At 35.7% G+C, this 144,179-nt stretch overlaps 7 protein-coding genes across 19 annotated transcripts in view; 4 read left to right on the top strand and 3 right to left on the bottom strand.

The window, feature by feature from the left end:
- nrxn2a (neurexin 2a) overlaps positions 1 to 12,732 on the bottom strand; it is a 497,417-nt gene extending 484,685 nt beyond the window's left edge. For 12 of the 13 annotated variants that reach the window (XM_051093386.1, XM_051093393.1, XM_051093389.1 and 9 more), the window contains exon 1: positions 12,349 to 12,732. The gene's annotated coding sequence lies outside the window, so the exon portion shown is untranslated. Of the gene's footprint in view, positions 1 to 10,297; positions 10,359 to 12,348 lie in introns of all 13 variants that reach the window. The other variant, XM_051093387.1, reaches the window with a different exon arrangement.
- A 35,269-nt stretch (positions 12,733 to 48,001) lies between these two features.
- Positions 48,002 to 72,885, bottom strand: rasgrp2 (RAS guanyl releasing protein 2 (calcium and DAG-regulated)). Its single transcript, XM_051093583.1, has 16 exons — positions 72,738 to 72,885; positions 72,308 to 72,466; positions 69,665 to 69,767; positions 69,320 to 69,376; positions 65,736 to 65,867; positions 63,904 to 64,045; positions 63,624 to 63,797; positions 63,337 to 63,453; positions 62,734 to 63,015; positions 60,276 to 60,356; positions 59,892 to 59,999; positions 55,939 to 56,054; positions 55,683 to 55,824; positions 54,106 to 54,142; positions 53,864 to 54,025; positions 48,002 to 51,839 (listed from the first exon to the last, which is right to left on the bottom strand). Exons 2-16 carry the CDS (start codon positions 72,375 to 72,377, stop codon positions 51,784 to 51,786), a joined length of 1,779 nt encoding a protein of 592 aa, XP_050949540.1. The 5' UTR covers positions 72,378 to 72,466; positions 72,738 to 72,885; the 3' UTR covers positions 48,002 to 51,783.
- A 1,890-nt stretch (positions 72,886 to 74,775) lies between these two features.
- On the top strand, positions 74,776 to 93,954 carry pygma (phosphorylase, glycogen, muscle A). The gene is made up of 20 exons (XM_051092279.1): positions 74,776 to 75,096; positions 76,596 to 76,697; positions 76,779 to 76,857; positions 77,059 to 77,162; positions 78,929 to 79,060; positions 79,149 to 79,260; positions 81,282 to 81,364; positions 82,483 to 82,626; positions 82,728 to 82,820; positions 83,071 to 83,217; positions 86,453 to 86,616; positions 87,780 to 87,894; positions 88,062 to 88,163; positions 88,248 to 88,395; positions 88,890 to 88,948; positions 89,061 to 89,202; positions 90,422 to 90,629; positions 91,242 to 91,376; positions 92,855 to 92,921; positions 93,011 to 93,954. Exons 1-20 carry the CDS (start codon positions 74,854 to 74,856, stop codon positions 93,158 to 93,160), a joined length of 2,529 nt encoding a protein of 842 aa, XP_050948236.1. The 5' UTR covers positions 74,776 to 74,853; the 3' UTR covers positions 93,161 to 93,954.
- Positions 93,955 to 100,770: 6,816 nt separating this feature from the next.
- slc22a6l (solute carrier family 22 member 6, like) lies at positions 100,771 to 111,743 on the top strand. Its single transcript, XM_051092280.1, has 11 exons — positions 100,771 to 101,146; positions 101,541 to 102,044; positions 104,524 to 104,627; positions 104,752 to 104,906; positions 105,042 to 105,210; positions 106,693 to 106,816; positions 106,898 to 107,013; positions 107,098 to 107,312; positions 107,537 to 107,645; positions 110,923 to 111,126; positions 111,302 to 111,743. Exons 2-11 carry the CDS (start codon positions 101,652 to 101,654, stop codon positions 111,393 to 111,395), a joined length of 1,683 nt encoding a protein of 560 aa, XP_050948237.1. The 5' UTR covers positions 100,771 to 101,146; positions 101,541 to 101,651; the 3' UTR covers positions 111,396 to 111,743.
- A 2,934-nt stretch (positions 111,744 to 114,677) lies between these two features.
- On the top strand, positions 114,678 to 116,431 carry LOC127151942 (cytochrome c oxidase subunit 8B, mitochondrial). Its single transcript, XM_051092283.1, has 2 exons — positions 114,678 to 114,857; positions 116,040 to 116,431. Exons 1-2 carry the CDS (start codon positions 114,738 to 114,740, stop codon positions 116,148 to 116,150), a joined length of 231 nt encoding a protein of 76 aa, XP_050948240.1. The 5' UTR covers positions 114,678 to 114,737; the 3' UTR covers positions 116,151 to 116,431.
- A 1,714-nt stretch (positions 116,432 to 118,145) lies between these two features.
- otub1a (OTU deubiquitinase, ubiquitin aldehyde binding 1a) lies at positions 118,146 to 124,703 on the top strand. Its single transcript, XM_051092281.1, has 7 exons — positions 118,146 to 118,233; positions 118,684 to 118,745; positions 119,398 to 119,496; positions 119,689 to 119,807; positions 120,027 to 120,111; positions 124,069 to 124,263; positions 124,402 to 124,703. The coding sequence occupies exons 1-7, from the start codon at positions 118,188 to 118,190 to the stop codon at positions 124,597 to 124,599; spliced, it is 804 nt and encodes a 267-aa protein (XP_050948238.1). The 5' UTR covers positions 118,146 to 118,187; the 3' UTR covers positions 124,600 to 124,703.
- Positions 124,704 to 124,978: 275 nt separating this feature from the next.
- epdl2 (ependymin-like 2) lies at positions 124,979 to 128,107 on the bottom strand. The gene is made up of 6 exons (XM_051092282.1): positions 127,945 to 128,107; positions 127,806 to 127,840; positions 127,446 to 127,580; positions 127,166 to 127,352; positions 126,345 to 126,435; positions 124,979 to 125,243 (listed from the first exon to the last, which is right to left on the bottom strand). Exons 1-6 carry the CDS (start codon positions 128,018 to 128,020, stop codon positions 125,117 to 125,119), a joined length of 651 nt encoding a protein of 216 aa, XP_050948239.1. The 5' UTR covers positions 128,021 to 128,107; the 3' UTR covers positions 124,979 to 125,116.
- Between the last annotated feature and the right edge of the window lie 16,072 nt (positions 128,108 to 144,179).

Below are 144,179 nucleotides of genomic sequence, written 5' to 3'. Positions count from 1 at the left end.
CATCCATCACTCTCCATTAGGAAAAGTTAAATGCCTTGCGTCAATCTGCCCTGACTGATAAAGATAAAACTAACTTAACCGCATATCTGCCTGCAACGTGCATCAAACCCTCAGTACAAAAGCCCAACCCCAGCAGAAACGGCATCACTCTGCAGAGAGATTTTTTTTCCAACGTGGCATAAATGGCCTTGTAGGCTTTGACTGACTGTCTCTGAGCTTCAGTAGAACGTCACATACTCCATCGGCTTCAAAATCAACAGCCACTGCAGGGAAAAAAGCAGTACGCGAGCAGCTATTACAGTGAGGTGCCACAGGGCACACTACTGAGCCCGCTGCTGTTCTGAACCGTGCTGCAAGAACACAAAACAGCTTTGACCCTTCTTAATCTCTGCTTTTCTCTTTAGTTTTGTTCTGACCCGTGGGAATTTTGAGACGACTGGGACGCATTCAGGTGAACTTAATCGGATCTATGAGAACACTGTCATCACTCAGATGAGTGGACCCTGCCAGCCGCAAGTAGCCTTCCGGGACACTGTCCCATAAAAAAACAACAATCTCTACCATAATCACTCTAAAGTTTGCAGCACCAATGCGGGAAGTACTTGTTAGTACTATTAACTACTTATGTAAACTCACGGCCTCCATGCAGCAGTGAGGGACAAAGGAGTGGGGTGGCATACAGTATGTAGAGCTGTGCACGATGCAGAACGAGCCTGCGGCGGAGCACTGCAGCTGTCAAGCAGGAGCTCTACCATGCATCCGTGACTGATTACCGAGGGGCCGCTACGTCACACGCTCACACGACGAAGGCCTCCGCAAGATGTGCAGCCGAACTGTTGGGGAACGACAAATTTGTCCTTTTTTGTCTTGTTTGAGTCACTGTGAACTGCGGTTAAGCCCGAGGCCCAATGTGTTTTGGGCTCTCCTGCTGAGATTTTAATTTGTTTAGCTAAAATGCTAAATCACAACTTGCGTGCTTTAGGTTACTAATTAATAACAGGGAACTTCTGCTGCATTGGGAATGAATTTTTACACTCCTCTGGAGAATAATATATCCGGCTGCATGGCTAATAAACAGAATATGTCTCGTAGTGTCTCCTTCAGTTTAATTAGGTCACTTTTTGTCATATGGCTGAATGAATCGTGCCATTTCAGCAGTGGACACAGAACTAATACGATCAGGGCTTTTGCTAATTGGAGCACTGAAAGTCACATGGCCGTGGACTGGAAGTATGCATGCTGACAAATCACTGGCAATCACGCTAACAAAGGGAAGCCATTTTGCATATATCATCAACAGATTTAACACAACAAGAAGATGGATGCGGGACTGGCGCTGACAGCGTGGCATTTATCGAAGAGCGCGACATACAACGACCCATGCTGCATGATTTGATTGGGCTGCAAATTATCAGAAATGAGTAGGAGGGGTGGAGGTGATGGCAGTGCGCTTAGGCCACCCGGGGCAGCTCACACCAGGCAGAAGGCGACTAGAAACCACCTCTGGATATGTGCGGATCTCTCCCCCAGGGTTCGGCCATCCTAGCACAGCGGCAATGAGGACAAATGAGTGTGTTGCAGTGCTGACATCAGACTGGCATGGGGACGAGGGAGCCATGTGACGGCGTGCCGAAGTGTGGCCTGGAGATGGGCCAGTCATTGCTGGCACAGCGGCGGGCCGCTGCTCCTCTCCGCCTCTGCGCCATGACGGATGGGCGGGCAGACAGCTGTTTAACATCACAAGATTTACAGCCCTCCCGTAGCAGCCGTCAGTCCAACACCTATCAGCCTGAAGTAAATCTCCTGTCTCCTGCTTCTCAGAGAGGAGCGTGAACTGAGAAGCCACTCGAGCAATCGGCTGTTAATCACCTGACCTCTATTGTTCTGCCATAACCGAGGCCAGGCCAACCCCTATCGCTCTCCTCCTGCTCCTCTTTCACTTTCACTCACTTCTCTCCCCTCCCTCCTCTCCTTTCTTCTGCCTAGGGATGTGTAAGGCTACATATTTTAAAAATCAACTGATTGGAGGTTTGCCTGAATGACTAGTTGACTAATCGATGTTGAGGAAGCCCTGTAAAATTAGGCTTTTGGGATTCTCCGGACACAAGCTGAACATTTTTTATAGGGAATTAACATAAGGCACATCCTTGAATTCAAACATGCTTTCCAGACACATCCTAAAATGCTTGTGCAAGTCAGCATGAAATGGAAATTCGCCAATTTCTAAAATGCATGTTACTTATCTTATTGCGAATGATTCATCCATGCATGCTTTTCATTTTTACCATTGTTTTGAGCTCGTAATTTTTAATCAAAATATCATAACTTGATTTTCTGGTGAAACGACAGACTTCTTTCTGGTCTGCAATCATTAAAGGATTAGTTCACTTCTGATCTGAAATTTCCTGATAATTTACTCACCCCTAAGATGTTCATGTATTTCTTTCTTCAGTCGAAAAGAAATCAAGGTAATTAATTAGAGGAAAGCATTCCATCATTTTTCTCCACATAGTGGACTTCAGTGAAGATCAGTGGGTTGAAGGCCCAAATTGGGCTCTACAGAATCCCAGCCGAGGAATAAGGGTCTTATCAAGTGAAACAATTAATAAAAATACAAATTTATACACTTTTAAACCACAAATGCTGGTCTTAACCTGCTCTGTGATGCGCATCTACAACTTCACACATTAAGTAATCACGTTGGAAAGGTCGTGCGTGGTTAGTTTTTCATCTGTGTACTTTGATTCAAAAAGGTAGGGTAGGCCCAAAAACTCCATCTCATCTTCTCCTTCACTTCAAAATCATCCAGCATTGTTGTTTTACTTGTTTTTGACTTTTTTGTACGTTCGCTTTGTAAACACTTCCGCCAACATCACGCGTGACCTTTTCCAAAGTGATGCATGAAGTTGTGGACCCAGAGCTAGTGCAAGACAAGCATTTGTGGTTAAGAAGTACTATAATTTTTTTTTTTTTTTTTAGAAAATGACCAATCGTTTCACTAGATAGATACCAATTCGGAGTAGAGTCACAGTTAGGTCACTTGCAGCTGTGCGCACAAAAAAGTTGCAGAAAACGCTGGTAACAAGTGGAGGTAAATGGGTAAAATCCATGGAAAAAGAGAAAAAACAATTTTTGTGCCTTTTGATGTCAAGATTTGGAATGCAAGTAATTTTTATAGAATTCTGTCATCAAAGACACCATTTGAAGCTAAACGCATACGTTTAAACGTAAGACTGCTATGATTACTCTACTTTTAAAGCATAAATTTTATTTAAACAATAGGTCTACATAATATTCACATATGCTGTTAATAGGGGACGTATTGTATTAGCCCTACAGTTACCACATGACATTATTCAAACCTGTTACTATTAACATTTTTACATAACATTTACTTATTTTATCTTACAATTCTAACTTTCTTCTCGCAAATACAAGTTTTTATCTCCTAATTTGGACTTTATAACTGGATTTAACTCAAAAATAGTGAGTTTGTCAATTCTGAGGGGAAAAAAAGCCAGAAGTGTGGGATATAAACTCCTATTCTGAGCTGAGGAGAAAAGAGAGAATGATGAGTTGTTTTTCCTTATTAGTATTGTAAGATATAATCTCGGAATTCCAAGAATAAATTAAAAATTTTGAAATATAAAATTAAATTTTTTCTGTTTTTTATTCTTTTATTCCATTGCTCTATAGACACTTGAAAACCGTCATTTTCTGTCACCAGGCCCACAAAAAAATGTCATCCCTGTTTCGGATCTGTAAGACTATCCCACTATCTAGCATCAATTTCTTTGAATAACAGTGCTTATCGTTGGGTGACAAGCTCTTGTAATATGTGGACAACATTTTGAAAATTACATCTAACTAATACAATCTATAATCTTGTAAAGTGTAAGCGATTTTGTACCATATCTGTGAAATTCTCTAGCCGTAAAGGCTATCTCTCCGGGGTTTCCAGCAACCATGATGCTTGCGCATCCTAATGTTTCCGAGGTCTATTCCTCGGCTGGGATCATGTAGATCCCTTTGAAGATGCACTAAAACTGCAATTTGGACCTTCAACCCATTGACTTCCATTTAAGTCCACTATATGAGGAAAAATCCTGGGATGTTTTCCTCAAAAACCTTAATTTCTTTTCGACTGAAGAAAGATAGACATGAACATCTTTGATGACATGGGGGTGAGTAAATTATGAGAAAGAAATTGTAATTCAGGAGTGAACTAATCAATATTTTCACTCCGATGTACATCACAATACATAAGGAAAGCTCTGTCGCTACTTCAGTTTCACCACAACTTCAAAAAAAACATGCCAGACCAAAGTTCTGCATGTTTCTCTAAACAGAATGGATTTAACGATGCAGCTTCAAAAGTACTGCGGCTAAAAATATCAAAAGTCTAGATAAACTAGTCGGCCAAGTAAACTAGTGACCCCATTCCTATTCCTGCTTCCCTTTCCTTTTACAATCTTTCTTTTTTTTCCCTCCATCTCTCCATTGCTTTGTAATCCACATCCCCTGTGCGCTGCTGGGAGGTCACTGGGCATGAGGAGGTGGATCAGCAGTGGCTGTGAATGCCGCAGTGTAAAGTTACACGCTCCGGAGGCTTGCACAAGCTCGCACTGGATAACACTTCCGCTCCGATGGAATTGCGGACAAACACATGTTTTTTTAATCACAAAAAATAATTTCCATTGAGTTCTTTTATTATTATTACAGCAAGCTAATAATATTTTCTATCCCCTAACCCTAACTAAATTAAATTTGATAATTTAGAAGAAGTGGTTTAATTAGCACGCTGTGATGCACTTTACAGTAGCTGGTACACAATTTGCATGGTAAGACCCTATTGAGAAAGATCAGTTTTTAAATTCACTCCCTCTAAAACGCTGGTGCTACATCCTTACGCATGCAGACAGACGTCTTCGGCTGTTATTTTATGTCTTGCTAATTTTTTGAGCATCTACAAACAATGCATTACGTATTATGTCCGGATTACACTTTCCAATAAAATAAAAGGTAAAATGTTTTGCACTAAATACCCAAACCGCTCAATAAAATAAATAAATGTAATCGTTTCCTTGCCCTAGAAATGCCTCAAAGCTATGTACAATGAGTTATGCTGTTTTTAGGATTAGTGTTTATTTTAAAACATTGATATCTGGGGATATTTTTCTAAAAACAAGATGTTTTTGCAGTCGCCATGGCAGGATGCCCCAAAGAGAGCAGACGTTTTGATTGTGTGCATACAATGACTTTGGAATAATGGAGGACGTTCTGGCACAAACCAGGCCTTAACATCAAAAATACAGAGAATATGCAAAACTATGGAAAACTACGGAAACCTGACCCGGTTAAAGCCATCTGCTATGCAACTATGCAAATGTGGTGTAAACAGAGCACGACCACGGTGGAGTGGGGAAATAAATTGGAGGGCAGGTCACGTGACCTTGCACTTCGTTTATAAGACAACAGGAATGCTAGGTCGCACGTAGAGCGAAGCATTTACTCTGCTCGCATCTGCCCACCCCTCCTCCTACTCGCTCTGGCATCTGGCACCTTCTCCTACTCTGTAATGCCAGGTAATTACCTACCCTATCTGTTGCTGCTTACCCATTCTACCTACTCTCAAAACATTCAGGAAAAGCAGTGGGCTCCTTTAATTATCTGCTTTCTGCATCACTCTGGAAGGCGTCCAAGTCTGTCCCCCCAGACTGCCTCAAAATAAATCAGGGATTCATACCAAAACCAGCCACGCTTGTGTCCATACAGCAGCATTGTAGTACGTGTCATAGGCTGCGCTGCTTACGTGAAGTACTGCGGTTCAAGCAACACGATGTAATCTGCGACTTCAAAGGCTGCCTGGGCAACTAGCGAGACTGACCTGGACCTCTTCTAATGATAAGTGCCCAAGCGGCCTTAATCACTGGTTTCACACCCCTGCGAACGTGTGCGGTGTTTGAATGCTTCTCAATGACCTGAGGTCCATTAACAATTCATTTGGGTTAGCAAGTAAAGTTCATCCGATGCCAATGAGCGAAATGGAAAGGAGGGTACAAAATAAAAAAATGACTTCCCTGGAGGTGGAAACAGACACGAGGATCTCAGCGGTGACCTTTTTCCCAACTTATCATCATCCGGAGAAGTGATCCCTAGTGTTTTTTTCCTCGTGCTTTGGCTGGCATGGGGACTGAGTCACACGTCAGCCTGGATTAAAAGCTACCCGGTACTCCGGGCCGTGTGTTGCCTTAAGAGAGACCGCGTGTTTGCGTGTGAACGAACTGTGCATGCGTGACCTTGGACCTTGATAGAGCGAGCATGACGCGTGAACACTGTGTGGCCTTGTGCGTGTATATGTGTGCGTCTAACGGCTGTCATGCCGTTCCGGCACCTATACCCGTTCTCCACACTCTCCTTGGTATCCCAATTTGCTCCAGCCTACATACGCTGAGTCTGAACAAAGTCTGGGCTGATTTCTAGACCCCCTAGTGACTTAAGAGACACAACCAATTAGCTATGAGCTCACACAGACACAGTCATGTGACTCAGCTGAGCACAAGGGCCTTTCCTTGACGCCACTCCTTCATCATCAACACTGCAGAGTACAGGACAAATAAGTGAGCTCCACCAAACAGAGGGGCAGCTCCTCTGGAGCGCTAGGCATGAAGCCTTCTTCCCAGACATCAGTGAAACACTCTGAAGTTGTGGATGTCTGGCCTCCCTTAGGGTGGATCATTCCTTCACCCTCCACAGCATCAATAGACGGCCGTCCGCACTGAAAGAGAGACTGTACATGTATTGCACATCAAGGATCTGTCCATGCAAGAAGTGCTGAAAAGCGAGACAGCCAAATAGCAGGAGTCTGGCGAGTGAGTCAGAAAGCAAACGGAGACAAGGTCTGATTCTTTCTGTAGCTCTTTTCAGTTTGTGTTCCTGTGACTGCGATGGGATGGATCTGTGTCACATGTTATCAGGAAGTAATGATAGCCTGCAGCAACATTAGAAAGATTAAAAGAAAGACTTTCGATGTAGCCAATATGCTAAGGAGATGACATACAGCTGTATAATTATGTACAAGAAAAGAAAAAAAAAAAAGACAGTTGTTGAGGTTAAGGTTCTGGGTGATATTCTGGATGATTCGGTTTCATCTTAAGAGAGATAACCAATAAATGGCTGTTATTAAAATGGCATACTATGTTGTCTTAATAAATAAATACAACACTTAAAATGGTAAAAAAGTGAATTTAGGCATGATAACATTATACAAATTATTAAATAGTCGCGGTAGTGTTTTTAAAAGACAGCTAATCAAAAAAAAAAAAAAAAAATTAAAAATCAAATCAATAACAATCAAGTTCAAATTAAATGTTTTTAAACAGATTTTTTTTTCTACTCACCAAGCCTGCATTTATTTGATCCAAAGTACAGCAAACACAGTAAAATTTTGAAACATTTTTACTATTTAAAAAAAAACGCTTTCTGTTTGAATATATTTTAAAATGTAATTTATTCCTGTGATTTAAAAGATTAAATTTTAGCATCATTACTCCAGTCACATGATCCTTCAGAAATCATTCTAATACTGTGATTTGAGTAGAATTTTTTCAGGTTTCTTTGATGAACAGAATGTATCTGAAATGGAAACCTTTTGTAACATTATTAATGTCTTTATCATCCCTTTGGGTCAATTTAAGGCGTCCCTGCTAAATAAAAGTATTAATTTCTATAATTTATTTCCTAAAAAATAAAAAAGTAAATTTTTTTTTTTTTTATTTCAAATAAATGCTGATCTTCTTTCTATTCATCAAAGAATCCTAAAAAAAAAAAAAAAGTACTCAACTGTTTAAAATATTGATAATAAAAATAAGAATTATTATAAAAATGTTCTTGAACAGCAAATCAGCATATTAGAATGATTTCTGAAGGATCACCTGACACTAAACACTAGAGTAATGATGCTGAAAATGTTACTTTGATCACAGGAATAAATTACATTTTAAAATATATCCAAACAGAAAGCAGTTATTTTAATTACTACCAATATTTCACAATTTTACTGATTTTGCATCAAATAAATGCAGGCTTGGTGAGCAGAAGAGAATTCTTTAAAAACATTAAAAATCTTACTGTTCAAAAACATTTGACTGGTAGTGTATGTGTATTCGCAATTTAATGTCCTTGCTACTAACTATTACTATTCCCTAATACTGACGCATTAAAAAATATAAATAAATAAATAAATAAATAAATAAAGCATGATAACTGATATGGTTCTAATATATTGTCCACCCCTTCTCCCAAAAATACTGTAACTGTGATTACTAATAACAAAATAAATAAAATCATTTGAAGAGAAAACATTTGTATACATAAACAATTCAATACACACTTTAATACAATCAGGAAATTAGTATTAACACTTAAACCAATTTTTTGATTGGTTACGATGCCAAATCGCTGCAAAATGAATTAATTAATTAATGAATACACTGATGCACAAGCGTAGACTTAAATAGAACGCTGTAATTGGCAGCCGTAATAGTAAACTCAATTAAAAATTATGCAGTCCTAATGTATCATACTGCATGTTCTCCATTTGTTTTGTGCTCATCTCGCATTAATAATTAAATAAAAGTATAGATCATCATTCAGCTAGTAAGCCTAATTCACACCCAGCATGAGCACAGCAATGGAAGACATCATGAGGCAATGTTATGATGAACCATCATCATGCTAATTGCAAAATGCTTTAAAAAGTAATTAATTAAGCAGCGCGCAAACAATCTGACAACTTGTCAGTTACCCAACACTGGGTCACTGTGCAAACTAAATTGGGCAAAATTTGATCCTAACATAGCTAAATGTGGCATTCCCTTCATAACGGCTTCTCATACACAGACGCCAAAGGACAGCACAGAAGGACAAAGAATAAAAAACACAGCACGCTCACAAACCAGCCTGTCAACCTCCGTGTGTACAGACAGGGGATGGGGAAAAAAAAATGAAAAGGAAGACCACCTGTCCATCAGGAAAGCCACCAGCTTTCCGTCCTCCCCCTCCTTTCTCGGTATCTCTGAGCCCAATGACGGCCAGCGATACTCCTTATCAGCTGGTGAGATGAGATTTAGTTACAGGCCTAACACTCATGGGAGGCCATTGATAATGCTGGTCCCCCCTTCTGCTCTCCTCTCATTTTCCTGAAGTGGGACCTTGCCTCGCCTGGCCAAATCCAAACCGCAACCATGACAGCAACTGCAAAACTGATTTCAAATCAGTGTAACGGGGTGACAACCGTGTTCCAGCTATGGATGAATACGATGAGCCATGCAAAACCCAGATGTGCACCCTGGCAGTGGGCATCCCCTTAGTAAAATCCCCTCTTTTTCTCATTGCTACCTGGAAGGAAAGCTAGGTCAAGCTCTCGGTGATGGGCTGTGATGTTGTTTTGACATCCTTGCTGCTGCATAGCCGAATGAATAATCGATGGTGCTTGAAAACAGAAGGCATTTGATTTTTTTTTTCCTTATTATAGCACGGTTTTAAAAACGCTCATGAAACTTTCATGGTTTATAGGTACAAAGCTGGATATGCCACAGAGCGGCTAACATGTTCAAAGTAGTGTTTTTTCCATTACTGACCCATATCCCCATGGCTAGCGATCATTTAATGGTCTTCATGCACAGAGCAAAACCATCTGCATCTTTGTGTCCACATTTTTATTGCCTCATAAATGGCTGCGTATAACTGTCGGACTAACCTATTACACTGACAGACAGCAACTATTATGTGATATTGATCGCTGAAGCTTTTCAATAACAGCAGTCCTGTCGATTTGATCAACTGGAGTTTGTCTAGAGCTTGTCTTGGTCGTAAACTTCAGGAACAGAAGTCTAAATATGGCCTACATTTATCAAGACTCAATTTGACTGATTCACATAAGCAGTTACTACGCAAGGGACTCGTATGCAATTAGGTGTTAATCATATACTAATATTAAACAGTGAATTTAATTACATCCGTGATGTATTGTCGTCCACAGCCAGTGCTACTGGATTTTCACACACCAGAGCCCAGAAAGATTTATCTGACACCAGCTCGCAATCGAGTTATCCTCAGTTCTTCAGCCCTGGCTGCCCTGCCATGGAACAGTTGGTGATAGAGCTAATAGAGGGTTGCAACATGGCAACAGCAAAAAAAGGACAACAGATGTTCAAGAGGGCGATACAAAAAGGATTAAAACATAGTGTTTTGGTGGATTCGTTTTTTAGATGTGCTGACGTGCATTAAAACTCACCAACGTATGTAAAGGGCTCTCTTGATGATCAGTCACCCTCATGTTCATCCTATATGGATTTCTTCCAGTAAAAATGACAAAAAAAAATTATAATAAGATTAAATTCATTAATTAGCCTTACGGTATACTATTAATTTTAACATATACTAATATACATCTAAAATCAAAAGTTGCATCTGTTAATAATTAATGGACCTGGTCTAACATGAACTAACAATGGAACAGTTATTTACATCACTGCTGTAAAAAGATTAATCATGATTAATCGCATCCAAGATAAGTTTTTGTTCACATAATATATTGTGTATATTTATTATGTAGCCTTTATATAAATACACATATATGTACACATGTATATATTTATCATTAAAAATGTTATGTTTATATATTAAAACATATTTATTTATAATATAAATTATATGAATACACACACATATATTATGCGAACAAAAACTTATTTTGGATGCGATTAATCGTGATTAATCATTTGACAGCACTAATTTATATTAACTAGTTTTAACAAAGAAGAAAATTAATAGGGTAACTAATGCATTGTTCATTGCTAGTTAAAGCATTAAGCAATGTTAATTAATGAAACTTAATTTTACAATTAGTTAATGCATGTTACCGTAATATATTCAATAAATATAAGTCAAAATTCTTAGGGTTTTTGGAGTAGGATTGTGTGAGGAACAGACCAAAATTTTATTTGAGATTTATAAAATATCTGTCACAAAGTTATTTTTAGATAAGTAGCATTATCTGATGATTTGGTAACATTTTACAATAGGGTTCCATTAGTTAATTTCATAGTTAACATGAACAATACATTTATTACAGAATTTATTAATCTTTGTTAATGTTAGTTAATGAAAATACAGTCATTCATTGTTAGTTCATGTTAATTCATGTTAAATAATTTTTGATTTTAATAATGCATTAGTAAATGCTGAAATTAACTAAGATTAATAAATGCTGTAGAAGTATTGTTTATTCTTAGTTCATGTTAACTAGTTAACTAATGTACCTTATTGTAAAGTGTTATCAGTGATTGGTTTGAGATCTTTGATTAATCTGTTGATCCAATTCACATAACTAATCTAAATGATGCGTTCACAAACCAGACTGATCGGCTACTCAAGTTTAACTCAGTGGGGAAGATTATCACTGAAAAACAACTGAAATTTCAGTCTATTTTATTATTGCAGAAGAACTGCATGATTCTTATCGCTTTCATGCTACTTTTTTTTCTTGGTAATTTCAAGCCATTAAGCCTAATATCTTCAGTCATGATTATCTGTCATCATTTGGAGATCCTTAAATACGCCTTCCACAAAAGAAAGAAAATCATTTGGGTTTGTAACAACATGAGAGTAAGTAATGACATCATATAGATGAGTTGCCTGGGAACGATTTTAATGTGACTTTCACCATAAAATTATGATGTGATGAACTGGACTCCCTGAAGTCATAAATGACGATGCATAAAGGAACCGAATCTTCTCAAAACATTCGATACGTCCAAAAAACACTCTCAAAGGCCCGGGTGTCGGCAAGTCATCCAAACAATTTATTCACACCATATGTTTACATGTAGCCCGTCCTTTGTGAACTTGTTTGAAGGGTCAGATGGACATCCCCTCTGAAATTCGTTCCACGAAAACAAACATTTTGTCAACATCGGCATTCGAAGGATGAAACAGCTTATCCAAACAAAAGGCTGTTTTATTCCCACGGCTTTTCCATTTCTCTCTCTATCGTGCATCTGAGAGCCGCACATGGCATGACTCGAATGGGGGCAAATCAATACACACAGCGCCCGTTAGTAACGCTACGCTGGCACGCAGGTGTTCAAAAGCATCAGCAATAAGGGATGTATAAAAAGCCACACTTCCGAGGGCTTAACAATAACACGGGAACAGACAACAACATCTTCGCTTATGAGTCAACACCATCCGTTTACTTCCCCAGCCCCGCGCATCACCTGCATTTCTGAAAACACATACTGTGATGACAAAAGCATCTGCAGAGACACACAGAAGTGCTCTTACCTGTGTTCGTGGCTGAAAGTGAGCGCGCTTTATCCTCACTTCTCACTGGAAATTGTTCGTTTGTCTTTTGTATAGTCCAGAGACGCGAAATGCGGCGTTTGCCCTCCCCTTTCACTGCCGTACAGACGACGGCTGTGTGAGCGCGTCAAGCCGCTCCACCTGCATGAAACACCACAGCAGCTCTGCCGCTCTATGCGCGTTCTCCCGGTAGCGGTTATGGGAGCGAAATGAGGGCGCGGTCAGTGGAACACCTCACCAATCATCCCGCGCGAGCACTTCGCCTTCCAACCTCACCGACGACACGATGACTGCGGCACCGCTGTCTCAATGTGACTTACTTTATCAAAATCTGGACCACCGACTATGTCCGGTAACTGCGTCTCATCCGTCCCCCTACTGTCCCTTAATCCGTTTAGACCAGGGGCTCCCAACCTTTACGCTCTGCCGAAACACTAAAATATTTACTTTAAACACTCTCTGGAATTTAAATAACATTTCTTATTGCTCGGTAAATATTATGAATAATAAACCAGAACCTTAGTTTTGTCATGTATTTATTATTTACATAAATGTTTAATGCTACATACATTTAAACAGTTTTTTTACACGGCTCTATGGAGTACTTGATTCTGATTGGCCAATCTCAGTTTTTAAGTCAAATAGTTATTTTAAAATATTGACTGTTGTCAAAGGCAATACAAAATATATATACATATATGTATTTTTAGCTTTTCAGATTTCTGTAGTTTCTATTGAATACTGATTTTTATTTATTAGTCGCAGATTTCAACAGTCAAATTTATAAATAATGACTGTTGCATTGTAGCTGTCATCTATTTTGTCTTCTTTACAAGGTAATACATTAATTTCAGCTCAAGTCAATATGTCACGTGTATATTAGCTATTATTGTTGTTTATTTTTAGCAGTATAAATTTTAACGTCAGTACGTCATATTTGCGATAATAACAGTCTGTGTACATTATGTAACTTGCTATAAGACCTTTTGCGTTAGAACTTTGAACTTTCGTTTTTGTTGTAGCTCTAGCATCACTGTTGAAGAGTAATTATCTGGTAAAGTGGGTTTACTTAGGCTACTGTAAAGTTAACGAAATGGTAATGTACATTGTAATGTTCAAAGAAACTTAAAAATCCGTAGCAACTTACCTTCACGCTGTGGAAATACAAGCGGAAGACAGAAGACAACGTACACAGCGAGGTATCACAATTAACCTGCGGTTTCATTATGAGCCTCTAGGGGGCTCAGAGCGTTTTGTAAGCTTATTTCTGTAGTTTAATAGAACATGTACCGAATTCAGCAAAGGACTTGCTTTTTGACAGTTGATGAAGTACTTTCTTTAGGCGTGCAGGTGTGTAGTATAAATACATTTTGGACATACACTACCGTTCAAAAGTTTGGGGTCAGTACATTTTTATTGTTTCTTTTTTTTTTTTTTTTTAAGAAATTAATACTTTTATTCACCAAGGATGTATTAAGTTAATAATTAAAAGTTTATTAAAAGTTAATAATAAATAATTTACATTGTTATAAAATATTTATATTTTGAATAAACACTGTACTTTTTAAACTTGTTATTCATGAAAGAATCCTGAATGAAATCACAGGTTCCAAAAAATATTTGGCAGCACAACTGTTGATATTATCCAACATTGATCATTCTAATAATAAATCCGCATATTAGAATGATTTCTGAAGGATCATGTGACACTTAAGACTGGAGTAACAGCTGATAAAAATTCAGCTTTTCATCACAGGAATAAATTCTATTTTAAAGTATGTTAAAATAAAAAACATTATTTTATATTGTAAAAACATTTTGCAATATTACTGTTTTTTTTTTCTATATTTTAATCAAATAAATGCAGCCTTGATGAGCATAAGAGACTTCTTTAAAGACTATTACAAGTCTTACTGACCCCAAACTTTTGAACGGTAGTGTACATCTGCCTTTTGGCATTGTTCTATGACCCGTATGGTCTTTGACCTAGGCCTATATTGCCATACTAACAACAACCGCAAATGTACTCTGGTGGTTTTTTATGTGTGTGTGTGTGTGTGTACTTGTTTTTGCTACATTGTGGGGACCAAATATCCCCACAAGGATAGTAAAACCTGAAATTGCGGTCCCCACAATGTTAAAAAATATTAAGAATAGTAAATGGTGTTCATCTGAAAATGTAACGATGCAAACATGTTTCCTGTAAGGAGTAGGTTTAGGGGTAGGGTTGGGTTAGGGGATAGACAATATCATTTAGTCAGTATAAAAACTATAGAAGTCTATGAAAAGTCCCCACAATTCACAAAAACAAACGTATGTGTGCGTGTGTGTGTGTGTGTGTGTGTGTGTGTGTGTAAAAATGTAACCAGGAACATCAGTCTTGCTTCCTAGTACTTACTCTTGAAATGAGCCACCTGGTTTCAAATCTTACAGCCCCAGCTCTCATGGCCTCATGGGACAGCAAAATGTCCATTGTTTAGACACTTCAGTATCTCAGCAGATACAGTATAGGTCATCTAGGGTTTTGTTCACATGCTATTTATTGGGTACCACGAATTCACACATCCTACTTAACTGACATACAGTATGGAAGAACACATGTGGATCCTGAGTTAACCAAACCAAAACACAACTGTGAGTAATTGACTGACGTTAGCATTGTTTAATCATTGTTAATTTCTGTTGTCATTAAAAATTGTAAGTATGAGTGTGTCACTAGGGAAAATAAGTGTTCTGGAGGTCAGGTGAGACACTGAGCACAGATTGTTTACCACATCATTTTACCACAGAATTTAATTACAACGAGGTAAAATGCGTAACGATCTTTGCTTTAGAGGATTTTTTTTTTTAAACACCAACGTGTATGGATTCATGCACTTGATTATGCATTAGTTAATGCTGCGGGCTGTTTTATAAGTTAAACATTTCCAGTGTTTCCTTTTTTTTTGCTGTTATTTCATCCTTAAGTCATAGAATATTAGGCGTGTATCATCTTAAAATGCATTAATGTTTAACAGATGACTTTACATTTGCAAGCTTTGTGTAATGAGCCAAATACTCAAACAACAGCTAGTATGATTAATGGTATCTGTGGTAATTCCCCCATGTATTACCCTCAGCTAATAACCTTAAGCACAAAGCCCAGACCCCAGTTGTCTGTTCAGCCAAGATTTTAGCAAACTGCTTCACTGCTTCTTAATTTTTGAAAAAAAAAAAAAAACACTTTTGTCTGCAGAATCAGTGTCATGTGGTGTGACCAACATGCAGAAAAAAAAAAAAAAAAAAAAAAACATAAAACAGGAAATTATATCATAGACAGGACTGTGTGTCAATATCAATAAATCCTTTTATGACCTTTTATGGCAAAGCAAGGTGAATTGTTGGTTATAATAACTTATGTAGTGTGACTTCCCAAAAATGTACAGATATTTGTGATTATTAATAATGAATTAGTAAGTTATTTTAAATACTTGGAAAAAATAATATTCTAAAAATTATATGTAATATAGAATTTTGTCTGCCAAATCAAAGTCATGCGGTGCAGGAATTTCATCAATGATGAAAATGTACATAGATTTATGGTTAACAATAATTAAAATAATAAAAATGCTTGTAAGATAATGATTATTGTAAAAAATGAATAATAAACAAGAAAGTCATTTTATTATAACATTTTATTAATTCAAAAATATATATAAATTAATACAATGATATAATAAAATTATATAATTACAATGATAATTGTTGTAAAATAATGAAAACTGTACAAATTAATTAACAAATAATAAAATTAATACAATTTAATAAAAACAGGTTGTTACATGTCTTGTAGTGTAAAAAAAAATCCCTCAAAATGTACTGACAATTATTAATTAATTGATAATTTAAAAAATCATTAATCAATTAAATCATCAATTATTAATTAATTAAAAATAAAAAAATAATTAAAATGGCATAAAATAATGAAAATGCTACAAATGATTGTAAAATGAGAAAATCTGTAAAAAAAAAAAAAGTAATTAACAAACAAAATATGGTAAAATAATTTAATTTAAAATAAGAAAAAAAATGTTGTTACATGTAAAGTGGTGTGAAAAAAATCCCTAAAAATGTACTGACAATTATTAATTAATGAATATTTAAAAAATAATAATTCAAGTAAAAAATGTTGTAATATAATGAAAATTGTTATAGATAGATAGATAGATAGATAGATAGATAGATAGATACATAGATAGATATAGTTTTTTTTTTATTAATAGTAAATGTAAAAATAATTTAAATAATAATTGTTGTATATATATATATAGGTATCAAAGTTTTCAAAATTCGAAAGTGCACACCTGATCACATAGCAATCCATTCTATCAATGATCCGAAAAATTCAAAAATAGTTAACTATTAGAAAGAATATCTTAACATAAGTTCACAAATAAAATATATTGTTTAAAATATATTGCTTAAAAACACTAACCTGATGAGATTCATACTTGGCTTTAATAAACAGAACATTAATTACATTGTTAATGTAAAAATATAAAATTGAATCTCCAGTCATTCAAAATTTGGGTTCGGTAAATTTTTTAAAATGTTTTTAATGAAAAAAGTGTACTCACCAGGGCTGCCTTAATTTGACCAAAAAAAGCAGTAGTATTGTGAAATATTATTATAATTTAAAATAACTGCTTTCTATTCTTTTCATTTCAAAATATAATTTATTCCTGTGATGGCAAAGCTTAATTTTTAGCAGTCTTCAGTGCCACATGATCCTTCAAAAATCATTTTAATATTCTTATTTGAAAACACTGATCCGACAGCAATCCATTCTCTCAAGGCAAATGGTGTGACTAAAGTTAAACAGGCCTTTACAAAGCACAAAAATTGAATGCTTGTCATTTGACATTCCAGTCTCATTTCTGAAAACGCCTGTGAGCTTTTGAGCATTCCAACAAGTGCCTCGAAATGACTGGAAAGAGGGGCTCTCTATCTTACAACAGCAGACGGAAACCCAACCTCTCCAAACTGTGCCTCGGCATTGGCCGCTGTGCAAACAGCACCTTACCCACTTAGGAAAAGCGTCTAGACTGGCGTCGTTCCCCGACCGACCTGCCTCATCTGTATTGAGCTGTGGCATCATTGAATGATTTGCAATTATTATTATTGTAGAACTTTCCTTTACTCTCGTATAAAGCCGTTTCTCGCATTCTTTCGCTTCTCGCGCACTACTTTGAACTTGGAGTGCCATTATGCATGAGAGGCTCCATCAAAGGAAAACATGCAAATGGTTGAGGATTTTGTGGATATGCTTAAGCAGAGCAGAGCGTGCGAGCGTGAGTGCGTCTGTGTGTGCGTGAGGGAGTTTTCTGAGGCTGGCGAAGCTAATGACAGTGTGTCAGAACAGCCGCATTGTCACTGTAACGTGTGTTAAACGATCGCAGGGGTTTAAAACCTGGAACGTGTGGACATGGAGACCTTGAAGCCTTTTCGAGCCCAGAGAGCACAGCTGCATGGGAGACATATTAATGCAGAGTGACAAGGACATGGGACATAGACTATCTGTCTCACTCTCTCCCCCTATCTGTTTCTCTCCATAATGTGTGGTTTCAGGAATAGCCACACTAACAGAAGGACGGCATGATGGGGACCTTGGAATGTAATCATGTCATTACCGTGTGAGTGAAGTATGAAATAGTAAGAGAGCGGGTGAAGATTGACTGGCCTGAGTTGGCGATTGCTTTAGGGGGGTGACTGATCACGTAAGCGCCACCGTAACAAGCTTTCTGCCTCTTTGTCCCTATTGTGGCCTCTTTATTTTTAACATAAGCGCTCTCTTTCTCTCTCTCAATCTCTCACACACGCTTCGTCTTTCTGAGTCGCATCTTTCAGACGCACGCAAGCCACAACACAGATTTTGAAAAGCGGCCAATTGTCTTTGTGCAGTCACTAGCGTTTCCCCAGGGCTGGCTGTGAATTAACTCAACACAATTGGGAGATTAAAACACATAAGAGCCTGCATTTAACCACTTCTGTCCTCCGAGCGGGGCAGGATGCCAGCGAACGGGCTCTTGTGCTGGGTTTAGATTTGGGTCATCAGCTCGGTGTGGTCTTATCTAAATGCACCGCGGCGATAGTGCGGCAGAGGAGCTCGGGGCCTTCCGACTCATTATTCAGCAGTTCATATCAGTTTATTAGTGCCCGCGCAATTATGCCGCAAATCGCGCCTCTTGATTTAGTGCGGTAAATACTTATAAATAAATCACAGCCCATCTGTCATCTTAACTGGATGTCAATTAGGCAAGAACGCAGTGGCATATTTTTCATTATGTGGATTTACTGTAACAAGATCGCTTGTTTTTGTTTCAGGTGGTGCTGTGTTTTACGCCGCTGATCTAATCACATGATTCTGGTGCGTGTCTGAGTTATGCAAAATTCACAGCTAAATAATTAGTTCTGTTTTAAATAATGAGTGTGGATTTGAATAAAATTCAGCACATGCCACAGAAAGCAGTGAATACTTAAAAAATTACATTTTAGTATACTTGACTTATACTTAGAAAAAGTTTAAATATATTTGAGCTATATTGTGCTCCTAGAATCTGTGTTTTCAATGTTATACAGTAAGTAGGGCCCTATGAAATCTGTTTTATTTCTTATTTTCTGGATTCCATTTTTTTTCCCGTTTTAATTTTTCTCAACTCCTTTTTAATGGTTAAATTAAATTTTATTAATCAAAGAGCATGTCTAATTAATTCAAATCATGAAACTTATACAATTTCACATCAATTTAATAAAGGTTTAACAAAAATGACATGTTTAGGGCCCTGTGAAATGTTTTATTTTTTCTCACCATATGTTTTATTGTTATCAAATTCTGTTTTAGCATGTCTAATTATTTGAATGCATACTTAATTTATTCAAATTTATTCTTAAAATAGCCTTCTGAAAGGCTGTGTTGTGTATTTAAAATGTTTTGGTTATCAAAAAGGCATAAAACATTCATTTCATTTATCTTTTAATTATTGAAAATTAAGCAAACTTTTTTTGGCAAACAAAGGGGAATTTACTATTAAAAACATGGAAGAAATGTTGTGTGATTATACCCTAAAAAAAAATGTTTGTTTCATTTTAGTAGTAGTAATAGTAGTAATATATATCTGGCACAATATCTTCAAGTTAAACCGGACTTTTATTTTGACGGGTTGCCGTTTATGGCTTTACATTTCTGTGTGTATATGATATAACACTAGTTTTCCAGTCAAGTGCTCATGAAGTGACTCTCAGCAGATATTGTTCATGTATTTATGTCCTCTTTTAGTGAGACGACAGACGCTGAAATCACCCCAAGCGTCAGACGCGCTTCAGTGTGTGTAGTAAACAAAACTGCTCATCTGCTCCATTCATTAAAGGGGTCATCGGATGCCTATTTTCCACAAGTTGATATGATTCTTAAAAGACTATAATATACTTTGGTTAAAAATTCTCAGTGGTTGTGTAAAACATGGATCATGAATGATTTGCGTGAACATAGACGGATATATGTAGATCAGGAGGTGCATTCCCTTCACAAACAAACGTAAACTACTGCATCTTCAGCGGCTCAGATGTCAGGAGTAAATGACAACCACTATGTTCATTATTACATCCAGCAACACAACACCTCAATCGCTCAATTGGAGATATTCTTTCTAACATCCCTGCTCCGGCATCGAAACAAAGAGGGCGGACTGTGACAGCTGATCTGAGGTAAGATGCTCATGTCAATCAACTATCGTGGGAGCGGCCTCTGTGGGTGTGACGCCACAATGACAGGCATCTGAGAATGGCTCGATTTGTAAAAGGGGATATTATTTTTACAGATTAATTAAAAACCACTGCATGGATTTTTATCATTATAGGGTAGATTTGTACATGCACTGCCAACACACATTAATGTTCAAACAACATGTAAAAGTGAACTTAGCATCCGATGACCCCTTTAAAACAGAGACAAGCAGAACATGCAGGATTCACATTTAAATGTTATTTTTGCAGTGTAATATTTACAGATACTAGTCCATATTGTGGTTTGATTTAAGTGAAATTAACTAATTTTGATTAATTCATTCAAACTTTGACATATTCCGTGACATTCTGCGTTATTAAGTAAATTCCATTTTTATGATTCTGTCTGCGTTTTCTGCTTTGGGAAATCATAGGGCCCTAAGTAAGGGGCGTATGGAATCCTGTTTCCGCTACTGAAAAAAAAAAAAAGGTTATAGCGACTTGTTATATCTCACGATTCTGACTTTTTTTCTCAAAATTGTGAGATATAAATGTACAATTGGGAGTTATTAAGTCAGAATCGCGAGATATGAAGTTGCAATTCTGAGAAATAAAGTTGCAGTTGCGAGTTATAATGTCAGAATTCCGAGATATAAAGTCGTAATTCTGAGAAATGAAGTCAGAATTGTGTGATATAAACTGGCAACTGCAAGTTAAGTCAGAATTGTGAGATATAAACTCGCAATTCTCTGAACATATCAGTCTTTCTCCTCATAACCAGACTTTATAACTCGCAATTGCGAGTTTGTATCTTAAAAAGTCAGAATTACAAGATACAAACTCGCAATCATGAGAAAAAAAAAATTGCGAGTTTATATCCCGCAGTTCTGACTTTATATCCAGGAATTCTGACTTTATAACTCACAGTTGTGCATTTATATCTCACAGTTCTGAGAAAAAAAGTCTGACTTTCGAGATGTAAACTCGAAACTGCAAGAAAACAAGTCAGAATTGTGAGATAAAAAGTCGCAATTACCTTTTTTATTTTTTATTCAGTGGCGGAAACGGGCTTCCATAGGGGCGCTATTACACATCTTCTGTGCAGAATTTCCAAAAGGCACAAGTGAAGAAGAAACTGAAACAACAGATGCTTCCACATGTAATCTAACAGGATCATCAGACAAAAAACAGCATCAAAACTGTGGAATAAAACATTGTGGAATAAAATGTCGACCAATGAAGAGTTAATAATGACTGTCAAGCTTTGTGGTGTTGATCAACTCCATCTATGTTTTGATTATATCATTCTTAATCCAATTCATCTTATTTTTAGGTGTTTGTTCAAAATGTTAATTTCTTTCTTTCTTTTTTTTTTTTATGAAACATACCCACATTCAAGTGTTTAGAAAAAAATTCAAGAAGCTAGAATACAATGTTTTTTGTTTACAAGCAGATATCCTGTTCTTTCTTTTGATATTTTGTATGTCCAGATATTCATTTAACAATATAAAAATTAATACCTAGATAGGGACATAGTAGTATACTTAAGGTATAATGTAAAGTTCACTTAAAGGAAACTTACGAGAATACTTGCAGTACAAAACTACTAAACTAGTAGTTTACTGAGACTATACTTCGAAGTGTACTAAAAATGCTACTACAAATATTTAATTAGTAAACTATCAGTATACCTATAAGTTCACTTTAAGTATAGTTGCAGTGCAAGTTAAAAACATTGATGTAAACTAGTTGTATACTCAAAGTTTACTACTGTTATACTTAAAGTATACTTAAAAGAATATTTTTATATACTAGAAAGTGGTCCCAAGGAGTGAAATAGTACACTTACAAGTACTAGTACACTGATATTTGTATACTTACTACATAAAATATACTAAAAATATACTTGAACTTTACTGAAGTATACTTAAAATAAACTGAAGTATACTACTTTTTGGTAAGGGGTGATATGATTGGATATGACTGGTTATGTCTGGCTGTGATTGGTTTGTGCAGTAAATCCTGCCTCTTGTGTTGATGAGCGTGCTGCATTCATGAATCAGTCTGAATGAACAACATGATGGCCTTATTGGCAAATTTTAAAAAAGTAAGTAAACAACTGGCACACTTTGTCATGTCAAAATAAGACTTGAAATGGCCTAAAACCATGATCTGTGGGAGTTTTAGTGAGTAATCAGCTTGGTGAAATTTGAAGTAAATCTCTGTGTCTGTGCACGGTAAATACTACCGTGCTTTGATGACTGATGATCCAAAAAAATACACAAAAAGTATTCCCATAGCTTCATAACATTATGACTATAATCAAACTCCCTTTCAAGGAAAGTCTCTTTACTTGGCGGCTATATTTCAAGCTAACGTGCTTTTGTTTTGCATGATTTTAATTAAGTGAGAAAGCCTGTCATACTTTTTTTGGCACACTTTTAAAAAAAATGGTGCTTCACAATGCCATAGAAGAACCTTTTTGTCTAAATGGTTCCATAAAGAACTTTTAACATCTGAAGAACCTTTCAAAAGGTTCTTTGTGGAGAAAGATGGTTCTTTGTGGAACCAAAAATGGTTCTTCTATGGCAGGGGTGTTCAATCCTGTTCCTGGAGATCTACCTTCCTTCAGAGTTCAGCTCCAACCCTGACAGAATTTTCATTTTTGGGTGAACTATCCCTTTACATTTCCTGAATTTTTCTGAATATCAATTAATTGATTTTTACTTTCTAATAATAAAATTGGTATTTAAAAGACATTCTCAAATCAAAATGACGCACAACCCTGGCACATGTAACAGGTGTCAGCATATATGAATGAACAGAAACCCTACGACACTGTAGATCCAGTCAATAGCCCATGTCTGGCATCCAGGATGACTTGACTTCACCCAAGGACCTGCCCTTGAGTAGCTACGGAAATAAGACTGAGAGAGTTAAAGAGAGAAGGATCAATAAAGAGGAGACAAAACATTTAAACAGAATGGATTGGATCTTCCTTCACCTGTTCAAGAAAGACCCGTACTCCCTGTCACTCTTCCTCGGCACAATCTCCAGGGAACCGCTCGCAGAAATACAGCCCGACTCTGCTGAGCCCCTGATAAGGGCCCTACGCGGACGGCCACACGCACGCATACAGACAGGCGCGCACATAGAAACCCAAAGCTTTTATGTAGTCCGCCTTGCCTTTTACAGGCCTCCCTGCCCTCAATCGGCAGCATTTTGGAGGCGAAAGTTAGTCAGCCTATTATGATAACAAATCCCCGAAAAGCGACGCTACGGATTAATTTATCATCAGTGAAACACAGTGTTCAACTTGTCCTGTCGCTTTTGTTTAACTACCTTCATACATTTTTCTATTCTTTCTAAATTCCGCCACCGTATTACAAAAGGCTCTCTGCGGTGTGTGTTCTAGCATTGTGCTTTTTGTTACATTCCAGACAGCCTCTTAGTTCAAGACTTCAGTTTTGTTATTGTAATAAAGATATTTCACTTCCTTACTTTCAGGTCACTGTGCACCACGCTATAGTAAACTAGGTTGTTCAGACATTGCCATGAAAGTTCTCAGCCAGTCAGTTCCCTTTCTGTAAAATGCAAAACTGTTTTTTCATTGTTCCACTGTCTCCACTGGGAAAGAGGCATCTGAATCACTTCTCATCAGCCTTTTGGTATTAAGCCGTTTGCTGCCATGTTTCTTTTTGTAATTCAGTACCTCACATTATTCAGGCTAGCAACAAGCAAGAGTGCAGTTGTTCTGAATTTCATTTAACAGTTAGAGAGCGTGAACAGGTCAATAAAGAAGTTTATACTGAGTAACTTACATTTCATACTTGTTTGGTCCAATGAAAATAGTTCCAAACTAGAATTAAAGGGATAGTTCACCTAAAATGAATGTTTCTGTCATTAATTACTCATCCTCATGTCGTTCCAAACTCGTAAGATCTTCGTTCATCTTCGGAACACAAATTAAGATGTTTTTGATGGAGTATGCGCATTCACGACAATACCATGGATTATTTTAGCGACATATTCAACGTGTCATTTGCGTTGCAGGGTCAGAAAGCTCTCGGATTTTATCAAAAATATCTTAATTTGTGTTCCGAAGACGAACTAAGGTCTAACAGGTTTGGAACGGCATGAGGGTGAGTAATTAATGACAGAATTTTCATTTTTGAATAAACTATTTCTTTTATCTGCATGTGATTCTGAGCAACGCACAGCAGCAGTGTTTCGTTCCAGAATGAATCATTTGAATGAATCATCAATGACTCTTTGACTTACTCTCACAATCTTCTTGTTTTGTTCCTGAATGAAACTGTTGTTGAACAAATCGGTTCTGTGAGTAATTCTCAGTGTGTTCCAAACAGGATAAATCCACTTCTGAATGGCACTTTTGACTGAAAACAATCAAGGCAGCCATATTGAAGAGTCGTTCCAAACTGAAGTGCTCAAAACTGGCCACTTCAAAGGGTCCTTCGGAATGGAGCGTTTCGAAGGGTACAACTGATGGACACTTCACTCATATGAATCTTTGTGCAGGTTTAATTGGGGGATGACGACGCCTCTGTAATTGACTTGACAAGATGACACAGAGGTGTATTCCAAGGAACAGTTTTTTTGGTACTCCACACCCTTCATCCCTTCGAAGCTGAGGCCTTCAGAATGGAAAGCAGTATCAAGTACCATCTCACACTCAGAGATTTCAATCTCTAAATATTAGTCACTTGATTTGTTCATAAATGAATTAGGTTTTTGAACAAATCAATAACTCACTAAAGAGAGTAACTCACTTGTCAACGCCGACTGGCGTAAAGATGTAACCTGCAAAAAGAATCACTGAAAATTTGTGATGAAAACACTGAATAGTACCAAAGCTGTCAGAAATAAATATTTGAAGAGATAGTTTACCCAAAAATGAAAATTCTGTCATTAATTACTCACCCTCATGTTGTTCCAAACCCGTTAGACCTTCGTTCATCTTCGTAACACAAATTAAGATATTTTTGATAAAATCTGAGAGCTTTCTGACCCCGCATAGACAGCAATGCAACTACCACATTCAAGGTCCAGAAAGAGAGTAGGGGCATCGTTAAAATAGTCCATGTGACATCAGTGTGACACCATGTGACAAAAAGTATTCTTGTTGCTTCATAACATTACACTTAAACCACTAATGTCATATGGACTATTTTACCAATGACCTTACTACACTACCAGTCAAAAGGAACTTTTTTGAACAGTTAAATTTTTATTTATTTATTTTTTTTAAAGAAGTCTCTTCTGCTCACCAAGCCTGCATTTATTTAATCCAAAGTACAGTAAAAACAGTGAATTTTCAATTTCAAATGTAATTTATTCCTGTGATTTCAAAGCTGAATTTTTAGCATCATTACACCAGTCATGATCCTTCAAAAATCATTCTAATATTCTGATTTGCTGCTCAAAAAAATATTTTGTATATATATTTAAGTTTTTTTCAAGTTTCTTTAAAGAATAGAAAGTACAGAGGAGAGCTTTTATCTGAAATTTAAATTTTTATATATGTCTTTATAATCACTTTTGATCAATTTAAAGCGTTCTTGCTAAATAAAAGTATTAATTTCTATAATAAAAAAAAAAAACTATACTGACACTATTTTGAATGGTATAGTGTATAATGTTACACAAGCTTTTTATTTCAGATACATGTTGATCTTTGAATCTTTCTATTCATCAAGGAATCCTGAAAAAAATGTACTCAACTGTTTGAAATAGTAATAGTAATAATAAAAAAAAAATGTTTTAGCAAATCAGCATATTAGAATGATTTCTGAAGGATCATGTGACACTGAAGACGAAGATGATGCTGAAAATGTAGCTTTGATCACAGGAATGAATTACATTTTAAAATATGTTAAATAGAATTTAAACAGTAAAAATATTTCAAAATTTTACTATTTGTGCTGTACTTTGGGTCAAATAAATGCAGGCTTGGTGAGCAGAAGTGACTTCTTTAAAACATTAAAAATCTTACTGTTCAAAAACTTTTGACTGGTTGCTGTCTATGCGGGGTCAGAAAGCTCTCGAATTTCATCAGAAATTTCTTAATTTGTGTTCCGAAGATGAACAAAGGTTTTACGGGTTTGGAACGACATGAGGGAGAGTAATTAATGACAGAATTCTCATTTTTTGCATGAACTATCCCTTAAGTCAGATTTGAACTGACAAAACATGTGTGGTGAACTTTCTCATCCTCATGCAAAACTCACAATCGCATGGATACCTATTGAAATGACAAGATTTCACCCACAATTCACCCACATTTCATAAATCAATGGTAAATATTACTGCAGTGTAAGGCATATGTCTGTTAAATCCACGCTATTTGTCATTTTAGACTTTAGAAAGGCGCCTTCTTTGCAGCACTTTGTAACACTAGATTACATGCGTCCAACAAAGTGTGGGCTTTGAGAAAGTCTGCAATGGCTTAGGGTGGCATTTGGAGCAGAGCCTAAGTACGAGTAAAGCAAATTGTTGTGTCTTTTAGGCTTTCTAATAATCTACCACAGTTACAGAAACACTATAAGAACTCTTTCAGGTTTGACTGTGGATATGACACATATGATGTTTCGTAGGTGAAAGCAAAGCAAACAGGAAGTGGGCTTTGACAATTTGCCTCCATGACACAGACATGGTGGAGCCAGAGTTGGACTCATCCATTATTCAGAGGGGAGGCGACGGGGAGCGGTCTGACCCATTTTGGAATCCATATACACTGTCACTTTCAATCACCACTGTGGCCTGAGCATCCCTGGCATCCCAGGACCACTCAGGCACCACTCCACAGACTATGACTCAACACCGCTCCTGGGTTAGAGGCACAGGGTGCATTTATCTCTACAAAGCTGGTCCTGGATCAGTCCCACCCAACAAACACTGGCAGTTCCGGCTACACTTCATTCGACCAGGTCACTCCCAGTTGCACCACTTAACAGTGACATAATGCAGTGGATGTTTAAAGCAAGTGACTGAACAAATGGCAAATCAATATGCAAAAGCAATCAGTAGGCCAAGTGCTGAGAGAAAACACACTGATTGTAATGAATAGGTATTAAACCCTTCTGAATGCCAAGGCATATAATCTCGGGTGACTCATGCGCAGGCAAAATAAGCCGAACCGAATTCACAACACACGACCCCCCGTCCGAGTCAAAGGTCACGCTCTGCGCCTTTCCACTTAATTTCCACACACCCCATTGGATAATGACCCTAAAAACATAACATTGAGCTCAGTGGGTGATACTTTAAAAAATGTGACTAACCTGACTAGAATTAACCACCTGCTTTGAAAGCGTCAAGAGCAAAACAACACAAAGAATGCCTGATTGTGCCTGCCGCCTCCTTTAGAATGCAACGGAAAATCAGCTCAGCCTACATGGAATTTAATTTAAGCAATTGAAAATCAATAGTAGATTTATCAGCCTTTAAATCAAACGCTCCACAGCATACACTAATGCCCCAAATGAGAAGATAAATGACGTCTATACTTGATTTTCAGGCTACTTCCCTGCCTTTAATTCAGAAGGTCTTCAGCATACACTAATGCCCCAAATTAAAAGATAAATGACGGTCATTTCAAGCTAGTTTCCTGCCTGCTAATATTTTGATGTTTTCACTTCTACATGTGGCCAGAAATGTACTTAAAGGGGTCATCGGATGCTAAGTTCACTTTTTCATGTTGTTTGAACATGAATGTGTGTTGCCAGTGTATGTTCACATCTACCCTATAATGATAAAAATCCATGCAATGGTTTTTAATTAATCTGTAAAAATAATATCCCCTTTTTCAAATCGAGCCATTCTCAGATGCCTGTCGTTGCGGCGTCGCACCAACAGAGGCCGCTCCCACGATAGTTGATTGACATGAGCGTTTTACCTCAGATCAGCTGTAACAGTCCACCCTCTTTGTTTCAATGCTGGAGCAGGAATGTAAATTAGACAAGAATATCTCAAATTGAGCGACTGAGGTATTGTGTTGCTGGATGTAATAATGAACGTAGTGGTCGTTATTTACCCCTGACATCTGAGCCGCTGAAGATGCAGTGGATTATGTTTGTTTGTGAAGGGAATGCGCCTCCCAATCTACATAATATCCGTCTATGTTCATGCGAATCATTCATGATCAAGCTTCACTTACAGCAGAAGTGAGTATAAGGGTTTTTTTTATGAATCTTTGCGATCGCCTTTCCCAATAATGTGCTAGTTAGCAAGTTTAGTGGCTAAACGCGGCTAAATGCGGCTAAAGTAAACAGGCTCGTCTCTCCACAGAGAGAAGAGAGCGGCGGGGCGAGCAGAGCTCATTTGCATTTAAAGCAGCCTCGACCAGAATTAGATGATTTTTGCAAAGCTGATTTTGTCAAGGTAAAAAGGGTGTTGTTTTACACAACCATTGAGAATTTTTAACCTGAAGTATATTATAGACTTTTCATTAAGACCCTAAAGAATCATATCAACTTGTGGAAAATGGGCATCCGATGACCCCTTTAATGCACTGCCAATGTAAGGTCCAGTTGAACAACACTGTGGTTACCCAGCATGCTCTGAGGTTGGGGTCAGATGAGTATAAGTTTGATTTGATTACTTGCTAGTACTATAATAGTACAAATGTGCCGTCTTGGTAGCCATGTTTAATATTGTACATATCTGGCGAATGTAATTTGCTCTTGTCTGTGTGGGTTTTGTTGCGTGACATCAATAAAGCAAACACAATAAGTAAATAAATCTGCAAGCGAGGGCCCTCGCACCTGGGCTCACCGCCACCGGGTGGTTTTAGGAAAACAGCGAATGGTGAGCAATATGAATTTAAAACGGTAAATATAGGAGGAATATTTCAAAGTCAATTATATGTGCCAAACTTCCTGCTGCCAGCTGGTGGCGCTATGACTATAACTGAATATTGGCATGTAGATGTCTTCAAGCCAGGATTTTTATTAAACATTTGAAGTTTGGTGCAGATTGAACATGGTATGTTTGAGTTAGTGTAAAACGTGATATATTCTGTTGCCAACAGGTGGCGCTATGGTATACCTGATTATTGGCCGTTAGATGTCTTCAGGCCGTGATTCTTACTAAATGAGAAGTTTGGTGCAAATCGGACATTGCTTGCAAGTCATTTCCTGTTGCCACCAGGTGGCACTATGATTATAACGGAATATTGGCATTTAGATGTGTTCAGGCCAAGTCGTTTTTTTTGTTTTTTTGTAGCAAAAAGTATTCTCATAGTGTCATAATATTACGGTTGAACCACTGATGTCACATGGACTATTTTAACGATGCCCTTACTACCTTTACGTGCCTTGAATGTGTCAGATGTGTTGCTGTCTATGCAGGGTCAGAAAGCTCTCAGATTTCATCAAAAATATCGTAATTTCGTAAACATCGCGTTCCAAAAATGAACCAAGGTCTTGCAGGTTTAGAACGACATGAGGGTGAGTAAATAATGATTTCACTTTTGGATGAACTAACCCTTTAACTGGACAGCTAAAATAACTCAAAGATTCAAATTCAAAATAAGGAGGATATTTTATGTGGTTAGACAGATTTTGAAACACAAAATCTTAGTACGATCACGTACTTTCCTATATGTTTCTCGCCTTAGGCTTCTGCACATTTGATGTTTGCTGGTGTGGATGATTCATCCTAACCTAGTCTTATTTACATTCAAATTTATTTATTTATTTATTACACACTACCTGCTTTGATTGTTCCCCTGTTTTCTCTGCTGTTGTCGTATCACATTTCAGCAGTACCACAAGGTCATTGGTAGCCCTTTGTGTGGCAGCCTGTTGGGTTGAGCACACTCAGACATTCAGTCAGCCCACATTAACCTTGCTAGGCCGGAACAACAAGAGGAACACCAACACAAACAGGCACATACGCTCTCGAGTCTACTAAACGCAAGATTCATCTCCGTTTAAATGGCTGTCTTTCTCTTCCAGTCAGTCTATGTTCCTTTTCTTTCATCCTAAGACTCACCCAAACACTCATTTAGGATCATAAAAATCTCCCTCTCAGTTGCAGTTTTACTGCCTGTCTTTGTCTTCCCAGTCAGTCAATCTGTCTTCTTCCTTTGTTTGACACACAAAAACACATGCAAACATCCATATGCGCTCATTCACCGTCTCTTGTGCACACAGAAATAGCACAATCCCTTTCTAACCCCCATTACAGTCATACAGTGAAATGACTGACTTCATTATTCACCTTTGTCAACGCCCCCACATTGCTGCCTCTCTTTCTTCGTCTCTCTCGGGTATGGAGTGAAACTCTGTCACCATTCCCTCCAACCTGCCATTTCTCAGTGGTTAAGACACCCCCTTTAGACCTGTGGCAGGATACTGCAAATTTTCAGCACAAGAGGATAAGGCCAACAACGACAGTAATTTTTTCTCACACTAACACTCTTTTTAAACCACAAGAGCTGTGAAGTTATGCAGAGTTGACGCCATTGAGAGATGTGATGATAGCTTTGACAACACAAGATACTGTCTTAAAAGATACGTGTCAGCCTTCCTAACAAAAGAGGGCTGTGGCGTCCCAAATCCGCACTTCGCTCAAAGACTTCAGCTCGTATCACTCATGTACAGTTAGCGACGTATCACAGAATAGTCAAGGCTGCTTTTGTGAGCCTTATCGCACCTCTATAATTACCGCTATTAATTACGCTTCCTCCAAAGATTATTCCGAGAGCAATCGCTCCATCTTAGACGTCTCCTAAAGGCGGAAGCACTTAGAGGTCAACCGCAATGTTACTACGCCAATTCGCCGTCACACACCAGGACAAGTTGTCTTTTTCCGGTCACACCTGTAACGCTGTCATGACATTCCATCTTGCTATTTTGCATGATGATGACACCAATCTGCCATGGTAGACACTGCAGCGCAGACTTCCAAAGTGCCCAAAAGAATGATGGTGAATGACAGTAAATACACCTTCAAGCCCTGGTGGAACTATCTATCTCACCTCTCATTGCACCCCTGGCTGTCAATCACAGAGGTCAGCGCCGGGTGCGACCACCGTCATGGCCCAGCGGCTTTTCTCTTATGCTAATTTAGCCCGTGATCTGCCGCATGACATTTAACTGCTGCAGTCACAGTGTGCTGTTGGCTACCTGAGTGTGTGAGTTGCATGATATATGGCACACATGTGTGCGTGTGTTCATGTTGGGGTAATGAGATATGTCAAAGTGGTGTGTATGTGTAATGGTGTGTGTTGGAATGTCTGTTTACATGTATGCAAATGAGTTTAGTCGTAAATTGTTGAGTTTATAGCTACAAGTGAAAGTAAATGTCATGGTGGTGCAGGTATCTAGTTATAGAGGACACAGCGGTGGACTAACAACCTAGTGAGGTTGACTATTTTATTAAATGTATCTATTATATATTATATTCATTATGGTGTATTTCTATTTAATTAGTATGCTTTTTTTTACATTGGGTAGCCCTGCCCACACAATTATGTTGTTGGACTAAAGTAGGCTCTTATTGTATATTAATCATCAAGCATGCATTTACAGAGACTAATTGTGGAAGATTACAAGATATTATACAACAAATCCCTCAAGGTCTACAAAGTAAAATCATAATAAGCCTACCGTCTGGTGGAACATCATGGAAAATACAAGATATGTGTTCTTAGTTTTGCACTGTTCTTAGTTCACAAAACCAAACAAACTGAAAGAAGAGTTTTGATTGCATTTGTGGTTGATGTTGTGCCACTATAGTGTTCTTTTCGCATTTTGTGTGGACAGAAAGCACTGGTTGAATTCTAGAGAGTATACTAGCATGCTACTCTTACTTTTACTTAGCAGAAATACTAAAAATACTATGGTAGCATGCTATTCTGAGTTCAGTCACTGATTTTGAGCAGTGCTCAGGAGCTCTGCGTGTTCCAATGGTGTTCCAATTTAAAATAGCTAGTCAAAAATATGCAACTCAACACCACTTTTCCAGTCAGTTTTGCATGCAAGAACACGTCTTATGTACGTCTAATCTAATTTCTGATCCCTTCAAAACCTAAAAACAGTGAGATATTAATCTTTAAAAAAATAGTTCACCCAAAAATAAAATTTTGTTATTAATTGCTCACCCTCATGTCGTTCCAAACCCGTAAGATCACCGTTCATCTTCGGAAAAAACAAATTAAGATATTTTTGATGAAATCCGAGAGCTTTCTGATTCTCCAAAGCAACTACCACATTCAAGGCCCAGAAGGGTAGTGAAGACATCGATTAAATAGTCCATTTGACATCAGTGGTTCAACCTTAATGTTATGAAGCTACGAGAATACTTTTTGTGCGCAAAGAGAACAAAAGTAATGACTTTATTCAACCATTTTGTCTTTACTACATTTCTGGACCTTGAACATGGTAGTTGTGTTGCTGTCTATGCAGGATCATAAAGGTCTTGGATGTTATAAACATGTCTTCATTTGTGTTCTGAAGATGAACAAAGGTCTTACGGGTTTGGAAAGACATCAGGGTGAGTAATTAATGACAGAATTTTCATTTTTTGGTGAACTATCCCTTTAATCATATGTTTAACCAGAATGCCTTTGGATTAATTGAATGTCAAACAAATGAACAAAACGTAGACTATGACATATTTGTACTTGTTTATATTTGTCCTTTAAAGGGATAGTTCACCTAAAAATTAACATTCTGTCGTTAATTACTCACCCTCAATTTGTTCCAAACCTGTAAGACCTTCATTCATCTTCTGAACACAATTTAAGATATTTTTGGTGAAGTCTAACGACGGACGTTCAAGGCCCAGAAAAGTACCAAGATGATCGACAAAGTAGTCCATGTGACATCAGTGGTTTAACTGTAATTTTACAAAGCTACAAGAATACTTCTTCGTGGAAAGAAAAACAAAAATAACGATGTCCTGCAGAGTTTAGCTCCAACCATGAAAAAACCCTCACCTATACACCTCGCCTGTTGCCCTAGTAATCCTGAAGACCTTAATTAGCTTGTTCAGGTGTGTTTGATTAGGGTTGGAGCTAAACTCTGCAGGTCAACGGCACTCCAGGACCAACGTTGCCTATCCCTGCTATAGAGCAGTGGTTCTCAACTGCAGTCTTTGGGCCCACTGCTCTGCACATTTTGTATGTCTTTCTCATTTAACGCACTTGATTCAGATCATCAGCTCGTTAGGAGAAAGATCAATGAACTGAACTGTGTCAGATTCAAAAACATACAAAATGTGCAGAGCAGTGGGCCCAAAGACTGTTGAAGAACAACCAAAGAAACAACTAAAAGAAAGTTGAGAACCATTGCTATAGACGGTATGCACATGACGTCAACGTCGGCTGAAATGAGTGTGGCTCCGCCCACTGAGTGGCAAAAAGTGAATGGCAGCATTGGTTTTCAGCGTGAATGCTGTGATAGAACGTCAAAACACATCTAAAACCAGAAAGAGCTTTGCGGTTGACCGTACAAATATATTTGACAAGAAATCTGACATATTTCTACAGACTGCCGAAATCTACAGAACAGAGAAGCAAATGGATGGCTGCAATTCACAGAAACAAATGGATTCCAGGCAGCGAAACAAGGATTTGCAGTTATCATTTTATGTTTAAAATGTTGAATTTTGCGGTAAAATCACACCCTATATATTGAATTATAATATATCGTTTTGACAACTCGTCATTTAAATATTTACCATCTTAAATTCTGCTTAACTGGATGTTTTTAAATAAACACTGACAAAAACTATACAAGTCTTTGGGCTGGACCATATGACGATATACATAACATTAATGTAAGTGATCACCTGGATTTAGACCAACCTATTCTGTATTTACAAAATTAGTTCACAAGCAAATTTGCTTTATTTATTTCCCAAGCGTCGCAATCAGGCACATATATATGTCAGAAAACACGATTCCCGGCTGCCTATCCAGTGTTTCACACAGGATTTTGTGAGACTTGTGGCGGCAGGTGACGTCATACATTAATTTGCATATTTATGACGTCATTGCGTCAAGTTTGCATTCAGACAAGTTTTGGCACTTCAGATCTGCTCCACTCTATGAACTGTCATACAACTGAATGTCCAATAAAGCATAAAGCTGTTCGCATATTTTCTGTTGTCTTACATAAAACAAGTATAAATGGTAAACAACCCATTAATACTACATTAACCAGGAATCTCACTATAGGCTACTCCTTAAATCCTGATTTATAATCATGACATCATCTGATTAAAATCAATATACAACTAACTTACACTAAAAAGCGACTATATGAGGTGTTTTTTGGCTATATTATTGTTTTATCTCATTCAGCACACTGCCTGCATCTGAGTAACAAACTATGAGCATATTAACGAATTATGTTCATATTTAAAACTCCAAACAGTCAGTAAGCGACAGGTGCTTGAAAACGCTGTTTTGTAAATGATTTATTGACGAGTCTGCTGTGCTACAGCCAACTGAAAGCGCTGTTTCCCTGCCACTCACTGCACAGAATAGACGCAGAGCGAAGGGACACTGTGCCAGGAAATTTTGTCCGATTTGAGCAGATCAGCATCTGACTTGAAGCAGTGTAGCTAGCCAATGCCATCAAAGTAGGCTACCGGCCACAAGAGCGAGCAGACGTTGTTGTTGTTTTCTTTGTGCAAAAAAAGTATTCTTGTAGCTTCGTAAAATTACAGTTGAGCCACTGATGTCACATGGACTACTTTGTTGATCACCTCGGCACACTGTAAAAAATAAAAAACACAATTTGTTGAGTCAGCTTAAAATAATTTGTTACCCTGCTGCCTTAAAATTTTAAGTTCAGTCAGCTAAAATAAGTTTAGTCAACTTGAAATGTTAAGTTGTACTAGGTAACAACTTAGATATTTGTGTTTGCTAAACTTAACAGATGTAACCCAGCTGCCTTAAAATTTTAAGTTGATTCAAATCAAATATCTAAGTTTTCACTTAGTATAATTTAACATTTCAAGTTGAATAAACTTTTTTTGAGTTGACTGAACTTAAAATTAGTTTTAAGTTCAGCCAGGCAGCCAGGTAACAAATTATTTTAAGTTGACTCAACAAATGTTTTTTTACAGTGTATTTTTCTGAGCCTTGAACGTGGTAGTACCCTTGCTGTCTATAGGAGGGTCAAAGAGCTTTCGGACTTCATCAGAAATATCTTAAATTGAGTTCCCAAGATTAAAGAAGATCTTACAGGTTCGGAACAACATAAGGGTGGAAATATTCTATATGGTTTCTAGATTCTGACAGCACCCATTCACTGCAGGGGATCCATTTGTGAACAAGTGAAGTAATACGACATTTCTCCACATCTTTTCTGATGAAGAACATCTTCATTTTAGATGGCCTAAGGGTGAATGTTCATGTTTTTTTAAAACAAAAGGAGGTTATGTCTTATATCTAATACGCTGTACTGAGTCTTTGTCCTTTTTCTGGATTTTTCTCCAAAACAAAAGGGTTAAGACTAGTTGAACATTTTGCATATCCTCATTACAGACTGATTGCACACCTGCACCAGCACTGTCGTGCATCCCCTGTGCCTACCGATGCCAGCAGCACTCTGAGTGTGTGTGTGTGTTCCCATCTAATGATCATGACTTCTTCACATCCTTCTTTTCTATCAGCTCACCGCCATTTAGTACAAATTACAGCCATCAGCTCCACCCACGACGCTTCGTAGCCGTCGATTCCCGAGGGAGCAATTCTTCAAATCTTCTTCAAATCTTTCTTCCACATGCCCAGGTAAGACGTGTTCACCCACAGGCTAGCATGCATGAATGGACACACTCTCTGGCCCCGGTTACCCAATATAACCCTTTCAGCTGAACCCTGGCCAGCCATAACTTGATTTAATTACTATCTCATTACTCTCTGCAGTTGCACATACTCTGTCGACTCTCTGTCCTTCTACTCCAGGCTTGTGAATTCCACTCAATTGCCCCGGTTAATGGAGAGAACACAATAAAGCATCGAACACTCTTGGAGGTAAAACTCCTCTATACGCCCTGACATTGAGCGGGAAACCTCAGAGCCTGAATCGGCCACGGCACAGCCTGGGTTTACACGATCGCCAGCTACGACTGCCATATTGATAGACCCTCCACCATGGCGCGGTAATGCAGCCGGAATGAGCGGAAAACTAAAATCAGCCATGCGCCCTCACGCCCACCGCTGGCGTTCGACTCCGCTGTAATAGTTTCTATTTGTGGAAGAGGAAGGATATAAACAAATGCATTAGCTTTGCCTCGCCACAGGAACGACGGGGGAAAACAAGTCAAAGTGAACAGCGGGAAAGAGAGGAGGTGAGGCGGTGGGTGCGGAAGGGAGTGGGGGAAGGCAGAAATGAAATGAAAATGTTGCGATTGGGATGTAAAACTGCAAAGTGGCGTGAACAGATAAGTGACGGAGAGAGAGAGAGTGAGAAGGAGGGAGGAGGAAGATGGTGTGAGTAGATCCAATCTCCAACCCTGTCAATCAGAACCGCAGTGTTTACTGCCCACACATCCCTGCCCCTCTTACAGGCATTACACATGCAGCGAAGACTGTCTCGCGTCAGCCGTATTGATCATGTGCCAGAACGGACCGGCGGCCTCTGCAGATTGAATATGTTGGATGACTTCCATTGTGGAGCTTCATCTTCAAAGTGGTTCCGAAGCTCTGGATCAAACGGCGAGTGTCGTAAGTGATTACGGACGGTAACGATAATGACTTTGTTCTGTTCTGAATGACTGTTTGATGAAGTTTGTTAGGCTTCTTCTGCGCCTCTGAAGTTCAAAGAGGCATGTCGACCACTTCCTGAAGTGAGTGAAATGGTTCCTGTCGTTAAATTGACTGTATAATAAAATCATTTGCTAGCTCATGAACTCTTTAAATCTATAATAATTCTTCTAGAATATCAGTGCCAGGAATTACTCACCCTTACTAAGGTAATCATGGTATTTTGGCTAAAATCTCATAGTACAGATTTTGTTACTACATTAAAACTGTCACATTAAATCCACCATTAGGATTGATCATTTATGTATTTACCCTCATGGCATTATAAACCCGTTTTACTTTTTTCCATAGAACAAAAAAGGAGGTTCTTAGTAGGCAGAGAGTGAAACAAAGTAAAAAAAAAAGTAAAAGTAGCCTAATGTTAGTGTAATCTATTAACAACGCACATCATAAACCCATCTTTTTAGGTAAGTATACAGATATGGGTGTGTCAAGTCATAATACGACTGGATTTTTATTTAACTTAATCATAATTTCATTATAAAGCTTCACTTTTATGGTTATTCAAACTGCAAATTATAAGAGTAAGATTGTCAGAACTGTGAGATATAAACTCACATTTCTGACTTATTTTTCTCAGAATTGCATGATATAAATGCAGAATTGGGAGGTATAAAATCAGAATGAATCTCTTACATCATCCGTACATCAGCACTTCGTTGTTTATGATGAGAATTCACAAACAGAATTCAGTCAAAACACTGGCATTTCAGCGATGACTCATCTGAACGCTTCTGATCGGCCATTGCATTCATAAACTCAACGGAGTCACACGTGATTGGTTATAATGCAACGCTGTATCAGAAGCAACATGAACAGATCTAAACATAGTGCTGCAATCAATGTGCGCTTTTTATTCATTTTCATTTTATTCATGACAGCCGTAATGGATTTAGCTAGTTTAACTGACTGTGCCTTACAAACGCTCTGCTTATGGTTCTTATGCTGATGTTTTTGTGTAACAAAGACATTTAGAGACCAGGGGCTCCAAAAAAAAAAAAAAAAATCACTATATTTTACAATCTATAAACCATTTTCTGAAGCCATGATGATAGCATTGTGCTATGCAAAGAATTAATTTTAATTCATCATTTGTGCTTGTGCCATACATCACTGGTTCATAACCAGATCGCTTCCAAAAACATGCAATAAAGTGCACAGGTTGTATGGACTTTTTTTTTATGGTGCCTTTTATTGTGCTATTTGTCAAGTTTTGGAGCTTGACAGCCCCTGGCCACTATATTGTTTTGTAGTATAAATGTTTTAAAACATCTTTTTGTGTGCTTTTTGGAAGAATAAAAACGAATATATCCTGTACGGTACTGTTTGAAAAGTCTGTGGTCAGTAAGTTTTTGTTGTTGTTGTTGTTTTAAGGAAATTAATATATTTTTACAGCATGGACACATACAATTGATAACAAACATGACATAGAAACAAAAACTCACAATTCAGCCTTTTTTTGCATGATAGAAACTCAAAACTGGGAGTTCTAAAATCAAAATTGTAAAATATAAACTCACAGTTTTGCCTTTTTTCTTAGAATTGCATAATATAAACCCACAATTACGAGAAATAAAGTCAGAATTTGAACATATAAACTCACAATTCAGACTTTTTTTATCAGAATTGTGATATAAACTCACAATTGAAAGTTACAGTCAGAATTGCGAGATATAAACACGCAATTGTGACGTTTTTCTTGCGATTGCAAGTTTCACAATTTTGACTTTTTTCTCAGAATTACATGATATAAAGTCATAATTGCGAGAAATGAAGTCAGAATTGCATTATATAAATTCACAATCACAAGTTGTAAAGTCAGAATTGCGAGACATAAACTCACAATTCTTACTTTTTCTCAGAATTGCGTGATATAAACTCACAATTACGAGAAATAAAGTCAGAATTGCGACATATAAACTTATAATTCAGACTTTTTTCTCAAAATTGCGATATAAACTCACAATTTAAAAAGTTATAGTCAGAATTGTGAGATATAAACTCTTAATTCAGATTTTTTTTCTCAGAATCGAATGATATAAATTCACAATTGCGAGAAATTCGAAGTCAGAATTACGTGATGTAGCATCTGGACCAATCAGACATACATTAATTGTTACATTTAACAAATAGTCTTTAAACACAACAAGCCAGCTATATGCTGGGGCTCTGGAGACAACCCCCCAAAGCAACTATCACCCCAAAAGGGCTCAGTTGCCAGGACGACGATCTGATAAGAGGTTTTATTGCCCAGAGGAATGCACATCTACCCATGCTACATTTGCCCATAGGAAAGGCACAATGCCTACAGAAATAGACTCTTTCCTATTCATTCACAGACAAACCTTTCTTTGACCTTCCTATCACACATAGCCCAGGTCATTGTGTACAGTATTACTGCATTGTATTGTAATTTTTGTCTGTTGTATTTGTATTTGTATTTCTACCATTTTATGCATGTGTTATGATAGATGACTAGTCATACAACTCACCTATATCATGTTTGGTTTCTTTGAATTCGTATTTTGATGATCTAAAAGATGGTGTAAATTAGATGTTTATACCTATGCAACATATTAGTGTTTTAAGAAACCTTAGTAGTTTTTGCATCAACACCCAATCGAATTACATATGCAAAATACCATACTCACAGACAAAGAGTCGTAAACTTTCCCTCCAAAGGCGAAAGTTACCATTGGTTCATGGACCTCCTGGAGGCGCAGCCTCCAGAGGGCTTAAAGGCATCCAACGATTAAACGCCTTTTCTCTCTTCACTTCGCTCTCTTCTCCAGCTTGCTGCCCGTGTGGAGGAACCCACGGGGAGCCTGAGCCAGCACAGGGTGTGCCCGGCGGGCCCGACAGGCCCCAACATACAGAGCTGTGGCTCTCTACCACAAAGAGCCAGACATTTCCACTCAACACTGGAATTTATCTTCATGATGAGCAGTCAGTGGTTCTTTTAAAGCTCTAGAACTCTTCAGGACTTCCCTAAGCACGCGCCAGGCCTTGCGGCCTTGTCTTTCATTCCCCAAAGTTCACAGGACTTCAGCTGGGTCCCTCTCAGCTCTTGGTTCTTCTTCACTTTTCACATGGGAAGAAACTCCCAGTCACCATCGAGTCAGAACATCTTTGGAGTTCATCACTCTTCGAACCCAGAAGAACGTGATCACGATTCCAAAACCACCACTGCTCCAAACCATCAAGACTTTCACCCGAGACTGCATTCGGACACTTGTTCAACGACCAAGGCAATGCAAGTATCGTACATTTAACTAAACAAAACAGAGGTTTAGTATAAACTGTAGACAGCACCGATGGTTTCACTCAGGTGGCTAACTGACTCTTTTCATAGATTCATTTCTTTGTCTCTCTCTAACTGCTTCTCACTGACCATTCCCCCATGTATGAGTGATTTCATGTTTGTTTGTTTAGATTAGTTATGTGTTAGTCCTTCGTTAATAAACTATTGTGCACAAATTACATGAGTTCTGATTCTGATTCTGCCTTGCAAATTAATGTCCCTTTACGATTCCGATTCGAGCTACATGCTCTAATGCAATTGTACTTTAAGAAAGTTATTTTCTGTGGCCAAGAAAATATCATTTCTTAGAGCTGATATAAAGATTATACTGAATGTTCGCTGGGCGAACAGATTAGTTGATGGAAAATTGATTCTGCTACAGTTACTACTGGCAGCTGATATAAATAATTGTAATTAATCCTAATTAATTGTAATTATTTATATACATTTCCCTTTGAGCTAAATCGCAACAGTGATTAAAAAGTAGCGACTTTGACTTATTTCTCATGATTGCACGTTTATATCTCGCAATTCTGATTTTTTCCCCCTCAGAATTGCAAAATATTACAGATATGGGTGTATCATGTTATGAGACATTTTTAATACGACTGGATTTGTATTTAACTCGTGTGATTGGTTATAATGCGCAACGCTGTAACAGATGCAATATAAACAGATCTAAATTTAATGCTGCAATCAATGTACGCTTTTTATTTCATTTTCATTTTATTCATATCAGCCATGATGGATTTAGCTAGTTTAACTGACTGTGCCTGTAACAAAACCATTTATGCTCCAAAAAATAAAAATAAAAATAATAAAAAACACTATATTTTACAATCTATAAACCATGTTCTGAAGCCATATGATAGATTTTAATTGATTATCTGTGCTTTTGTGCTTGTGTATATGCAAAATTAGGTGTGCCGTGTCATCATGTTAAATGCCATACATCACTGGTTCATAACCAGATCGCTTCCAAAAACATGCAATAAAGTGCACAGGACTTTTTTTATGGTGGCTTTATTTGTGCTATTTGTCAAGTTTTGGAGCTTGACAGCCCCTGGACACTATTGTTTTGTAGTATAAATGTTTTAAAACATCTCTTTGTGTGCTTTTTGGAAGAATAAAAAAGAATATATCCTGTACGGTACAGCTTGAAAAGTCTGTGGTCAGTAAGATTTTTTGTTGTTGTTGTTTTAAGGAACTTAATATATTTTTACAGCATGGACACATACAATTGATGACAAACATGACAGTACTAAAGTTATAAAGTCAGAATTGCGAGATATAAACTCACAATTCTGACTTTTTTCTCAGAATTGCGTGAGATAAACTCACAATTATGAGAACAATTATATATAATCTCACAATTCTGACTTTTTTTTTTTCAAAATTGCTATACAGACACAATTACGAGATTACACAATTACAATTACGAGAAATAAAGTCAGAAATTGCACAATGCTGACTTTTTTCTTGCAATTCCAAGTTTATATCTTGCAATTCTGAATTCTGAAATGTAAGAATAAAGTCTGAATTGTGAGATATAAACTCAATTATGACTTTTTCTCAGAACTGCATGATATAAACTCAGAATTGGTAGTTCTAAAATGAAAATTGTGATATATAAAATCACAATTCTGACTTTTTTTCTCAGAATTGCGTGATATAAACTCACAATTATGAGAAATTAAGTCAGAATTGCAATATATAATCTCATAATTCAGACTTTTTTTCTCAAAATTGTGATACAGACTCACAATTAGGAGAAATAAAGTCAGAATTGCGAGATATAAACTCACAATGCTGACTTTTTTTCTTGCAATTCCAAGTTAATATCTCGCAATTCTGACTTTTTTCTCAGAATTGTATGATATAAACTCACAAATGTAAGAATAAAGTCTGAATCGCATGATATAAATTCACAATTGAAAGTTATAGTCAGAATTATGAGATATAAACTCAATTCTGACTTTTTTTTTCTCAGAATTGTATGATATAAACTCGCAATTGCAAGAAATAAATTCAGAATTGTGAGACAAAAACTCGCAATTCAGACTTTTTTCTTGCAATCACAATTCTGACTTTTTTCTGAAAATTGCATGATATAAACTCACAACTTTAAGAAATAAAATCAGAATTACAAGATAAAAACACAACTCTGCCTTTTTTCATAGTTCATATTTCGCAGTTCTGATTTTTTTCTCAGAATTGCGTGATATAAACTCACAATTGCGAGAAATAAAATCAGAATTGTGAAACTCTGCAAACTTTTTTTCCCTACAATTGCAAATTTATATCTCACAGTTCTGATTTATTCTTAGAATTGTGTGATATGAACTCTCAATTGCAAGGTATAGGGCTGGTTTCACAGACAGAGCTTAGACTAAACCAGGATTAGGCCATAGTTCAATTAGGACATTAAAGTAATTTCTATAAACATGCCTTAGAAAAAAACATTACTTGTGTGCATCTTGAGACAAAACAAGGGCACTGACATATTTCAAGATCAATCAGTGCAAGTTTTTTTACATTTTGGTCTGGGACTAGTGTTGCAAGTCTCGGCTCTGGAGACCCGACAGCCAGATTACTGTAAAAACAGGAAATAAACAAGAGAGTCGGGAATCGCGTCTTGTCTCTACCATCTCCTCTGTATGTATGAGCGGCAGCTGCAGATAGCGTCCGTATCAAGCGGCAACCTCCCGGTCTCCCTCTTGAAGCCAACACGGAAGTGACTAAAACTGCAATTCATCGACTGGCCGCTAAAGGCTGGCTGCAAAAGGAAGTCAATCCCATAGACCCCCAATGTTAAAATGCCTAACTTCACAGCAGAAAAAAATATGTTTACAGCCTGGTTCAAAAAGTGGTTTTAGTCTATATAGCTAATTATAACCCATCCGTTTAATTTATATTAAGTTCTGCATAATTTAGGGCGTGGCCACTTGAGTGACAGGTAGATTGCTGCTGCTGTCACCACCGTCGCGCTAGGTGGGTGTGGTTTCAGCAACCAGCTCAACCCACTTCCCGCCTATTTGCCCATTTTCGATTATCCGGGAGTGACGTGCAATGACGCGATTCCAAGATGGTGACAGCTGACTCCCACCCACTAAGAGCTTCAAAAATGCTCTTCAGAAACCTACGGGTGACGTCACGGACACTACGTCCATGTTTTTTACAGTCTATGGTCTGCATACACGATTTTCCCGTATCAAAATAAGAGTCTCTGCTCAGGTGGTGGCAAGAAAAAAAGGTAAGAGTCCCCTTTTTAGTGTTTAGTACACAGGCAAATATTGTCATATTTGTTAGTAATGTTTTGATATTTGTGTACACATTTTCTGTGGGCACAACACTAGGCTTAAAGGAGAACTCCACTTCCAGAACAACAATTTACAAACAATTTACTCACCCACTTGTCATCCACGATGTTCATGTCTTTAATTCTTCAGTCGTAAAGAAATTATGTTTTTTTGAGGAAAACATTTCAGGATTTTTCTTCATATAATGGACTGATATGGTGCCCCAATTTTGAACTTCCAAAATGCAGTTTAAATGCAGCTTCAAACTATCCCAAATGCGGTTGTAAACAATCCCAGCCGAGGAAGAAAATAATACAATTTATATACTTTTTAATGTCAAACGCTCATCTTGTCTCGCTGTCCCTGAACTCTGTGTATTCTGGCTCATGACAGTTAGGGTATGTCAAAAAACTCCCATCTCATGTTCTCCCTCAACTTCAAAATTGTCCTATAACATTGTTTTACCTTTTTTGTTAAGGGTGTTTGATCTTCTTCACATTCACTTTGCAAAGACTGGGTCGGAACTTCTGCAATGATATACAATGATTTTGAAATGATTTTTGAAGTTGAGGGAGAAAATACGGAGTTTTTCAACATACCCTAACTGTCTTGAGTCAGAATACACAGAGTTCAGGGAGAGCAAGGCAAGACGAGCATTTGAGAATACGAAGTATTTAAATTGTATTTTTTTTTTTAATGTAAATAACCAATCGTTTCGCTAGATAAGACCCTTCTTCCTCGGCTGGGATCGTTTACAACAGCATTTGGGATTGTTTGAAGCCAGATTCAAACTACATTTTGGAAGTTCAAAATCGGGGCACCATATCAGTCCATTATATGGGGAAAAATGCTGAAATGTTTTCCTCAAAAAAACATAATTTCTTTACGACTGAAGAAAGAAAGACATGAGCATCTGGAATGTGTTCTGGAAGTGGACTTCTCTTTTAAACCCAGTCTGTGAAACTGGGGGTTAAAGTTCAATTTTGAAAGGAAAAAGGACTGATATGTGCAGAATTGTGAGTTTATGTCTCACAATTCTGACTTAATAATTTGCAACTGTGTTATAAAGTAAATATTGCGAGATATAAACTGGCAATTGCAAGAAAAAAAAGTCAGAATTGTGAGATAAAAAGTCGCAATTACCTTGTACTAATATTCATCAGGATGATGCGAATAAATTCCCTACATGTTGGATGCTCATCCAAAAAGTGATGTTTACATATTCTATTTGTCGAATATCTTTTTTTACAACACAAATGCAGAGGTCAGAGTCTTCATTATACAGCATTCTGCATTGCAAAAAGGTCACTAGTGTGACCTTTAACATTATTTGAAGGATAACCTGCAATATATTCATTCTAATGGTTTCACAATAGTAACCTTACAGCATTTTAGCACAAACTTGTGTTTTCCTAAGCGAGGGAAAGGTCTGTATACCAAGCGGTTCAGATGAGGATACTACAAATTACAATTGGGCCAGTAATGATGACTTCTTTTCAATGTCAGTGAATTGACTGGCCCAGAATGGAGCATGACATAAAGCTCCAACTATCTTTTCTGACAGGCTCGTCTTCATCTCAGTAACTCTTACATTTTCATTCCCTCCTCTGACCTCAATCAAGGCCTTTCGCTTTTATCGTAGCTCAATTTCCATCACAGATATAAACTCATTTGCGTTCATGAAGGTCAATGACTGAATGAACACAAACGGAGAGACTTATCTGGACACGGCTGGTCTTACAGCAGAATCTGATGTCATTATAAAGATTCACTGTGGGACGACTCTGTAAATAAAGCCGCTCTCAAAGACATCAGACGACGGAGCCGGTGAAGGACGGAACCGCGTTGGTAAACCTACTGGCGGGGAAACACATGGCTTGTTGTGCCGCACACACACACACACGTAGCAAGCAATACTGCACTCCTCCTGTAAATATACCCTTCCCAGAGCAACCACTAATGAATGTTAATTTCAGTCCCCTGGTGCTGATCCAATATGCTGATAAAGAGAGAGTGTGTGTTTCTTTGTGTGTGTGTGTATGTGTGTTTGAGGCCCGTGGGGCCACCTAAGCATCTCGCGGAGCAGCGCTTTCATATTGAACATTAGTAAAATGGACCAGAACGCCTGGCTTTCTTCTCTCGTCTGTAATTAACGAGTTGATTATTAAAATGAAGCTGTATAGTTCCCTTAAGCATGCTGATACCATAACAGAGAGTGAGGAGCTCCATACAGATGTTTTCACCAGGGTAACTGTAGAGGAGGTGCTCTGTATCAGGTGCAACTATCAGTGGCGCTCGGGGGCTCTCGCGGGACCAGCGCCATCCCTGACCTCTGCTGCGGTTTCCTCTCCTTACTCGCTTTCGAAAATCCTCCAGAAATAGAAGAATATATTGATATTCGACCTTGTGCGGGGTTATAGTATCATCTTGCTTGTCCACAAAGTAATGAGATGAATACATTGAAGCTTGCATTTACAGTCCACATGGTAGTTTGTGCATGGTCAAAATGATCTGAATTTTAACTGAAAAACTTAAAATGAAAAGTGAAACCTATTGATTGTAAGTTGACTTAGTATATACATTGAGATTTAGGGACAATGCGTGCCGTTTTATGCTAAAATACTGAAATGTTTTTTTTTTATATTAAACACAACTATTTTTATGTATTTTATAAAAAATGTACGTATTTTAGAAAATACATTGTTTTTGTAAATAAAAATATGAGACACTTTTCAATTAAGTTTTTTTAATTAAATTATATGATTACAAATTAAATTCTCATCATAATAACATTTTGAGTAAAAAACGGACTTTATAATAAAAAATGTAAATTTAATACATAAAATGGTTGTGTACTCTAATTCTCTTTTTAGATAAAAAAAATTGTAAATAAAAATAAGAGGTATTAATACATTTAAATTAATTTAATATATATTAAAATTATTGTGTATTCTATTCTCTATTTAAACATATTTTTTAACATCTAAAGTAGTTATTTTTTAAATAAAAAATTTTAAATTACATAATTGTCATGTTGTTCTTACAAGTTATGTTTTATCATTTATTAACAAATTTTAATTACAAATGATATTGTCATCAAAACATTCTGAGTAAAAAAAAGAATGACTATAATGAAAAAAAAAGGTACATTTTATGTATTTTATAAAACTTATTGTGTATTCTATTCTCTTTTTGGATAAAATAATTGTAAATAAAAATATGAAACACTTTGGAATTAAAATCAAATAAAATATAAATTATATTATAAAAATATTTATTAATATATATTAAATATTGTATATTCTTATCTCTTTTTAGATATTTTTTTAAATTAATATGAGGCATTATATTATCTTTTTTATTATTATCTTTATATTATCTTTTCTATTATCTTTTTAGATTTAAAAATGTACATTAAAATATGAGACACTTTTCAATGAAAATAAAATTAACATGATTACAAATGATTACATCATCAAAACATTTTGAGGAAAAAAGAGAACTGGCTTTGATTTCAATTTAATGTATTTTTTTTTAAACTTATTTTGTATTCTATTGTCTTTTTAGATACAATAATTGTAAACAAAAATATGAAACACTTTTGGATTAAAATCAAATAAAATTTAAATTAATTATTTTGCTAAATTATTTATTTTTTGAGTAATTTTTTTTATAATTATAAAAATATCATTTTAATATATTTAAAAAATTATATAATCTATTTTTTTTAGATTTTTAAAAATATATGTATTATTATAGGTATTAATAAATAATAATATATATACATATACAGGGGTTGGACAATGAAACTGAAACACTGGCCAATATAGTGTTGGAGGTTTCATGGCTATATTTATGCAGCCTGGTGGCCAGTCTTTACTGATCGCACATTCCACCAATAAGAGCAGAGTGTGAAGGTTGACTTTGTGGACCCAATAGCTCAAACATTGTACCCTGAAGGTGGTGCCGTGTATTAGGATGATAATGCACCAATACACACAGCAAGACTGGTGACAAGAGTGATTTGATGAACATGAAAGTAAAGTTAAACATCTCCCATGGCCTGCACAGTCTCCCATGGTGTTTTCATACACCAACATCACATAGCGACCTGGCCACTGTTCTGCGAAAGGAATGGCTCAAAATCCTTCTGGCTACTGTGCAGGACTTGTATTTGTCATTCCCAAGATGAAATAATGCTGTATTGGCTGCAAAAGGAGGCCAAACGGCATACTAATTGTGGTCTAAACCCAGGTGTTTCAGTTTCACTGTCCAACCCCTGTATATCATAACATTTTGACTAAAAATAATTATCTTTAAAATTAAAAACAAAATAAAAATGTCAGTTTTATATATATCATAAAAATATTGTGTATTCTATTTTTTTTTTTTTTAATAAAAAATAAGTTAAAAGCTCTGTTCCCAGAAGTCCCTGCACAATCCATCTCATTTGTTCACATTTTATTTCAGTTTATTTAAATTTAGTTACATATATGTTTCAAATTGTTTGGTTAATATTTATTGCACTGTTCTAGTACTGCATGTTTTGTTTTGACATGCTTATAGTAATTATCAGTATATTTTAAGGTCCAAAATCAGATTTGGTAGGTTGATTCATATTATCACTTATAATTATGAACTGTAAAATATACACACACCACAGTGCCTCCACAATGCCTGAAACTTAAGGCTCATATTTGACATCACCATATCACCATGCTGTTTTAGCATAAATTACACAGGTTTTTTATAGTCCATAAAAGAAAATAAGAACGATCACTTGCGAAGTACTTGACATGTCACAGCACCACTCGTGTAAGACGCTAATGGAAGTCTTGAGTACATAAACGGCCGTGCTTTAAGCCCGGCCCACATCGACGGCAACGGTTCACGAACAATAGCAATTTCTGCTCTCAGAGTGACATGGTTCACCCAACTGTTAAAAAACTTTAAAAGCCCATGATATAGTAGCAAGTGGCACAACTTAACTGTGAACGTAATTGCAGCTTTTGAGCTAAAGGTCTAACCTGTGAGATTAACCCTCTGATCCAGGCCAATTTCAACTCATGATTCACACAGCACGGTGTTTGAAGTAAATAAAATGGTGAAAATGAAACCTTTGAACTTTTAATCTTGTCTCTACACCCCTGTTTTCGGCTTACAGCTGTTTGTCTGGACAGGGAATATGTCAACGAGGGCTTTTCCTCCGTTTCTCACATACAGTAATAACACTATCTGCCACCAAAAATAATGACTAGCAGCAGGCAGCCGAATACATCCATTTGATTAAATGTTCTATTTATTATACATCCATCACGGCAGCAAAAAAACGTGTAAATGTACATCAAAGAGAACAAATGATCCATCTGCATAATAATAATAATAAGATAAACATAAAAACACCAAGCAAATGTGGCAGCACAAGAACTTGTCAAATCACTCTCTCAATTTAGGACAACAGCGCCTTCTGTCGGTGTGTAATTGAAGCCCGGGATGAGAGACGGCACAATACTGTCTGCAACATGTCATTCATTCGACCTTCTCTTCAATTCATAATTCATATCATGAGAATTAAATAGATCAATGAAATCATGCAGTTACAGGAATTCAAATCAAAATACTCTATATATTACTTTTTAGTCACATTTCATCCAAAACACTTACAAAACTCCTGAATAAACATTTCTTGATAATTTACCTGTGTCATTTAAGATGTTCATGCCCTTTTTTCTTAAGTTGAAAACAAATTAAGGTTTTTGAGGAAAACATTACAGGATTTTTCTCCATATAGTGGACTTGGGGATCAGCTGCAGTTTCAATGCAGCTTCAAAAGGCTCTACACAATCCCAGCCGAGGAATAAGGTTTTTTTTTTTTATTATAAAAAAGAATTATAATAATAAATAAATAAATGATATACTTTGTTAAAGGAGTCATTGGATGCACAGTTCACTTTTTAATGTTGTTTAAACATTAATGTGTGTTGGCAGTGTACGTACACATCTACCCTATAATGATACAAATCAATGCAGTGGTTTTTAATAAATCTGTAAAAATAATATCCCCCTTTTCAAATCGAGCCATTCTCAGATGCCTGTCATTGTGGCGTCACACTGACAGAGGCTGCTCCCACGATAGTTGATTGACATGAGCGTCTTACCTCAGATCAGCTGTAACAGTCCGCCCTCTTTGTTTCGATGCTGGAGCAGAGATGTAAGTTAGACAAGAATATCTCCGATTGAGCGATTGAGTTGTGTTGTGTGTTGTGTTGCTGGATGTAATAATGAACATAGTGGCCGTCATTTACTCCCGACATCTGAGCCGCTGAAGATACAGTGGATTATGTTTGTTTGTGAAGGAAATGCGCCTCCCAATTTACATAAATGCGTCTATGTTCACGCAAATCATTCGTGATCCAGCTTCACCTACAGAAGAAGTGAGTATAAGGTTTTTTTATGAATCTCTGCAATCACCTTTCCTAATAAGGTGCTAGTTAGCGAGTTTCGCGGCTAAACGCGCCAAATGTGGCTAAAGTAAACAATCTCTCAAGCAGCTCGTCACTCCACAGAGAGAAGAGGGGGGCGGGGCGAGCAGAGCTCATTTGCATTTAAAGGAACAATCCCTCAGAATCAGTTCTTGAAGTGGGCCGGTACACACCGGTACGCAGTACCAGCACTTCTGTATTTTAGCCTTTTGCGTACTGGCACTTTTTCGTGCGTACTGGCACTTCTGTCACCCGATCTCATGATAGTGCATGGGGTCGATGCATATAATATGCACACGAAAACTGCGTATTATATGCACGTCAAACACATGCATATCAAATGCAAGCCAAAGTCAATTTCAGCCTATGAATAACATGCCAAATAGAAACAGAAAATTGTGCTATTTATTGTGCTATTTTCTTGAGACCTCAGAGCTCATTTGCATTTAAAGGAGCGATCCCTCACAATGGGATGATTTTTGCAGAGCTGATTTTGGCAAGGTAAAAAGGGTGTTGTCTTACACAACCATTGAGAATTTCAACCAAAGTATATTATAGACTTTTCATTAAGACCCTAAAGAATCATATCAACTTGTAGAAAATGGGCATCTGATGACCCCTTTAAACTGTATAACCAAAAATGCACGTCCATGACTTACGTAAACAAGTTCACGCGTGGTTAGTTCTTAGCTCGTCTGTGTATTTTGGTTCAAAAATGTAGGGGAGGGTGAAAAGCTTCATTTTCTCATTTTCTCCTGCAACTTCAAAATCGTCCGACATCGTTCTTTGACCTTTTTTTGTAAAGGGCGTTTGACTTTCTTTGCATGTTTGCTTTGTAAACACAGAGACGGTATTTCCAGCTACGTCATGCGTGATCTTTTTAATGTGATTACGTAATGCGTGAAGTCCAGCTAGTGCAAGATGAGCATTTGTGGTTAAAAAGATAAGACCCTTACACCATGTCCTAACTACATGCGACACGACAAGCAATTTGGCTGTTCACGCAAGAAGCGACACGACAGTGCAGTAAGAATCACTCACATATCACAGCCATTCAGAAGTGCACTGCACTCACAAGTTTGTAATCTAATTCATAAATATTAAACCTTTTTAACATTATTAAAACTACTAGTGACAGGCACCATATTAGAAATCTCTAATATGAATAAAGGCACCGTAGAGTCCTTTCAAGGTGCAATTTGGACTTTCAACCTGTTGGTCTCCATGAAGTCCACTATATAAAAAAAGGGAATGGTTTCCTCAAAAACCTTAATTTTTTTTGGACTGAGGAAAAAAGACATGAACATCTTGGATGACATGGGGGTGAGTAAATTATTAGGAAGTTTTAATTCTGAAATGAACTAATCCTTTAATTCTACTAAGGGGATGAAAACTGAACTTTAAAGAAAAACTAAATCAGTAAAAATATATAAAACCTCTTCAAATATTTGTTGCAACTTAGCTGGTGATTTTTTCTTATTTGTTTGAAATGTATGTGCTATTTTCAGACCAAAACCCCATAAGAGATCACAGCAAAGGAGAGTTCAAGAGAACGGATCACCTTGGACAACAAACGCATGAACAAACACACACAGTGCAGCTCTGTCACTGGTGCTGTGCTTGCTTATGGATTTGCCCCGGGATGTTCCTATGAAAATGAGGAGGACAGGAACGTATCTAATGCCAGGTGATGGATTTCTGTTCTTAATGAAAAAGCTCTCAACCACCAGGTGAATGTGTTGGCTTTATACATCTTCTTTTCGAACCTCATCAAAGGTGGACATCAAAAACCTCATCTTGTTCCTCCTGAGAGCCGTCTGTGATGACTGTGGAGGTACAGAGAGAGAATAAAAGGCTGGGAACGTGTCACTCAAGTCACTGCGAGTTATTATCATTGTTTACTCTTTGAATAGACAAATAGTACAGTGCATTAGACAGGATAGGGATTCTACTGCAGTAGCCTATGTGCTGTATAATGGGGTCCAATGATCACTAGTAAAATGCTTTACAATTTTCCAATTTAAATAGTTTAAATAATTCTAATTTTCACTATAACATTCAACGTGACAAAACGTACTTTTAATTTTTTTTTTCATTATTTAATTTTTATTTTCTCCGTAAGGACAAGACAGTGCATGTACATTTACAGCAAAATAGCTTTGATTATTCTAATTTATTTTATTTTTTGTTTTATTCATAAAATATTTGAAATATTTTATTGTATTTATAGAATATTAGCTATTGGTAAAATTTAGCTGATATTTGCATAATTTGCAATTAAATAAAAATAATTAAAAATGAAATAAAATTTATAAAATAATTTATTATATACTGTATGTATGTTTGTATGTGTGTTTATATATATATATATATATATATATATATATATATATATATATATATGTCATCAATAATATAAATTGCAATTATATTTTTAAAAATTATATCAGGATAACTTAATACATTTAAAAAAAAATAATGTAAGAAAAACAAAAAAAATATGTTCATAAATTCATTTTGTTTATAAAAACATATATTTTCTACTTATTATTAAAATAGATTAAATAATTGTGTTACATATAATTCATTGTAAGGACATGAAAATACATGTACATTTACAGTAAAATAGTTTTGATTATTCCAACTTTTTTATTTTATTTATAAAATATTATGAATATTTTATTTTATTTGTAAAAAATTAGCTATAAGTAAAATATATCTGTTATTTACATAATTAGCATTTTTCTAATTTAATAAATATAATTAAAAATGACTAAAATTGATCAAATAATTTACTTTTTATATTATTAATTTACATGTTTTTAATTGAAAAGTGCCTTGTACTTTTTATTCATAAAGAACATATGTTTTCTACTTACTATTAAAATGGATTAAATAATTGTGTTAAATATAATAATTTGTAAGGACATGAAAATACATTTACAGTAAAATTGTTTTGATTATTCTAATTTATTTTATTTATATAAAATATTTTGAATATTTTATTTTATTTGTAGAATATTAGCTCTAAGTAAAATATTTCTGTTTTTTTTTTTGCATAATTAGCATTTTGTAATTAAATAAAAATAATTCAAAATTAAATAAAATAATTTACTTTATATATATATATATATATATATATATATGTCATCATATTATATTTTTTAAATTGTATCAGAATAACTTTATACATAAAAAAAATTAATATAAGAAAAAATTTATGTTCATAAATTCATTTTGTTCATAAAACATATTTTCTACTTATTATTTAAATAGATTAAATAATTGTGTTACATATAATTCATTGTAAGGACATGAAAATACATGTACATTTACAGTAATATTGTTTTGATTATTCAAATTTATTTTATTTTATTTAGAAAATATTTTGAATATTTTATTTTATTTGTAGAATATTAGCTCTAAGTAAAATATATCTGCTTTTTTTTTGCATAATTAGCATTTTTGTAATTAAAAAAAGATTAATAAAATTGATAAAATTTACTTTTTTTTTTCATTGTAAGAACATGACAATACTTGCACATTACAGTAAAATATTTTTGATAATTCTAATTTATTTGATTTTATTTATAAAATATTTATAATATTTTATTGTATTTGTAGGATATTATATAATTGAATAAAAATTCATTAAAAATGAATATCATTTTGAGGGAAAAAATGGCTCACTGGAAAAATATTTTAAAATATGTTAAATTTAAATTATAATTAAATTTTGAATTCCATATTTCTGTTTTGGACCTTACTTACCTGCAGGTGTTTGATTATATAGTGTATCATGTGTGTGTGTGTTGTGTTCAAGTACGCTTGTGTATAAATGTGCATTTACCCGGGGTCTCTGCTATCGGCTCTGTGCTGGAGGGAGGCGGGAAGCTGAAAGAGCGTGTGGCCTTAAAGGAAACGTCATTGTGACAACTGACGCTCTGCGCTCGCTTACGGCACTCAATGGTCAAACGACTGCAACAGTCTTTATGACAGCTCACCCCACACACTGAAAAACACACAGGAGGATCACCATGCCACATTTACACAAGAAAAAGACAGAGTTATGGGCTACATTTGGTTTCATACCTTTGCACTTGCATCGCTGTTTGTAAAATCCCCATATCTGCAAGAATTAGCATACATAGATAAATCAAAATAAAACATGGAACATTTTTAAAATGCATTTTGGGTGCTTTTGTTTAGCTCATTATATAGTAAACTGAAAAATATAGTAAAATTTGTGAAATATATATTTTTTATTATATATGTCTATACAAGGATTTCTTGATGAATAGAATTTGAAATGTTGTGTAACATTATAAATGTCTTTACTGTCACTTTTGATCAATTTAATGCATCTTTACTAAGAATAGTTTTAATTTAAGTATTGAAATATTAAATTAAAAATAAAGCATTAACCCCAAAAAAATTTTTTACAGAGTTTTTAATTTAGCTTTCTACAAAATGAAAATATGTTTATTGTTTAATTGCATAAATTTTGTCTATATTTTATTTATCAAACATTTTGAATAATTTATTTGTAGAATATTAACTATAAGTAAAATATATCTGTTGTTTGCATAATACACACACACACATCATCATGATAACAATATAAATTATTATATTTTTATATTATTCATTTACATTTTTTAATTGAAAAGTGCCTTGTACATTTTATTTATAAATAAACATATATTTTCCACATACTATTAAAACAGATTAAAATAATTGTGTTAAATATAATTAATTTGATTATTCTAATATATTGTATTTATAAAAGATATAAAATATCTTTAGAATATTAACTATAAGTATATCTGATATTTGCATAATTAGCATTTTGTAATTGAATAAAAGTAATTAAAAATGAATAAAATTGATAAAATAATTTTATTTTATCAATTTTATTCATTTTTAATTACTTTTTATTCAATTACAAAATGCTAATTATGCAAATATGCAAATAGACTAATAAACTACTAATACTAATTTATATTATTAATATTAAATATTAAATATTACATTATTAACATTGAAATATTAAATTAAAAATTAACCCCAAACTTTCGAGTTAATATAGTATATTTAATTTAGCTTTCTACAAAATTAAAATAGAATTTGTTTATTGTTTAGTTGCATAAATGTCTTCATCTTTACATTTGAAAAAAAAACTTATTAATGAAAAAAAAAAAACATAGGCTGAGTGTTCCTTTAACTTAATGGAAAAAAGCTTGTCAAAAACGGTTCAACAAAAACACTGTAGAAAAAGGAAAACAGGTTCTCTGCTGGGGTGGATCTTGACAGGAAATTAGAAAATAGGAAGTGGTTACTATCTACACCCAACTACCAACTGTGAACATAACAACATCTTTCCCACAGACACACCCTTAAACACAACCCCGCTGCACTCGCGCCACAAAAACGCACAAGCACCATAAACCTCTGACAGCAAAGACAAATATGAACGAATGCAAGCCGTAAACACGTTCTGTCTTACGAGCGATAATAAAATAGGCATTATGTGCTTTTTGAAATAAATACAGATCTGGATGTCTGTTTCTCATGATGCTAAAAAGATCTTATTTCATCTCATGTGTGGGTTGCCATCACGTCAGAGATGAAGATAAAGAGTTCGAGCCCCAAATAAATCATGTACTCACCAAACGAGAGCAGTGCTGACAAAATGAAGGCTTGACGCTGCTTGTCTCTGTAAACGTGTGAACAAAACCCATCTTGCAGTTCTGTAAGGAGCTCGCCTTTGTGAAGTACTCAATCATCTCCTCACGACTAATTTTACAATCCCTGCGAGTGAAAATGAAAAAGAGAAAGATGGGACCTTTACTGTACTGTAGACTTTGACAAATGAGGGAAAATAATTACTCCAGATAAACTGGACAGATGTCTTGATAAACCCACTGGTTTTGGTCCAGTTCGTCAAACTTGCCGAGGTAAGGAAAATTTTTCCTGATGATCTCAAACTCTTCTTGGGAAATGTAGCCATCGCCATCAGTGTCAAAATTTTGGAACACTGACTGAAAGCAAGACATTTTACAATTAGTTCTCCTTAGTTCCACCACAAGATAAATTCCTACACATCTTTCTGGGACTATTGTCCAATTTATGCATTATTATTATATTATATTATTTATTATTACATTCAAAAACGCACAAAACTGCTGCTGGGGTGTAAAAAATCCTTGCATCCATGCTCTTTGGATGCAGGATTATTTTATTACATCAAAATACTCATAAATCCAAGGCGCACAAGTAGTGTGAAAAAATATATTCACATGGCTTTAAGGTTTTAAAACAAAATGTGCACAAATGTGATGTTTTTAAAATTTTAAAGTCATGCGAAAAAAGGCTTTTTATATTTTTTTACACTACTTGAGTGCCTTGGATTTATAAGTATTTTTGGTGTTTATTATTGTTTGTTGTTCAGCACAATGTCATAATTATAAAATATGATATTTCTTTTAATCAACCAGTCTGTAAACCAAAAAAAAAAAAACATAACTTACATGCTTCAGTAATGAAAACATTTCCAAACAAAAAGCAGAATCAAGTAGAAAAAAAACAGAATTTCTTTTTGTTTTAGAACAAAACGGTTGAGTGAATGATTCAACGACTCACTCACTCATAATGTCAGTTACTTTGTTTTGCTTTTGAATAAATCAGTGTTTTTTAAATGCATCAGATGAGTGAATGATTCAAAGTCTCACTCATAAGGTCAGTCACTTTTCATTTTTTTAACAAATCAGTGATTTTGAACAAGTTGGTTGAGTGAAAGATTTAATGACTCACTCTAAGGTCAGTCACTTGTTCATTCCTGATTAAGTTTTAGGAGTCATCAGTGAATGATTCAATGTATCACTCATATGGTCAGTCAGTTGTTTAACTCTTAAATGAATCAATGGTTTTGAACAAATCGGTTAAGTGAAAAATTTAATGACTCACTCATAAGGTCAGTCACTTGTTTCATTCTTGATTCAATTAGTTTTTTTTTTTTTTTTTGAACAAATCAGTTGAGTGAATGATTCAGTGTCTCACTCATAAGGTCAAACAATTGTTTAACTCCTGAATGAAGAAGTGTGTTTGAAAAGTCAATCAACTGTTTCATTTTTTTAAAATGAATCAGTGATTTTGAACAAATCGGTAGAGTGAATGATTCTGTGTCTCACTAATAGGATCAGTCACTTGTTTTGTTTTTGAATAAATCAGTGTTTTCTAAATTAATTGTTGGAATGAAAGATTTAATGACTTGCTCATAAGGTCAGCCACTGGTTTCAATCCTGATTCAATGAGTTACTTTGAACAAATCAGTTAAGTGATTGATTAAATGTCTCACTCATAAGGTCAGTCAATTGCTTAACTCCTAAATGAATCAGTGTGTCTGAAAGGTCAGTCACTTGTTTCATTTAAAAAAAAAAAAATCACTGTTTTTGAAGAAATCGATTAAGTGAACGACTCAATGTCTAACTTGTTCAGTCACTTGTTTCATTCCTGATTCATTGAGGGTTTTTTTAATGGATCAGTTGAGTGAATGATTCGGTTTTGCACATATAAGGTCAATCAGCCTTATATGTATAATTAACTCCTGAATGAATCAATGTGTTTGAAAGGTCAGTCACTTTTTTATGAATCAGTGTTTTTGAACAAATTGATTAAGTGAAAGTGAAAGATTGAGTGAAAGATTTAATGACTCACTCATGAGGCCAGTCACTTGTTTCATTCCTGATTCAATGAGTTTTTCAAAACAAATCAGTTGAGTGACTGATTCAGTGTCTCACTCATAAGGTCAATCAATTGTTTAACTCCTGAATAAATCAGACTGTGTGAAAGGTCAGTCACTTGTTTAATTAAAAAAAATGATCAGCGTTTGAACAAATCAACTGAGTGAATGATTCAATGTCTCACTCATAAGGTCAGTCAAGTGTCATTTTTTGCACAAATCAATGTTTTTGAACAAATTAGTTGAGTGAAAGATTCAATGACTCACTTATAAGGTCAGTCACTTTCATTCCTGATTCAAATAGGTTTTCTGAACAAATCGGTTGAGTGAATGATTCAATGTCTCACTCATAAGGTCAGTCAATTGGTAAACTCCTGAATTAATCTGTGTGTCTGAAAGGTCAGTCACTTGTTTCATTTAAAAAAAGAATTAATCACTGTTTTTGAAGAAATCGATTAAGTGAATGACTCAATGTCACTCATAAGGTCAGTCGCTTGTTTAATTTTTTAAATGAATCAATGTTTTTGAACAAACCGGTTGTTTTTTCAAAACAAATCAGTTGAGTGACTGATTCAATGTCTCACTCATAAGGTCAATCAATTGTTTAACTCCTGAATAAATCAGCGTGTTTGAAAGGTCAGTCACTTGTTACATTTTTTTAAAAAATGATCAGCGTTTTGAACAAATCAGCTGAGTGAATGATTCATGTCTCACTCATAACGTCAGTCACTTGTTTCATTTTTTGAACAAATCAATGTTTTTGAACAAATTGTTTGAGTGAAAGATTTAATGACTCACTTATAAGGTCAGTCACTTTCATTCCTGATTTAAACAGGTTTTTTGAACAAATCGGTTGAGTAAATGATTGAGTGTTGCACTTATAATGAACAAATCAGTGTGTTTAAAAAAAGGCCAGTAACTTGTTTTAATTTGTTTTTTAAATGAATCAGTGTTTTTGAACACATCAAATGAGAGAATGATTCAATGTATCTCCCTTATAAGGTCAGTCACTTATTTCATTTTTTTAATGAATTCATGTATAAGAACAAATCGGTTGAGTGAATGACTCAGAGTCTCACTCATAAGGTCAGTCAATTGTTTAACTCCTGAATGATTCAGTGTGTTTGAAAGATCAGGCATTTGTTTAATTTTTTCGAACGAATCAGTGTTTTTTAACCATTTGGTTCAGTGAAAGATTCAATGACTCACCCATAAGGTCAGTCACTTGTTTTATTCCTAAATGAATCAGTTTTTAAATGGATTGGTTAAGTGAATGATTCAGTGACTCACTCATAAGGCCAGTCACTTTTTTTTTTTTTTTGAATAAATCAGTGTTTTTTAAGTGAATTGCTGGAGTGATAGGTTTATTGACTCAATTATAAGGTCAGCCACTTGTTTGATTCCTGGTTTAATTTTTTAATTTTTTTTTTTAACTAAACAGCTGAGTGAACGATTCCGTGTCTCACTCATAAGGCCAGTCAGTTGTTTAACTCCTGAATGAATCAGTGTGTCTGAAAAGTCAGTCACTTTTTTTTTTTTTTTAAATGAATCAGTGTTTTTGAACACATCGATTGAGTGAATGATTCAATGTCTCACTCATAAGATCAGTCACTTGTTTCATTTTTTGAATCAATCAATGTTTTTGAACAAATCTGTTGAGTGAATGATTCAGTGTCTCACTCATAAGGTTTCATTCACTTGTTTAATTCCTGATTCAATTTTTTTTTTTTTTAACAAATTGGTTTGATTGAATGATTCAGTGTCTCACTCATAAGGTCAGTCATTTGTTTAACTCCTGAATGTGTTTGAAAGAATCAAATGAGTGAATGATTCACTGACTCACTCCTAAAGAAATTCACTTGCTGCTATCTGCTTGTGTGAGAATGTAACCAACAAAATGACTCACTGAAAAATCCCCACCACTAATACACAAACTGACAGTCTGTCTAGAACATGCAAGCGATATCTGACTGTTGTGAGGCAAATAGCTCATTATTGCATTTATTTTGTGATAATGACTAGCTCAGTTCACTTTATCCCTTACATATCCCTAAAATATAACAAATAATTTATTTAAAAACCAAATAATTATTCAGAAAAATGATAAATGAAACTGAAAGTAGTGCAGGTCACATACCTCCACCATTTTTTCTATGTGCTTGTTGATGATGGCTGGGTCTGCTTTGGGTTTGACTGAAGATGCCCATCGTTCTATTAGAGGAGACTGTGACTTTGAGCTGGAAGTCTAAGAGGCGAGAAATCAATGGCGCATTCACTTAGCAAGTGAAAATAAGGCACAAGTAGATATGGATAAATGACTGCTGTCCATTGGTTGAACAGAATAATTATAGAGTAGTGGTTCAGTCTCCCAGCTGCAACTCCATGTAAGTGGATTATGCAAGCAACATGGGAAAATTAATCTGTCAAATTGTGTCATGAGTGGTTGTAATTGGTGGTTTCTACCTCATGGTGGCCACTGATTTGCTATCTGAGCAGTTGTTATGTCGGTGGGGTGACTCACTGATAGTTTAATACTGCGAGGCTCCCTCTGTAGAGACAGCTGATATATCTCATCCTCTGAATGGTACTGGTCCAAAGACACCTGGACAGGAACAGAATAAATGTAAATTATGAACAATAATTTCAAATAAGTTTCAGTGAAAGATTTCAGCTCACTGAAAATGGTTATATTTTAAAGGAATATTTTACAAAAAAAAAAAAGTATATATATATATACAGGTCATTGACGTTGTTGTGTACACATAAATTCATATTCAAATTGAAAATTAAGTAATTTTAGTCATTGCGATGAATTGACCATAGCCTTAAAAAATGTCAAGTGGTGGGACCATGATTTATATTAAAATTAATTTATTTCCATAACATGCTTAACATAACATTTTTTTCAGATGTTCTCAGCAATTAAAGTGTTTAGAAACAAAGTTGCATTTATTTTGAGTTTTTGTAAATAATGGTCTCATATTTTTGTTTTATAATTTCAGAGTTGCCTTCTTAAATGTAGTTAGCTGACAAATTTTTCCTGTAAATTGCATGAAACTGATAAAAATATAAAAATACCATTCACTTAAGCATGCTGTAGCAGTGATTCATATTTCCACCACAGAAATGGCATATTTTATTTTTATTTTAATACAGTTATTCCTATTATTGGTCGCACCACATGATGAGTGGTCGCTCCAAATGACGCAAAGGCCTTATATATATATATAAAAAATCTATTTAAAGAGAAAAGTGCAGCACATGGCATTAACTAGTTATTTCTGAACTTTGCCTAATCTTGGCTGCTCAACTGACCCTTCGCCGGGAGTTTGATTAACAGGCGATCTTACCAATCATAATGCCGAATACCCCATTTTGTCTGACAAACAAACCAGACAGAGTATAGATTAAAGTCGGTGGACCTGAACTTAAGAAGTGGTGTTTCTGGATCTTTTGTTTCATCTCGGTGGAAACAAGATACCTTCTGATGTTCATTCATGTTTATTTCGTGCTATAACTAGTAAAGATAAAAAGATACACTATGGTGATCTGTCAGGACACGTTAAAGAGCCACAAAACAGTATTTGTTGTTTGAATTTCTTAAAAAAATGTCAAAATTTGAACACATGGACTTCATACCAAAAGTAACCAGCTCTGTCTTGTATGTTGGCACGTTGTCAGTGTCCTATTTGCTCCAGGATGTATTTTTCACTGCATGAGAATATGATGTGTGGCATAAAAGTGACATGGTTTATCGGACGTAGCAACAGTAATTAAGCGGGGCAGATCTTTGCGAAGGCTCAATTTAGAGTAGTGGGAGGTTGCTGGCTCAGATTCTGAGATCACAGCATGAACATCTTTCTTACAGTAGAAAATGAAATCTGGAGTTTGTGCTTGACTGCAGGGTCAAAATTAACGTATCTGGTAATCTGGTAAAACAGATTAAAATAGTTATTAATAAATAAATAATAAATTACTAATAAATATATTATTACCAAAATAAAATTATATGCTCTAAATTAATATTTTGCATTTTTTTTCTCATATTGTACAAATTGCATAAAAATCTATTCCAAATGATATTTAATAAAGTATTTAATGTATATAAACTATCAATTGAATATAAAAGCACAAAAACTGCCAATCTGGGACATGTATCTATAATAGAAGACACTCAAGCTAGTGGTCGCACCACATGATATTTCAAATTCAGTCAAAATCTACAAGCACACAATTGGCTACAGAAATAAAACAAGCTAGCTTCTCACAAAAGGTCACTATGAAAAACTGCCAATCTGGGACATGTATCTATAATTGAAGACACTCAAGCTAGTGGTCGCACCACATGATATTTCAAATTCAGTCAAATTCTACAAGCACACAATTGGCTACAGAAATAAAACAAGCTAGCTTCCCACAAAAGGTCACTATGAAATTTATAATAAAAATAAATACTTGTAGAAATAACTTAATTAACTTTTTTTAGGTCATACCACATGATATCCAAATGTGGTAACTATATACCAGCTGTTAAAAAGGTTTTTTTTTTCAAAGTTTAAAAGAGAGTTACAAACCTGCTTGATGCTTCCATGGGTCATTGACAAATTGCTAAATGATGCAAAGTCCTATCTTTGAATGGATTTTAACATAAATTTCCAAAATGGTAGTTTCTTGATGGTCGCACCACATGACATTTTGACACTTTGAATAACAAAACAATTTAAATTAACTAATCTTTTTTGAAAAGTTAAAGTGGGTCCATACATAGGAGAGGTACTTCATATACATGGCATCTTTTTAATGCATTTAAACTAATTTGTAACTGAAAAAATGCAATCGGACAGAAAATGTTGGTGTCACGTCATTGACCCATATATACTTTAAAATATATTTTTACTTTCTATTCATCAAAGAATCCCCAAAAAAATGGGGGAAAAAATCATTTTGATTACAACAAACCCATCCCATAATAGACTTACTATAAGCAGATTCAGCAGGTCTGAATTGGCTTCTATACTGGGTGGAGTGCTTTGAATGAGCGCCAGCTCTTCCAGGATGGCGTACAATTGATGGGTCTTGGTTAGGTTGACCCTAGTCTTCTCGGGGTCAAACCAATCAGGCAGGGCCACATGGACGGCAATCAGATCCTTCAGATGCACTCCAAGGATGGGAAAACGGAATCCCGAACATTCCGAGAAACGCTGACGATAGCGACTGTAGTTTCCAGAGGAGGTGACAAGCTCCACCAATCCATCAAACACCTGATTAAACGCAAAGGAGAACATCAGATAGGATAAAGCCTGGCGCAGCCGAAATATGAGGGAAAGGGAATTTAAACTGTTAGTACACTGCATAAGATATTCCTGCTCATGTTTGGTTGCCTGATAACAGAGCACTTGACTAGAGTATTGATATTTCTGTGCAATCTGGCAGAGAGTATGAAAATGGCACTCAATCCACCTACTGAAAAGTGGACTTTAAGAATCTTATCTCTCAAAGCCAGAGTTGGAGTGTTACAGCTGTTTGTTTTTCTTGCCAGTATTGGAGGTGTGTTTACAAAGCAGCTCTCTGGCAGTCCTCACCTTGCGCGTCTCGCTGCCGATGAGCGCCTGCGTATCCTTGAGTCTAGCAATGGAGCTATTGCTAAGCCCTCCCACTACAGCCATCAGTGTGTTGAAGTTCTGCAGCTGCAGTAGCCTCTGTACACACACAGACAGTACATTAAATATATGTGTACAAACCTTCTTTTTTTTTAGGTTTAAATTAGATTCTGAATCCCCAGATCTTCAATGTGGCCTGAGACTTTTGAACCCCGCCGTAAACAGATTACATGTCTTTAAATATAAGCGAGCGAGCGAGTTGGATTAACCTGGGCCACTTTGATGAATTCACTGATGACAGTGGCTCTCTGCTGAGCTGTAGGCTTACTGAGAACCATGATCTGGATCCATTGGGATACACTGTTAAACAGAGTAATGAAACGCTCCAGAATGGGATTATCCACCGTGCAGCCGTGCATCACGAAACTGTGGTAGTCCTGGAACTGAGGGGGAACAGATTTTTCATTTGCAGTAGGAACTCAGACTCAAGATCATGCTATTACGAGCACAAACACGCATAATCCTGCATCTATAAATTAAGAGACTTACCAGAATTTTGCAAAATGATTTGTACTCCATGTATGTTAGGTGTTCAGCCAGGGTGGAAGCATCCAGGTGGTCAAAAAGAAGGGAGGTCTTGCGTTTCTTCTGGACAGTTTCATCCAGTTGACGTCGCCATTCGTAAGACGGACTACAGGCAAAACAAACAAGACATTGTGTTTCTGTTCCTTGTCCAGTATGCCTAAATACCATGTACACTGCTTTTGGATTACATTGATTTGTACTGTTTTTTAATACAAGCAGATTTACTTTAACTTCAATAAAAAAAAAATTAAAACTAAGTTTGATATATACTAACGGGTCAATGGCATTAGATCTAGATCTATTTAAGTATTAAAAGACATTAAAAAATCATACAATATTTTGCCATCAGTATTTAAGCATATTAAATTGTTAAATAATAATTAAATGAAAAATAATGAGTATATATGTAATGATTTCTGAAGGATCATGTGACACTTAAGACTGGAGAAATGGCTGGAGTAATTTCTGGTGAACATTCAGGTTTGCATAGTAGGAATAAATTTAAATATATTTCAAAATATATTAGAATACAGTCACTACCAGTCAAAAGTTTGTGAACAGTAAGATTTTTAAAGATGTTTTTAAAGAAGACTCTTCTGCTCACCAAGCCTGCATTCATTTGATCCAAAGTACAGTAAAAATGGTAAAATTTGTAAAATATTTTTACAATTTAAAATAACTGTTTCTATTTGAATATATTTTTAAAAATAATTTATTTCTGTGATTTCAAAGCTGAATTTTTAGCATCATTTCTCCAGTCACATGATCCTTCAGAAATCATTCTAATATTATGATTTGCTGCTCAAAAACTTTTATTATTATTATTATTATTATTATTATTATTATTATTATTGTTGAAAACAGATGAGTAGAATTTTTTCAGGTTTCTTAGATGAATAGAAAGTTAGAAAGTTCAAAAGAACAGCATTTATCTGAAATAAAAATCTTTTGTAACATTAGAAATGTCTTTACCATCACTATTGATCAATTTAAAGCATCCTTGATAATTATTTATTATTAAAATTTAATTTTATTATTATTATTATTATATAAAAAAATATAAAAAACTATATATTATATATAAAAAATAAAATAAAATAAAATAAAATAAAATAAAATAAAATAAAAATTATACCGACTCAAATCTTTTAAATGGTATAGTGTGTAATGTTACTAAATCTTTTTATTTCAGATAAATGCTGATCTCTGGATCTTTCTAGTCATCAAAGAATCCTGAAAAAAAATGTATTCAACTCTTTTAAATATTCATATTAATAATAATAATAAATGTTTCTTGAACAGCAAATCAGCATATTAGAATGATTTCTGAAGGATCATGTGACACTGAAGACTGGAGTAATGATGCTAAAAATGTAGCTTTGATCACAGAAATAAATTACATTTTTAAATATATTCAAATAGAAAGCAGTTATTTTAAATAGTAAAAATATTTCACAATATTACTGCTTTTGCTGTATTTTGGATAAAATAAATGCAGGCTTGGTGTGCAGAAGAGAATAACAATAAAAATCGTACTGTTCAAAAACATTTGACTGGCAGTGTATATATGAAACCACAAATGAAAAAGTACAAGAACTTGGTATGTTTGTTTTTACCCAGACTTTTCCATCATCTTTGACATTCTTATTTGTCATTGACCTAAGAACTGCCAACTGTTTGAGTATCTCAGACATGTGGCTTGTTTGTGATGTTCAGTACACTATCCCTCCACATTCTCCTGCCCTCCGTATCAAAGGAGCAGCGGTTTGGGTGAGCTCTCTGCCCCTGTGACTCACATGCTGTCTATGTCGATGAGCAGACTACGCCTCACATCTCCATTCTGCTCCAGTCGTTCTTTCAGACCGCGGATCTGCTCAGCCAGTGCGGGGTTCAGGTCAAACTCAGCTGGGAACTCAGATATCCAGTACCTGACAGAGAAAGAGAGACGGAAGACGGAGAGAGCTATGACACAGTGTAGCTGTGCATGAAATAGGTCTAGGCAAGACATCAGGAGGACGAGAATTTCTGGTGAATAGTCTTGCCTCAACTGCTTTATGTGAATTCACAATACACCCCTGTGATAAAAGCCAGCTGCCTTATGACAAAGAACATCCACATCTCTACAAGAAATATGCACTGCATGGCCAGATAGTATGTGGACACCACAGCCATAGATGCTTTTGAGCGTGAAATAAGTCTGCATAAATGCATACATTTCAAAACCATTAGCATTAACAGTGAGTTCTCCTTAAGGGGGCGTTCACACATAACATGTTTTCTGCTTTCCACTGTTTTTTTAATGCTAATAGGCACTAGATGGACGTCTTTGAATGTTGTGCTGTCTCTCTCTGAATGTCTTTTGCAGTGTCTCACTTTGACACTTTGACAATGGCGCCTTAGGGAATTTGGAAGCTGTTAGTCTTCACACAGAACACATTTTGTGATTAAAAACAAGAAAGGCAGGACAGTGGAATGAACTTGCTTTAACTTAAGCAACACGTTTTTATATCGCAGTTCATAAGCAAGCTGTAAAAGTCAATATCACTGTGGCGAGCACAGCATGCAATGTTTAAATAATGGTTTGACTTTTTGGACCATTAAACGTGCTTTTCCCTCTGGTTTTAGACCTAAAATCTGAATCTAAAAGACTTTAGATACTGAATACCAGGGGCATTTCCTCTGAGAAGGAAAAGGGAGGCAGTGCCTGCTCAAAATATTGGATTAGAAAAATATTCATAGTACAGAAATAAAACAGAATATAACATTGAAAAGTGTATAAATCTCTTGCTTTTCTGAAGAAATATTGTCGTACGGCAACACCAGCAAAGTTACAGCGAGAGTCCGCATCTCTCTCGCCTCCCCTGAGCCCACTGAGTTTTAACAGACCCCCTAAAGCTTGCGGTGAGTTTGTTGGGGGGGTAATTGAGAGGAGGCAATGCCTCCATTGTAATATGATTGGATGTGACTGGCTATGATCAGCTGTGATTGGTTCATGCAATAAATCCCGCCTTTTGTGTTAGACAGATTTAGATATAACCATTTTTACATCAAAATAAAACTTGAAATGGCATGAAAACATGATCTGTGGGAATTTTTAGCTTGGTGAAATTTAAAGTAAATCTCTGTGTCTGTGACCAGTATTTGATGACTGATGATCCAAAAAAAAAAAAAGAAATAGTTGAAAGTTAACTATTAAAAACAATAGCTGAACACAAGTTCACAAATAAAATATAACTGTTACTGCCTTGAGTTATTATTTTGGAATAAATGTAAAATGCTTAAAAACATCAACCTGATGAGTTTCATACTTGGCTTTAATAAATAGAAAATTGATTACATTGTTAATGTAAAAATATAAAATATAAATATAGCTACAAGTAGCGATTACCAGGGTTCAAGCGCTTTAAAGTAAATACGCACAAAATACATTATGTACCAAGCCTGTAACCACCAAATCAATGATTTTATAAAAGCATTTTTGGCAAATCCAGGAAATTTACCATGGAAATATTATGCTTTTTTTAACGTTTATGACTGGTATAGCGCTAGCTGTGGTCCGATCCCTTTAAAACTTTGCATGCTTGTTTAGAATCACCTGTCACATGTGCTCAGCAGATTTCATGACATTGAAAGTAGTTGTTTTACATCTTCTCAATAATTTAACAAACTATTTGATTGACAGCAGTGGTTGCCTACGCAAAGTTGTCTGGAATGAGGAGTTATACGTATGATACGAATAGCGTGTATACGTGCGGGAAAAACCGCACAACGTAAGATCGTTTATGCCCTTGAAAAATGTGACCCCCCCCCCCAAAGTCCAACAGACCCACCATATTTTGTTCTGATCGGCCTTCTTTAACCTTATCTAAAAATTGCTCAAGATTCATTGGCCAATGGCGGCCATGTTTTTTGAGATACGTAAATGTCCTTGTGGACACTTGTGGCACTTCGGGCCAAAACCGTGCACCCTGATTTTCATGCTGGGAGTTGCAGAGTTATAGCCATTTATATATGTTTTTCCCCTCTTATAGTGCCATCAAGTGGCCAAGTACTGCGATTTTTTTCCTGTGACCTCAGATTGAGCTCTTACATAAGTGTTCTAAGTTTGGCGAAGATATCTCATTCTGTTAGTCATTCTACTTAAAGTGTTTTTAATCACACCCCTTTCGAACGTTTTGGCGTCCCTTTGTGAAGGTGAGTCGAAAGTTCGAAGGTCAAAACTTTTTTTGATAACTATTGATATTCAGTCATCAGAGAATCTTTCTGCACTGGTTTGGTTCCAACTGATGGACTAGTTCGCAAAAGTTTTTTTTTTTTTTTCAAATGCAAAATACCTGAAAATTAAAAAAAAAATTGATGAAATCTGAGGCTTTGTCTGGCATGAAAATTGATGAAATCTGAGGCTTTGTCTGGCATGAGCCAAGGATTCCACTGACATAAGACACTTAAGCCTGCAACTGACGGTTTATGAGAAATGAGCGATTTCGTAGTTTTGAACGTTGTAGCGCCCCCGTGAGGCTGACTGGGGTGAGCCTTGGTCACGTTGTCAACAGTGTGAGTCCTACCATCCCTCCAAGTTTCACATTTCTACAACTTACGATTTGGTCTGCACGATCAGTTTTACGTGGAGATCGTGACCATTCTAACAATTACAAAAATTGCGCTTGGACTACAAAAAAAAAAAATGCCTAGGACTATATATGTGCATTGGCTGGTCTGGCCTGAAATAAAAGCTTTTTTAATGCTACACAACATTTATAAAATAGTTTTTGAACTATGTTATTTAAACAGTTTTTGGTTACCAACATTCTTCCAAATATCTTCTTTTGTGTTCAACAAAAGAAAGAAATTCATACAGGTTTAGAACGACACGAGGATAAGAAGATTATAATAGAATTGGCATTTTTGGGTGAACTATCCCTGCAAAAGTAAGTGTGGCAAGCAGTTTTTGAGATTTAAGGATTTCCCATTCAGGTAGATATGACTTGGTCTCAGATGACCAAAATAGGCTTTAAGAGAGACTTTGTTCTAATCTAGAGTTTCGTAACACAGGGTTAAAAGCAGTGCTAACCTCTTCGTGAAACATTGCTTTTAAAGCAGGGTTTAAAAACATGATAACCCAAGGTTAAGACTCGCATGAAAAGCCCATTTAAAGCCCTTCGGAGGTGTACTGTGATAGTGGAAGAGAAAAGGTAGGTGCCACTCTGTTAAAAACTTTGTATATGATGATTTACAGCTGTATACTGTACTTGATTTCATGCACTTGTTAGTAAGTTTATCTGAAATAGTTGAACCTTGAGTGTCTTCAAGCTTTTAGCCATGTAGTATATGTACAGTTATTACTTTAAATAAAAATAGGTGAAATGGGTTTTTAACCTACTTGACAAGGTGACAAATTTGAGACTGGCGATTTGCAGAACAATCCTGTTCCTGAGACCTGTAATACTGTCAAGGTAGTTCCACTTCATTACTATTATCGGCTGTTAGGAGAGTGACGGAAACAGTTTGTGATGCTGTCAGCCCACTCTATAAATGACAAACCCCACCCATGACCGAAAATACTAAGTGCTAAATGTCTAAGCATAAAAGCCGGCCTGTCATCTCCCGAAACTAAATGTACAAAGACTTGTATTTCTTTTCTAGTATTTGACATTAATGCTGTTTTTTTAAAAAAATACAGAGTTCTGAGAAAGTATAATGTGACAGGTCTGCTGAAGAAGGATACTTGTGCAGGAGTTTCTTAGCTAGGTCACTTGATGACAGGTACCACGGATGCATGGTGAGAAACATCCGCACAAGAGACGGCTCCTTCAGGACACCTTCATTGTCTGTGAGGAAGACAGAAAACCAGACAGACATTTGCAGATTAATTAACATGAACCTATTAGCCTATGGTTTTCATTTATTACTCAGCTTGAGAATTTCTGCTGTGATAAAAACAGTATTTTTTGAGGGAGAAAAAAGAAAATATACTATAATATCAACTTTGGACAATTTGGTTGAAGTTAGCTTAAAAAAGTTATTGTCTTTACCACATTAAAGGGGACATCGGATGCAAAATTCACTTTTACATAGTGTTTGCATATACAGTTGAGGTCAAAAGTTTACATAAACTTTGCAGAATCTGCAAAATGTCAATTATTTTACCAAAATAAGAGGGATCATACAAAGTATGTGCTATTTTTTATTTATTACTGACCTGAATAAGATATTTCACTTAAAAGACATATGTAGTCCACAAATAAAAATAGTTGAATTTATAAAAATTACCCTGTTCAAATGTTTACATATGCTTGATTCTTAATACTGTGATATTACCTGAACGATTGACAGCTGCGTTTTTTGTTTAGTGATAGTTGTTCATGAGTCCCTTGTTTGTCCTGAACAGTTAAACGGCTTGCTGTTCTTCAGAAAAAATCCTACAGGTCCCACAAATTCTTTGGTTTTTCAGCATTTTTGTGTATTTCCAACAATGACTGTATGATTTTGAGATCCATCTTTTCACACTGAAGACAACTGAGGGACTCAAATGCAACTATTACAGAAGGTTCAAATGCTCACTGATGCTCCAGAAGGAAAAAGCATGTATTAAGGGCCGGGGGTGAAAACTTTTGAAGAGAATGAAGATGTGCACACTTTTCTTATTTTGCCTAAATATCATATTTTTTTCATTTAGTACTGCCCTTCAGAAACTAAAGAAGATACTTACATGTTTTCCAGAAGACAAAATAAGTTAATTTACCCTGATCTTCAAAAAGTTTTCACCCCCCAGCTCTTAATGCGTTGTGTTTCCTTCTGAAGCATCAGTGAGCGTTCGAACCTTCTGCAGTAGTCGAGCATCATCAAAAGATGAATCTCAAAACCATACAGTCATTGTTAGAAAGGGTTCAATTACACAAAATTGCTGAAAAACCAAAGAATGTGTGGGACCTGAAGGATTTTTCTGAAGAACAAAAGGCAATTTAACTGTTTAGGACAATCATGGATTATTCAGGTAACAACACAGTATTAAGAATCAAGTGTATGTAAACTTTTAAACAATGTCATTTTTATAAATTCAACTATTATTTTCTCTTGTGGACTATATGTAAACATCTTTTACGTGAAATATCTTATTCAGGTCAGTAATAAATTAAAAATAACATGCATTTTGTATGATCCCTCTTATTTTAGTAAAATAATTAAATTTTGCAGATTCTGCAAGGTGTATGTAAACTTTTGACTACAATTGTAAATGTGTCTTAAGCAGTGTGTGGACACAACCACCCTACAATAATAAAAAAAATCCATTCACTCCTTTTTTAATCTCCAAAAAAAACCCTAAACAGTCTTAATTATCAAACTGTTTTGACATCATACTGCTCAGGCCCACCCACAACCGCTGACGGACTGTCCCGTATTAGCATATTTCAGCCCTCACCCAGTTGTACGTTGCCATTTTCTCACGCTCGAGCAGCTGTAGCAACAACAATTTCTCAAAGGCAATGCAGGTGTTTTGTAGTTGGATGTAAAAGTGAACATAAGAGTCTCCATTTTCTCCCTACATCAAAGCCACTGAGGACGCAGTGGATTAGTTTTTGAGGTAACGCGCCACAGAATACACAAAAAACGGAAGACAGGGGTGGGGTGAGCAGTAGCTTGTTATCATTTAAAAAGATATGCACTGAAACAAGTTTCTGTGAATGGAGCAGTTTTCGACAAGGTGAAAAGGTGTTGTTTTACACGACCATTAAAGGAGAAGTCCACTTCAACAAAGATTCACATATAATGTACTCACCCCCTTGTCATCCAAAATGTTCATGTCTTTCTTTATATGGAGAAAAATGGTAAAATGTTTTCCTCAAAAAACATAATTTCTTTACAACTGAAGAAAAAAAGACATGAACATCTTGGATGACAAGGGGGTGAGTACATTATATGTGAATCTTTGTTTTGGAAGTGGACTTTAAGGAATTTTAATCAAATCATGTTGCAGACATTTCATGAAGACCTTAAACTTGTGGAAAATGGCCACCTGACGTTCCTTTTAAAAATGTGTCAAGTAAAATTGAATAATGATTATTTGAATGGCTTTGCAATGAACGCACTGTGCTAACTGCACATTAGTGAAAACCAGGCTTAAAATGCAACACTCAATTTTATAGTAACTGAAGGTCCCTGCTCCATTACTCTGTCCACCAGGGGGTCGAATTGAGTTTAAAAATCGAAGACCCCTGAGCTAGAGAAATTAACATGATAAACACAGAAGAGGTTTGAAGAATATTAAGAAACAGACACAAATACACACAGCTGAGCAAGCCAGTGTTGTTCCGACTGGCAGATCAGAGTGTTTACACAAGAGAAGGAGGAAGAAAATATGACCACTGACCAAAGGCTTTGATGCAGGCTTCCACCAGCTCATCCACGCTGGCTGACTGATCCGATGAAACGCTTTCCATCCCTTTCTACTTCAGTGTTCTCCACAGCCCCTCCTTTCTCCCCCCCACTTAATTTTCCACTCTTCTCTTTGATCCCTCTCTTTTTCAGTCTGAAAATGAGACAACGCCATGCGAGGCAAAGGAAACAGAATCAATAAAGCGGAGAATGGTTCAGATGTGAGAGGTGTCACTGGTTTTTCATTTTCATCAAAAGCAGACAAATCCTGGTCACACACGGATAATACGACAGACAAGACTCATCCGGAGAAAAACAAGGTGCATAAAGGAAAAAAAAAATAAAAAAATCAAGGATTCACAGGAACTGTTCTCAAACAACAGTAGATGAAAAAAATCTCTAGAAACACTCTCAAAGGAACTTACCCGTTGTATCTGGCATCAGTGGTCAAACAGTGATCACTGATAGTCTTTGAAAACAGAAGTGCTAATGAACGCAGGGCTTTAGTACAGGCTCTCTACCCATGTACTGAAAACCACAGAGGGCCTCACTAGGGTTCATTCTGAGTACAGCTGCTTGTAGACTCAGCTTCCTGTCAGTTGAGAAATTTACATTTGTTGCATTTCCTGTTCATAATGTTTCAACTCGCATTCACAACAACAAGGGGTGGAGGACGAGGTGTGAGAAAAATAAAAAGAGAACAAGAATTTTAGCTACGTCAAAAGTCTTAATCAGTGTTTTCGTACTGGGTTCCAGTAAAAAAAAAAAAAAAAAAAAATCTAAACATCTAAAAATATCTAAGACAAATTTATTCGAGAACCAAAACGGCAAGATATTAAGACTTGTTCAGAGAATATATTTTGATTTATTTTTCTTATCTCACTGGCAAATGTATGAAATATGTGATGAAGAAATACACACACTCACATAATCAAGAAATGTGTGAATTTAGTATTCAAACAAATCATTATAGCTTTTGAAATTTTGCTTTTTAATTAAATGTAACTTTAATTATATAAACAACAACATTATATAATGTATATTTATATTAACAAATACTTCTGTATTTTATAGCATATACATAGCATTTTTAGAGTTTACCCATATATATATATATATATATATGGGTAAAATATGGACAATACCCAGCGACTAGGTTTTTTTGACCCAGCAGTTGGGTCAAAATTCACTATTCAGCTGAGGGTGTGATCAGTGTGAAATTGAAAAGTTGTGTTGGCTCCCCTCAGTGGCCACATAGAGTCACACACTTTAATTTTTTAATTCCTGAAGCTCGAGTTGATGTTAAGACCGAAATGTCAAACAATCTGCTTCATTGAAAATAATATTAACAAAACAAAATTTTTCGACAAAGTTAAAATCCTAAACCTGGTGAAATAAGTAGAAGCTAGTGTTTTTTTTTTTTTTTTTTTACAATTGAACCTAGGATTGTGATTACGTAATAGCTAAATTTCTATTATTATCGATATTATATTCTTTTATGTTATATTTAGCCTGTCTTGAATGCAAGTGTACATTTACATTATATTCAGTGTAAATATAGCAAATTAAAAAAGATGACTAACGTATAGCCAAGAATCAAGTCTCAGTTGATCTAGTTATATATTAAAAAAAACAAAAACAAAAAAAAACAGAAACTAAGGCAAAAATATCGGTTAAGAACGGATTATTTATTTATTGTTTTGCAGTGTTTAAGTCTGATAAATAAATAAATTAAAAAAAATCTAGAAGCCAGGCAAAGATAACTATCTATTAAGTACGATTATTTATTTGTTTTGCAGTGTAGAACGCTGATAAATAATAATAATGAAAATATGCACATCTTTTCCCGTTCTTTTCTGAATTACTGATTTTGTAAATGTACTGAAGGAGGTCCGTAAAGAAAAAATATACTATCATTTTCTTTGAAAATAAATATAAACGCAAGATATTTTTAGCTCAGTGAATGAATAACCTGATGCGAATTATGTAATGGAATAATGTTAATGTGTTAAGAATCTGGTTTTGTAAAGGTTGCAAATCTATGTGAAACTGTTTATTATATTTAGCAAAAAACAAACAAACCAAAAAAAAAAAAAAAAAAAAAAACACAAAGATATTAATTTGAGCAAGATTGAGAATTCATGTGTGGTGCTCAGCTGTTATATAGAACTATGCGAGCCGCATGCCGTTCAAATATCATGGCCTTTTAGCTGGGTCATTGCAGCTATTAATGTCTCGGGCTCGAGAGAGTTCTGGATTGTTAGAGTTATAGTTCAACACAAAATATGGGTTTTATAATTGCTCTATACTTCTTAAGTACATATTTATCAACTGCGTAAAAAAATACACGTATCCTCATTTGCAAAAAGCGTAAACTTGCTGAAAACGTCATTGGCGGATGGCTGCACGCGAACCCCGCCCACTGATTAATATTCATGAAGGGGAGTTTAAATAGCGGAGCCGTCAGCGACGTATGGGCGCTGTTGAGTGCGGTCTGGTGTTTATGCTCTTACCTGAACCAAAGACGAAAGTGTTGTCACCATGTCTAAACCACTGTCAGACCACGACAGGAAAAAACAGATTTCTGTGAGGGGGCTCGCCGGTGTGGAGAATGTGGCAGACCTAAAGAAAAACTTTAATCGCCATCTGCATTTCACGCTGGTGAAGGACAGGAACGTATCCACCAGACGGGATTATTACTTTGCGCTCGCTCACACAGTCAGAGACCACTTGGTAGGCAGATGGATAAGAACACAGCAGAGTTATTACGAGAGAGACCCCAAAGTAAGTTCATGCATGTCGAGGTTGCACCAAAACAAAAGCAAGTCCATGCATGACACGACTGCACCAAAATACATTTTTGTATGCAGTTAATAACTACATGAGTCAATGAAGCACTAATAACATCATGTCATGCAATGCAGTTTGAGCTCATCAGGTAGACTGGGATCAGCACCCTATGCAAAATCTAAATAATCAGGTTTCACTTATGGAAAGTGCAACTTTTGCACATCTTAATATAATTTAAGGAAGATTTCAACTAGCATTAACATACAGATTTTAACTTTGGGAACATGAATGACTATTTAAGATGATTGATAGCATGATCTGCACAATAATGCACCTCCAGATTATTGCACTCTGCATTGTGCATGCATAAAGCATCTTGAATCTTGATGACTACGCAGGTGATTTTTCTACTTTGATCTGTCACTGTATATTTCATTGAAATGTTACTAGAGGGACATTTGTTATATATCTTATAAATATTAAAAGGATCAAACGGCAGATACAGTATAACAAGAATGTGTCAGCATTCAAGGCATCAAAATCTGAGTCTGAAGATGAAACCGCAGCTCAGCATCCCTGACCTTTTCGTCTTTAGTCCAGCCTGAAATCCCTGGATGGAAGAGGTGTCTAGGATATAAAGGTCAAAAGTTGCTCTGTTAAAGAAAGGTCACTGTAGAAACATATATGGGATGAAGAAGGCTTATAATAAATCAGTTACATAAAGACTACAAACTTTTACAGGAACTAAAAATGGCCTGGGCTTTTTCAGAGACTTCCATTTGACTTTTTTTTCTGTAGGCGGACATCAGCAGTAAACCTTGACTTGATCATTAAGAGCTCCAATGAGACTCATGACTGTTTCCGTGAAAATGTGACTGCAGAAGTGATGTGAGAAACCGGTTCCATGAGTTCAAAGCTTTTGGATGCTGTGCAGTTGCTGGTGTGGGTAGACGTGTGGGGTTTACATTCATAGTTTAAACTGTTTTCAACATCTTGTACGACACAGTGGTCTGCACTCAGACCTTCTTCATTAGCTGCTTTACAGAATAATATTACACACTCTGTAACCTTTGCTGGTGACCTCACTGCTGGTTATTTTTGCTGGAGTCAAAATGCCAGTGTTACATAACACCAGTGACCTTCCCCAATCTCTGACTAGTCTGTTTCAGCCCGTCGTGCCGCCACACACCCACTCTCACCTCCACTGTCTCTTTCTCTCTCTTGCTTTTCATACCCAACACCAAAGGAAGGCCTAAAATGTCAAAGGCTACAACAGGGATGGTATCAGATTCCCATGTGTTAAATCATCCCTCTGCCAGGAAGTATTCAAATAGGTCTTAATAAAGTCTAAAAATAGTCTCCAGGCTAAGGGCAGACTTGGTAACCCTAAATCAATATTTTAAGTACAGAACCATTATATAAACAATGTTGCTGTATTTCTAACTGTATATGTTAAAAATAATGTGTAAAAAGTCTGTCTTATCCTCTATTAGCGTGTCTATTACCTCTCTCTGGAGTTCTACATGGGCCGTACCTTGCAGAACACTATGGTGAACCTGGCATTGGAGAATGCTTGTGATGAAGCCATGTATCAGGTAAGACTAAACAGTGAAGCCTGTGTAATGCTTTAGATGATTGCTTGAAACCTATGATTCATTACATACATTGTTCTTCAGCTGGGTCTGGATATGGAGGAGCTGCAGGAGATGGAGGAAGATGCTGGATTGGGCAATGGAGGCCTTGGTCGTCTTGCTGGTTAGTAATCTGACCTAAGGTTTGAAAGGGGAACCATCATCCTTAGTATGTATATTTTTGAATTCTGCACAATGAAGTCAGAAAATAGTGAAACCGTCTGCTTTTGTAAATTTCAAAGCTATTGAAATCTTCACAGGCATGACAGATGTGTTTCTGAGAAGGCACACTCACCTTTGGTGTCTTTCTGTTTTCGTCTGTTAGCTTGCTTCCTGGACTCTATGGCTTCTCTTGGCCTGTCTGCCTATGGTTACGGCATCCGCTATGAGTTTGGTATCTTCAATCAGAAGATCGCCAATGGATGGCAGGTAGTTTAAATGACCTTTAATACTTTGACTTGATTAAAAAAAAATGTAAGTAGTAGGGCTGCCCCCTAATAGTCGACTAACCGTTAGTCAGCGAGAAGAGACTTGGTCGACCAAAATTTTATTAGTTGCAGAAAAAAACAAAAAAATTCTCGTAAACAGCTGGTCTGTGTGGTAATATAGTACATCAGCAGGACATCCATAAGCTCAGCTATCATTCATTGACCTCAAATATGGCTTTTCATCTGAAAGACATATGTAGTAGCAACATTACATGGCCGCTCAATCTAATGTTAACCTAGAAAAATGTGCGCTATTCAAGTGTCTGTGTGGAGTGTGGAAGCTGAATAGTAGCGCACTCCCTGCATGACAGTTGAAGGCGCTCTTAAAATACTCATTTTAAGTCATTTTGGTCATACAGATTAATGTAATAAATCTTTCAAATTTGTAAGGACACCTTTTATTTGTGTGCATTTAGAATAACAACGAAACGTTGCGCTTTTGTAAAATAATTAAAGCAAGCAGGATGCAGAAAGTTGGGGAGCCTTTTAGAATTTTCTATATTTCTGCAGTAATATGACCCAAAAGATCATCAGATTTTCATGCAAATCCCTAAACTGACAAAGAGAACCCAATCAGACAATTGAGACATAAGTATATACCTTATCATTTATTTATTGAGAAAAATGATCCAGTGATACACAACTGTGAGGGTCAAAAGTATGTGAATCTTTGTTTTCAGTGTATGTTGTGACCCCCATTTCGCAGCAATAACTGCAGGGAAAGTTTCTTGTTGGTGGGTTTGCTCCTATGAATTGCTTGCTTCTAGGAGTGCTCATTTTAACCGGTTAACCACTAACCGACAGAAAAAAATTTGACCGATTAATACAATCAGTTATACGGTTTAAAGGTAATTACAAATTTTAACTTTTTTTCAGTAATTAATCAAAATATTTTAAAACGTTTGCTGAATGGTTAAAATAAAATAAAATTGCATTTTTGAGAGGAAAAAAAAGATAAATCATGTAGACCATGGTTGTTCAGTGTTCTCCTGATAGTTACCGTGGGGTCCTTGGAACCTTGCGGACTATTACACGTCTTGCTTTGGAGTGATCTCTGTTGATCGACCACTCCTGGGGAGGGTAACAATGGTCTTGAATTTCCTCCATTTGTACACAGTCTGACTTTAAATGTGTGAAGTCCAAACTCTTCAGAGATGGTTTTGTAACCTTTTCCAGCCTCATGAGCAACAGCAACTCTTTTTTGGGGGTCCTCAGAGATCTCCTTTGTTAGTGCCATGATGCATTTCCATAAACATGATCAGACTTTGTTAGATCACTGTTCTTTGAATAAAACACTGACTAATAGTCATCCCACTGATTGAAAACACCTCTGAACAGATGGACTTTCTAATTTCATGTTCAAATTAACTGCTAATCTTAGAGACTTGCATACATTTGCCACTCACAGATATGTAATATTGGATTATTTTCCAGAAAAAAAAGTATATATTTTTGTTTCAGTTGTTTGATTGGGTTCTTTGTCAACTTGTGAAAATCTGATGATATTTTGGGTTATATTTATACAGAAATATAGAAAATTCTAATAGGCTCTAAACTTTCGAGCAGCACTGTATTTACACAGGATTCCCTCTCAATATTGAAATGATTGAGGCTAGAGAACCCTAACTAATTTTTTAGAATTACTCCGGAATTACTAAAATTACTCTGCATACATCTTGAATTTCTGATAATATTAATGACTGACAGATGGAAGAGGCAGACGACTGGCTCCGCTATGGTAACCCATGGGAGAAAGCGCGCCCAGAATATATGCGCCCTGTGCACTTTTATGGTAGGACAGAGCATCACCCAGATGGAGTGAAATGGGTGGATACTCAGGTACAGCATCATCATTCATCATTTATTCAAGCTGTATGTTGAAGTGGTAATACTATATTCACAAGCCTATTTCATATTGTTTCCACAGGTTGTCTTAGCTTTGCCCTATGACACCCCTGTACCTGGATACAGAAACAACATTGTAAACACCATGAGACTGTGGTCTGCCAAGGCCCCTTGCGAGTTCAACCTGAAGGACTGTGAGTACCAGCAACAGGCTAGACTGTACTAGAGGTGCGGTCACATTTACTGTTGTCCGGTAAATTTTTGTTGGGGGCGAAATCCAGTCATTCAAATAGGAATCTATAAAAGCTTGTTTCTGCCACTGAATTAAAAAAAAGGTAACTGTGACTTTTTTTTTGGTGCTGTTTTCCATTTTTCTTTGGACAGTGGAGATGAGACAGAAAGTGAGTGGGGGGGGTGGCATCGGGAAAGGTCCACGAGGTGGGATTTGAACTCGGGACACCCGAGACGCAACTGCACCATATTGTATATAATATTGTATATAATATGTAATAATATGTAATAATATAATATGTATGTAATAATAATTATATATATAAAAAATACACAAAGTCACAGTCAATACAGCATCATCTTTTCTAGATTTTGACCAAATGTATTAAACGAAAGAAAAAAAACTGTTAACGCTTTAAAATATTTTTCAAGATATTTAAAAATGTTTGCAGCATGATAACAAAAAGCGCTACTCCCAAGTGTTTTGAGAGGAAAAACCAGCATTAGTTGGCTGTACATTGCATTTTACTATTACATTAAGAAATAATGTAGGTTAAAATACTGGTAAATAAAGCAAAACATGTACAAACATTACAAACACAGCTAGGCTATTTTAGTTCCCTTCTCTCCACAACAAATCCTCTAAAGTAGGCTAAATATAAACGTCAAGCTAAAACAAATTAATTTAAAAGCGGAACTGAAACCTACCTCTCTCATTCTGCACAAATCTAAATGTTTCCATATTCGCAACGTATCTGAATGCTAAAATATTATTTATTATGTATACTATAGGCTTTGTTCTTCACTCGCATTTTCGCGTTTCAATAATTCAAAACTCAGCAAAATTTTTTCCTTCATTTTGTTTATGATTTAAGTTAAATATATTTCAGGTATAGGCCTATATATTCCTTTTTATGTAGCCTATATAGTTTTATTCTATTTTCTCTGTTCACAGAAGCACTGTGGGTGTGTGATGTAACCTTGTGTGAATCTGTGTTCTACATTATCCTGACATTTTTGCTGGTTTCAGACACAAAAAGCTGCATATTACCTGCCATTCATTTTCACGTAAATGTAGGGCTAATGCTTGGCTGTTCGTGACATATCCTCGGATAAACTAAGGCCGGGGCATTGCCATTGCAACTTAACTATGATGAATTTATAGCTGAGCGTGGGCATTTCATTTGTTGGATGTGTCAGCATCACATTTGCATAGGCCGTATATATTGGACAGATTTTATTTTGTTTTGGCAAGTATTTAATTATTTTGTGCAGAGAAAAACGTTGGATTATGCAACAGACATGCAACTCATTGTCTCCATGCAGTTAATTAATAAAACATTGGTATCTGCCCTTTTCATGCTATTTCTGATATGCCGATGGCTTTAAAACAATCAAAAATCAGCAGATACACCGGTGCATCCCTAGTTATTAAGTCAAATTCTGAGGAAATATTCTTATTTTCTTATAATTGCATGTTTATATCTCACAATTCTGGCTTTATATTGCAATTGTGTGTTATAAAGTCAGAATTCCAAGATGTAAATCCGTAATTCTGAGAAAAAATGTTTATATGTTTATTAATTCTGACTTCATAAAATGCAATTGTGACTTCACATCATGCAATTCTGAGAAAAAAGTTCAGAACTGACATTCAAACTAGCAATTGCAAGAAAAAGAAGTCAAAATTGTGAGAGAAAAAGTTGCAGTTACCTTTTTTATTGTTTATTAAGTGGCTAAAACAAGCTACCGCAGGAATCTGGGTGTGAAATTTTTAGAATTTTTAAGTTGGTCACATAAATTTGCCATACTGTCCAACATAAACTTGGTTTGATTGTGACCTCTTTGTGAGCTGTGCTTCATACATCCTTTCATAAATTTTTGCTTGCAAAATTTTAATTATACTTTGCTAATGTGACCGCACCTTGACCAGCTTAACCATTCAAACTGGTGTCTGACTCACATGTTCTCCTCTTATCCTCAGTTAATATCGGTGGCTACATTCAGGCTGTCCTGGACAGAAACCTGGCGGAGAACATCTCTCGTGTGCTCTACCCCAATGACAACGTCAGTAAACGCACAACTGATCCTCATTTTAAATTAATTGAAAATGCTCAAACGCTCACTGATGCTCCAGAAGGAAAAAACCATGCATTAAGAGTCAGGGGGTAAAAACTTTTGAATGGAATGAAGTACATTTTTCTTATTTTGCCTAACTTTTTTTTTTTTTTTCATTTAGTACTGCCCTTCAGAGGCTACAGAAGATTATATGTTCCTAGAAGACAAAATAAGTTAAATTTACCCTGATCTTCAAATTCCAAAAGTTTTCACCCCCTGCTCTTAATGCATGGTTTTTCCCTCTGGTGCATCAGTGAGCATTTGAACCTTCTGTAGTAGTTGCATATGAGTCCCTCAGTTGTCCTCAGTATGAAAAGATGGATCTCAAAATCATACAGTCATTGTGGAAAAGGGTTCAAATACACAAAAATGCTGGACAACCAAAGATTTTGTGGGACCTGAACTGTTCAGGACAAACAAGGGACTCATAAACAGCTTTCACTAAACAAACAAACAAACAAAAAACATAGCTGTGGACCATTCAGGTAAGAACACAGTATTAAGAATCAAGCGTATGTAAACTTTTGAACGGCGTCATTTTTATAAATTCAACTATTATTTTCTCTTGTGGAGTATATGTAGACATCTTTTAAATATCTTGTAAATATCTTATTCAGGTCAGTACTAAATCCAGGTGAGTACTTTTGGTAAAGTAATTAACATTTTGCAGATTCTGAAAGGGGTATGTACACTTTTGACCTTAACCTTGACCTTTTGACCTTAACTTATCCTCATGTCATTTCAAACACACAATGAGGAAAACCCTAGCAAACCCCTATCTTTGCATAGCAACACAGAACCCCTAAAAACATCAATCTAGCAATCACTCAGGACACCCTAAAAACCATATATCATCATTCTATCAACCACACAGCATAAATTAATTGCTGTCTGCTCTTAAAGTGTATGAAAACTGAGTCTTTTAAGCTGTCAAAAAGGACTTATCATGGAAGAAAACCATTCAAAAAAATCTCTGGGTCATCTATTCCTTTAAAGACATAGCCATAGTTTCATCACATGGTTTTTACATACCTGCCTGAAGCTTTCGTGTCCCTGTCTTCTTGTAGTTTTTTGAGGGTAAGGAGCTCAGATTGAAGCAGGAGTACTTTGTAGTGGCTGCGACTCTCCAAGACATCATCCGCCGCTTCAAGGCCTCCAAGTTCGGCTCCAGGGATATCGTGCGCACTGACTTCAGCACTCTACCTGAAAAGGTTGGCATATCTAAATATCTTCTAAGGTCTCACTAAACGAGCTCTGCTCTTTGACACTACTATTAAGATTTCTTGATCTCTTTTTGCTTGGCTGCTCTCAGGTGGCCATTCAGCTGAACGACACTCACCCTGCTTTAGCCATCCCTGAGCTGATGAGAGTGCTGGTTGACGAAGAGAAACTTCCATGGGACAAGGTTTGAGATTTTAGTTTCATACAGCACCGAATGGCCACAGACTTGTAACACTAGAGGGCGACAGAGTACAGAGGAGTCTCAAAAATCATTCAGAACTTTATTACCTCATTATTTATGCGTTTAAAACATTTTTGTTTGTTATTTGTAGTAAAAGTTAAATCTAAGTGTTAAAAATCCCAAGTTTCTTTTAATATAAATGAAGTCTACTGTATAAGTTGTAAGCCAAACTGTGTTGATTTCCTCCCTGCAGGCATGGGACATCTGCACTAAGACCTGCGCCTACACCAATCACACTGTGCTGCCTGAGGCTCTGGAACGCTGGCCTATCGACCTCTTCCAGACCCTGCTGCCACGGCACCTCGAGATCATCTACGAAATCAATCGCCGCCACCTGGAGGTCCGACTTTAACACACAACACAACACATTTTACACTGAAAATGTGCGCTGCGTTTCCCAAAAGAAACTATGGTTCCAAGTTTCTGCATTACCAATAGAGTTCAATGAAACTTATGACCATAGTTAGCCAGCGATGCTTTTGGGAAACGTGCACTTAATTATTTATGATGCCGGCAAAAGCATGTTTCTTTATTGATAGCCATCCAAAAGTATCCAAAACCAAAATTTTTAACAGACATTACCATTAAAATGTTTCAAGTCAGTAAATTTTTCTTTTATTCAATGAGGATATATTTATCAAAAGTGACACTTTTAAGATGAGCTTTCAATCCTAAAAAAATATCAGTTTCCACAAAAACATTAAGCAGCACAATTGTTTTCAGCACTGATATTAAGAAATGTTTTTTGATTATCAAATCAGCATATTAGAATGATTTCTGAAGCCTCATATGATACTAAAGATTGGAGTACTGGCTAGAGAAAATTCTGCTTTACCATCATGTGAATAAATTGCATTTTAAAATATATTAAAATAGAAAATAGGTTACAATTCTAAATTGCAGCAATATTTAAAGGGATAGTTCACTCAAAAATGAAAACCTGTAAGACCTTTGTTTATCTTCAGAACACAAATTAAGTTATTTTTGATGAAATCCGAGAGCTTTCTGACCCTGCATAGACAGCAACACAATGTTCAAGGCCCAGAAAGGTAGTAAGGACATCGATAAAATACTTCATGTGACTTTAGTGGTTCAACCGTAATGTTATGAAGCTACAAGAATACTTTTTGTGTGCAAAGAAAGCAAGAATAACTTATTTATTCAAAATATCTGTCATTCTGACGTAGAACCCGGATGCTCTGCACGTTGTTTACAAGCAGAATAAGACACACACTGTACAAAACAGTCTTTGTTAACATGTCTGAAGATTTTGACTGAAGATGACTTGCAATTTTTTGCCCATCATTACTTATTTGAATCAGAATTTACACATTGACGTTCTATGTCAGAACACCGGCTCCTGCATCAACAGCATCTCACGCATGCATCATGGTACACTCATGAACACACGTTGAAAACTGACACAAATCTCTCTTTTTTTGTATTTTTTGCACAAAAACTGTATTCTTGTAGCTTTATAACATTAAGGTGCCACTGATGTCACATTTTAATGATGTCCTTACTACCTTTCTGGGTCATGAATGTGTCAGTTGCGTTGCTGTCTATGCAGGGTCAGAAAGCTCTCGGATTTGATAAAAAAAAATCTTAATTTGTGTTCAGAAGATAAACAAAGGTCTTACACGTTTAGAATGACATTAGGGTGAGTAATTAATTACAAAATTATGAGTCTTTGTGGGTTTTCCTGTGGAATTGGGCTATTTTAACACTGTTGCCGCGGGTTGTTTTTCATGTCCGCGGATTGAAGCGTCCCCAATAATGTGATATTTAGCCCATGGAATGCAAATTTTACTGGAGGGACCCCGTGTATTTTAACCCCCAGAACATGATTTTTACCAGGGAACCCCCCTCGAAACGCGTTTGGGCTAGTTTTGAGTAGCATTTGGGTGGGTTTTGTTGTGAAAACCTGGTAACCCTGGTTGGAGTCCCCTACAACAGGTTTAAATGCATTAGAAAACATTGTAATTTTCTCAGAATATACACTTAATATTACAGTCATTTCTCAATGATTTCGAAACAGTTTGTTCAAAGCAGTTTTGTCTGTAAACCCCTCACTTTCACAAGCCTACTCTGCTCTGATTGGTCAGCTGGCCAAGTCTGTTGTGACTGGTCTTTCCATATACAATGCAAGTGAAACGTTCCCACAGCCAAAGTTTAGCTGCTAAACTGTAAACACTTCACAAAACAATAATGCTGGATACGTTACTCGGGTGCTAACGTGACTAACTGAACAAAATATGTCTACTGTAATGTCTGAAGAATGACAGACAAAAGACACTGACTTTTAATTAGAATGCAGAACAGCTGTATGACAGGCGCACCAGTCTTTTACTCCCTACGTTAACCCTATAACTGCCGGTGCAGCAAAATAAACAGCAATTTCACAATGATTATAAAGTCTGTGCACTACACTACATTCTTTATTATTAAACAAAGTAATTAGAACAACGACAGTCTACATTACTTGACACATTCTTAGGAAATAGTGGGTTCCCTGTTGAAAAAAAAGCTGGTAGGCCGGTTTTAGCTGTTTTATGCTGGAAGTAGCTGGTTTTAGCTGGTTGTTCCAGCTGGTCTCCCAGCCTGACCAGCTAAGGAAGTCGCCAAAATTCCTCTAAAACAAGCTTGCTAACCAGCTAAGACCAGGCAGGATGACCAGTTAAAACCAGCCAACCAGCTTAGGCTGGTTTAAGCTGTTTTTTTCCAGCAGGGTTCATAGCAAATTATCATAACTATTTCAGTAAGACAGTAATATCGTGCTTTACCTGGAAACCTAACGTTACACTAGGTATACATCACATATCAGCACAAAAACAAACTTGATATTTTGAGCACTCAGTTGAAAATCAGTCGTTCTTACAAGTTGTGGTTTGGAGACGCTTGTTATTCCAAATACAGAAGGTATGGACTTATCTTTCATGGACAAGCATTGCATTTATCGAATCCGGCGTTGAACTCTCTGAGATTAGAGAAGCAGTCTTGGGTAAAATCACTAGCACAACAAAAGGTTTGAATTGTATTGCTGTGGTATTGTGGAAAAAATGAATTTTAACCACCGATTCTTCACATCTTGCTGTCACAGTGCAGAACACAGCGACTTTTTGACATGATGTAAACACTAAATAGTGGAAGGCAGATCAGACTGTTTGTATTTCACGGGCAAACAGGGATTATGCTAATGTGTTACCTAGTGACGTAGATCAGTAACAGGCAGAAGATTTGAAAATATGACAATTCGTTAAGGCGAGAATCGACTCTTTCTTTTGAGAGACACTATCTTTATTCATCATGCACTTTTTTGATTAACATCTTTGCAGACTGCTTACTTTTAAGGATAGCTACATTACAAACAGCAAATAAATATATTTTTTGAAAACTTATATGACCTGCTCTTTAATAATCCTTACCATAGAAACATAAAACCTTACCAACCAAAAATTTTGAATGGTAGCAAATAACAAAAAATTCCATTTCTGCTAACAGATGCAATAAAAGCAAAAAGTGAGTGAGTTTTGTGAGTGTGTTGTATACAAAACCCAGTCTGTTTGTTGTTGTAGCGTGTGTCCTCTCTTTACCCCGGTGATATGGACCGCCTGCGCCGCATGTCTCTCATTGAGGAGGGCGGACAGAAGAGAGTCAACATGGCTCATCTGTGTATCGTCGGCTCTCACGCGGTCAACGGTGTGGCACGAATCCACTCGGACATCCTCAAAGCTACCGTGTATGTAATTAAACACAAACAGCCACACCATGTTAACCAGAGATCTTTACATTGAGTTTCTCAACATATTGAAATTTAAGTCAACAGATGTAGATCATTAAAGGAGAGGTCCACTTCCAGAATAACAATTTACAGTTAATGTACTCACCCCCTTGTCATCCAAGATGTTCATGTCTTTCTTTCTTTAGTTGTAAAGAAATTGTGCTTTTTGACAAAAATATTTCAGGATTTTTCTCCATATAATGGACTGATATGGTGCCCCGAATTTGAAATTCCAAAATGCAGTTGAAATGTGGCTTCAAACGATCCCAAATACGGTTGTAAACGACCCCAGCTGAGGAAGAGCGGATCTTATCTAGCGAAACGATCGGTTATTTTCATAAAAATAATACAGTTTATATACTTTTTAATGTCCAACGCTTGTCTTGTCATGCTCTTCCCAACCTCTGTTTTTGTTCCGTGACATTTAGGGTATGTCGAAAAACTCCCATCTCATGTTCTCCCTCAACTTCAAAATCATCCTATATCGCTGTTTTACCTTTTTTGTTAAGGGTGTTTGATCTTCTTTGCATGTTCACTTTGCAAAGACTGGGTCGGTACTTCTGCAGTGATGTAGGACGATTTTGAAATTATTTTTTTAGGTTGAGGGTTCATACCCTAACTGTCTTGAGCCAGAGTACACAGAGTTCAGGGAGAGCAAGACAAGACGAGCGTTTGAGATTAAAAAGTATGTAAATTGTATTTTTTAAATGAAAATAACAATTGTTTTGCCAGATAAGACCCTTCTTCCTTGGCTGGGATTGTTTATAACTGGATTTGGGATTGTTTGAAGCGGCATTTAAACTGTATTTTGAAAGTTCAAACTCAAGGCACCATATCAGTTCATTATGTTTTCCTCAAAAAACACAATTTCTTTACGACTGAAGAAAGAAAGACATGAACATTCTGGATGACAAGGGGGTGAGTTGAACATTCACTGAATCAGTGAACAAAATGTTGTGTTCACCCCATTGACAAAACGGACAGAACGATTTGTTGCTGAATTGTTCTTACTGACTCAATCACCCGGTTGTTCTTGGTGAATAATTGACTTAAATTTCTCCTGGTTTTGAATGACATCAGCAGGGTGAGTACATAATGACTACTATTAATTTACCAAATAGATTCAAAGACTTTTACGAGATGGACCCACACAAGTTCCAGAACAAAACCAATGGTATAACCCCTCGCCGTTGGTTGGTGATGTGCAACCCTGGTCTGGCTGAGGTCATTGCAGAGGTTGGTGCAGTCATTTGTAACTTAATTTGTTGCTTGCTAACATAAATGACTGTGACAGAATCCCTGACTAATTGTGTGCACAAGTTGTAGTTTTATATAATGTATAAACTCATGGTGTGATAAGACTTATTCCTGCTCTGACTTTCTTTGGCTTGCTCTCTTATTAGAGAATCGGGGAGGACTTCATCCGTGACCTGGATCAGTTGCAAAAGCTTCGTAATTTTGTCAATGATGAGGGTTTCATTCGAGATATCGCCAAAGTCAAACAGGTTAGAAAGAAAGGATATTTGCCACATATCAATGGCCCAGTAGGTTGGGAATTTAAAAGTGAATGATGTTCTCGCCTCTTCTAGGAGAACAAGATGAAGTTCGCTGTGCATCTAGAAGAGCACTACAAAGTAAAGATCAACCCCAACTCAATGTTTGACATTCAGGTGAAGAGAATCCATGAGTATAAGAGGCAGCTGCTCAACTGTCTGCACATTATTACTTTCTACAACCGTGAGTAACTTCTGCACTTTCACTCCTATAAACATTTTTAGCTTTCACTATCGCTTTTAGTCAGAAGTGTCTTATCTGAGGAATTTTTTTTTTTTTTTTGACATTTTTGAAAGAGAAAACAACCATGAAAAATAACTAAAATACCATAAAATAGAAAACAATATTTGGCCCTCATTCCACCATTGCTATCAGTCAAGGCCTGTTTCTCCAATGAGAATGTTTAAACATTTTTGGAAGAGAAAATAAATTAATTAGTAATTAATATTAAGTAACATAAAATAAATAATATTTGCTATTAACCAAAATATTTTTGGAAAATTAGTGACTTATTTACTAATTTATAAAACAATCAGATTAAAATAAATGAAGAAATAACTATAACATAATAAATATATATATATATAAAAATATAACATTGTACAACATACACATAATCGTATAAAGCTGTTTAGAGTAACATATTATGATATCTTTTGCGTGTTACTTCTTTACAGGGATCAGGAAGGAGCCTAACAAGCAGTGGACCCCAAGAACAATTATGATTGGAGGAAAGGTGATCTCCATCTTACCACGTCGTATGACTTAAATGCCAGATGTTTATTTAATTCTCTGTTGTATTTGAATTCCGAATGTCTGATGATTATGCTATGCTTAATTCTTTCCAGGCTGCTCCAGGCTACCACACAGCTAAAATGATCATTCGTCTCATCACAGCTATTGGTGAGGTGGTCAACAATGACCCAGTGGTGGGCGACCGCCTCAAAGTCATTTTCCTGGAGAACTACAGAGTCACCCTTGCTGAAAAAGGTGACAAATTACAACATATGCGAACCACGTATGCGACTAATTTTAATGTTTGTTTTATTTTTTTTATTTAGCTTGTTTTATTTTTGATCAAATCTTAATATTTTAATCATTTAATTTAAGTTTTTATCATTGGAGCTTTACTACCAGTGTTATTTTAAATAAGATTCTTTTATAGTTTTATTAATATTTTGAATTAGGGTTTTTTAAATATATATTTTATATATATTATTTTATTTTTATTTTTTTATTTTTTAAGTGTTTTTAACATATTATTTTTAGCTATTTTAGTAACATATTATTTTTTAGCTATTTTAGTAACATATTATTTTTAGCTATTTTAGTATATATGATAGTATATGATAGTGTATATATATATATATATATTCAGTCAAAAGTTTTTGAACAGTAAGATTTTTAATGTTTTTTAAAGAATTTTCTTCTGCTCACCAAACTTGCATTTATTTGATTAAAATACTGCAAAAGCAGTAATATTGTGAAATATTTTTACTATATTTTTTAAAATAACTGCTTTCTATTTGAATATATGTTAAAAGTAATTTTTCAGCATCATAACTCCAGTCTTCAGTGTCACATGATCCTTCAGAAATCATTCTAATATGCTAATTTGCTGTTCAAGAAACATTTATTATTATTGTTAATATTTAAAACAGTTCAGTACCTTTTTTAAAGATACTTTGGTGAATAAAAATATCCAAAGATCAGCATTTATCTGAAATAAAAAGCTTTTGTAACATTATACACTGTACCATTCAAAAGCTTGTCAGTATATGTATATTAAACTTACTGTTAAACTGTCTTTAAAATGTTAAAGACATTTGTAATGTTACAAAAGATTTCTATTTCAGATAAACACTGTTCTTTTGAACTTTCTATTCATCAGAAAACCTGAAACAATTCTACTCGACTGTTTTCAACATAATAATAATAAATGTTTTTGAGCAACAAATCAGAATATTAGAATGATTTCTAAAAGAGCATGTGACTGGAGTAATGCTAAAAATTCAGCTTTGCATCACAGGAATAAATTACATTTTAAAATATATTCAAATAGAAAACATTTATTTGAAATAGTAAAAATATTTCACAATTTTACTGCTTTAAAACAGATCCACTTATACAACCTTAATTTGACCTGAAAGTCTGAGTCATGTGATCATAAAGATTATGCCTTTTAATGTTTTTTTTTTTTTTCTGTCAGCGATCCCTGCGGCTGACCTGTCTGAGCAGATCTCCACAGCCGGCACAGAAGCTTCTGGAACAGGCAACATGAAGTTCATGCTGAATGGAGCGCTGACCATCGGCACCATGGACGGAGCCAATGTGGAGATGGCAGAGGAAGCAGGAGAAGACAACCTCTTCATCTTCGGCATGAGAGTGGACGATGTCGATGCCATGGATGCTAAAGGGTTGGGAACAATATTGATTGTAATACTAATAAAATACTTCTTTTTAAAATTACTGTACTTTTTGGTAGATTTAAAGGGATAGTTCACCCAAAAATGAAAATTCTGTTGTGAATTATTCACCCTCATGTCGTTCCAAACCCGTAAGACCTTCGTTCATCTTCAGAGCACAAATTAAGATGTTTTTGATGAAATCCAAGAGTTTTCTGACCCTGCATAGACAGCAATGCAATTGACACATTCAAGACCCAGAAAGGCAGTAAGGACATCATTACAATAGTCCATGCGACATCAGTGGTTCAACGGTAATTTTATGAAGCTACAAGAATACTTTTTGTGTACAAAGAAAACAAAATTAAGTTTATTCAACAATTTCTTCTCTTCCCTGTCACATGGACTATTTTAATGATGGCCTTTTACTGCCTTTCTGGGCAGTTGCATTGCTGTCTATGCAGGGTCTGAAAGCTCTCAGATTTCAGATTGTTTCTTACGGGTTTGAAACAACATGAGGGTGAGTAATTAACGACAGAATTTTAATTTTAATTACTTTAACTAAAAGTAAGTACTCACGTAATGTATGTACTGTATTTGACATGACCTCCTTCCATCTGACAGATACAACGCATCAGAGTACTACAATCGTATTCCAGAGCTGAAGCAGGCCATTGACCAGATCGCAGGGGGATTCTTCAGCCCAAAACAGCCAGACCTCTTCAAGGATATCGTCAACATGCTGATGCACCACGATAGGTAGAGAAAGAAGAAACACATTACCACAAACAAAGATAGACAATAAAAGACAGCATTGTTTTTCCTGTTGTACAAGAGAAATATAGTGACCACAATTTGGAATTATTTTTATAGTAAGATTTTAACAGTATTACTAGGCTTACAAAATTGTTACCAGATACAGTTGAAGTCAAAAGTTTACATACAATTTGCAGAATCTACAAAACGTTAATTATTTTACCAAAATAAGTGCGATCATACAAAATGCATGTTTTTATTTAGTACTGACCTGAATATTTCACATAGACATTTACATATAGTCCACAAGAGAAAATAATAGTTGAATTTATAAAAATGACCCTGTTCAAAAGTTTACATACACTTGATTCCTAATACTGTGTTGTTACCTGAATGATCCACAGCTGTGTTTTTTGTTTAGTGATAATTGTTCATGAGTCCCTTGTTTGTCCTGAACAGTTAAAGTGTTCTTCAGAAAAAATCCTTTAGGTTTTCTCCATTTTTGTGTGTTTGAACCCTTTCCAACAATGACTGTATGGTTTTGAGGTTCATCTTTTCACACTGAGGATAACTGAGGGACTATTACAGAAGGTTTAAACACTCATTGATGCACCAGAAAGAAAAAAAACATGCATTAAGAGACGGGGGGTGAAAACTTTTTGAATTTGAAGATTAGGGTATATTCAATTTATTTTGTCTTCTGGAAAACATGTAAGTATCTTTTGTAGCTTCTGAAGGGCAGCACTAAATAAAAAAATATAATATTTAAGTAACATAAGACAAATTAACACATCTTCATTCTGTTCAAAAGTTTTCACCCCCCGGCTCTTAATGCATCATTTTTCCTCCTGGAGCATCAGTGAGCATTTAAACCTTCTGTAATAGTTGCATGAGTCCCTCAGTGTGAAAAGATGGATCTCAAAATCATACAGTCATTATTGGAAAGGGTTCAAAAACAAAAAAATGATGGAAAACCAACAAATTTGTGAAACCTGAAGGGTTTTTCTCAAGAACAGCGGGCAGTTTAACTGTTCAGGACAAACAAGGGACTCATGAACAACTATCGCTAAACAAAAAACACAGCTGAGGATCATTCAGGTAACAACACAGTAATAAGAATCAAGTGTATGTAAACTTTTGAATGGGGTCATTTCAGTTCAACTATTGTTTTCTCATGTGGACTATATGTAAATGTCTTTTATGTGAAATATCTTATTCAGGTCAGAAATAAACAAAACATACCATGCATTTCATATGCTCCCTCTTATTTTGGTAAATTAATTAACATTTTGCAGATTCTGCAAGGTGTATGTAAACTTTTGACTTCAACTGTATGTATAGCATCAACCCTGCAAACATACACAACTAATTATATAATCTATCTAGGTCTTTAAATGAATTATTAATCTAAATAATATGCTAATGCAGAACATATTTCAATCACACTCGTATATAAATCATATATGTTTCTCCCTACACAGGTTCAAGGTGTTTGCTGACTATGAAGACTACATCAAATGCCAAGAGAAAGTCAGTGCTTTGTATAAGGTGAGTGTAAACTCTTTGTTACATTGCCAAAAAAAAGTAAAATGAAGAATTTTAATCATGATTATTTATAATTCTCTTTCCACTGACAGAAACCTAAGGAATGGACCAAGAAGGTGATCCTCAACATCGCCGGTTCAGGCAAGTTCTCCAGCGACCGCACCATCTCTCAGTACGCCCGTGAGATCTGGGGTGTAGAGCCCACTCTGGAGAAGCTTGCTGCACCTGATGACCCTAAATAAACCTCCACCTGCCCTTCCAGCAACCTGTATGATCGAGAAACACTAGATGCTTACTCTTGAAGAATCCAGCTATGCCTATGTCTTGCTCTGTCTTACTATGGGAACCCGTATGGAATCTGTCAATCTTCAATTTCAAACGTTCTGCCTCATTCACTTCACAAACAATCAATAACTTCAACAAACCCAATCAATGTTCAACAGGTAACACCTCTATCAGCATTATTCAGCAAAAAACTAAGATGTGTTTCCCAAAACCAATTTAAGCCTAAGAAACTATTGGCACCAGTGGTCTCTATAGGGTTACAATGATTTTGGGAAATGCTCTGGAGCGCATAGTCAGAATAAGATGAGGAAACATCAAATCCCAGAAGGTTCTTAATGTTATATTTGGGTTTTGACATTCAATAGAGTGTTTTTCCTTGTCTGAACTGCTCAAGCATGGCATATTTGGAAAAAAAAAATCCAATTAAATCCAATCTCAAATACTGTTGCATTTGGCTGCTATTTCTTAAAGGATTAGGAACATGCTTAAAATGACAAGATTGTCAGTAATGTGTGCAAAATGGCTGGCGTAGGGGGTCACGGTTGCTTTTAAAGCGAGACAGTAAGCATCTCTCAAGCATATGTGTAAATTTGTGGTTGCTGCTTGTACTTTTAACACGTTTTTGGACTCTGTAATGTGTAAAAGTCAAAAATCATACACCTAAAATCCTAACAAGTTATCCCAGGCCTTTTTCAAATTGTTTTTTTGTTAAAGAACAACAAAATTATGTAATAAACTACAAATAAACCTCTGCGTTTTCTCATTTCTCACCAGTTTGCTAAGAATGAGAAAGAAGTGTTATGTAAACACACACTCGATGACCCATTCATGCTTGACACTCGAGCACTTCAGTATTTACCCACGTGTGAGCAATGTCCTACACACAGCCTGTTTTAAAACAGGGTCAGTTTAACAACATGCATGACGTGCAGTATTTTAATGGCTAACCAGCAGTGTCTAGAGTTTGGGTACTCTGCCTCGATTGCGTAAGGAATGCTAAATCAATCCCCTTTGTACCTTCAACCTTGAGGTCATCTCACAAACTGGCAGGGGGATGCAAGAAACTGGCTCAATCTGTCGCAATGTGTTTTGTGAGACGGTCTACGCTCTGTAATTTGCTGTGGCAGCTGGTGTTGCTCTTCACTGGAGCGATTTGGAGATAAACGGGTCTTGACTTTCCGTTCACACTGCAGAACGGAGGGCACTGGATTATCGCAGACGTCTGTTGCTTCAGTTTAACAACAGTCTGTGCCAAATCTATGTGGCTAGAATGATTGTATACTCAAGTTAGTACAGGTGGAGTTTGTCACATTAACAGTGAATGACGACAATGTATTCAATGTTCAACCGGTAGCTTCTATGTCAGCATTATTCAGCGAAAACTACGATGATACAGGATAAATCTATGCAATCACAAAGAGACATATTTTTCTCTTATTTTACATTCATACACATCAATACTCTTTCGTGCCGCTTACATTATGGCACACAATCTCCCAGCAGCCACAGTTTTATGGGACTAGATTGTAAAAAAAGAGAGAGAGAAATCCTTTCAATGTGCGTGTGTGCATAAGTTCAAGATTATTTTTATTATTATTTTTCTCCCATGTCACCTCTAGCTTTCTCGCTAGTTATGGCATTATTTGATGCTGCTTTGAAAAAATGTGTAAAAAAATCAAAAATATTATATATATATATATATATATATATATATACAGTGCCCTCTACAAATGTTGGCACCCTTGGTAAATATGAGCAAAGGCAGCTATGGAAATAAATCTGCATTGTTTATTAAAAAATTCACAAAATTCTAACCAATCATTGAAGTAAAAAGATAAAAAGTGGGAGGAAAATCTCATTATGAAATATTTTTTTTACTCTGGTTCACATTGGCCACAATTATTGGCACCCAATTATTGCAAAGTCCTTTTCCCAAGATAACAGCTCTGAATTTTCTCCTACAATCCCTGGCGAGTTTGGAGAACACCTAACAAGAGATCAGAGACCATTCCCTCATACAGAATCTCTCCAGAAGGGTTCAGGTCAGGGAACTGGGACAGCCATGGCAGAAGCTTCATTTGGTCCTCAGTGACACATTTTTGTGTTTGTTTTGGATCACTGTCCTAATTGAATATCTAAACATGAACATAGATTTCTAATAGTGACAGTCAGGTTTAGATTTTTTTTTTTTTTTATCTCTTAGTATTTGATAGAATCCATGATGCCATGTATCTAAACAAGATGTCCAGGATTTCTGGCAGAAAAATAGACCCAGAACATTAAAGATCCAGCAGTTTATTTAAATGTGGGCATGGGGTACTTTTATCCCAAACCCATCTGGAGTGTTTGCTGCCAAAAAGCTGTTTTTTTGTTTCATCTGACCATAGAAGCCAGTCCTGTTTGAAGTTCTAGTCGTATCTGACAACTTAATATGCTGGAGTCTGTTTTTGGATGAGCAAGCAGGATTTCTCTTGAAAGCCTCCTGAACAACATGTGGTGATGTAGGGGCTATTTAAATTTTTTTAGGCTTTCTGGCCCAAGACTCAACTAATCTGCAATTCTCCAACTGTGATCCTTGGAGAGTCTTTGGCCACTCAAAGTCTCCTCCTCACCATCCATTATGACGATATAGACACACGTCCTCTTCTAGGCAGATTTGTAACATCTTTAGTTGATGGGAACTTCTTAATTATTGCCCTGATGGTGGAAATGTGGATTTTCAATGCTTTAGCTCTTTTCTTAGAGCCAATTTCTATTTTGTGAAGCTCAGCAATCTTGTTCTGCACATCAGAACTATGTTCTTTGGTTTTACTCCTTGTGATGGACAATTAAGGGAATTTGGCCTTTGTGTTTCTCATATTTAAAATCCTGTGCAACAGGAGGTTATGGCTGGACAGTTTCATGCTCCTAGCTCCACCCTGGTGTGCTAAAAAATGTAAATATGAATGCAAATATATTTTAGATATTTTACTCATAAGAATTTCTAGGGGTGCCAATAATTGTGACCAACGTGAACTAGAGAAAAACATTTGTTTCATAATGAGATTTTCCACCTAATTTCCATTGTTTTACTTCAATGAAGGGTTAGAATTCTGTGAATTTTTTAAATAAAAGATCAAAAGGATAAACAATGCAGATTTATTTCCACAGCTGTCTTTGCTCATATTTACCAAGGATGTCAATATTTGTGGAGGGCACTGTATACACACACACACACAATTATAAATGGTCACAAAATTTTAAAATATATGTATTTAAATGAAAAACAATAAACGTCTAGAATTATATTTGTTTAATAATTACTCCTAGTAATTATTAAATATTGCTGTTATTATTTCTGTTAAAAAGTTTGGGTTCAGTAAGAGTTTTTCTTTTTTTTTCATGGTTTCATGGTGTATTTCAAAAAGAGAAAAAATCCTTTCAATGTGCATATGTTCAAGGATATTTTTATTATTATTATTATTCCTTGTCACCTTTAGCTTTCTCACTAGCTATGGAATATATTCAAACATACATAAATATATATACACACACAGGTACAAAGTAAAGAAAGTAACTGAAACATGAAAAATGTCTATAATTATATTGGTTATAATAATAATAATTGACACCCTATTGAATTTCATTGTTTTCTGTATCAGGACATTACAAAAAATTATCTGGTCCTTGGCAGCTAAAAATTGGAAAATAAAGCCTTAGACAAACATCATCACATGACAAATCACACAGTGTCAATATTTATTTAAGAAAAATACAGCCAAGAGGGAAAGGCCATGTGTGCCAAATTAGGACACCCTATGTGTCAGTTGCCTGTAGATCCAATTTTAGCAGCAATAACTTGAAACATTCATTTTCTGCGTGACTTTATCAGTCTCTCACATCATTCTGGAGGAATTTGGACCACTTCATTCATTTCAACGTTGCTCCAGTTTATTGAGGTTTGTGGGCATTATGCTCAGCTCTTACCACAGCATTTGAGTCAGGATGAGCTCTGGACTTTGACTGGGCTATTGCTACACCTTGATTCTTTTCTTTTCAGCCATTCTGTTGTAGATTCTGTTGGGATCATTGTCCTGTTGCATGACCCAATTTTGGCCTAACTTTAGATGTTGGACAGATGCCCTCGCAATGACTGTGAGGTGCCCAGGTCCTGTGGCTACAAAACAAGCCCAAAATTATCAGCCCTCCTCCAGCATGCTTGTCTTTTGGTATGAGGTGTTTGTGTTGACATGCTCTTTAGGTTTTCACCAAGCTTGGCGCTGTGCATTATGGCCAAACATCTCCACTTCGGTCTCGTTTGTTCAAAAGACATTATTCTAGAAGACTTGTGTTTTGTTCAGATGCAACTTCGCAGACCTAAACTGTGCTGCAATGTTTTTTGTTTTTTTTAAATAGAATAGGCTTTCTTCTGCCAAGCCTTCCAAACATGCCATTTTTGTCCCATATTTTTCTAGTGGTATTGTCATGAACTTTATCATTTAACATGTTAACTGAGGCCTGTAGAGTCTGAGGTGTGGTTCTTGGGTTGTCTGCTATTTCTTTGAGCTGAATTTTCTGGGACGTCTACTCCTGGAAGGAGAGGTGTCTGTTTTAAATGTCTTCTACTTGTGAATAAACTTCAAATTATTTGGAATAGGCTGTATTACTCTTCTCAGATTGATGGCAGCAACAATTGCTTCTCTAAGATGATTGCTGATGTCTTACCTCCTTGGCATTGTGTTAACACACACCTGAAGGCTCCAGACCAGCAAACTGCCAAAGCTTATGCTTTTATAGAGCCGCTCAGACTTGCTGATGATCAGTTAATCAAAGGTATTTGATTAGCAGTGCTTGACTGTTATTTACCCTCTTGATTCCAATGTTAACAGTAAGGGTGTCCTAACTTTGTCAGTAAATAATGACACGGTGCAATTTGTCATGTGTTGTTGTTCATCTGAGGTTTTATTTTTAAAATTTTAAGACCAGCCAAGGACCTTGTTTTTTTTTTTGAAATGATGTCCTGATACAGGAAACCCTGGAATTCAATAGGGTGTCCTAACTTTTCACATAACTGTATATATATATATATATATGTAGGTGCATCTCAAAAAAATTAGAATATCCTGAAAAAGTTCATTTTTTGTTCGTAACATTTCAAAAACTGAAACGTTTGAAAATATTTCTAAAGGTTTTTTTGTTTCAATTTAGATGATTAGAGCTTACAGCTCATGAAAGTCAAAAATCCACCATCTCAAAATATTAGAATATTCCTAAGATCAATCAAAAAACTGATTTGCAAAGTAGAAAAGTTCAAGTTCTTTAATGTATGTTAATTTATGCACTCAATACTTGGTCGGCAGCACAAATTACAGCAAATCACTTGCTCCTAGCACAAATTACAGCATCAGTGAAGTGTGGTGTGGAAGTGATCAGCCTGTGGCACTGCTGAGGCACTACTGAGCCTTCAGCTTGTCTGTATATTGTTGGATCGACTGTTTCTCATCTTTCTCTTGAAAATATCCCATAGATTCTGTATGGGGTTCAGGTCAGGCATGTTGGCTGGCCAATAAAGCAGGTGCTAAAGTCCTGCTGGAAAAGGATATCAGAATCTCCACAAAGCTTGTCAGCAGATGGTAGACGACTGCATTGATAAAACACATTGGACCAACAACAGCAGACATCACGACACCTCAAATCATTACTGACTTAAGAAACTTTACACTAGACTTCAAGCAGCATGGATTCTGTGCCTCTTCAGTCTTCCTCCAGACTCTGGGACCAAGATTTCAACTTGAAACGCAAAATTTACTTTTATCTGAAAAGAGGACTTTGGACCACTCAGCAACATTCTAGTTCTTTTTCTCCTTAGCCCAGGTAAGATGCTTCTGACGTTGTTTCTGTTTCAGAAGTGGCTTGGTAAGCCTTTTCCTGAAGACGTCTGAGCGTGGTGACTCTTGATAACTCCAGGTTCATTCTACTCCTTGTGAAGCTCTCCCAAGTGTTTGAATCAGCTTTACTTGACAGTATTCTCAAGCTTGCAGTCATCCCTGTTGCTTGTGCACCTTTTCCTACCCAATTTCTTCTTTCCAGTCAACTTTGCATTTAATATGCTTTGATACAGCACTCTGTAAACAGCCACCCCATTCAGTAATGACGTTCTGTGACTTACTCTCTTTGTGGAGGGTGTCAATGATTGTCTTCTGGACCATTGCCAAGTCAGCAGTCTTCTCCATTAGTGTGGTTTCAAAGAATACCTGGAATTTATACTGTAGGGATTGTCATTTAATGAAACTCAAATGTAAATATTCTAATATTTTGAGATACTGGATTTTTGACTTTCATGAGTTGTATGCACTAATCATCAAAAAAAAAAATAAAATTAAATTAAATTAAAAAAAAAAAAAAATTTGAAATGTTTTACTTTACATATACTGAATCTAGAATATATGAAATTTTCCTTTTTTTAAAATAAGTTACAATAAAAAAAATTAACTTTTTCATGTTATTCTAATTTTTTGAGATGCACCTGTATATATACATACAACTATAAAAAGTTTTAAAAATATATATTTTTATTTAAATTGTCTATAATTATATTTGTTTAATAATTAATCCTAAACATTATTAAATATTACTGTTATTTACTGTTAATTACTGTTCAAAACTTTGGGTTCAGTAAGAGTTTTTCATGTCTTTTTTTTTCATGGTCTCTATATGCTTACCAAGTCTGCATTTCTTTAATAAAAAAAACAGCAATAATTATTATATACTGTAATATAATTGTATATTGTATTATTGTAATATGGTATATTTTAAATAATTGTAAAATCATTCTAATAGGTTGATTTGAAGCTCAAGTAACATTTCTTATAATTATCAATATTGAAAACGGCTGTGCTGCTTAATATTTTTCTGGGAGCCGTGATAAAGTTTTTGATGAATAGGAACAGCATTTATTTGAAAAAAAAAAATTGTAACATTAGAAATGTCTCAACAGTCATTTTTGATCAATTAAATGCACCCTTACTAAAAGTATTTAAAAAAAAAAAAATGATCCCAAGGTTTTGAACAGCAGTGTATAAAACAATACAACATTTTTAAATGATATAATTAATGATATCAATGTAAATATAAATACAAAAATAACATGAAAATATATATTTGCCTATATGGATATCTTAGAAAGAAGATTAATCACAAGGGGGTCATAAAAAGTTCATAAAAAGTGCAAGCATAAAAGAAAAAAAAAAAACCCTGATCACACACAATGGCATGACAATAAAACTGATACAATTTTTTTTAGATGTGTGACTTATTTTTTCAAGTTAAGTGCCTTACAGTAGATTGAATACATATACACTAGGTGTGTGTATGGGTTTATGAGGTAAAAGGTTGAACTTTGCGAGTCAGAAGACATACAGTAACCCGTCTAGGACTAAACATCTTTGGTTACTCTTCTACTTTGTGTTATCTGTTCTGTCCCACTATAATTGCTCAAGTACACATAACGTTCTGCCTTTGTCCCACTCAACAGCTAAGAGAGTAGGTAAATATGCCTCAAAATCATTAATTTACCCATAATCCCCTCCCCTTTTAACATCCACAATGAGACATAAACTCCCGCACACTAATCTCTCCCGAGTCAAGCTCTGTTCCTCACAGTAACACCCCACCGGCCCGGACACTGGACCAGACTCAGGACACAGCAGGTACGAACACAGAGGTTAGCCAAAGGATTCCAGAGGGAGCACAACAACTTCGTTCGGGCTTCATGAAAAAGTCTGTTCATGCCACAAGCAGTTCAAAAGTGGACCTTTTAATCCAGTGCGGACCTGAGGTGCATTTCCACCCGAAAGCCTGAGGAATTTCAGAGCTGATTATACAACAACACATAACAGTTTCTTGATCACTTTGTAGTTTGATTTCTAAAGAGAAAACCCCGGACGTCCTGCAAGTTACAACAGGTGCGTATACACTTGTTTTTTATGCTCATATGTGAATCTTTATTATTTATTTTATTTCGTTTTTACTGGTAATGTTTACTTTTTGCTTTTGGTTTTTAAGGTAATATGTGCTGCATAAACAAAATATTTGACGCATTAACAATTTGCTCGCATTTACTGATTCATGTAAAAGAAACAGCATTTTGAGTACATTTTGATGTAGAAAGACTGAAATATGTACTTTTGAAATAGTACATATTTCAATAATTTATTTACAAAATCTATTTATTAGTGATTTTAAAGCATAATATATTTGCATCTGTATAATATCCAATAAACTTGTGCTAACAATCATTTGGAATGTATTTGTAACCAGGTTTTTTGACTAACATACGTTATCTTTATGTTCCCACAGATAAATTTTACAACCGACTTGCGCCTTAAGGCAGAACGTTGGGTTATAAACTGTTTTATCACGTGAATTGTGATACCTTTGATTTCTTGTCTTCTTGTTGGCACCTGAGCCATGGCTTTTTCTGACCTGCTGGAGCAGGTTGGCAGCACAGGACGCTTCCAGGTCCTGCACGTCACCCTGTTGAGTTTGCCCATCCTGATGATGGCCAGCCATAACCTGCTGCAGAATTTTGTGGCCGCTGTGCCGCCGCACCACTGCACCCCCCACGCCAACCTCTCAACGTCATCCATGGGTGCTGGGGATGTTCTGCGGGTCACTGTGCCCCTGGACCAAAACGGCAAACCGGAACGCTGCAGACGCTACGCACATCCTCAGTGGCAGCTTCTGAGTAGCAATAGTTCAGAAAGCCTATGGGAAAAAGATATGGAAGAAACAGAGACACAGAGTTGTGAGGATGGATGGTACTACGACATGACAGAAATGAGCTCAACTATCATTACTGAGGTAAATCGTAAATGTTTATGAAAAGGTTTAGCATAATTTGTGCAAAAGTTTAAGTTTTTAGATGCTTTTAAGTTTTAACTTGTGAGTGAAAGAACTTGGGGTCACAGTAATCTTAGAAATAATTGTTCCCAAAGGTGCTTTTGCAGCAATGCCTTAGAACAGGGGTGATTAAACGTGGGTCCTAAATGGCCGCTGTCCTGCAGAGTTTAGCTACAACCCCAATCAGACAGACCTGAACCAGCTAATCAAACTCTTACTACTTACTTGTGTCCATTCTAAAGAAACCAGCTGAAACCAGCCTTAGCTGGCTGGCTGGTCTTCAAGTCTGGTCATAGCTGGTGTAGCAAGATGGTTTCAGAGGGTTTTTCACCACTAGAGCCAGCTGAACACCAGCTTAGTCAGGCTGATAGACCAATCTGACCAATTTAAGCCTATGGTTTTAACTTTCTGTTTTTAACAGGAACATTTCAATAATCTAAAGAACACTTTACACCCTACAAAGAACGTTTTATGCAATGCACTTCTAAAAAAAAAAAAAATTTGTAGTGACGTCCCTGTTGAAATAAAAACAGCTCTTTCTATAGTAAGTAATACAGACCCTCTCATCTCCCTATAGTAAGAAAATCTCTGCTAGAAACTTTCCGGCAGGTGTTTTGAGGCAAGTTGGAGCTAAACTCTGCAGGACACCAGTCCTCCTGGACTGAGTTCGTGCACCCCTGCCTTAGAACACCCATTTTGGGTTCCAAAAAGAAATTTTCAGTGATCGATATTTGTGTCCATGCTAAAGAAACCAGCTGAAACCAGCCCAAGCTGGCTGGCTGGCCTTCCAGTCTGGTCATAGCTGGTTTAGCAGGATGGTTTTAGAAGGTGTCTAACCACTTCTTTAGCTAGTCAGACTGGGAGACCAACCAGCTGAACACCAGCTTAGTCAGGCTGGGAGACCATCTTGACGAGCTTAAACCAGCTAGAATCATAGGCTGGTTTCAGCTTTCTGTTTTCAGCTTTCAGGAACATTTTCAAAAATCTAAAGAACCTTTACACCCTACAATGAACATTTTATGCAATGCACTTTTAAAAACAAAGTTTTTGTAGTGATGTCCCTGCTGAAAAAAAACAAACAAAACAACTAAAACCAGCTTAAGCTGGCCATTATAGCTGGTCAGCAGACTTTGGCCACTTCCTTAGGTGGCCAGGTTGGTTTTAGCTGGTCAGCCTGGGAGATAAGCTGGAACAGCCAGCTAAAACCAGATTGATCAGCATAGCCAGACTGGGAGACAAGCTAAAACCAGCTTAACTTCCATCTTAAACCACCAGCTTGGTTTCAGCTGTTTTTTTTCTGGTTCCCAAAAGAACCTTTCAGTGAACTTTTTATTTCCTTGTTGTGATGAACATTTTAATAATCTAAAGAAGCTTTTTCCATTATAAAACATGGAAATGCCTTAGAACAGGGGTGCCCAAACTCGGCCCTGGAGGGCTGCTGTCCTGCAGAGTTTAGCTACAACCCCAATTAGACACACCTGAACCAGCTAATCAAGCTCTTACTAGGCATGCTAGAAACCAAAGCAGGACACTGGCCCTTCTGGACTGAGATTGTAGTAAAAAAAAAAAGCTAAAACCAGCCTTAGATGGTTTGCCGGTTTTAGCTAGTCATCCAGCCTGGTTTTAGCTGGTCATAGCTGGCCAGCAGGCTGGTTTTAGAGGGGGTTTAGCCATTTTTTGGTTCCCAAAAGAACCTTTCAGTGAACAATTTTTTTTCTTGGCATGAAGAGTATTTTAATAATCTAAAGAAGCTTTTTCCATTATAGAACAAGATTTGTCCAATAAAAAGGTTCTATGGATGTTAAAAGTTCATGGAACCATTAATGCCTATCTTAAAGGGATAGTTTACACACAAATGTAAATTCTGTCATTATTTACCCATTCTTTGAGTAAATTCGTTCATCTTCAGAACACAAATTAAAATATTTTTGATGAAATCTGAGAGCTTTCTGACCCTGCATAGACAGCAACACAACTGACACATTCAAGGCCCAGAAAGGTAGAAAGGACATTGTGAAAATAGTCCATGTGACATCAGTGGTTCAACTTTAATTTTATAAAGCTACGAGAATACTTTTTGTGAGCAAAGAAAACAAAAATAACTGCTTTAACAATTTTTACTCTTCCGTGTCAGTCTTCGACGTGCGTTCACAAGAACACATTTCAATGACCGACATGGAAGAGAAGAAATTGTTTAATAAAGTCATTTTTGTTTTTAGTTGCATTGCTGTCTGTGCAGGGTCAGATAGATATCAGTATTGACAAAAAATATCTTAATTTGTATATCGAAGACTAACAAAGGTTTTACAGGTTTGGAACGACGTGAGGCTGAATAATGACAGAATTTTAATTTTTGGGTGAACTGTCCACAACACTACACGCAAACATAAATGCAGTTTTTATCCTGTGTGGTTTTAATTGAATGTTTATTCTCTTTCAGTGGGATTTGGTTTGTGACCAGCGTGCACTAAAGCAAATGAGTCAAACTACCTATATGGGAGGGGTCCTTGTGGGAGCAGTAATTTTTGGAGGACTTTCTGACAGGTTGTGACAAGTTTTACTATTATATAAGAGATCAACAGCAATATAATCATAAACTTTATTAAATAACATCTTCTGACTCAGAAATGCCTTAGCACACTAATTACATTTCCGCCTTCTGATGCAGGTTTGGTCGTCGTGTTTTATTGCTGATCTCTAACCTGATGATGGCGGTTGGAGGAACGTGTACTGCTTTCTCCACCTCCTTCACCATGTTTTGCATTTTCCGTGTTTGTTGTGGCATGGCCTTGTCTGGTCTGGTGCTCAACTCCTTCTCTCTAAGTGAGTACAATGAATAGCACAGCTGTAAATAAGAGGTTGGCACCTATTCAACATGTGGAGAAAAAAAATGCATTTGATTGACGTTGTATTTGGTGACATCTTGTGGCATGAAGTGTCATTGCTGCTTCTCCTCAGTTGTGGAGTGGATCCCCACGCGTGTGCGGACGGTGGTGGGCACAGGAACGGGTTACTGCTACACCACTGGCCAGCTGATCCTGGCAGGGGTCGCGTACTGTATCAGAGACTGGCGCTGGCTCACACTGGCCGTCTCTCTGCCTTTCTATGTGTCCTTCCTCTACTCATGGTGCGTCTTCTGATCACGACTGTTTCAATTAAAGAAGTTCACTTCCAGAATGAATATTTCCTGATAGTTTACTCACATCATCCAAGATGTTCATGTCTTTCAAGTTTTTTTTGGAGGAAAACATTACAGGAATTTTCTCCATATAATGGACTTCAATGGTGGACAACAGGTTGAAGGTCCAAATTGCAGTTTCAAAGGGCTCTACACGCTATTAGCCGAGGAATAAGAGTCTAATCTAGCGAAACGATCAGTAATTTTCTTAAAAACATAAAAATGCATCTACTTTTTCATCACAAATGCTCATCTCGCACTAGCTCTGCGATGCACATGCATGTAGGACGAAAAACTCCATCTCATTTTCTCCAGCCATTTGAAGCTGCATTGAAACTGCAATTTGGACCTTCAACGTGATGGCCACCATTGAAGTCCACAATATGGAGAAATCCACTGTGTGGAGAAAAATCAACTGTAATTTATTTTTGACTGAAGAAAGACAGACATAAACATCTTGGATGACATGGGGGGTGAGTAAATTATCTTGGAATTTTCATTCTGGAAGTGAATGTCTTCTTTAAATAAAATCCACTTTTAAAACATGTCAAGTACATTGCAAGTACTGTCAGTATTTATCACTTGCTTTTGGTTTACATAAATACGCTACATTCAAAAGTCTCTATTTCTATCTAATATACCCTAAAAGCAGTAATACTGTAAAATATTGTTACAATTCAAAATAACCTTTTTCCATTTGAATATATTTTAAAATGTGATTTATTCCTGTGATGCAAAGCTGAATTTTCAGCAGTCATGACTCCAGTCTTTAGTGTCACATGATGCTTCAGAAATCGTCAAAATATGCTTATTTTGTGCTCAAGAAACATTTATTATTAATGATTGTGCTGCTTCATATTTTTCTGGAAATCGTGTTTTTTAGATATAGAAATAACTGTGAAAATCTTTACTGACATGTTTAATCAATTTCATGTGTCATTTCTGAATAAAAGTATTATTATTTATCATTTGAACATTAGTGTATACTAGTGTTTAGTCTTTTAAATAAATAATCTAAGTCAATAATATAAAGTAATACATAATTTAAATAAATATTTTTTGAGTAACAAAAATATTGTATTGCATTGTAAATATTGCATTTTGTATTGCTGTATATTATACTAATTATACTATTAACAATTATTTGTTGTTTAAATAATCATTTAAAAAATATTATTATAAATTATTGCACTTAAGTTAATTAAGCTAGTTGCACCAAATGACAATTTGCACAAAGCAATCCCCAAAACATTATCCCTATGAAAATATTTATACGAATTAAAAATGATTTTTGTCTCTCATTTCCAACACTTACATTCAAAAAAATTACTTGTATCACTTGTATTACTTATACAAACAGACTTTCACTTGAATGTCTATATGTATTTGGCATATATGTAATGACATAAGATCTTATATTGTCTTCTGCAGGTGGTTCTTAGAGTCTGCTCGTTGGCTGGTCCTGAGCAAGAAACCAGAGCAGGCGGTAAAAAACCTTAAAACAGTGGCTCGCATAAATGGACGGCGTGCAGAAGCCGACAAAATCAACCTTGAGGTATGACGTTATACATGACTATCAATTTTAGCATTATGCAGGTCATTCAGAATGTTTATCCTGTTGTGGTTGTGCATGCAGATGTTGCAAGAGTCCATGAAGAAGGAGATGGCCTGTTCAAAGGGGTCTTACAGCGCTATAGACCTCGTACGCACATCCACAATGAGAACCATTACCGTGTGCCTCTGCGTAGTCTGGTCAGTCACTCAATCCTAGCATTTTATTTAGTACCATCCAGCATTTGGTACCACACTTGTGACCTCTGAACTGTATAATCTCAGGTTCTCAACCAGCTTCGCCTACTACGGCCTCTCAATGGATCTGCAGAAATTTGGGGTCAGCATTTACCTAATCCAGGTCATCTTTGGAGCGGTGGATATACCAGCCAAAATCTTGGTTACGATATCCATGAGCACGTTAGGACGAAGACCATCTCAGTGTGGAGCTCTTGTACTGGCTGGCGTAATGATACTCATTAATCTTCTGGTGCCTTATGGTAAGAATTTGAGCCTGGTTGGCAGTCGAGCACAGTAATAATGAAACTGCAGTCTCACTGTCACATGGGGTCATTAGTTTTCAATAGCTGTTATTCCAGTGAAATCTAGAGGTTTGTCTGTCCTTTAGTATCACAGAAATCAAGACCCTGGCATTTCAAGTTTGACATTCACATGGCTGATTGTGTACCTGTGTATACTGACTCTTGTTTTTGTACATGTGCAGACCTGCAAATGTTACGTACCAGTCTGGCAGTGATAGGGAAGGGCTGCCTGGCTGCGTCCTTCAACTGCTGTTACCTGTACTCTGGAGAGCTGTATCCCACGGTCATCCGGTAATTAAGTAGTGTCAGCCTCATCCTAAAACAAAAAAATGAACTATGATTCACAGTTCAATCACACAAGGTCAAAACCATGACTTGGACGTTGGAGATGGGGGGTAGTAATAGTATTTTTATTTAAAAAAATAAATAAAGAAAGAATTAAAGAATTTAAATGGATTTAAGAGGATAAAAAGATCAATTTGAACTACTGCAATATTTTTATTGTATCCATTCATTAGTAAGAGTGATTGTGTGCATATTATGAAATAAAAATATTGCAAAATTCTTTGCAAATAGTTTAGATTACTTTACCCTCAATTTATAACTTATTTAAATCCTTTATTTAACACCTTTAAATAATAATAACCACCCGTATTGTTTTTAAATGAACTAAATAAAGGACTTAAATAAAAAAAGAACAGTAAAATAACAAGAATAAATTATTAATGACAACTGAAAGTTTGAAAAGAATGAAGAATATTTTTGTAATCAATTTAAAACTTTGAGAAAGGAATTTAGATTTTTTTTTAATATGCACAGATTGACTTTTATTATGGAAGCCAGCTTCTGCCACTAAATATATATATATATATATATATATATATATGTGTGTGTGTGTGTATATATATATATATATATATAATTAAAAAAAGGTAATTGTGACTTTTTAATCTCACAATTCTAACTTTTTTCTTGCAAATGCGAGGTTACATCTTGCAGTTCTGGCTTTTTTCTCCCAGTAGCGAGAAAAAAACTCAGAAATGCAAGATTTAAACTTGCAATTCTAAGAGATAAAGAGATTTCTGAGAAACAAAGATATAAACTTGAATTTCTGACTTTTTTCTTATAATATATGTCACAAATGTGACTTTTTTTTTTTTGCAGAATTGCAAGTCTATATCTACAATATTATTAAGTTTATATATACAAATTATTAAGTCAGAATTGTGAGATATAAAGTCGCAATTCTGTGAAAAAAAGTCACATTTGCGAGATATAATCTTGCAATTGCGAGAGAAAAAAAAAATCACAATTGTGAGATACCAGCTCGCACTTCTGAGAAAAAAGTCGTAACTGCGAAGGTATATCCTGAAATGCTTACTTTTTTTCTCAGAATTGAGTGTTTATATCTCGCAATTCTAACTTGATAACTCGCAATTGTGAGTTTATATCTCACAATTCTGAGAAAAAAGTCAAAATTGCAAGTTTGTTTCACACAATTCTAAAAGACAAGTCAGAATTGTGAGAAAAAGTCAGAACTGCAAGATTATTTACTGAAATTTTGACTTTATTTCTCAGAATTGAGTGTTTATATCTTGCAATTCTGACTTGATAATTCTGCAGTTATGAGTTTATAGCTCACAATTCTAAAAGAAAATCCAGAATTGCAAGATGTAAACTCGCAATTGTGAGAAAAAAAGTCAGAACTTCAAGTTTATTTCCCGCAATTCTGATTTTATTTCTCAGGATTAAGTGTTTGTATCTTGCAATTCTGACCTGATAACTCGCAATTGTGAGTTTGAATCTTACAATTCTGAGAAAAAAAGTCAGACCTGTAAGTTTATATCCCACAACTGCGAGAAAGTCACAATTGCGAGATATCAACTCGCAATTTTGAGAAAAAAGTCATAACTGCGAATTTTTATCCTGAAATGCTGACATTATTTCTCAAAATTGTGAGATGTAAACTCACGATTGCGAGAAAAAAAGTCAGAATTATAAGATAAAAAGTTGCAGTTATCTTAAAAAAATATATATCTATATTGTTATATAGTGGTGTTAACGGGCTTCCATTCATAATGCAATATGGCAAAACGTTTCTTGCCACATAGGTTAAATGATGCCTATATTTTCAATTCAAAACCATGAAATTTGACCAAAAGTGTCAGAATTATGAGATATAAACTCACAATTCTGAGAAAATATCAGACTTTTTTTTGTCCCCTCAGAATTGGACTTGATAACTTGCAATTGAGAGTTTAGTCTGAGAAAAAAAAAGTCAGAATTGTGAGTTTATATCCCGCAATTGCAATAAAAAAAGTCACAATTATGAGATATAAACTTGCGATTCTGAGAAAAAGTTTGTAACACACTTCTCCAAAAAAAAAAAAAAAAAATTCAATCTGAATTGCGAGATGTAGACTCACAATTTCGTGAAAAACTATTATTCCTGCAATTCTGACTTTATTTCTCAGAATTGAGTGTGTGCATCTCACAATTCTGACTTAATAACTTGCAATTATGAATTTATATCCTGCAATTGCGAGGAAAAAAATATATCAACTCGTAATTCTGAGAAAAAAAGTCGGAACTGCGAATTTATATCCTGCAATTCTGACTTCATTCTCAGAATTTAAAAAGTCAAAATTGTCAGATTAAAAGATCGCAATTACCTTTCTTTAAAAAAAAAAAAAAAAAAAAAAATTTAGTGGTGGCAACGGGCTTCGATTAATAATGCAAAATGGAAAAACGTTTCTTGCCATATAGGCCAAATGATGCATCTTATATTTTTAATTCAAAATTGTGAAAAAAGTGTATTTTGCATCATTGGATATTACTGTTGCTTATTTTACATATACAGTATATTGTGGAATGGTTGTCACATATTAAATGTTTAGCTACTTACATCTTACCTCATCGCTGCGGTGCCCGGGGAGCAGTTGGGGGTTCAGTGCTCACCTCAGTCGTGGTATTGAGGGTGGAGAGAGCGCTGGTTATTCACTTCCCACCACCTCCAATCCCTGCCAGACCTGGGACTCGAACCCACAACCTTTCGGTTACAAGCCCGACTCCCTAACCATCACGGCTTTCCAGCCTTCTTTGATTTGATTAATCTTAATCAGAGGTGCCCAATCTCGGTCCTGGAGGGCCAGTGTCCTGCAGAGTTTAGTTCCAACCCCAATAAGACACACCTGACCCAGCTAATCAAGCCTTACCAGGCATACTAGAAAAGTCCCGTCAGGTGTGTTGAGGCAAGTTGGAACTAAACTCTGCAGGACACCAGCCCTCCAGGACAGAGTTTGGGCACCCCTGGTCTTAATCATTTTGACATTGCCAAGCACGTTTAGACTACCTAAAAATGTAACTATTTCAACCTTTTGTCATTCTAACAACAAACAGCAAATATTGGGAGAGATAATTTGACTTGTCCCCTTCAATATCTATGGTTTCAGCCCTGCATTGTCCATAATTTTTTTCCTTTTTAACAAGCAATAACAAGATCTGCAGAAACCTATAATTTCAGAGCAAGTGATGTCAGCTTATGCAATTTTCCTCTGTGTCCTCTCAGTCAAAATGGAATGGGATGGGTGTCCATGATGGCTCGGTTTGGAGCGATGGTGGCCCCCATGGTGCTTCTTCTTGGGGAGGATACCCCATGGCTACCTGGTTTCATCTACGGAGGGGCTCCGATTCTTAGTGGGATCTTCGCCTTTTTTCTCCCAGAGACCCTTTCACAACCTTTGCCCGATACTATCCAGGATGTGGATGACAGGTGAGCCGGCAGTGACTTGGTTCACATTGACATTTTGTGCTAGTTGGATTTGACCCGCAAGACATGTCGCAAGAGAATGTTAAAGTTTAAAGTGTGAGTGACATGAGCAAAATGTCATGCGTAAATAGGTAACCATAATACGTTTTTTGTTTTTCAACTCTTTCACTTATTACAGAGGTTTCGGATGGAAAAAAGCCAAAAGATTACCTGAAAAAGAGGATTTGGCCACAAAGGATCCAAGTTGTGTCCTCCTGAAAGAGTCTGCCTGAGACGGTCACTTTACTCCATTTGAACACACAAACAGAGATGATCACTACCATACACAAGAGAACTTTAGTGTTAATATGATGGAAACAACCAAAGGTTATCAACGAGTTTCCTTGAATTTGAATGATAAATGGTGTGAAGTATATTCTTATTTTACTGACTGTAATTAATGTGTTAAAATTATTATTTACTTGTACAAAGTAAGAAATAGTGCCTTGAATGGAGCTTTCTGCTCTTTAGAAATCTTTTACTGTTTTATATATGTGTATCTATGTATGTTTGTGAATTTTTTTGCTTGTTTGTTTTATTACATGAATGATGCAAAGAAATAAAACAACAGAGAATACAAATTGTAAGAGATTAAGGTGTTTGTTATTTTAATATTTAAATCTTACATATGTAGTCTTCTGTAATGCATCCATAGTATTAATACATATCCATCATTACTTTGTAAAACAATTTCATTTCACTCTGGCATTAAGCTTGTTGACACTTGAGTACATAATCGCATAGATAGGTTAAATTATTTGGTATTTAACTAATTAAACATCAGTGAAAATTTCAAGTGTAGAAACCAAAACTAGTTTGTCAGAAGGGCTGTATCTCAGTAATAGGCTATATATATATATATATATATATGTATTTGGAAACGCCCTAGAAAAGTGGGGTTTTGGACAATACTAGCATGAATCCTTTTTAATTTGTTATAATTTTGCACTGATAAGGGACAACACAAACTACGAAAACACATTTTATTACATAAACAGTTTATACATAGAAAAAAACTTTTCGATTCATCAGAATATCCACCATTAGCAGCTCTTACAGCTCTGCATAATCTGGGCCTAAATTCATTGTATTCTAAACTTAATTGGCAATCAATTGTTGAAGCTATTAAGATGTGCTGACCCAAAAATCGTTTAAAAACCTGGGCCAAGTTTAAACCAGTAACCAGGCATCACAGCTGGCAAAGGGGCATGTCTGACTTTGGCATGCATATATTGCCATTTTTATGTAATCAAAATGAAAATTATTATGGCTGGTCTTCAATGATCATGTCAAGTTACTTTAATGTATTTGCACCAAAAATGATAAGGATTTATTATGCTGACATCGTCCAAAACCACACTTTCCCAGGGGTGTTTCCAAACTTTTGGAGGGCAGTATATATATATATATATTGTAATGACCCGGCAGTCAGTGCTAGCAGCCGGGTGCATTATGGGTATTTCTTTACAGTTTACTTATTTTTGCGTTATTTAAGCAAGACAGTTGGGTTTTTGCATTAGTGATGTTATGTGTGTTATGTTCAAGTTAGTTTGGGTGGGTTTGGTTCATTTGCAGCCCTGTTATATAAAAAGTGTAACTGTTACCGTCATGGGGAGAGATGTGCAGGGGAGGGACTTGTTGATATGGCCTTGCATGTAAAAGTTCTTACTCTGTGTTCTAATTAAAAGTGTACGAGAACAGTGCTGCCTCCTGTTGGGTTATTCTGTCTGTGCACATGGTTACAGAGACACTCAGGGTCGTGCGGTGTATGGGACACGAGTGCTCGCACGTTTTATTAACCAAGTTAAGGTGCGTGTAGGTGCTAGCACCCTGCTGGCAAATAGCTTAGGGAAAGTTTAACAGTACAGCTTAGCTCCGGTTAGCCCACGTTCTAACAAACAACAGCCAGTTGTTACAATATATATATATATATATATACACACCAAAGTCTGCATAAAAATATATATAAAGCCAGACGGTTATGAAAGAGGTAAAAGTTGATTGTTCAGTGACCATTTAACTATATCTCATGACGAATAAACACTGTCACTGTTACATAACAACAACTACACGAATGGAATTAATAGTCTTTATAATATATAACCTGTGTTGGAGCAATAGAGTTTATTTTTAACGTTAACAGTCTAGGTTACGCGTAAAAAAAAACTACAATCTTGCAGCCTTGCCGCACATTCCGGTGTCCTTTACCTCTTTCTGTATTATAGTATTAATACATATCCATTATTTTGTAAAACAATTTCATGTCACTCTGACATGTATATGAATCCTTTTTTTAATTTGTGATAATTTTGCACTGATAAGGGACAACACAAACTACGAAAACATATTTTGTTACATAAACAGTTTATACATAGAAAAAAACTTTTCGAACAAAAAAACTTTTTAGCAGCTGTTACAGCTCTGCATAATCTGAGCCTAAATTCATTGTATTCTAAACTTAATTGGCAATCAATTGTTAAAGCTATTAAGATGTGCTAACCCAAAAATCTTTTAAAAACCTGGGCCAAGTTTAAACCAGTAACCAGGCATCACAGCTGGCAAAGGGGCATGTCTGACTTTGACATGTATATATTGCCATTATTATGTAATCTAAATGAAAATTATTATTGCTGGTCTTCAATGATCATATCAAGTTATCTTGTAAAATGTATTTACACCAAAAATGATAAGGATTTATGCTGATATCGCCCAAAACCACACTTTGCCAAACTTTTGGAGGGCAGTATATATATATATATATATATATATATTATATTTACTTCTCTAGCTCTAGGCTTTGTATGCTAGTTTCATGATTTTACATAAAATTTAATTAGGATTTTTGTTATTAATTTTATCCTTCAGATAATATTACAATATGGAGCCTTGTCACAGACTGTGGACGACACATTTCCACAGCTATAAACATTGTACATCTACCAAAGTTTGCATAAAAATATACATTTATAACACTATGCTATGCACCCCTAAAATTTGTCCCAGGTCCTGTGAATTTTGGCTATTGTGTTGCCCTTATTCCTTACTATTTTGACAATAAATGTCTCTGCAAACAAGAAATTTAATTAATAAACGGAGCAATTCCAGGAGGGTTCTCGCACTGCAGTGCTCGGGCCCTAATTACTTGCTATTTTGGGTCGGTTAGCACGTAAAGCCAGACGGTTACGAAAGAGGTAAAAGATGATTGTTCAGTAACCATTTAACTATATGTCATGACGAATAAACACTGTCATTGTTACATAACAACAACTACACGAATGGAATTAATAGTCTTTATAATATATAACCTGTGTTGGAGCAATAGAGTTTATTTTTAACGTTAACAATCTAGGTTACACGTACACACACACACACACACACACACACACACACACACACACACACACACACACACACACACACACACACACAAAAAAAAAAAAAAAAAAAAAAAAAAAAAACTACAAATCCCACAAGCATGCTGGTGTTACCCATGAGCGCTTGCTGCAGCCTTGCCGCACATTCCGGTGTCCTTTACCTCTTCCTGTTCATTGCGCACTCGATTTTACAGGATCAAGATGTCTGGACTTCTGCGGGGAATCGCTCGTATCCGTACCGCACCGGCTCTGCGGGGATCAACCATCACCCAGCGAGCCAACATCGCCACACGACCGGCCAAGGATTTGATTGGTCCCGCTGTGAGTATCTGTAGAGCGCTGGTTTGTTTTCTCTGCAGCATCGTGAAGGGCAGGCCGTGATCTCCTTGGCATTCACCTTTAGACTCACTGTGATGATACATAGTCATAAAATCCAGTTTAATTTGAGTTTAGCTCTAATCCAGGTGTTTGTTATGAATAGAACATTGCTGCATTTTCGCATTCATTTTGAACTGATGTGATTTGGGGTTGAAAACCCAATTGTTACCTAACGTTAACTTGCCTAACACGGTTACAACAGAAGGTCGTGGTGCTGAAAGGCGATAGATGGTGAACTGAATCCACATTTTTAAGTTATTTTCTTTTAAAGAGTAACTAAAAGGTAATGTAATGCTCGTTTTAAGGGTCATTTTGTTTATATTTCGAGCTTTTTATAATGCAGGGCATCAACTTCCGCTAAATAGTCCAGCCCCATAGCCTGTCAATAAGACATTATGATAATGTTTCTCCAGCACCAACTAAATGCTACTGCTTCTGCTCAACATGTCAAAATGAATACCTAAGATCTGCAGGGCACTTTTTTTTTTTTTTTTTTTTTTTACAATTTGTTATCTCAGTAACCATTTTGAGTCATAAAATGTCATATTTAAGAGATATTAAAGGAATAGTTCACCCAAAAATGAAAAACCTGTCATTAATTTCTCATCTTTTTGCCTTTGCAAACCTGTAAGACCTTTGTTCATCTTTGGAACACAAATTAAGATATTTTTGATAAAATTTGAGAGCTTTTTGATCCTGCATAGACAGCAACAGTACTACCATGTTTAAGGCCCAGAAACGTAGGACAACATTAAAATAGTCCACGTGGCATCAGTGTTTCAACCTTAATTTTATGAAGCTATGAGAACTATTATGGTTGAACCACTGATGTCACAATGACTATTTTAACAATGTCCTTACTATCTTTCTAGTCCTTGAACGTGTCAGTTGCGTTGCCGCCTATGCAGGGTCAGAAAGCTCTCGGGTTTCATCAAAAATATCTTAAGTTGTGTTCTGAAGATGAACAAAGGTCTTACAGGTTTGGAACAACATGACGGAGTTTTCCTTTTTGGGTGAACTGTTCCTTTAAAGTAGCAGCTGTATGTTGCCATGAATGGTATAGTAAACTGTTTATTTGCTTGTACAGCTCTAACAGCTGTTTGGTTCTTGTTTTTGTTTTTACAGGAGACAACAATTGGCTTGGCCATATTTTCCATTACCATCCTGGGACCATCTGGGTGGGTTCTGGCCAACCTGGAAAGCTACAAAAATAAGGGTGTTGCTCAGTCTGAGTGATCCACCTGTCATGGACTGAAAGCAATTTGTCTGGTTTTATTGCTTTTAACATGTTGGGACCACCATCGCACAGACCTCCAACTTTCCTGAACAGCGGAACAATTTGAGCCACCCTGCTACCTCTCCATGCGACCGTTTACTTTCCTTCAAACACTCCGGTCTTTGTTACTCTGAGCTGTTTGCTCCCTGTTACCAATTATGTAATAACATGTAATCATGGGTGATTCAATTCCCCTTACTTGGAGCTGTTACATTTGAAATAAACAGTTATTTAAATCTTACATTTTGCATGTCTCTGTTTTTCATTACGTTTTTACATACGTTTTTTGACAATACTGGAAAAAAGGGTTATTGCTTTTCAGTAGCTTGTTACATGAGGCAAGGCACCAGTGACAAACAAATATGTAATATCAAACAAAAATAAAACCATTATACCATTAAATAATTCTTTATATTTTTGTAAGGCTAAATAGTAATATGTGTGTGTTAAATAATAGCTTTGGAATTTTAAATGTTGTTTATTAATTCAGTGAATTCACTTCACACAATAACTCTGAAACGCTTGTACATCAAATATAAGATTGACAGAATCTTGCACTTACTAAATAATTTATTTGGTCTGATAAAATGTTGCATATGGATACACTACCAGTCAAAAGTTTTTGAACAGTAAGATTTTTAATGTTTTTTAAAATAATTTTCTTCTGCTTACTAACAGTAAAATTTAGAAATATTTGTATTATTTAAAATAACTTTATTTGAATATATTTTAAAATATAATTTATTTCTGTGATCAAAGCTAACTTTTCAGCATTAAATAATTTTTCAGAAATCATTCTAATATTTTGAACAAAAGAAACATTTATTTATTTATTATTATTATTATTATTTAAAACAGCGGAGTACATTTTTTCAGTGTTCTTTGATGAATAGAAAGAGAGATCTGCATTTATCTGAAATAAAAAGTTTTACACTATACCATTCAAAAGCTCGGAGTCAGTATAATTTTTATTTTTTATTTTTATTATAGAAACTAATATTTTTATTTAAAAGGACTCCTTTAAACTGATTAAAAGTAATGATAAAGACATTTCTAATGTTACAAAAGATTTCTATTTCAGATAAATGCTGTTCTTCTGAGCTTTCTATTTATCAAAGAAATTGAACAAATGTACTCAACTATTTTCAACATAATAAATGTTTTTATTAAATTCTAATGACAATATTATATGATTTCTGAAGGATCCTGTGACTGGAGTAATGATGCTAAAAATTCAGCTTTGAAATCACAGTAATAAATTACTTTTTAAATTATACGTAAATAGAAAACAGTTATTTTAAATAGTGAAAATATTTTAAAATGAATACTGTTTTTGCGGTGTTTCGGTCAAATAAATGCAGGCTTGGTAAGCAGAAGATACTTCTTCAAAAAAGATTGACTCACTAGTACTGTAGGTCTCAAAATAAGGTCACAAACATTTTCAGTCACAAAAACATTTTAAATATTGAGGGGGAAAAAAAACATATTTGGTGGTTATTTTTAGTCCTGGTCTGCACATTTTTTAATTGTCTCCATTTTTTACGCACCTGATTCAGATCATCAGCTCATCTGGAGAAAAACCCATTTATTAAACATGGCATCATTATATAATTAACATTAAAATATGTATTATTCTGTACAAACACATGCAAATATACATATTTAGACTTTTCAGAAACATTCCGAATTATTTAATGGCAGGTGTATATATTTTAGTTTGATATATTAGTTTGTTTTACTATGACGCTTCGAAAATTAATTTTGTCACTGGTGCTTTGCCTGGTTCGTGAAAAAAGTTGTTCTTCACTATTAGTAATTATGTCAAAATGTATACTTACCACTAGAAGACTTGGAAAACAAAACATACACATTCAGAAAGAAAATAATTTTAACAACGGTATCACACTAAAGTCAGGTAAAGAATCTCAACCGGAAGTGGGTTCATCTCCAGCGGTCCCAATCAATCAGGTGACCGGAAATGACTGTTCAGCAGAAACATGGCGGAGGAGCAACAGCAAGAGATCTCTCAAAAAGAGGCTGATGGTGAGAATTACTTTAGCACAGTTGGGCCAGGGCCAACTTCACTTTATATCGACTTCCACATGCTGATGTTATTTTCATCTGTTTGACGCGCATGAGCTGAAGCGATCAACAGCTAGCGCTTTTCTAACTAACCTGCTAACAACAATAGCTGAGAGTTCATTGTTTATGTTTTAAAGCACTTGTTTCCGTGTCCAGATCTTTATAATATGCTCTGTATAAGCGTTACCGTTATATAAACAGTCAATAAATGAAAATGCTTTGAAGCGTGACACGTAAGCGTTTAAAAAAAACATTGCACTGTGAAACAAATGTTAAAATACCATGAGACTCGTAGTAACAGTAATAATAACGTTTATGACCTGACCGTGTACCATTATGATTTTTGTCACTTTTCAAGTAATAGGCAAAATTATTGATATTTTACACTTAATTGTGTTTGTTCTTTGACAGGGCTGAATTGTCTTGCATATGATGAAGCTATTATTGCACAGCAAGATAAGATTCAGCAAGAGGTAATTGAGTCATTCCTTGAATAATTTGTATTTTATAATTGTGATTTTTTTATAATTGTGTTTTATAATTGGGATTGTTTATAAATGTGATTTTGTATACATACTTTGGTTCTCTAGTAAAAAAAAAAAAAAAAAAAAAACTTTCTACAATGCTGTCAACAGGTTAAGATTTTGCTGTGGTACAATTTAAAGAAATGTATTAAAATCAATTAAGTAAAACTGAAAACATAAAATACTATATTTAAAAAAAGCTAGTTGACAAAGAAACATTTCTCTTTTTTGTAAAAAATTAATGTATTAAATATATATTTATTTAAATAAATAAAAAAAGTAAATAAAGCAATGTAAATTGCTTTACATTATATTTAATTTATTTATAAATAAAAAACTAAACTAAAAACCATATAGACATATTAAAAATGACAAAGGAAGCTTTAATTAGTTTAAATAAAATTTAAATGAAAATAAAAATGAATTCACAATGTTAATAAAACTGTAAAAGTATTTCTGTGATACTAAAATGTAATGAGTAACCGGAATTAATTTTTCAAAAGATGTGAGTTATTCCTGGTATTCTAGCCTCATATACATGTATTTATATATGCACGTCTCTCAAGTTTCACTCTTTAACCCATTCTGAATATCATTGCAGATAGCGACCAGTACTTCTCTGGTGTCAGAAAGACAGGACCTGACTATCCTTAAGCGAGAGTATGCTGACGATGACGCCATTTACCAGCAGAAGATAAAAGTTAGTGAACCGTTTCAATATTGAATTAATGTTTTTGGAATGTTATGCATAAATTGTTATTATGCGCTTATCTTTAATCTAATTTATCTAGTCATACACCCTAGAGCTCAGAAAGCATATAATGTTATTTATACACAAATATGTTCAAGCAGAGAAATCCTCATCAAACAAATCAAACTGTTTTGTCAACAGGACTTGCAGAAGAAGTACTCATCCATACGCAAAACACGGCCAGATGGGAACTGTTTCTACAGAGCCTTTGGTTTTTCACATCTAGAGTCTTTACTTGAAGACAGCAAGGAATTACATAGGTAACCACCTGCCAGCCTACATTAAGATGAAGTGAATTAACATTGTTTATTCATCATCACACGCTGTTTTCACTTTCAGTGCAGACAGACAAACTACTTGTTGTGTCAAGCCTGTTAAGATCATTTACGTGAAAGTATGAGGAGAAGATAATTTGTCTCAGCTTCTGTAACCTTTAGTACATTCCTCTAAGACTCTGTTTGTTTGTGTTCACTTGGCAGGTTCAAGGCTATTGCTGCCAAGAGCAAACTGGATCTGGTGAGCCAAGGTTTCACAGAATTCACCATTGAAGATTTTCATAACACAGTAAGTCTTTGGATGAGTATGAATTAATATGTTCATGCTCTATTTTACTTTTGGCTACAATTTTTTTCAACCTTAACTGATACAGTGTGTAGCTTTTCATTTCTTAAACAACCATGACAGAAGACGTACCTATGATTCGTACCAAGATTCATTGGGCTCAAATTGTGAAATAGGTTTAGCAAGTATGAGTATTTTTTTATGAATGTGATTAACAATTAACTCTAACATATATGAATGTAATTGTCAGAGTGGTCAAGGATCAGCAATCTCCATGTAAAACTGGTCGGGCAGACCAAACCGTAAGTCGCAGAGACTTGAAACTTGGAGGGATAGTAGTACTCACATCTACAACGTCACCAAAGCTCACCCCAATCGGCCTGATGGGCGCGTTACAATGATCGAAAGTACAAAATCGCTCATAACTCTTTAAAGGAGAAGTCCACTTCCAAAACAAAGATTCACATATAATGTACTCACCCCCTTGTCATCTAAGATGTTCATGTCTTTCTTTATTTAGTCATAAAGAAATTATGTTTTTTGAGGAAAACATTTCAGCATTTTTCTCCATATAATGGACTGGAATGGTGCCCCGATTTTGAACTTACAAAAGGCAGTTTAAATGCAGCTTCAAACAATCCTGAATGTGGTTGTAAACGATCCCAGCCGAGTAAGAAGGGTCTTATCTAGCGAAACGATCGGTTATTTTCATACAAAAAAAAAAAAAAATTTAAATACTTTTTAATCTCAAACGCTTGTCTTGCGTCTTGACAGTTAGGATATGTCGAAAAACACAAAGTGAAAATGCAAAGAAGATCAAACACCCTCAACAAAAAAGGTAAAACAGTGATATAGGGTGATTTTTGAAGTTTAGGGAGAACATGAGATGGGAGTTTTTCGACATATCCTAACTGTCATGAACCGAAACAAAAACAGTTCAGGCAGAGTAAGACAAGATGAGCGTTTGGCATTAAAAAGTATTTAAATTGTATCATTTTTATTAAAATAACTGATCGTTATGCTAGATAAGACCCTTCTTTCTCAGCTGGGATCGTTTACAAGCGCATTTAAACTGCATTTTGGAAGTTCAAAATCGTGGCACCATATCAGTCCATTATATGGAGAAAAATGCTAAAAATGTTTTCCTCAAAAAACATAATTTCTTTACGACTGAAGAAAGACATGAACATCGTGGATGACAAGGGGGGTGAGTACATTATTTGTAAATTGTTGTTCTGGGATGGCACAATAATGTGCCGTTCACTTGCAGAATGCAAGTTTCTAGAGGACGCATAAGTCTGAAGTAATGAATTTATGTAAAGGGGTATCATACAATAGACCTCCTCATTCTGAACAACTTTGCCTTTAGAACCGCTGCTGTCATTCAAACCGTTTGTTGAACCTACTTTTGCAAACTAGTCCTAGGTTTTTCACTCAATCTGGAAAAACACTGCAGTGCAATTCTCTGGATTAACTAGGTCAATAATTTAAAAAAAAATGTTGAAATTTAGCCTTTGCCAAGCTGTAACAGGCTCGTTTAGAAAAGGGTCCTCTCCAAATATACCCTAAACCCTAAATGAAAACTCAAAACTTCATGAAACCTGGTGAGCACACGCGACAGGTGATAAGCATGCATAGTTTTAGGAAAATCAGACCACAGCTGGTGCTTTAACGGTCATAAATGTTAAAAAACATCATATTTCTATGGTAAATGACCTTGGATTTGCCAAAAATGCTTTTTAATCATTGATTTAGGCTGCTACAGGCTTGGTAAATAATATGTAATGTCTTTTTTTCAAATGTCCTTAAATGTCTTAAGGCGCTTGAACCCCGGTAAACGCTGCTTGCAGCTATATTTTTCACATGAATTGGTCACCTCAGAGTCATGGCCCTAACCCCATTGAAAGATTTGGCATGTGATGGAGTCAGCTTTAAAGAAGGTTTAACTCTCATAATGTCAATACAAGATCTTGGCTAAAAAATAATGCAACTCTTGATGTAAATAAATGTTGTGATGTTGCATAAAGTTGTTGAAACAATGCCACAGGGATTTATTTATTTCAGCACGTCCCATAGACTTTAAATGAGATTCAGGACTCTGTGGTGGTCAGTCTTTCACAATAGCTGGGTTTCCATCCAAAATTGGTCATTTAAGTTGTACACATAATTGGAATATAGCAGTAAACATTTGTGAATATGCACTGCTTCCATTCAAAGTCAAAGAGAACAAAATCGTCACATAAAACTAAATATCACTAAGAAAAGTAGGAGAAGCCATTGAATATAATAATATTTATATATAATTTATTACTTGCACAATAAATGTGGTCATTGCTTTTTGAGGTGGATGCCTGCTGTTTGAGACGCAGTCGTGTAAGACAGTTCTGGGAGGCAATTATACACAAATACTTTGACGACAGACTTTGCTCTGGCATTTAAGAATAACATTTCAGATGCTGTGCAACAAGATCGGTCCACTGTTTAGTCGAGCTTTGCCATCCCATAGGTCAAAGTCACATTGCTTTTTTTTTTTTTTTTTTTATGTGCATGGAGGAATTAATTTGGCAAATGTGTTTCCATCGGTCATTATTCGCATTAGTCAAAAACTACCTCAAGCAAGTGTAAAAACTTTATTGCGAATTAAGGACGTTTTTTTTTTTACATTTCATTACTTGTTTCTGATGCGATACTTCAAAATGCGCATAAAAACAGGGCGATGGAAACATTTGAGCCTCTTGAATCTTGGCATTGTCATCTTGGAATATGTACATGGGTACGTCTTCCAACATGGTTGTTGGATGCACTGCATCAGTTAGAGCTGAAAGAATTGTTGCCCAACATACAACAAGCCAGAAACATATTAATCATTGCAATAATGATTCAATCTTAAACTATTTAGAATTGCTTAATTAAATCCAGACAGAAACTTTTTTTTGGCCATGCAGTGTAAATACTATTAGTATTATTAATATTTCAAGTGAGTTTTTTTGTTTTAGGTTTTAATTTTATAGGAGTTTTAGAGTTGTTTTGTCGATTTAGTCATTTTTAATATTTTTTTTACATACACACACAGACACACATGCATATATTGGTACACTACGAGTCAAAGGTTTTTGAACCTTAAGATTTTTAATAATTTTTTAAAGTCTCTTCTGCTCACCAAGCCTGCATTTATTTGATCCAAAGTACAGCAAAAAAATCTTTTTATTCATCAAAGAATCCTGAAGAAAATGTACTCAGCTTTTTTTTAAAAAAATATTGACAATAAAAAAAAAAAAAGTTTCTTGAACAGCAAATCAGCACGTTAGAATGATTTCTGAAGGATCATGAGACACTGAAGACTGGAGAAATGATGCTGAAATAAATTACAATAATAAATTACATTTTAAAATATATTCAAATAGAAAGCAGTTATTTTAAATGGTAAAAATATTTCACAATATTACTGCTTTTACTATAATTTGGGTTAAATAAATGCAGGTTGGTGAGCAGAAGAGACTTATTTAAAAAAAAAAAAAAAAAATCTTGTGTTCAAAAACTTTTGACAGGTTATATATACACACGTGTGTGTGTATGGTGTGTGTGTGTGTGTGTGTATATATATATATATATAAAAATTTGGTGAACTATGAGCAGCAGATTCATATTACGTGAATATGTGTGAGCAACAGAAGACGATTTTTTTTTTTTTTTTTTTTTTTTTTTTTTTTTTTTTTTTTTTTTTTTTACATTTTTAACATTATTTCACTTAACTAAATTGTAATAGTTTTAGCTAACGATAACAGTACTGGGAATCAAATCAGTCCTGCTTCTTTGTGTTGACATTACAATTACGTACGAATATGAGTGCCACATTTGAGATCTCAAAACTCCTGTTTGCCCTTTTCTTTCTTTCCACTCAGTAATAATCTTAAATGAGTTTCATGTATAATGAATTTCCTCTTGTCTTGCTCTCTGCAGTTCATGGACCTGATTGAGGCTTGTGATAAGCAAACGTCTGTAGGTGAGCTGCTCAACTCTTTTAATGAGCAGAGCGTGTCGGATTATCTTGTCGTCTATCTGCGGCTGGTGACCTCTGGGTACCTGCAGAGAGAGGAAGACTTCTTCCAGCACTTCATAGAGGGCGGCCGCACCGTTCGAGAGTTCTGCCAACAGGTGACAATAAACAACACATCATTTCTGACTTGTGTCTCTTTGTTGATGTGATTAATTTTCATCCAGTTCTTGTAGAGTAACCTGCTCTTCAATGACTTTGCAACATTTTAAACCAGCATGTCATTCTGTTTTGGCCAGGAGGTGGAGCCCATGTCCAAAGAGAGTGACCACATTCACATTATAGCTCTGGCTCAGGCTTTGAACGTGTGCATCCAGGTGGAGTACATGGATCGAGGAGAGGGGGGAACAGTCAATCACCACATCTTCCCTGAAGACGGAGAGCCCAAGATTTTCTTGCTCTACCGACCAGGCCACTACGACATCTTGTACAAATAACAGATCTGCACGTATTGCTGCTAAGGCCTCGTTTGTTTCTGTGCTGTGGGTTTGACTTGACTCTAAATCTGTGAAATGTGAACACGAGAGCCCAGCACTCAACATTGCAATTTCCTGTCAAAACCCGCTAAGGACTCTTGGAGAATTGTGGAGATTCTGTTATAACAGGCACTGGACATTGTACAGTTTTCTTTGAATAACTTGCATCATTTTTTCAGTTGTATATACAGAATATGGTTATTTCATTCAGTTGTCTTTTTTTTTTTTTTGGTTCGTTTCTTGTAGTTGAAGACTGCCTGTCATTTATGATAGGAATGGAATTGCTTTACCATGTTTGACTGTATTTGACTTTCATGAGAATAAAAAGAACTTGCAGTAGTCATAGTTTGGATAGCAACTTTGTTTAATGTGTGTAGGTTGCCAAAAAATGCCAAATGGTACATTGAAATAAAAAATGGTGTGTCCATGCTGCAGTTTTAAGGTGGACATGCACTGACATAAACCCATGTGGTTCCTCTCACAGAAGATCAATGAAGGATCTTGCTCCAGCAACTTCTTTGGCTGGCAGCACTTCCACAGAATCGCAGAATGAGGGCGGGATGAAGACTTCTGGGTCCTCGATTCCCTCCACTAGGTCAAAGAAGCTAGGGAAAGAAGAAACAGTTACTGCTATGATAATATACACTTACTTGTAGGTTTGCAATTCTACACGACACATTTATTGTCCTACCACAAATATTTTAGCTAAATATATATTTTAGCCAGAATTATTGCTCTCCATGTGTTTGGCGCAGTGGCGGTCCCATGCAGAAGGCTCATGCACTTCTGACAACAAAAATGATATATTTATATGACTTTCTAACATTTAAAGATGCAGAATATACCTGTGAAATGTAAGTTATGAGGGGAAGAGCACATCTCAAATGCGCTCGTATTAAACTACTGTACTAATGTTGATATAATACCACATATCGATATATCGTACAAACTCGTGGAAGTATGAAATAATTGTTAATAAGAAAAAAGCAAATCGTGAGAAAAACATTTTTTGTATAAGTTCCAATGGGGTCTTTAGCTATTTCCCAGATAGCACACGTATGTCTGCAAGATGTCTGTTGAAGATCACTTGATCTGGAAAGCATCTGCTGTGTACAAACTACATCTGACAGACGTCTGTCAGATGCCAGTTTAACATATTTTCTAAATCATAAACATCTTAAAGACATCTAATAGACGTCTATTTGACATCTGAGAAACCTCCTATAGACGTATTGCAGATGAGCAAACACTTTTAAAAATACGTCTTCCAGATGTAAACACAGACGTCAAATAGATGTATCCGTTATGTATACGTGCTATCAGGGTTGTCATTATACACACACACTGAGATCTAGCTATTAAGCATTATTAACAGAATCAATTGGGTTTTTTTTTTTTTTTTGATGCATGAGATCTTGTACAGCATTCATAAAGCACGCATTTTGTTTTATTTATGTGCCTCCCTTGATCAGAGGAAGAGGAAAGGCAATGTAAACACATGTAATTGGTTAAGAAGGTCACTGTTGCATAATTTCCTGTTGTTCTTCATCAGTATACTACAAATGCGGTTAGGTTAAGGACAAGATTGCAGATTTGATTACAGAAGTATTATCCATGGGTTTTAATGAAAAGCAGAGTTAAACATGTTTACAGTTTCTGTATGGGACAATCTAGTGTACATTGTCTGTGCAGTCTACTTGACTAACCTTGTCATGACGTCTATTTCCCCTTGCTGGGTAAATTCGAGGATGTAGAGAGGCACACAGCCAAACGCAGTGTAGGTCAGCAGGTAGGGTTCTGCGGAGAAATACAGAAAACATAAACCGACTAGAAAGAGGAAGTTATAGAGCAAATGGTATATTGGTTTACTTAACCTGAAATGATAAGTTCGCCAACAAATTAAAATTCTGTCAATAATTCACCCTCAGGTTGTTACAAACATGTAAGACCTTCGTTCATTTTCGGAACACAAATTAGGATATTTTTGATGAAATTTGACAGCTTTCTGACTCTGCATAGACGCGTTCGAGACCCAAAAAGGTAAAGACAAAATTGTTGAATAAAGTCGTTATTTTTGTTTTCTTTGCGCAGAAAAAGTATTCTACTGAACCACTGATGTCACATGGACTATTTTATCAATGTCCAAACTACCTTTCAGGGCCTTGAACGTGTCAGTTGCATTGCTTTTGATGCTCGGATTTCATCAAAAATATCTTAATTTGTGTTCCAAAGAAGATAGAAAGTCTTAACTGGTTTGGAACGACATGAGGCTGAATAATTAATGACAGAATTTTTATTTTTGGGTGAACTATCCCTTTAAAATCCCTTTAAAACAAACAATGTTTGTTATAAATCCATACATAAATATACATAACACTATATATGCAACTTTAGTTTAGGAACCAATTACATTGGTACTATTAAGACTATTAAGAAGTTATTTGTTTTTATATATTTGTGCTGTAGCCTGTGCTTGGTGTTAAAAACATGACTGAGATCCATAACGCAGCATAACTGCGCACATTACCTTTTGTTGTCTGCGCTGTTCCATTCCAGTTATTGACCAGCAGTCCTTGTCCTGGTATAGAGCTGCTACCCAAGACCATTTGATGCAGGAAATGGGCATCATGGGGTACCCCAAGATGCTCAAATGGTTCCTTCAATGCTGTCTTAATACAAGTATGGTTGTGATAGTGGATCTCATAGTTGACTCCCTGTTGAGAGGAGAGCGATGAAGTCCGGTGATGAATTTTGTGAAGATGAAAAGTTTATGTTTTGCTATTTATGCTTAAACGGTGGTACTTTACCTCTCTAAAGAGCAGAAGCCTGTCAACAAAGAAAGTCTGGTTGCCCTCCTTTCCAGCTGCTAGGACTCGGATATTCTGTCCATAGGCATCATAAGAGAATTTCTCAAAAACTCGCAAATGGTGCCCAGGCACGAGCTGTGTTGGAGAGAAACCAAAAAAAAAAGAAAAAAAAAACACTTTTACATACCTCACAGTTAGCATTTGCATGAGGTAGTTTTCTGTAGAGATAAGCCAACTAGCAAAGTAAGTTAGAGAGCAAACATCATACTTGGCGTTGGTTCTTTTATCTGAAAATGACAAGTTTGTCTGATGAATGTTTTCTTATTTATTTTTTTATTTTAATCAAGATGGATTACTTACCACGGTCAGTGCCCCCTCAAGCAAAGGTGGAGACTCTGGAAGTCAAAAAGGAGTGAAACGGTTTATGTAGACTTCAAAACAAGCATAAATTCAAGTTTACTCTAATGTGCAGGCAAAAGAAAAGATCAGGAGGTCTTACTGCAAGGTTCTGGCTTTTGTGCAGAGCTGCTGAGAATCAGGCTCAGGCAAACTGGGATCACAAACAGGATCTTCATTGTTACTGTGGAGTGCTAGCAAACAGGAGCCACAGCGACTAGCAGCAGTGTTTCCAAGACCGGCCCTTCTTATATCATCAGCTCCGGATCATCACTCCATGTTTTCAGTCTCACCTGCACTGGGCCTTTTCGGTATCTAGTCAGTGCTTCAGCTCAACAGAAGGTGGTAAAACAACTATACGTAATACTAGAAATATCAATCCTAATGTAAGTGCAAAATAAAATAAAGATTGGATATTTTTGAAGTTCCAATAACAGAAAATGGTGGGTGACAGGTAAAACCTGAAGTGGAGTATTCATTAAGGTCACATGATGAAGACTCAGCATATTTTGATCTCATATTTGCTTGCCACAGGTCAATGTTCAAGTACAGGTACTAGTCATATAATAATTTACTTACAAAAACAAGGTCACCTGATGATATTAAACACTAAAATATGTTGTTGCACTCGGCAAAAAGTGACAACGTCTAAAGATTTTAACTTTCCAAAAAGGATATACCTGCCTAAAAACCGTCTTAACCCTTAAGTCTAGCAAATCATTTTTATTCCTAGCAGGAAACTCGTTAAAGGGATAGTTCACCCAAAAATAATGTCATTAATTACTCACTTTCATGTCGTTCCAAGCCTGTTAAAACCTTCGTTCATCGTTAGAACACAAATTAAGATATTTTTGATGAAATCCAAGAGCTTTCTGACCCTTCACAGACAGCAATGTAACTTAAATGATCCCAGAAACAGAAACGTAGAACATCTGTAAATCAGTGGTTCAACTGTAATTTCACAAAGCTACAAGAATACTTTTTGAGTTCAAAGAAACCAAAATAAAGACTTCATATATCGACCATTATCAAGGGTACCACGAATAAAAATGTTGAATGGATTTCTTCAAAAATATCTTAATTTTTGTTCTGAAGATGAACATCTTACGGGTTTGAAATGACATGAGGGTGAGTAATGAATGACAGAATTTTCATTTTTGGGTGAACTATCCCTTTAACAGTTCTTCTTACATAGCTTTCTGAAAGATGTGATACTGATTGGTCAATCACAGAATCCATCCAACTGATATTTCCTAATATGCACTGCTATAAGAAACTAAAAGCAGCAGAAGAAACCAAAAAAAGCCACACTTCTTACATCCTTATGTAACCGTGCCACTCTCCTGCCAGTGTAAATCATGTTCTCACTACTGTCCATCTGAAGTTTACTAGGGTAAGTGTGGGTGAATCAAGCCTCGGCATGTTGAACACATTTTAGTGACTGCACAAGACACATCAAAGAAAACACTTAAGGGTTAAGTGCTTAATTAGTAGAGTTCTCGTGTTCTCATGCGCACACCTTTCCCTTTGACATACAGATTTATACAGTCAAGATTACTGTTTTGATTGCTTCTTTACAGCAGTCAAAGTACGGCAAACACAGCTCGTCTGTCAGGAGATCCACGCAACTCATATGACCTGCGATGTGGCTTCTTTGATCACATAAGCTGTAGACGGTTACTTATTGTTGGCTTTGAGAATAAACATAGTAAGTTGAACTTAATTTAGTGTGATATTTTCTTTCATTCGATCTTTTGCATTAAATGGCCAGTAATTACAGTTTATCTGAATTCTTGGCAGGATCAAAGCTTTATATTCAGGGTTTTGAGGACAGGCTGGTGATTTAGCACAGATGACATTTTATTTCACATACCATTTTATTATCATGGACCTTTGAAGTTGCAATAAACACTGCTGACCTGTCAGTGCACTATTGTGCACTCAATGAGTGAGATCATTGGCAGAGTGTCCACCGAGGAGTCATTGGTTAGATCTGGACTTGTCCTCTTCTTACTCATTTGTTATTAAACTTTTTGATTAAAACAAGAAAAGCAGACAAGGAGGGTTTAGGAAGAAATGTGAAGTTTGTATCTTTTGTTAAAGGATAAATTCACTAATTTTCAACCTCTGTATTGTTTCAGTGCCAGTAGAATAAATAAATGAGCAATGTGTATAAATTCTTCCGTTGCCTGCACCAAAGTTATGTTCGTTTGTCAGTAAAATTCCGCTGGATGGCATGAAATTAGTTATCTGGCAGACTTTTGACAGTTCCAAGCTTTTGTGAAAACTACAGATCGTATTTCTACATTTTTGTATTCCTGCTCACGGATAAGGTAATTGAGCCTAGTGAATTATTTTGTGACAGCCCTTTCTTAGTTTTCTCTAGTTGAGAGCACCGATTTACAAAGAAAACAAATGCGTTTCTACTGGATTTCTGCCAACTTTTATTAAAGGGATAGTTCACCCAAAAATGAATATTACCCCATACTCACCCTCAAGCCATCCTAGGTGTATATAACTTTCTTCTTTCAGACAATCAGAGTTATATTAAACATTTCCTGGGTCTGCCAAGCTTTATAATGTTAGTGATATGTCTGTAAAGATTTAATAGTCCAATAAAGTGCATCCATCTAACATAAAATGTGCACCACACTGCTCCGGGGGGCAAATAACTAACTTTTGAGGTAAATCGATGTGTTTGTGTAGAGCTTACGCTATGCCTACAGCCTACGTCATTCGCTGGAACACCACACTCTCGTGAACGTGTGTATGACAGTTAGTGGAAATGGATTTAAATATGGAATTTTTAATTTCTTTCTTTTTTTATTATTATTATTATTCACAAACACATCGATATATACACATTGCTTCAGGAGGTGTATGGAGTAGTTTTTATGATAGATGGATGCACTTTATTGGACTTCAAAAAAAAAAAAAATCAACAGCCATTCACTGCCATTGTAAACCTTGGTAGAGCAGGACATTTTTTAATATACAGTCATAGCCAAAAATATCGGAACCCTTGCTATTCTGTCAGAAAATGCAAGCCTTCTCTCAGAAAATTGTTGGAGTTGCAGTACTCACATGTTTATTTATTTATTTATTTTTTGTTTGCATTGGAACAACACAAAAAACAGAGAAGAAAAGACAAATCTGATACAGTTTCACACAGAACCCAAAACAATGCACTGGGCAAAATTATTGGCACCCCCTTTGGAAAAAAAAAAACTGAAATCAATCAATTTTTTTTTCCTTACACCTCATACTGGAATTTTGGACCACTCTTTTTTTTTTTTTGCAAACTGCTCCAGGTCATTCAGATTTAAAGGATGTCTTCTCACAACTGCTGTTTTGAGATCTCTCCATAGATCTCTTCTATGGGATTCAGATCTAGACTCATTGCTGGCAATTTCAGAACTCTCCAGTGCTTTGTTTGTAACCATTTCTGAGAGCTTTTTGAAATGTGTTTTGCGATATTGTCCTTCTGGAAGACCCGTGACCTCTGGTGGAGATGCAGTTTTCGGACACTGGCCACTATGTTGCGCCCCAAAATTCTTTAGTAATCATCAGATTTCATGATACCATTCACATAGTCAAGGCATCCAATGCCAGAAGCAGCAAAGCAACCCCAAAACATCTTTGAACCTCCACCATGTTTGACTGTAGGGACTGTGTTCTTTTCTTTGAAGGCCTTATGTCTTTTTCTGTAAACAGTGCCATGATGTTTTCTTTTACCAAAAAGCTCTACTTTTGTCTCATCTGTCCACAGTACGTTCTCCCAGAAGGACTGTGGTTTTGTCATGTAAGTTTTTGGCAATCTACAGTCTTGCTTTTTTATGCAGTGTTGTCCTCCTGGGTCTCCTACCATAGCGTCCCTTTTCATTCAGATGGCGACGGATAGTGCGAGCTGACACTGTTGTACCCTGTGTCTGCAGTTAATCAGGGTCCTTCATCCACCATTCGTTGTAATTTTTCATTAATTTTGCTCTTCCGTCCACGTCCAGGGAGGTTAGCTACAGTGCCATGGGCTGTAAATCTCTTGATGATATTGCACACAGTGGACACAGGAACATTAAGATTTCTGGAGATGGACTTGTAACCTTGAGATTGTCCATGTTTTTCCACAATTGTTTCTTTTAAATCCACAGACAACTCTCTACACTTCTTGCTTTTCTCCATGCTCAGTGTGACACACAACACAAAGGTTGAATCAACTTAACTGGTTGAAAGTGTGATTACTATATTGCCCACACCTGTTACTTGCCACAGGTGTGTCTAAATACAAATTACAGGAGCATCACATGCTTGAAAAGCAATCATTTCTTACAATTTTGACAAGGTGACAATAATTTTGTCCAGTCCAGTTCTGTGTGAAAGTTTAGCAAGTTTGACTTTTCCTCCCCCTTTTTTTTCTTTTTCTTTTTTGTGCGTGTTGTTGCAGTGCATACAAAAACAATGAGCACGTGAATACCATTTGCAACTGGAACAATTTTCTGAGAGAAGTGATGCATTTTCAGACAGAATTGCAAGGGTGCCAATATTTTTGGCCATGACTGTAACTCCAATTGTATTTGTCTGAAAGAAAAAAGTCATATACACCTATGACAGCTTGAGAGTGAGTAAATCATGGAGTAATTAAAATTTTTGGGTGAACTATCCCTTTAAAACCCTATTTTAAATTATCAGTGAATTATCCTTGTAAACCCTTTTATAAATGACTTTCTTTTGTGGAACATAAAAGATGATATGACTAAGAAATGTCTTTTTTCTCTCTCCATACAATATAAGTCAATAGTCATATGCTCAACGGTCAAAACTGTTTGGCTACTAACATTCTTCAAAATGAACTACATGAGGTAAGTTATGACAGAATTTTTTTTATTTTTAGGTGAACTATCTCTTTAAAAGAGTTCTTTCGTAAAATGGCTGTAAAATTGTCTAAATAGTTCTTTTGAGGTATGACTTTTACAAGGAAGAGGATCAAAATTCCAGTTTGTGGAATGTGCAAAACTCAACTGCATGTAAACAGCAAAGAGATCTGTAATACCTTGATGAAGCAGTCTGCATTCTTATCAACTGTAATTAATTTTAACATTTAACAACATTTTTAGCGTTAATTTTTTATTATTGATTATTAAAGTGATTTTAACTGCTTCCAAAAAAAGTACACAGTTCCAAACCCTTAACTAAAGACTGTCCTGAAAGTTTGAAAGGCTGTAAAAAAAATAATTTTTTGCCATTTATATGCTGCTGTCAATTTTTTTGTCAGCTGCATAAAATACACAGGTACTATTTAATGACTGTCAAAGTTTACCATAAAATGTACTTATGACATCAACCAGCAGGTAAAAGTGCTTTACAGATATTTATATATCACTTCCTGACACTTCCATGTTCCTTCCTGGTATCCTCGACAGAAATTCCAGTGCACTCTCAGAAAAAAAGGTACAGTTCTGTCACTGGGGCGGTACCCTAAGGTACAAAAGTGAAAAGGTACATCTTTGTACTTTACCTAACCCTAAACAGTACAGACTAGTACCTCATAGTAGGGCCCTATGATTTCCGCGAAGTGGAAAACGCAGACGGAATCACGGAATCCAGTCATAAAAATGGAATTTACTGAATAAGGCAGAATTTGTCAAAGATTGAATGAATTATTCAAAAGTAGTTCATTACACTTAAATCACACCGCAATAGGGACTTGTATCTGTAAATATTACACCGTAAAAATACCATTTAAATGTGAATCCTGCATGTTCTGCATGTCTCTGCTTTAATGAATGGAGCAGACTAGCAGTTTTGTTTACTACACACAATGAAGTGCGTGTGACACTTGCAGTGATTTCAGTGTTTGTCCTCTCACTAAAAGAGGACATAAATACATTAATATCTGCTGAGAGTCACTTCATGCCATTTGACCATTCCATTTTAGGAAAACTAGCCTTATGTCATGTAAAGGTAGACAAGGCAACCCGTCAAAATAAAAATCCGGTTTAGCTTGAAGACATTGTGCCAGATATATATTACTACTACACGGTAAAAAAAATAAAAAACACAATTTGTTGAGTCAGCTTAAAATAATCTGTTACCCTGTTGCCGTAAAATTTTAAGTCCAGTCAACTAAAATAAGTTTAGTCATCTTGAAACTTAGATATTTGTGTTTGCTAAACTTAACAGATGGGTAAGTAACCCAGCTGCCTTCAAATTTTAAGTTGATTCAACTCAAATATCTAAGTTGTCACTTAGTATAACTTAACATTTCAAGTTGAATAAACATTTTTGGAGTTGACTGAACTTAAAATTTTAAGGCAGGTTACAAATTTTAAGTTGAGTCAACAAATTGTTTTTTTTTTACAGTGTACTACTACTACTAAAATGAAACAAACATTTTTTTTTTTTTTTTTTTTTTGGTATAATCACACAACATTTCTTCCATGTTTTAATATTAATAGTAAATTCCCCTTTGTTTGCCACTAAAAAAAGCTTAATTTTCAATAATTAAAAGATAAATGAAATTAATGTCTTATGCCTTCATTTGATAACCAGAACATTTTAAATACACAACAAAGAATTTCAGAGGGTAAACACAACTTTCATAAGGCTATTTTAAGAATAAATTCAAATAAATTAAATATGCATTCAAATAGTTAGACATGCTAAAACACAGAATTTGATAACAATAAAACATATGGTGAGAAAAAATTAAATATTTCATAGGGCCCTAAACATGTCATTTTTGTTAAACCTTTATTAAATTGATGTGAAATTGTGTATTGATTGTGTTATGATTTGTGTGTTATGATTTTTAATAATTAGACACTGTCTTTGATTAATAAAATTTAATTTAAGGAATTAAAATGAAAAAAAAACAAACAAAAAAACGGAATTTGGAAAAAATTAAAACGGATTTCATAGAGCCCTATTAATTAGGTACATATTAGTACTTTAAAAGTACATATTTGTACCTTTTTTCTGACAGTGTGGAGTGAGTTTGGGTTTCAGTTTTTTTTAACCAATGAGAGATATGGTGTTATTTCTGGTTGGTGCCACTAGTAGTGCAAAAATTCCACACTTCACCTGTAAATAACCCAGCATATTCAGTATGTAGGATGATCCAGATAACAGTTGTATTGCATTTGGCTTGGCTGCCAGGCTTTTTTTCCTCATGTGTTGAAATAACCTGTTTATTGAGTGATTGATGTGTGCATTGCTTCATCACAGAGACACATGTGAACCATCAGATGCTGCACATCACATTTTCACATGCACCCTCTGCCACACTCCATCAGAGACTGCAGAACATTCATCAGGTGCTGCTATTAATCAATAGAACACAATGGAGAAATGTTGACTTGTGTAGATCGTGTGAAGCTCAGGCTTACAATCCTGAAGATCAGTAGCAGAGATCATGCCTTACAACTTGTACACAGAAAAAGTACTTTCATATGCAGCATCTGTGTTCTGTTTGGGGTGTAGGCTCCATTCAGCCTTTGTGTCACGATGAAGAGCAGCACAGGCAATTAAACATGTAGAGATAGTAAACCTCCCCTCACGTGTTGGCGTTCACTAATGACCATTAGGGTTTTTTTGTTTTTTTTTTTGGTTTTTTTTTTGAGTGAAAACATGCATCATCCTGTCATGTTTTCTTTGCCTTGCAATCAGAGAGTGTGATTATGACAGTTCATGTGTGGGAAAGTGTGCGGTGTGTAATTAACACACGCACATCTTGAAGTTGGTGGGAAAACACTGTTTTTAAAACGCTGGAAATTTCCAGCTGTCTGAGCAGAAGATTGATCTCACTTGAGACACACCTGCTTTTCAGGATCTGATGGTCTTAGAAGTTAATGACTAATAAGAGTGTCCATGATAAAGAAAGGGAAAAGCTTTTGGAAACACATCTACAAGTTGTTAGAAATGTACTCACATTGTATTCAGATTGATATGGAAGCCCTTTCCGCCACTGAATAATTAAAAAAAAAAGGTAATTGTGATATAAACTCGCATTTGCGCAAAACAAACAAACAAACAAACAAAAACTCAGAATGAGAATTAAACTCACACTTTTGAGAAGTTGCAATTCTGAGAAATTAGTGAGATTTGTGAGACTAAAAACTCTAATTTTGAGAACATATCAGTGTTTTTTCCCCTCAGAACTGGACTTTATAACTCGCAATTGCGAGTTTGTATTTTGCCGTTTATCTTGTGAATTTATATATCGCATATTTAACTTTATAGCTCGCAAATGCAAATTTACATCTCACAATTCTGAAAAAAAAAAGTTAGAATTGTGAGAAAACAGTCAGAATTGCAAGGTTTTATATTGCAATTTATCTTGCGAACTTATATCTCACAAATCTGACTTCATAGATTGCAACTGTAGGTTTATATCTCACAATTCTGAGAAAAAGTCAGAATTGAGACAAAAAAGTCAGAATTGCGAGATACAAACTTTCGTTTGTGGGAAAAAAGCCAGAATTGATAGACAAACTTCCATTTGTGAGAGAAAAAAAAAAAAGTCAGGATTGTGCATTTTTATCTCCAGTTTATCTTGTGAGTTTATATCTCGCATATCTAACTTTATAGCTCGCAATTGCAAATTTACACCTCACAATTCTGGAAAAAAAAAAAAAATAGAATTGTTAGAAAAAAGTCAGAATTGCACGTTTTTATATTGCAGTTTATCTTGCGAACTTACACTACCGTTCAAAAGTTTGGGGTCAGTAAGACTTGTCTTTAAAGAAGTCTCTTATGCTCATCAAGGCTGCATTTATTTGATTAAAAATATAGAAAAAAAAAAAAAAAAAAAACAGTAATATTGCAAAATGTTTTTACAATATAAAATAATGTTTTTTTTATTTTAACATACTTTAAAATAGAATTTATTCCTGTGATGAAAAGCTGGATTTTTATCAGCTGTTACTCCAGTCTTAAGTGTCACATGATCCTTCAGAAATCATTCTAATATGCGGATTTATTATTAGAATAATCAGTGTTGGATAATATCAACAGTCGTGCTACCAAATATTTTTTGGAACCTGTAATTTTTTTTTTTTCAGGATTCTTTCATGAATAACAAGTTTAAAAAGTACAGTGTTTATTCAAAATATAAATATTTTATAACAATGTAAATTATTTATTATTAACTTTTAATAAACTTTTAATTATTAACTTAATACATCCTTGGTGAATAAAAGTATCAATTTCTTAAAAAAAAAAAAAGAAGAAAAGAAACAAAAATATACTGACCCCAAACTTTTGAACGGTAGTGTATATCTCACAATTCTGACTTCATAACTTGCAGTTGGAGGTTTATATCTCACAGTTCTGAGAAAAAGTAAGAATTGTGACAAAAAAAAGTCAGAATTGCGAGATACAAACTTTTGTTTGTGGCAAAAAAGCCAGGATTGTGCATTTTTATCTCCAGTTTATCTTGTGAGTTTATATGTCGCATATCTAACTTTATAGCTCGCAATTGCAAATTTACACCTCACAATTCTGGAAAAAAAAAAAAAAAAATAGAATTGTGAGAAAAAAGTCAGAATTGCAAGTTTTTATATCGCAGTTTATCTTGCGAACTTATATCTCACAATTCTGACTTCATAACTTGCAAGTGCGAGTTTGTATCTCACAATTTTCTTAAAATTGCGATACAAACTTCTATTTGCGAGAAAAAAATCAGTTGCAAATCTTAATTTCAGAATTTATCTTTAGTTTATATCTCGCATTTCTGACTTTATAACTCATAATTGCGAGTTTATATCTCACAATTCTGAGAAAAAAGTCAGAATTGTCAGAAAACAAGTCAGAATTGTGAGATACAAACTTCCATTTGTGAGAAAAAAGTTACAAGCAATTTATCTTGCGAGTTTATATCTTGCAATTCTGACTTTAGAATTTGCAGTTGCAAGTTTATATCTCACAATTCTGAAAAAAGAATTGAAAATACAAACGCATATGAGAAAAGGTCAAAATTGCATGTTTTATCTCGCAATTCTGACTCTCGCAACTGCAAAGTTTATTTCTTAGACTTCTGACAAAAAAGTCAGAATTGCAATTTATCATGCAAGCTTATATGTCGCAATTCTTACTTCATAACTCGCAATTCTGAGAAAAAAGTCATAATTGTGACAAACAAGTCATAATTGTGAGATACAAACTTTCGTTTGTGAGAAAAAAAGTCAGAACTGATAGACAAACTTCCATTTGTGAGAAAATAGTCACGATTGTGCATTTTTATCTCGTTTATCTTGCGAGTTTAGATCGCAATTCTGACTTTTTAACGTGCAAGTGCAAATTTATATCTAACAATTCTGAGAAAAAAGTCAGAATTGCTAGATACAAACTTGTATTTGCGAGAAAAAAGTCAGAATTGCGAGTTTTTATCTCGCAATTTATCTTGCGAGTTTATATCTTGCAATTCTGACTTTAGAATTTGCAGTTGCAAGTTTATATCTCACAATTCTGAGAAATAAGTCAGAATTGCGAGATACAAACTCACATGCAAGAAAAATATAAACTCGCAATTACAAGTTTATATTTCACAATTCTAAGAAAAAAAGTCAAAATTGCATAAAAGAAGTCAGAATTGCAAGTTATCTCACAGTTTATCTTGTGTATATATATCTTGCAATTCTGACTTTATAATTCACAATTGCAAGTTTATCTCTCACACTTAGAAAAAAAGTGAGAATTACAAGATGTAAACTCGCAGTTGTGAGAGAATGACCTTTTACCGCAATTACCTATGTTTTTTTTTGTTTTTGTTTTTTTTTTATTCAGTGGGGAAATCATTTTCCATAGGTTGGCTTTAATATGGTTTAGATAAACCATCAAGAAAAGATTTTCAAGAAAAGTTTCAATTTAATAACTAAAAATGTCATGTGGTATAAAGTATAAAATAAAATATTGTGTACATATCCTAATTATTATTTTCAAAAAAGTTTTAAAATGTATTTTTGAACGTAAAATGTATCTTTATATAAGTATCTTGAACTCACACATTATATTTTTGGGCGGGACTACATGACATTTTACACCTTGAACTTACCTGACCTCAGTAAAGTCAATTGATCTGAAATATTTTGTATTAAAATATTTTCCCCCCAAACTATTCCCAAAACTCCTAAATCCCAAACTATACATTTTTTTCTGGATCCAGATCCTGGTGTCCCACTGAACTCAGTGTCAACCCAGAGGTCAGAATATGTGTGGTCTTTGCATTAAACTTTGTGAGAAACTCTTCACATGCACTGAGGCGTCTCTTGTTATTATATAGAGTTCAGGTTAGAAAGAAGTTGACAAGTCCGGTTCACAGACTTTGTTGACCTCAGTCTGTTTTGGAAGCATCATGTCTGTTCATGTTCCAACATTAACATGTTTAGATACCTTGTCAGAAGACGGAGTGTTTATTTTCTTGTAGCCTGTTTCCTCATTTTATGTAATTGGATGTTACCTTCATCACTTTTTCCAAGTCAAGTCTATTCACGTTAACATTGTAATTCCTGTTTTGGATCGATACTGTCAAGTTGTCAGGTCGAGAAAGCCTTGTCGAAATCATGGAAATATTTTCACACCTACGTAGAACCGATGCAAATGACACGCACGTATAACAGGATCTCATACTCACAGAGAAAAACAGGTTTGCTGGTCTTAGTTAGGGTGGTCTAGTTAACGGCTTTCGAAGGTTTCTGACCATGTTATTTATGTTACTAGTGGATTGATCATGAATGTTTGTGTATACGCTGATTTAACAAGGCTATTGAGCTCACAATGACAAAAACATTTGATTGTTTGGATTATTTTGTTTTATTTAATTTTAGATTTCATTTGATTTCACAGTCTCTTCCAACCTGACACATACTCTGCTAAACTACAATGACATTGTAGTGTTGATTCAGTTTGTTCTTGTTATAAAGCCATAAATGAAATCTAAACACATTCCTCAACTCTACATGGCTTGCCATATTGTGTAGCAAATTTGCCAATTAATACATCTGAAATGTTTTGGTGCTGTATCCGAGATTAATGAGATCATGCTTTGGCTATCCGGCATTTGGCAGTAGATGGGAACAGACAATGATGCCAAATCATCAGGGAAATGATTAGCACATTTTGAAGGTGAAGCAACATTTGGAAAGTTTGAGACCCAAACGCCTTTCATATCAGGTTATCATCTAGAGACTAATATTCCCTTTTCCACACCTTAATCTTAAAAATCAGAGCTCACCAGAGAGGACAAAACCACAGCGGTGCCGTTCCAAACATGTACAGGCTGTTCTTCCATTCCTTTGAACGATTAGACATCATATGAAACTTCTCTTGTAGTGGAGGAACCACATCTCCCCCTAAAATAAAACTCAGAGGCAATCCGTTTATCACGATGATTTATGTTTTTTCCCTGACGTGAAAGACTAAAGAATGAAGCTCATGCCAACAACAGTCTATTTCAATGATTCACTGTCGATTCAGGTAGTGAGAGATGTTCCCAAGGACATATAACCAGATTTTCAGTGTTGCCGCTTCCATGACGGAGGAAAGACAGATATGTATAAAATTTGATAACTGCCTTTGGCTCTAGAAACAAGGTGATATATTTCCTCCAGTCAATATTCATCACTCTGTTTTTCCAATGTTCACCTACCCAGAAAGCACTAAAACCAAAGACTCTCATGACAATTCATACACGATTTGCTGCACTGGCAGGGCTCTACGCTTACTTTTCTCTTTAAATTTAAAAATTTATGAGCACAGTCAAAATTTCAGGAGCACCTTCTAATCAATAATCTAAAAATCGGATCAAAAATTAGCCTTGCCATTACAAGGTGATATTTGACTCCTCAAGGTGATTTACAGGGGAATTTTGTTTTTACCTTTGTAATGGCATTTTTATTGTCAAATTTTTAAAAAATTATGTATTTTTAAGCTTTTTAAAATTTCTAATTAAAACAACAGAATAAGAAGAATAAGTAGAAAAAGTTACCAATCAAATGAAAAATTTACTAAATTATTTTGTATTACAGAGGTGGCACAGAAGAACACAAAAGTGGCTTGTAGGTGTATTTTCAGATGTTTAATGAGGCTCAGAGGTGGCATGAGTGCAATCAAATTCATAAACTCATGTTGAGATTAATGTTTTAAATATAAAATTTTGAATACAGAAATATTAAATGATTTAAGTAACTTTAAAGATACTTTAAAACTGCCAGTAGGTGGCAGCAAGTCACTGATTTAATTACTGAATCATTTATTCATTTGATTCATTCGAATGGCTGATTCATTTATGAATAAAGCAAGTGAATCACTTTATGAATGGGAAATTTAATCATTGACTCACTAGATTAATTTCTAAACGCATGTTCATTCATAAACGAAACACAGCTGTGTTTGAATGGAGATGTGCAGTGGCTCGGTTGTGACTTGTTTTAGACTATTTTTGACAACGAAATAGAGCAAAATCAGGCAACAGTCTTTTAGTCAGACAGTGTAAGTCACTAAATATTAACTTATTGTGTAACTGTTGTATTAAATCAATATCTCATTTACAAACTCTTAAAAATCATTAAAAGCTGTCACTCCATCTTAGTTCATTGCAATCTCACAAAGTTCCATTATAATCAACAAAGCTCTCTACACTGCACAATGAATCTCTTATTTACACTCTCTCTGCACTTTGTTTATGAAAGGATTCATCAGATATGTCTGTGACACATTACTCAACAATGCAAAAACACATAGAATCCTTTGAAGCTCCCCTCAGCACAAACACAAATATGCTGATCACTCGCACATGGTGCTCCTAAATATTTTTTCAGTCGCACGCAGTAGTTTTCAGTCGCATTTGGTCGCACTGCAGAGCCCTTACTGGTGGCGAAAATTGTACGTTTTTGTATGATCTGCTCACACCCTGCAAATACACTATCATTCAAACCATATTAAATCATAATAAAATTGACAACTTATTTCCTTATGAATTCTTATGCTATCAGGTTTAACATACACTAAAACTCCCTTAAAAGGCCTGTTCACAACAAAACAAATGTTTTCTGAAAGCTGTTTCTGTTTTTGTAACAGCACCAGCTCTGAGCACACTGTAAAAAGTTTTCACCGGATTTTACTTAAAAATGAAAAAGATAAAAAAGTTTAGCAGCTGCCTTAAAATTTTAAGTTAAATCAACTTAAGTCATTTCAACTCACAAGTTAAATCAACTTAAGTACGAGTCATTTTAACTCACTTTCTTGTAGTGAGTTGAAATGATTTTTTAAAATTTGATTTTTAAGGCAGCTGCTGAACTTAAGTTTTTAAGTTGAAACTGGTGAAAACTTTTTACAGTGTATGTGACTAAAAGCAAAAGACTTAAGCCGCCTTTCCACTATCTCTAAAGGAAGTCATTCATTTCCAATGGAGAGTACACTGTAAAAAACAATTTGTTGAGTCGACTTAAAATAATTTGTTACCTGGCTGCCTTAAAATTTTAAGTTCAGTCAACTCCAAAAAAGTTTATTTAACTTGAAATGTTAAGTTATGCTAAGTGACAACTTAGATATTTGAGTTGATTCAACTTAAAATTTTAAGGCAGCTGGGTTACTTACCCAGCTTTTAAGTTTAACAAACACAAATATCTAAGTTGTTACTTAGTACAACTTAACATTTCAAGTTGACTAAACTTATTTGAGTTGACTGAACTTAAAATTTTAAGGCAGCAGGGTAACAAATTATTTTAAGCTGACTCAACAAATTGTGTTTTTTGTTTTTTTTACAGTGTAGTGCGGGAGCTGCATGGAGTTCCGATTATATGCACATGTGGAAATTTCGGATCCGATTTGAGCTGCGGATGTGTTAAAATATTTGAACTTCTGCGGCTAGACCGTATGCGACCGCCCGACCGGATGTGATGTATTCTATTAAAAACTATGAACGTAAGGTTAGAATGACCAATATTGTGTTCACTTTCACATTATTCTTTAAACACTGTTTCTGTAAAATGGTGCTTTAGAATAATTATGGCACAAATAATTATTTTATAATTATTAAATCATTATTTAGGTTGATTAGCCCCATAAAACCTACTATGTTTATATTTTGGGGGTCATTTGTTTTGTAACGAAACATTCATACATTAATTACATTCATTCAAATCATTAATTTTACCAAGGTGAATAAGCCGAGGTAACGTTTTTTGCACAACCAGTTTAAAAGTTCTGTGCGGCTGCCACTAGGGGAGAAATGCGACAGTCGTGTCCAAAATGTCGTGTGCAGTGGAAAAGCAGCTTTACTGCTTCGGCAGGTTTCTTTGAACCCGTCTCCATAGAAAATTGATGTCACATTGACGTCATGCAAACGTTTGAATTACATGCACTGATTGAAATTAAAATGTTCCTTATACCAAAAATTTGTTTGTGAGGCCTTAAGGCTAGTTTAAGCTGTTTTTTTTTTTTTTTTTTTGCTCAGGAACTACCGATGTCAGGTGCCAAATTCATGTGAATTGCGCAAAAATCCCTTGCAAGTTATCAGTAACATATTACTTTCTTGATATCTGCCAAATACTTGATGCACTGAGCTTTTAAAATTAGCTCTTCATCTCGTGCCTGAGGCAAAATCTAGATTACAGTCATTTTTTTACTCTACAGTCTCAAGACATTAGCACTTTTATGAGTAAATGAGAATTCACATTACTAAGTTTAGAAAAATAAGTCAAATAAGTCCAGTACAAAACTTCTTTGGGGATCTCCACATACATGACGGTTAGAGATAACATACTCAGCATGTTTTACTGCATTTGCCGTGTAGAATCAGGCAAGTAATTACCTCTTAAAGTTGTAAGCGTGAAACCTAAAACAGGTAGGCTGCAGTCCACCTACAATTAAGTTACCATGGAATGGTGCGTTCAGGTTTACTTGGCAGCTCCTCAGCAATATAGTGAGGCATATGTTTCATGTTTAGGCATGTCAGGATTGACCAAAGAGTGCAGAAACACATAAAACTGAGAGCTGATCAGGGTCATCGGGTGGAAAGCGAAGTGTTGGCGATGATGGGCCCCAGATGAACATCTTGGAAATGTCTCACAAGACACAAAGAATCGCCTCTTCCACACTGAAACTCAGATGTGTGCAGCTGGAGGTACAATGAGCTGTTGTGAGAGAACCATTCTGACCTTGTTCTTCAGCCTACTCCGTCTGTCTGTGCTGTAATGTGACACAAACAAGGTTATAATAATGAGCAAAGCACACATTGTTTTACCCCGAAAAGTGAACCATGGACATTTAGCTAAGGTGAACATTAGGGGTGTAATGATACACGTATTCGTACCGAACCATCACGGTACGGGCATCTCGGTTCGG

This window comes from Labeo rohita, chromosome 21, assembly GCF_022985175.1.
Source record: "Labeo rohita strain BAU-BD-2019 chromosome 21, IGBB_LRoh.1.0, whole genome shotgun sequence".
In the NCBI taxonomy this organism is placed as follows: Eukaryota; Metazoa; Chordata; class Actinopteri; order Cypriniformes; family Cyprinidae; genus Labeo; species Labeo rohita.
The sequence above is the reverse complement of the archived record's forward strand: the minus strand, read 5'-3'. Positions and strand labels throughout refer to the sequence as shown.

What these genes read in the sequence shown, in the direction of transcription:
- pygma (XM_051092279.1), top strand. Translation starts at nt 74,854, where the DNA reads ATGTCTAAACCACTGTCAGACCACGACAGGAAAAAACAGATTTCTGTG. An exon ending in AGATCGCCAATGGATGGCAG is followed by an intron (nt 77,163 to 78,928) that starts GTAGTTTAAATG and finishes AATGACTGACAG; the next exon opens with ATGGAAGAGGCAGACGACTG. An exon ending in TGGCTGAGGTCATTGCAGAG is followed by an intron (nt 87,895 to 88,061) that starts GTTGGTGCAGTC and finishes CTCTCTTATTAG; the next exon opens with AGAATCGGGGAGGACTTCAT.
- epdl2 (XM_051092282.1), bottom strand. Translation starts at nt 128,020, where the DNA reads ATGAAGATCCTGTTTGTGATCCCAGTTTGCCTGAGCCTGATTCTCAGC. An exon ending in ACAAAAGCCAGAACCTTGCA is followed by an intron (nt 127,841 to 127,944) that starts GTAAGACCTCCT and finishes TTTGACTTCCAG; the next exon opens with AGTCTCCACCTTTGCTTGAG. An exon ending in AACAGCGCAGACAACAAAAG is followed by an intron (nt 126,436 to 127,165) that starts GTAATGTGCGCA and finishes ATTTCTCCGCAG; the next exon opens with AACCCTACCTGCTGACCTAC.
- otub1a (XM_051092281.1), top strand. Translation starts at nt 118,188, where the DNA reads ATGGCGGAGGAGCAACAGCAAGAGATCTCTCAAAAAGAGGCTGATG. An exon ending in AAGATAAGATTCAGCAAGAG is followed by an intron (nt 118,746 to 119,397) that starts GTAATTGAGTCA and finishes ATATCATTGCAG; the next exon opens with ATAGCGACCAGTACTTCTCT. An exon ending in GACAGCAAGGAATTACATAG is followed by an intron (nt 119,808 to 120,026) that starts GTAACCACCTGC and finishes TTCACTTGGCAG; the next exon opens with GTTCAAGGCTATTGCTGCCA.
- LOC127151942 (XM_051092283.1), top strand. Translation starts at nt 114,738, where the DNA reads ATGTCTGGACTTCTGCGGGGAATCGCTCGTATCCGTACCGCACCGGCT. An exon ending in AGGATTTGATTGGTCCCGCT is followed by an intron (nt 114,858 to 116,039) that starts GTGAGTATCTGT and finishes TTGTTTTTACAG; the next exon opens with GAGACAACAATTGGCTTGGC.
- rasgrp2 (XM_051093583.1), bottom strand. Translation starts at nt 72,377, where the DNA reads ATGGAAAGCGTTTCATCGGATCAGTCAGCCAGCGTGGATGAGCTGGTG. An exon ending in CAAATTTGTCACCTTGTCAA is followed by an intron (nt 65,868 to 69,319) that starts GTAGGTTAAAAA and finishes TTTCTCTGTCAG; the next exon opens with GTACTGGATATCTGAGTTCC. An exon ending in AATTCATCAAAGTGGCCCAG is followed by an intron (nt 63,454 to 63,623) that starts GTTAATCCAACT and finishes GTGTGTGTACAG; the next exon opens with AGGCTACTGCAGCTGCAGAA.
- slc22a6l (XM_051092280.1), top strand. Translation starts at nt 101,652, where the DNA reads ATGGCTTTTTCTGACCTGCTGGAGCAGGTTGGCAGCACAGGACGCTTC. An exon ending in TTTGGAGGACTTTCTGACAG is followed by an intron (nt 104,628 to 104,751) that starts GTTGTGACAAGT and finishes CTTCTGATGCAG; the next exon opens with GTTTGGTCGTCGTGTTTTAT. An exon ending in TAATCTTCTGGTGCCTTATG is followed by an intron (nt 107,313 to 107,536) that starts GTAAGAATTTGA and finishes GTACATGTGCAG; the next exon opens with ACCTGCAAATGTTACGTACC.